Here is a 121,896-nt window from a genome sequence, read left to right as displayed (position 1 = left end):
TGCTGTGGAGCTGCGGTTGTCTTTACGAAGATTTCGTTTAGTTTCGGCTTGTATCTTCTGTGTAATGTTAGAGTCGTATAAACGGCTAATTGTGATACAGTTTGTTCAGGCCGTTCAGAATTCTCCAAAAAAAGTATTTCCTCCTCCTCCCCACCCTCTGCTTAAACAATTGCAACCTCAACTTTCAGAGTACGCAAAACGCATTAAAGAAGTCAGCGCGAGTGAATGCAACCTTGCATTTGATAGCTTTCCACGCTCTCGCTTGGAATGCGTGGTCGAACTCTACACTTCGGGAAACAAAGTAGGGCAGTAAGTGGGATGCGTACTGACCGTCTTGACATTGCTTTTGGCATCACCCGCGAAGTGCTGTGAACATATTCTTGTGCCGCCTTTTGGCATCCATTCGGTGCTGTGAATGTCGCTAAAAAAAGGTTACTGCTCATTTGCATAACTCATTTGCTCATTTGCATAACCTTGTGTTATGCAAATACTACGACGGCATGCGATTCATCGCAGCGCGCGATGTGTATGGAACACTGAAAGCAAACATTTTAGTTTTACGGCCCTTCGTGTCTGCGCTGCGCATAAACAGTCATCGTTCTCATAATACTCCTTCCACTGACAAAAAATGTCACGGCTTTCTTACTGCTAAAATTCATTTCTTGCGACGCTGCCCGAGAAACCTGTACAGAACGATGGCAGGCTGCCTTCCGCGATTGTGGCAGTACTTCACGCAGCACTAGCGGCGTGGCCACTAATTCTTTCCTGCAGCATTTTGATCCTTTCGGACACTGCAACTTGCAATTATAACTGTGTTTCTTAAAAAACTTCCGCCACACAACGTCGAACCGCACGCAGCGCGCGTGTTTTTACGTGCGCTGTACGGCCGGTCGCGACATCCACCGACCCGGAGTTGCTAAGCGGCGGCGAGAGATGACGCTGCAGTCGCGCGCAAACTTCACTGTCCGGTGCCTATATATCTCTCTATCTATCTATCTATCTCTGTTGCTTAACACTAACGTTCCCAGCAACGACGGCACCAATATCCCTCGTACCCAAGCAGCGTGCCCAAGCGCAGTCGTGGTTGCGAAAACGCCCTCATGACGTCACACAGTAGCGGTGACCACACCTCCGACGCAAGCAAAAAGCCAAAGGTTCCCGGGGGTCGCTTGTATCGCGATACTTCGCTATCGTTGCCGGCCGCATCGCCCGACGGCCCCCCTCTTTCCTCACGACTCGGTGTTGTCCCGGGGCCGCTGGCTCGGGAGAGCAGACCAGAAACACGAAGCCGGCCGTTACGGACGCCCGCTGACGCGCTCGAGGAAGCCCTACGGCACACGCCTGCGTGTTCTGAACGCCACCCTACATTTCGCAACGAGAACGCGCTAACATGGGACTGCTCAAACTCGCTCACGCAGCCTTGGTCTGCGGCTTCTTGCTCGTGAGGACATCATCCGCAGAGTCTTGTACAAACGGTGAGTCAGTCTTTAGCATCCGCTCGATACGTGTTTCCTTCTGCAGGAAATCGACACAACCGAGGTAACTAGACCTACCACGTCCGAACTTTCCCTTCGTTTACTTGTTTGAAAGGTCATTGTAGGATTCAAGTGAATACGATCAAAATTGCGGGGTAATAACAGAATCGGGAGAAGTATAGTGCATGTTTGTAATACCCACAAAGTTTGCAATGCAAACTGCAGAGTGTTAGACAGTTTTTTTTTTTATGCTTTACCCCTTTTCTACTATATGTTCTTTCTAGCCATGGAGACGGATAATAATTCTCTGTTGAATGTTTCGAAGTTGCAGTTAAGTTAACCACAACAGCACGGGTATTGTTGGTCGTGTTAGCAGCAATACATTGTTTCAAGGCCCGTACTATAAAGTAATATGGCTACCAGGCGCGTAATTAAGCGAATAAACTTCAGTTTCCTCGAGGTTTCGCAAAGGCGTACGCTCTCAGATCGTCAATGTCATGATTGTATCAGGGACGTCCTGAAAAGAATAACGGGACTGTGCAAGACAAGGCCGGACAAGGGGGTAGGTGAGGGAATCACAGGCAATGCCCCCTTAACAGTACTAATTTAAAAGGGATGTACAACCAATCGCCACATGGGGGAGTAGGTGCATTGCATTTGTTGCAGAACTTTATTTTAAACAAACGTCTCATCTCATCACTTATCAGGGCTAAACGTGCTCAGAGCATTCACTCAGTACAACGCATTTCATCTAAACTATTTGGGAAAGGTTAAATATTTCGCGAACCCGCAAGTGCTCCGCTGTCTAGTAAAACCGATTTCGCGGAAGTTGTAGTGTCTAGGGCAGTGTTGCGGAATGGGCGTCCCCATTCCATTCCAATTCCATTCCGAGGAATTAGAACTTTTCTTGATTCCATTCTTTTTAATTCCTCGGAATGACAGAAGTTAGCCCATTCCCATTCCTCGAATTGACAGGAAGTTCAATTCCATTCCTTTAATTCCTCAACGTAAAAACTACCTCAGGTGCTCTATCGAGTTGCAGAGGAACGCAACATGAATCTGATGTTATCATACGGGTAGAATACTGCAAAAGTATGCAAAATGTGTCGCTTGTCACCGAAGTTTACAGGTGGTAGCAGGTTGTTTACATATCTCTTGCAGAACATATACCCAATGCAAAAAATTAGCGCCCCTTCCTAACGAAAGCAGAGAGAAGCGCGAAAGCTAAAAGTGCGTCCAACTTTCTCTGAAAGTGCGTCCAACCGATCGTCAAATCATCAGACACCCAAACCGCAAGCGAAGAACGAACCCATTGTTAGGATCGGCCAACACAGGAATTCCTCGCAAGCCCTAGAGCAAAGTGTGCGTGGATGAATCACCCAGAGGCACGAGGAGGCAAGAAACCCTGGCGCCAGCGGCGGCGGCGGTTTCAAGTGGCGGCTTCTATATCCTCGGTTCACCGGACGCTGCGGGCCACTTCTTTCCTTCATACACGTATGAAAGAGGGGTCCACCGAAAGGAAGCTGCAGATTCAAGTGCCCAAGCTCTTCGGTTTCCAACCGTCGGCGAGAGCAGGAAGTCGCTCGTCTTCACGTGCTGGGAGCCGAGTTGAAATTCCGTTCTCACGGGGCCTCCAAAATGAAGACTTGCGCAAAGTGGTGCAACTCCGGCACAAGACACGATCCATGACGTGGATATTCACCCTTTCCATCGACCGAGTGGTCCGTGTGCGTCAGCCACGCCTCATGTCGTGGGCGGTACATCAAGTGTCGTCCACTGCCCACCTGATTGGACAACCTGTGTGAAGTTAAATTCCCTAGCCAGGGATCTGGGGAATACGAACTCTATTTAAACGACTGTATTCGTGTTATTCTTGTTCTCCTGTCTCGACTGTCATCATGTAGAATAAACCTCCTGTACAGTTTCCTCGTTAGCAGTCATCTCGAGTCTCTAGTCCGACACCATGGCGAGCCGGGACCTGCGGGCCTGAACGAGTCAGACAACCCAATCTCTAACACCATGCAACGATTTTTCGCGCACTAAGTAAACGCAGCTACGAACGATCTAAATGCACACCGTTACGTGGTTTATGAGATAAGGGATTACTATTGTACTCCTTCATGATCGACACATGTGCTGTCTTATTTAGAACCGTTGGTTTATGCGATTTTCAAGTTAGTATTTTGACGCAATGCAAGCACAGTTTCTGAGCGAGAGCGAGAGAGAGACGAAATCTGTGGCCCCCGGTTTCTCGCACGCGCCGTGTGTGCAGAGACCTTGTCAGAGCTTTTCGGTCGCGCAACCAGCCTAAAGGGTAATGAATTAAGGTTTGCGACCGAGTGCGATCTGCCCCACTAAAAAAGCTTTAGCTTTAAAAAGGGGCAGTGTCACACTGCTCCTTTTTGCATAATAAGAACAGGGATCCCACTACTTATTATAGTATTCGCATGTTAGCAACGGTTTGTTCTTGCGGGACGCGAGGTGAAGTAGCTGTTACGTTGATGTCCGCTTTTTCCGTTTTTTTGCACAATCTCTGGCGTGCTGTGTAGCTATGTGCATTGCGTGCCGTCATACCAGCGTAATTAGTATGCTGTGGATAACTGATTGATTGTAGGGCTTAACGCGCCGACGCAACGCAGGCGATGAGGCGCGCCGTAGTGGAGGGCTCCGTATTAATTTTGACCACCTGGGGATCTTTAACGTGCCCCGAAATCTCGTACACACGGGCGTTCTTGCTTTTCGACTCCACCAGAAAAGCGGCCGCCGCGGCCGGGAATCGAACCCGCGACCTCGTGCTCAACAGCGCAACGCTGCTGGGGATAACTCACAGTCATGTCGCGCGGAGCTTGCTCACATGTACACGCTTCCAAAGTGCTTACTTGAATGATTTCAAGTGAATTTACAGCCTTGAGCACTAATGCTACTGTACCAACGCGAGAGACGGGAGGGCAGCGGCACAGAACACCGTTCACAGTTCTTGCTTGCAATCACCGTACGAAAGTCGCGACCACTTCCACGCTCAACTCCACTGCGCTTGTTTATTGTCCTTGAACTACCTCAGACCAATGCGCTCAAAACCGGACATTATTTATGAACCCCTCATTTAAAGGAAGCGAACCACACCGTGACGGGAGCCCTGTCAAAATAAAGAAGTCTAGTCAGGCAGTTTGTGTCCATGAAAGCGGAACCAATACGTACGAGGACCTGATCAAAATTTTGAAATGCGATCTTCCTACCTAAATAGTGGCGATGCTCCAACTTTCAAGCCGACGACTAAGGCTTCAGTAATCAGGTATGTTACCCCGGCGTAAAGGGCACGTGCACAGAAGGACAACAACCAAACCATGAATAAGTTTGGCACGACTGGAGGAGAGGGCCGCACATTGCTTTTGAAGCTCCGCCCAAAACACGTCCCAGATAGCCCGGCTGCCGACCACGCGCTCTGGACGACACATCCTGCAACAAGTGAATATCAGGCCCCGCAACCAGCCCGCCGAGGGCACGACCACCCTATCCGAACCCATGCTCAGACTCCTCCGAACCCGCCCACTTCCCAAGAATACGAACCCGGAACACCATCCAGAACGCCGGCTGGCTAGAGCCCGATCGCTAGCCTCCACGGACACCGCGGATAACACCGCATACTACGTCGACGCGGCGGAAGACCACGCCCGGCCCAACTACTACACGGCAGTCGCAATCGCAGCATCCGATGGAACAATCCGCACGGCCGGCAGCTTCAAGGCCACGGACTCGCATCACGCAGAAGAGCTCGCGATCGCCCTCGCCGCGACCGACCCTCGATGTAGAACGATACTCAGCGACTCACGAACAGCGATCCTCCGCTTTGCGAACAACACAACAAGCACCAGTACGGCCCGCTTCCTCCACAGGACGGGCCAAACCCGCCAGCACCCGATCTTTATCAGTTGGTATCCTGCACACGTGGGACCGCTCGACCCGGAGAGGCGGATCCGTAACCGGAACGAGGAGGCTGACCGCGCAGCGCGAGGACTTACGTACCGCGCGACGCACACCAGCCAACACTCGGACCGCAATCGGAACAGCCAACTGCGAGCCGAAGAGAGCGAACCAGTACCACTGGAGACGTACGGAGACATCCTGAGATGGTACCGCCACAACAGGCAGCGACTCCCTGCCCCACACCCGCAACTAACGCGCCGCGAAGGCGTGCTATACCGCCAGCTACAGACGGACTCAATCCTGACACCCGTGCTCGCCAGATACATCTGCCCAACGCTATACAACACCGACCATTGCATCATCTGCAAGACTGCCCCCGCTACGACAGCGCACATCCCCAACGATTTACAAACACACTCTGAAGCACAAGAATTGCCACCAAAAGTGCGTGAAGCCATCACCTCCTCAGACTACAACACACAAACAACTCCAGGCCGTCCGGCAGGTGGAGGAAGCCCTGACCCGACAGCGGGAAGGACCTGCGGTGGCGCAAACCATTACGGGCTCGACCCGCCCGGGATCGGGGCCGACCCCCACGGCCTAATTCACTCTGCCGGACACGCAATAAAGTTTCTCTCTCTCTCTCTCTCTGAAGCAAACCAATGTGTCGCACTGCTGAGAGCTGGCAAAGCACTCGCAAATAGGGGCGCTATTGGAGCCGCAGCTATTGCAAACAAACGCCTTTCAGCAGCTGTGTGTTCTGCATTGCCGTATAGCACGAGGACGCAGGTTCGATTCCTGGCCGCGGTGGCCGCTTTTCTGGTGCAGGCGAAAAGCAAAAACGCACGCGTGTGTACGAGATTTCGGAACACGTTGAAGATCCCCAGGTGGTCAAAATTAATCCGGAGCCCTCCGCTACGGCGCGCCTCATTGCCTGCGTTGCGTCAGAGCGTTAAACCTGGCAATCAATCGATCAATCAATCAATGCATTGTCTAAAAATATCTAGTGTAATGGTATATCCCAGCTGCCCACTACCAGAGCTTGGAGGTAGAAAGCTCAGTAACATATCCGAAGCCCGCTTCTTACGCTCACATTGGCTGGTGCCGGGCGCGGAAATTCATCACCCACAATTTTTTTTTCTGCCTTTATTTTGATTTGCTGAAGCCCTGGGGCCCCATTGCAACACACGGACAGACGGTCGACAATTTGGCCCGTATTCCCGCGACATGCGACTTGCAAGCTGCGATGCTACTCACTGCGCGCTGGGTACGGAGGGTGGACGGAGAACGCCAAGCAGACTCGCTGTTTCATGTTTCACACGCGAACGCTTTGTGTTGTTAGCTCCAGGATTTCGCAGCATCAGCTTGCGGTGAGAAACACCGCGGCTTCTGCTTCTGGATGCTATTCCCCGTCTACTGGCCTGGCCACAGTGCGCCTGCCGGTCTCAATGGCACCACGGAGCCACGGAGTGTTGTAAAGATGAAGCTATGCCTCAAAAAGCCTTCCGAAGCACGAAGAGCCGACCTAGCGGAGCCACCGGCCATGCGCGCTTGCGCTATAGTGCCTAAAATATACTTCTAGGCACTATACTTGCGCGACTCGAAGTTCATTTTCAAGCGCGCTGAGGCCGGCTGCGCGGATTCAGTTTCTTTAGATGCCGGGTATGCGGTCTCGTTTTCGTCGCCGCTGGTCCCTTTGAGATATACTAACGCAGTCGTCGCCACAGATTACTTAAGTAGCCAGAAGGCTCCAGCGATGGTAACACCGTCGTCTGAAAATCACCATTCCATTCCCATTCCATTCCGGGCAAAACGACCCTAATTCCATTCCCATTCCATTCCTCCAAGCGTCGTCCTCATTCCATTCCCATTCCATTCCGGCATCTCGAAAAGGTGGAATGAATCCGGAGTCATTTCGATTCCGGAATGGCAACTCCGCAACACTGGTCTAGGGGTCAAATTTTTAGAGTCACTGAGCGAACTTATCCTAAGCCCCGGTTCGAACACGAAAAAAACGTGCGTGGGAATAAGCTCGATAACAACGTTCACCTTTGTTGACACATCCTCGACTGTGTCTCAACCAAGGCATGCTCTTCGTGTTATCATAAGCGCTATCGTAACGCTTATCGTAGGATATACGTCAGAGACCTCGGATGTTGGATAAGCCTTCCCGAGCTTGCCTCACGCTGTGTCTACGGGGCATCTGGGTGCGAGTCATTTAATTTACCGACTAACAAGTGTGCAAAATTATGAGTGGTATAGCACGTTTTCGAATGCTGACCGCCTTGCAGAACATCCTGTCATTACACTATATAGCCGGGCAGTTTCTGTTAATATGTGCTTCCCTTGTGGACTATGAACAGACTTCGCTGTGATGCACAGTAAGAGTAACCCCAGGTTCAAGTTGCGTGAAACGCCAAGCTGATGTAAATGCAATACCAATGTGGGGTGGACGTGAGATATAACCGCGCGTTAGAGTGTAGAAATTCCGCGCGTTTACGGTGCTGCACTCGAGCAGCGAGATACAACCGCGCGCTGAACTGCAGGAACTCCGCGCATACGGTGCTACATTCGAGCTGCTTATAGCCTGGGTTGAGGAATCACTTTCATCTACTTACACAGGGTGCCTTACTTCAGGGCAAAACAAAGCGACCCAAAGGAAAAATTGCCCGCGTATCTGCTCCATTCGTTGCAAATGTCGACGCAAGACGGTAGTCGACTGACGCCCCTGGCAAGTAAATGCCTCCCCTCTCTTTCCCGCTAACCTCTCATGCTGTTCCTCTCCCGTCTCGCTCCTCTCAAGGTAAACACGCTAGAAGTTTGCTCAAGCTCATTTAAATTTACCGCGTTCCACTGCTCCAAGTTCCTGTGTTTCGATGACAACGCTGCCGTACGGCTGAGACGCGCGTGAATCGAGACACCCGACTACAGCGTTTATAGAACCACGTTGCGCTACTCTACGAGCGTTTCAAGCGGAACGCGGAGCCTATACCTGGTGAGCCTTTCGTTGCTGTTGCCATTTGATTTTTTTTTTAATTTCGCCAGGTAGCGCGGGAAACAGCAGGCGACAGTTTTTTGCAATCGATGTAGTATTTTATTTGCTATCAGAAAAATGCAAGCACACGTAATTTTTTACTAAAGGAATACTGCAAATACTACTCATGTATTGATTACCTGCCTTATATTTGCGTAATGTCATGTTCTTGTTCAACAATGTTGACAAGTATGAACATTAAAACTGCACTTAGACGTTCAGATTTGGCTGTGAGTATATACACTTATTGCGCAGCATGTGCTAAGTTTGGCCGGCTGGCTGAATCGAGTGAGAGACAGACAGACATACAGACCAAAATTTTCCCGTTGAAGTAGCCCAAGAAAGACTATCGTCTTTAATAAATCCTCGCATTTGGACGTATTTATTGTTGCGCCATAAGCGTGTGCGGAGATACTTCCTTTGCGACCGTGAAAACCACGTGATGTCCACACGCCAACATATCTCAATGTTTATTCTCTGAGGTCATCCATCATGCGACCCACGCGCGCTGAGTACACAAGATGATATCACTACGGCAAGGCCAACTCTATCCTCTCCTTCCGTGTAGCAAGCAAACCACAGATATGTAAGCTGATAGGATTGTTCGGCGACAACGTGTTTGCATACGTCACGGCTGCTGCACAGCTGCACCCGCAAACAGAGACATGAGGCGCGTCGTTAGAGAGGACTCCGGATTAATTTTGACCACCTGTGTATCTTTAATGTGCACCGAAATCTCGACACATGGCGTTTTAGTTTTTAGCCTCCGTCAGAAAAACCGCTGCCTCGACCGGGGTCGAACCCGCGCCCTTGGGCTCAGCAGCACAACGCCTCAGCCACTGAGTCATTGCAGCGGGTGGTTGCCCTCGTCTCAATCGCGCTAACTCTCATTTCTTGCAAACAACCCTTCATTGTGAAATTTATGTAAACTGGCCAAAGATTGTTCGGGCACGAACCCATGTTTACTTTGTTTTCTGCATTACAGCGCTCGACGGCAATGCAACGCTGCGGCGCGTCTGCTACTACACGCTGCATTCCGCGGTAGCCCTCGGGAGCCAGAATGCCGAGCTGTGCACGCATATCATCTGCGGCTTCGCGGTGCTGAGCAACGGCACGCTGGCCCCTTCCCAGCCAGGGGACATCACAGAGTGCGGCCGCCTGGTGGCCCTCAAGCAGGCTAACCCCGCCCTGAGGGTGATGCTGTCGCTGGGCGCCAAAGGTTCCACCGGACACTTCAGCGCCATGATTGGTGACAGCGGCACAAGGCGAACGTACGCCATCTTGCACTCATCCTACTGAGCATGGGTAAATTTGGGCATTACAAAGCCGGAAGGCGACGGCCGGCTCTTACGATAGCGACGAGAGTGGCGGTGGATGTGAGCCTTCGCTTCTTAAGTGTCTCCGGAAACTAAATTAGACATAATTTCCCCACCTGCAAAACTTTCATAGTTATCATCCGCAGAAATATTGACACGCAATTATTTTCCATGCTAATTTTGCTGCTCATTAAGTATGTGCACGCAACTGCAGCGCCTTACGAATTATTACTTCTGTTGCGTGCTTACCATGCCATTAAGCTTGCCTTACCCATTGCCGTAGGACGAAAGAGAAAATAGCACGTTTACCTCCTCAAACTTCTCACAAGTTATGTGTAGACATTTATAACACAGGGTCAGAGAGAGGAGGAACAACAGAGAGTAAACATTTCCTAAATTAAATCTTCGCTGTAATGGTGGCTGCGGACCAGTACAAGCCAATGAAAGAGCCGGTAGTAACACTAGTGGCAGCCATTACAATGTTTCATCTCTCTTTCATACACACCTATGCTCTTAGACCTAATTCACGGGGTGACGTGACAGGGATACAGAGACATTGCTTGCAATGGCCGTCGAAATAGCGGCGGCTGAAAAACAGAAGGCATTGAGTGACTTGAATGCCTAGAGTTTCCGAACCTTCTCAATAGCAGATGGCGTTTCCTACTGATGCCGCCTATTGCAGTGGCCACTTTTTTGCGGCAGCCATTAACAGTGCCAGCGCTACGGAATATCCGTGACGTCGCGCTCTATTCCCTTCGGGGCGAAGTCAGATCAATCCTTATGGCGTCAAAGCAAGACATTATAGCTATGATCGTTGACCTCATGCTGGTGGTAACCTGCATTCGTTTTTTTTTTTTTTTTTTTGCGTCTCCAATATTGAACAGGTTTATAGAATCGTCCATAACCCTGCTCCGCAAATATGGATTTGACGGCCTGGACATCGACTGGGAATTTCCTGGACAAGGCGCACTGCCCTTTGAAGATAGAAAAAACTTTGACCTCTTTCTCAAGGTAACTTCACCAGTGTTATAGCAGGATTTCACTGATGAAATTCACACCTACAAATTCATATTACTGGTAACCTTTTAAATAAAAACACGCTTCTTTTCTCGGCCGGAAAAAAAGGTGATTAAAAAACTATAACACAGAACTCCCTACTCCTTATAGCTTTGTATTTTAGGAGAGCGTAGATTCAATTGAGGGTGAACATTTTCAACCGACGCATAGAAACGCGTTAATCAAAGCAGATGGTAAATTTTCTGCCTTTCAGTACGACAGCATATCATCCCTTGTAAAATTGTTTCGCAATGAAGAAAGAAGGTATTGCACTGCAGTGCGTATCAAGACGGAATGAAGGTCAGCGTGTGTACAGGTCGCAATGTTACAAGGGTCACGGAGAGATGACGCCCCGTCCTTAGTTTTTAAAGTTCCCGCTTCCATAATTCGCTGCACCGTAGCCACTTTTTAATGGTACTGTCTATATAAAATAGACTTATTTCGTACTTCAAACAAACTTATTAAAGACGATAGTCTTTCTTGGGCTACTTAAACGCGGAAATTTTGGTCTGTCTGTCTGTCTGTCTGTCTGTCTGTCTGTCTGTCTGCCTGCCTGTCTGTCTGTCTGTCTGTGACTCGATTCAGCCACCCGGCCAAGTGTGCAGTAACTGCGCAATATTCTTATATACTCACAGCCAAATCTAAGAGCCTGAGTCTGGTGTTAATGTTCAGACTTGTCAATATCGTTGAACAAGAACAAGAGATTACGCAAATGTAAGGCAGAAAATCAATACATGAGCGACATTTGCACTGTTCTCTTTAAAAATTCACGGGTGCTTGGTTTTTGCTATAGCAAATAAAATACTACATCAACTACAGAAAACGTCACGTGCTGTTTCCCGCTCTACCTGGCGGCATTTAAAAAAATCGAACGGCCACCTCGACGATAGGTTCCACTACATAGGTTCCACATTCCGCCTGAAACGCTCGTGCATTAGGGCAACGTGGTTCTATAAACGTTGTAGTATAGGGTGCCTCGATTCACGCGCGTCTCGGCCGTACTGCAGCGTTGGCACCGAGGCATTCGACTTGGAGCAGTGGAACACGGTAAATTTAAATTGACTTGACCAACACTCTAGCGGGTTATCTTGGTAGGAGCGAGACGGGACAGGAACAGCATGAGCGGTTAGCGAGAAAGAAAAGGGAGGCACTTACTTGCCAGGGGCGCCAGTCATCTGTCGTCTTTCGTTTACATTTGGAACGAAAGCAGATATGCGGCCAATTTTTTTTTTATTTGCGAGCGTACAATCTCGTGAAATTTGTGTTGGTATTTAGCAGCGCCCCCTGGTGATATCACAGGTAATATCGTTCGACCAGTTCTGGGCGATGACTAAAAGCATCGCCACACTTTCTTCTTCTTTCCTGAATATCTAGCCGAAGTAAATCAAGTTTAGTCGAACTTGTTACAACAACGCCGCCTGTATAAACATTACCAAACGCGTCGCGCGCTTTTCAATGGGAAGGGTAAGGACGCCTAGTTCAGGCACTCATACGCTATATGGCGCGCCCCGGCGGACATCTCGCCTTACGTCACTGCCCGCGAGTCGCGAACGCTGCACCCACTTCTACGACGTGTGTCTGTCAGCTTGCCTGTTGGATTTCAAGAGTCGGTTCGCTCACATTTTAGCCGTGACGGGGCGCTAGTTCTAAGGCACACTGGGGATCTCCTCCAAAGTGTCGCTCGCTTCATACTTGCTGCATTTTTCCTAAGGTAAGTGACGGAGGCGGAACTAAAATAGTGTAAGAACATATTAATTGTCGGGTAGACTAATAGAGAACAGAAAAACGGTATCTTCGGATGGCGCAGCCATTATTTTACTGGTATTTTTCTCTCTGGAGGGTTTAGGGAAGAAAAAATTGCGTTCACATTTTTTGTTCCAGTGCTCACTTCTACCATTATTTTCCAAAAATATCACGCGCTTTTAAATTTCAGAAGATTACAGAAAACAAAAGGACAAGCAGCTGAGGTTCCCGCCAGGCTGTCCGGGCGCTTCTACAGTAGAGTCACAGATTTTAAAAGTGCGTACCGAAGTGGAGTACCAACAGCGAGCACAAGACAAGACAGAAATGCGGAGGGGGGAGAGGGGGATGCCCCACTCAGAAAATTCCGGGGCCAGTGATTCAAGTAGATAAGCGCGCAAAGCCGGCATAAGCCCCCGGCAGCACAAGTGATTTTGCTCCGTGGCGAAGGCGGTTTTATCAGCGACAGACTGTCACAGAATTGAGCGAGGTAATTTAGTGGCCGATGCTTCGGACGGGAGGAGCGACAAACAACTCCCCCCTGGATACGAATAAAGGATGTGGTTCGGACCTGCTAACCGGCGATAGGTCCACGCCTGATTGGCCGCTGGCGTGAGGCACGAGACGGGGCACGGGAAAACAGTTTCAAGACAACGGGCATTTACTTCACATTCACAGGAAATTCGAAACAAACAGACAGGAGGGTTGACGAGTTAATACACACTGCAGTTGACACCCCGTTGGGGTCAGAGCTGCCAAGACACCGACACGAATTACATTAATCACAATGAAAGAAAAGGTACACGCCGTTACGAGCCCGAGGAGAAGACGACAGTAAATGAAGGGGACAGTAGAGTATACAATAGGCGGGGTTGGAGGCTTCCCCCAACTACTAACAATAGGCCCGCTAGAAACACACACCGCGTGGTGCACTGAAGGAGGCGGATAAGCCCGTGCAGTCCGCTTAGGGAAATACAACACAGAAGATGAATAGGAAGAGTCCGAAGACAGGTGGAGAAGGGGAGAACATCTTAGCTGCGGTCCGGCTGATGGTCTCGCCGGGGTGACGGAGGCTGTCGGTCGTCTGTGGTGGGGCGCCGCTGATTAGCGACGCAATTTGGGTGAACTCCGTCCGCGCACTGTCGCCTCCTTGAGGAATCTTCGGGGGCCCGAAGTTCACCGCCGTCGTCGCTCGGCCTCCCCAGCACAGCCCTCAAGGCCGACGCCGCGTCCCGGCCGTACGTCCGGCCACCACCAGTTCTCAGCCCATTCTCCCTGGAAACCCCGCACTGCACCACGCACATCGTCTACCGGGCCGCGCGTCTTCCAAGAATTCGCGGGGCGCAGCCTTCTGTAGGCCGCGGCACTCTCGCCCAACTCTCTCCCCGAAACACATGGCCAGCCGACCCGGGTGCGACAATGGCGGCGAGAACATTCCTCCGCTACGCGGTACGGCTCCTCTCGGCCCGAAAATGGCGAGCGGAAAGAAAACCCGTCAAGGAGGGACATGAATTTCGCGACACAGACCAAGACAGACGGGCATGGTGAAAAACGAAAAGGTGTAGGAGCGCCGCCTGGGGAATGCTAAACAAACTTTCAACTATTTTGTATAGTTTCCGAGAAGCGGCGCGGGCTGGCGGACATGAAAGCACGCAGGAAGGCTACGGAGCGGAAAGGGTAGGAGAGAGCAGCAGGAGAGTGGCTGTTTGGCCATTTTCGCAATGATTATACAGGCGGCGTTGGTTACAACTATATCTCCTCTGTGACAATATTCTGGCTGCAGCAGTGTTGACCGCTGTTTTCATAACCGCCTTAAAGGGGCTCCGGAACACTGCCGATAAACGCTTTCACTCTTTCCTTTGCGTCTGGAAGCACTGCGAAATCTATTTATTGGTAGCCCGCAGCCGCACTGCGGGATTTGCTCATCGCAGCAGATGCGACTTTCGTTCTTGCTTTGCTATTGTGGCACTTTTTTAAAGCGGTTACCAAATACGTGTATTGCTGCAACGGAAAGGAATCCGGCCAATGGCCGCTGCATCGCTCTGAAAGAGTAAAAAAAAAATATTTTGAGTAGTTAAGTGTCTAAGCTATCTGATGTCCATAGGGAAGTAAGTTTCGGCTTGGGTACTTTGTGACCCGATATTATAAGTTCCAAGCATGTTTTTTGAGTGCGTTTAGAAAGCATTTATGATATAAAAAGTCAAGAACAGTGTTGTAGGGTCCTTTAAAACAAGTCGCTTCGTTTATACTCGACTGTTCGGGAAATCTAAATCAAGATGTTCCAAGAAAAAAGCGTTTGAGTCCAGGATTAGATCAGATAATATGCTAAAGAATCTAGTAATTTGTTCCCGTGCGCCCAGGGAGCCAACATTTTCCAGGCCTAAGACGCCTCGTGATTCCAATCGGCTAAAATTTCTCGAATTCCCTCATGTCGTCGAATTATGTAGCTGCGCAATACTTCATATTCGATGATTCCACGCTGAGAAACGAAACGATTACCCACGTTACATTCACTGCCTAGGAAACTCGCGGAGCCTTTCGGAACGAGTCGAGGGTGACCCACCGGAGCCAGCTACTTCTGTCCGTCGCTGTGGCTCCGACAGAAGCGTTTATCACTGAAGGCTACGACGCCGCCGTGATCGCAAAGTAAGCCAAGCTCCATTGTCTTAACATGCACGACCGTGAAAAGTTATTGCGTGCGTTGTCTAATTACGTTTCGGGTACATGAAAGCAACAGTTGGCTATAGGGTGCAGTGACCGCAATACCAGGTTCTTCAAGTCCGCATTTCAAGATACAGATCCGAATTTCTTGCTCGCTATGACGAAAACTACGTTCAGAAGGAATGTGCGCACCACATCCTTTCGCTGTGCACAGCACGGAACTTCCGGTATTTTGCTGGACACTGGGTGCATCCTCTGAAGAATCATTGGCTCGTCGTGGTGGCGACACTTCATTTCTTCTCTTTCAGCTTAACGTGGCTAAGGCGTTGTGCTGCTGAGCACGAGGACGCGGGTTCGATTCCAGGCCGCGGCGCCCGCCTTTCTGATGGAGCCGAAAAGCAAAAACGCCAGTGTGTATGAGATTTCGGCGCACGTTAAAGATCCCCATGTGGTCACAATTATTCCGGAGCCCTCCACTACGCCGCGCCTCATAAACTGTATAGTTTCGGCGCGTTAAACCCCACAATCATCAAATCATCTTGCAGCTTAGCGCAACCTGTTAGCTTTTGTTCCGAACTCTTCAAAACTCCTGGGAGCCAACGCTGGCTGACCCTAGCGGAGCGACACAGCTATTTCTGATGTCCAGAGCGAGAAAACCACAGCTTCCGCAAGAAAGCGGTCTGAACTAATTAAGGGTGTTTGGAAAAGTAAAGTTTATTTTCTTCCGTCCTTACGACACGCCTACCATTATTAGTTAAGTAAAAGTTCAAATCGGTTCTTCACTCCTCCAAACAACGCCCGGTTTGGCGCCGTAGTGGGGAGCTGCGTAATTATTCAGTGCGCCGAAATTTCGCGCACTAGGCGTATTTGCGCTCCGCCTCAGGACTTAACTCGGAGCGAAAATTTTCGTCCCATACTTCCCCTATGCCCTCTTGGGCGCTCCTGACTGTTGGTTTTACCATTGCAACGAGACCCTCACTTTGAATAATCATGTGTATATATATATATATATATGTATATATGTATATATATATATATATATATATATATATATATATATATATATATATATATATATATATATATATATATATATATATATATATATATATATATATATATATATATATATATATATATATATATATATATATATATATATATATATATATATATATATATATATATATATATATATATATATATATATATATACAGAAAGAAATGCCGGCAGTCTACAACGCCAAAGAAGGCATAGGGGAATGATTAGACTATTTTTTATCGTTAGTGACGTTACATTATTTTTTTTGTTATTAATTACAGGAGAAAGAAAGAAAGAAAAACACGCGCCCAGAGTGGGGACCGAACCCACGCCTTTCGATTAGATCTCGAATGCCTTACCAATTCGGCTATCTGGGCGACTGTGTTCTCCGTCACTTTCTGGGGTATTTATATTTACTATAACTGTATCTGACGCTTCAGGGTGGTAGCCAGCGCCACTTAGACTACACGGGGAGAAGGGGACCTTCTTTACAACCCCCGGGGCGTGACGCGAACGTCTACAGCCTGTCATAAGCGGGTAACTGGCGGAAAACCCTCTTATGCTACCTTGGCATCAAGGTAGCATAAGAGGTAGCATATATATATATATATATATATATATATATATATATATATATATATATATATATATATATATATATATATATATATATAACAAAAACACGGCACGCGATATTCGACCTCGTGACAGTGTTCCAAGTTCAACAGTAACGAAAGGTTCCAGTACAAATGGCGCGAGCAGTGGAGGGCGGGAAAATTAAATTGACTTTAGCAAGCCTCTTCTGTGTTTATCGTTGGAGAATTGAAAGAGGAGAAGAGCATGAGAGGTTGAAGTGGGAAAGAAGCGAGGCAGTTACGTGGCACACGGCGAAAGACTATCGCCTTCCGACGACATTTGCAGTGAAATGATCAGATATATATATATTTTAATTTTTAAGCAGACATCTGGTTTTTGTTCTCGCTCTCTTTCGCGAGCAGGTACGCCGACTTCATCAACCTGATGTCGTACGACTATCACATGTTCAAGGCTTACCTACCCTTCACCGGTCACAACAGCCCCCTGTTCAAACGAAAGGTGGAAGAAGGCATCTTCTCCACTCTTCACGTGGTGAGTGTCAAGTAAATAACTATTAATACACTAATTCTGTTATGTAAGGTACGGAAAAACCGCTACCTAATTGTGCAAACAGCGTGCAGTCCTTTGACAGTTGCTAGCTTGTTAAAGCGGAGCGTTTAATGCCTCACTGATGGCGATGTTTTCCCGAAACGCACTGCAGAAAAGCCAACTTTCTCTGACGATAATGATGATCGTGGCTAAAGTGAAAGCTTGTTGAAACACGAAGCATTCGCTAGTCGAAAACCAATGTCTTCAAAGTCCAAAGTCAAAGTCCGAAATCCAAATCGCAACGCCCGAAACGCACTAGGAAAGCCAACTTACAAAACGAGTGTGCACAAAGTTCCTCAACCGCGTCCAGAAAAAAACGCTTCCCGTGGTCGGAATCGAACCCGGGTCCCCGCGTTATGAAGCCGCCATGTATCCGATTGCACCATTCCGAGACGGTCGAAGTAGTCTGGATTTTGGACTTTGACTTTGACTCAAGTTGCATGAGAGAAAGCTTCGCGTTTTAACCATCTTTCTCTAAGAAATTGGCTTTGATTTTTATCTGAAAAAAATACCCCGGAAGACACCTAATTGGACATTTCGTTGGCACATTTTTGCAGTGAATGTACAGAGTTCCACACTGAGGCCTTCGATAACATTCCCGTCCACCTGCACCAAATTTACCGGGTCCCGACATTTACACGAAACATTTTCTACAGAAAACAGGGAGCTGTGACTCGTGGTTATATCGCAAGAATGCACAATGGGGGTAAGGTGGGATAGACGCCGTTGTAATCAAGCACTTAGATTAAGAAAACTAAGGTTCGTGAAGTAAAATGAAGCATGCGTATTTTTCAGCGAGAGGTTTAAAGCAAACTATGAAGCTACTTGCGTGTGTTGCAAGAAAAAAAGGGGGCGGGAGGGGGGGGGGCAGAATATGGAACGATATTCCGATAATGCCCAACCTAACCATGTTTGAGGGCATCGACGTGGCGATAGCTCCACGTCTTTTTTTTTACTGCGAAACCTTGTACCTTTACAAACCAAGGGTTCTGTCACGACCGTCGGCAACAGACTCCCGCGAACAAATAAAAGAAATCACTGGCGCCGACAGGAATCGAACCTAGACCCGAATACAGTAACGAAGCAAAAGCCCGCCGTCTTACCGACTATGCTACGGCCACAGGAGGAGGCGGGGGGGCAGACGGTGCACTCAACGAGCAAAGCGGTGGGTCGGTGGGTCGGCCGGGAATCGCACCCGCGACCTCGTGCTCAGCAGCGCAACGCCTTGGCCACTGAGCCACCGCGGCGGGTCCTTCGCCAGACTCTCCTCTCCGTTTTCTTTTTTTGTTTTTTTCGTCGCTGCTGCGTTCGGTCGTCTCTGGTTTCACTCTCTGTAGAGCCACGTGTGCGAATTCAAGTGACTTCGCATGGGTAATCGTTGCGGGTGTCTTTCACAGCTTCGCAGTCCAACCACCTTCACAGCGTCGATTGGAGCCTTTTTTTTTTTTTTTTACATTTCTTTAGATGGACTTCGCAGTGTCAGCCATAACGATTACAGTGCCTTTCGTTGTCATAGCATTTGTCTAACAAGATGGTCAGCTTTTCTGTTTGTTCCTTTTTATGAGGGGAAACGTGCTTAGAAAATACACCGCTTCCATATATGCATACAGTACCAGGACATCAGTCGCGGATGGGGTATCACATTATTAGTACGCAACATCAGCTACCGTGTAGTCAGCAGGTGTATTACCATCCGCTGTCGCCATAACACTCGTGGGCCTTTCGTCGTGTATACATATTGTCCCACAACAAGTGAAGGGGAAATGGTTCTTGTTGAACGTAACGTTTATTGGAATGAACTTGTGCTCCTCAAAGGCCTTAAAGAGTACACAAGTGCCGAAGAAGCAGCCGACAAAGTGACGTGCACAGACGATCGTCGGCGAGCCGAATACCGCGGAGTTTGCACGGCGAGTATTTATCTGTCAGCGCTTTCCTTCCGGAACCATCGATTTAGATAGGCAACATTGTCGATCAAAGAAGAAATGTCTAGGCTACTGTCGACAAGGTGCAGCCTTCTCCCTATCAAACAAGGTTGCCCTTCGCGGTACGAGACAGAAAGAACAAACCCGCGCTCAGACAGAAAAGGGAAAGATGGCGCCGGATCCGGCCAGGCGCTGGTAACGAAACATAAAATATTAAAGCCGTTCCACTCAATGTGAAAGCTGTCGGAAGTGCAGAGCATGGATTCGCCTTAATGGGCTGTAGCGCCGTTATCCGCTTACTGCTACACCCCATGCAATTCAAATCTCCCGCCTTCGCAGTCCTCGCGCGCCACCCTGCCTGAAACTACGCCAGCGCGAGTTCTGTTCTTTTTGTGCTTCCTTTTCCTCCCGCAGTGCCGGCGTTGCACTGCCACTTTTTTTTTCGTTTCCTATCCTAAAAAACCACCCCAACGAGCGTTCCCAACAAAATGAACGCGGGCGCTGCCGGTTAGTTACTTATGTTTTGCCTCAAATGTACACCTACATTTTTCTTTGCGCTAAACAGAGAGGAGATATATGACAAGCGCCAGCGGTTCACGAGTTTCGAACGCTTATGACTATATAAACCGCTTGGTTTTCGAAGCCTCTGGGTTACGGCGCGACGACAGCCCCTACGACGGAACACCGTGTGGCAAGACGCTCTCCTTCAACTACACCATGACTTCCATCTTCACCCATCCCAACGCGATCACACTTCCCTCCTCTCCCTTGATCTCCAAAAGGCTTTCGACAACATCTCACACCACATCATCTTAGAAGCCATATCACGCCACAACTTAGGCACCCATTTCTACCACTATGTTTACAACTTCCTCTCTGCCCGCACCGCCACCATGCGCCTCGGACACACACAATCAGCTCCTTCCACCATGCCAAACAGAGGCACCCCGCAAGGTGCTGTTCTATCCCCCATGCTTTTTAATCTAACACTCATACCGCTTGCCCACACCCTCCTCACCATTCCCACTCTCCGCAGCGCGCTTTATGCAGATGACATTAATCTCTGGGCGCACTCCGGCTCCGACTACCATATCGAGACAACTCGGCAACTTGGCCTCAACACAGTTCTCCACCACATCGAGCACCTCGCTCTTAGCTGCTCTCCTCAAAAATCCGCCCTTCTCATATTCGCCCCGCCCCACTCCAAACCACCACCGAGCCCTCCTATGCAGCTTTACATCCGCACTACCCCAGTCCCCCACGTCTCGCAACTCCGCCTCCTGGGGCTTACTCTTACCCACAACTGCTCCCCAGTGCCCACCCTCCAATACATTAAACGATACACTACGCAGACTACACACCTCATCCGGCGTATCGCCAACAAACAGCACGGCCTCAATGAGCAGGATCGTTTACGGCTCGAGCACAGCTTTCTCATTAACCGACCTCCCTTACCTTCGTCTCACACCCACCCAACTTAACACACTTGATGCCCTTTTACGGAAAACCTATCGACATGCACTACTCCTTCCTCCCTACACCCCCAAAGACAGTCCTAGCCCTAGGCGTCCACAATACCATCAGAGAGCACCTAGATGCTCACCACACGTCCCAACTCACGCGGCTGACCTCGTCTCCAACAGGGCACTACATTCTACAAGCTATTAACACCACGCCCCCCACACTCCCTACCCCTCCCACCCCCATACCAGCTCAGATCCGCGCACACATTAAAATCCGCCCTCTCCTAGACACATGCACCCAACATACCATGCAGCTCGCCGGCATGCCGGGGCAGTCACCCACTCCCACAAATACCCCCAGCGTCACACACCCTCTACACCGACGCCGCTCCGTACCACAACCGCCCCGCGCACTGCGTTGCAGTCATTGGGCATCACTCCCCTCACAGTAGAGCCACTGCTACCATTCCAACCTCTAACACCACGACGGCGGAGGATGCGGCTATTGCCCTCGCGCTTTCCCAGCACCCCACCCCCCTTTACGTCCTCCCCGATTTGCAGACAGCCATCCGCCATTTTCTCCGGGGCAACATCTCCCCACAAGCCCTGAAAATTCTGACCGCGCATCCCCCAACCGACACCGTGTGCCTGTTGTGGACTCCAGCCCACACAGGCGTAGGCGCTAATGAGGTGGCGAACGTACGTGTTCGTGAACTAGTAGACCGGGCCAAAGCTTCATCTTCGCCTACACGTGGTGCCCCTTTCGGTAGCCCCGCCGGGCTCTTGCATTACAGGGACATCACCCTTCCCTACCGCCTCCCCCGCCGAGACGCAGCTCACTGCCTGCGCGTCCTCCAGACCCACACCTTTCCCCACCGCACTCAGCTCATTCACACCCACCCACACCTTTTTGACTCTCCAACGTGCCTTGCCTGCGGGGCCCTCGACACGCACTGTCATTCCTTGTGCGAGTGCCCAGCAGACCCCTTTCCCCCCCTTCCTTCCCCCTCCCTCTGGGAGCAAGCGCTGCGCGACCTGGAGGCATCGAGTCAAGACTTGGTGACCACCCGGGACCTGGCGGTCGTGGCGGCCCTGTGGACCGCCTCCACCCCCCTCACCTGATCCCTGAGCATAAATAAAGTGGTTTCTCTCTCTCTCTCTCTACTTGGGTCCAGCGAGCAAGCTACGACGACAAGGCTAGCCCTAAAGTGCTTTGAACTTAAAAGACATGTTTGCCGCAATACAGGGTGTTGCGACGATAATTGGAACACTTCAAAAATGTTTCCTTGGCGAACCGCCGCTCTGTTTGCGCTCAAACTTGCCACGAAGGTCGCATTTTGTGGTCTTTTTTGTTTGATACCGGGAACAACGATGGTACTTACCTGTGTATTCTGAAAATAAATAAAAACGATTTTCGCCTATGGGAAAATGGCGGCTGATTTGGACGTGCGAGCCAGCGCAAGTTGATGTTGGAACGACGAAACCACTTGCAGAGTGAAACGCACGTTTGTGATGCACGTACGGAGCCGAATGGTGCAGCAGACGATCAGAAAATGCACCTAGAAATGAGCTAGCAGACGATCAGAAAACCCGGTTTTCGGGCTCGCACGTCCAAATTGCCGCCATTTTCCCATAGCCGAAAATGGTTTTTGTTTATTTTCAGGATAAACAGGTAAGTACCGTCGTTTTTCCCGGTGTCAAACAAAATAGGCCACAAAATGCGACCTTTGTGTGAAGTTTGAGCGCGAACAGAGCACCGGTTCGCTCAGGAAAAATTTTAAAGTGTTCCAATTACCGTCGCAACTCACTGTATATGATGCACGCTATCGCGTTCGCAAGTTTTTGGGGTTAGAAAATGACAGCTTTATTCTCCTGTCCTTTCTCTCTGTCGTACTCAGGCGTGGTCCAGCGAGTTCTGGGTACAGCGTGGCGCAACCCGGAGCAAGCTGAACATCGGCCTACCGCTGTACGGCCGCTCCTACACGCTGCTGAGGCCTGAGTCTCACGGCTTTGACGCGCCGGCAACGGGAACCGGCCCCGGTGGAGACGACGGCGTTTCGTACCCTTGGGTGAGGGACACCAGTGCAACACTAGAGGCATTTTTTTTTAACCTGAACTGGCTGCACTGGTGCAAGCAGTGCACCATATGTCCTTTTTTTTTTACTAATTGATATCCCCAGTAGCACTCTGCACTGGTCTGCACGACACTGCACTAATCTGCACCAGTTCAGGTTAAAAAAATGCCTCTACTGTCGGAACCGTAAACGCACATCGAATTCACGTCAATTGTAAACGAGGCGTGTATACGCAGCGCTAGGGACCCTTTCATCAGCGGTTTGCTGTGAGTGGAAACATCGTACTTTGAAAAAGATCAAGATGAAGCAGCAAGGACGGGCCTTTGTTACGAACGCGGACGCATCATGTCATTTACAGCAGTTAATTTCCAGCTTAAAAGCATTTTCCCATAAGCTCATTACGAGGCATAAGTGGAAAGTTAAGTACTGCCTATATGCTGTCGCTTTTAGGGAGGGTTTTTGAACTGTTGCTGATTTCATTTTCTTGAAACAATATTTAGCTGATATGCCGACGATGCGCCTATTCCTTTCAGCATTCTGGAGGGGGAAATCAGAGGTCGAAAAGGCCATGGGCGCAGCCAACTTTCGCTTTCCTCTCACTAATCGCGCCAGCTTCCCCAGCTGCCTCGTCTTTAATATAGCGTGAGCAACAGATGGTGCGAGTCGGCAAAAAATGGCAGCATCACTCCGTGGATGATGGCGAGGGTGTGGAGTACGGGGACTCGAAATGACATCCAAGTTGCGCCCCGAGTGACATCCGATTTGCGGCCCGGCCGTCATTCGATTTGAGCTGTGAGTTGCACTTTGATTATTCCCGAAATGAAACTGCAACTCATGGCTCAAATCGAATTTCGCCTGATTTTCGCTTGATGGTGGTGTGCGCACGGATGGACGCGGACGGCCATTGTGCGGTCTTAAGGTACTCCGCACCTAAAATCAGCCGCGTATCTGCTTACTTCGCGGCAAATGTCTTCGAAAGACGATAGTCTTCAGTCACCCATGCCGCGTAACACCCTCTCCTCTCTCCCCCGCACACCCTTCACTCCGCTTCTTTCCCCTCTCGCTCCTCCATTTATATAATGCATGTTTGCTCAATTAAATTTTCCCGCATTCGCCCTGATCGTGCGCAACAATCTGTTGGACCTTTTGTTTCTTTTGTGTTTGGAACAGATTGAGCTGACACTGTTTTTGGTTTTTGTGTTTTCTTTTATCTCGCCTTTCTTCGATGTCATTCTAATGTGTTTTCCTTTTTTGCTATGGAAAAACCAGTTGTCTGATCGAGTGAGGAGCACGCAGACAGACATTTTTGCGTTTAGGTAGTCCGATAAAGTCGGTCGTTTTCACCCGGAAGAGATTAGAACTCGTTTACCGGGCACTAGCTGAGACTGGATGTTTAGAGCACAGACAACGTGGACATGGGCAAGGTAGAACATAGCACCAGATGGGCTTTTAAAAGAAAATTTTCGACCCCATCTCTGCGCACTTCTAAAGTTTCCTCGGTTTCTCCGTTTCTTTGTTTTGTTTTTTGTTTTTATTTTCGGACGGTGAATCAGAACAAGCTAGTTGCCCCTGATGAAGTTTCAAAGTTTTATGACCTTCCATTCCTCGTGACCCCGTTCTAAATTCAAATTTTGGGGTTTTTACGCGCCGAAGCTGCACCTGAACTGTGAGGCGCGCCTCAGTGTGAAGCACCGAATTAATGTTGACGGCCGGGACCGGGAATCGAACCCACGTCCTTGGCTCAGCAGCACAACGCCGTAGCCACTGCGGGTCGTGCCGCTGTTAGATTAAGCTGAACCCCCTTTTCTCTGAATTGCACGACTATTCGGCAACGCCGGGCAACCACGGTGCGGGAGCTTCTGCTCGTAAACTTGCACCTCTTCTGGCATGCTCTCGAGGGAGCATGCCAGAAGAGGAATGCTCTCTCTCTCTCTCTCTCTCTCTCTCTCTCTCTCTCTCTCTCTCTCTCTCTCTCTCTCTCTCTCTCTCTCTCTCTCTCTCTCTCTCTCTCTCTCTCTCTCTCTCTCTCTCTCTCTCTCTCTCTCTCTCTCTCTCTCTCTCTCTCTCTCTCTCACGCCTGATACGCACATAGTAAGGATGTGCTGTTTGCGTTTGTTGTATTTCCTTCAATACCAGGAATATATAGCTAACGCCCCTGAATACGAGGTGACGGCCGCGAGTCAACCGCACGGCAGCTGCCTTTCTGATAGAGGAGAGAGTTCATAGTCCCCCGCTCTGTGCGTAAGACTAATATATTCTGCGGTATACACGTGTTGTAATGTCCACTCGTATCTCGTTTCGAGGTTAGGTGTGCCAGTTCCTGAAGGAAGGTGCGACGGCCGTGTTGGACGACGAGAGCCAGGCTCCGTACGCCTACAAGAACCTCACCTGGGTCGCCTACGACGATCCCGTCAGCGTACGCTCCAAGGTACCCGCTTCTGCACGCACTCGTCACTCAGGTTACTGCACGCCGGCGATGGCGTGACTACTGTCGCGTATGCGCATGCATGCACGCATGAATAGCCGCAGCGTGCCCCACTAGGAACCATCGAAGTTGCTGCGCATGCCCATCGTGTACGAGCAAGTAACTGTGCACCATTATCACGTCAACCGTATACAAGAACGCAGGATGCAGTGTATACGATAAAGTTACTGTTGCACTCGCTGATTTCGTCAAAGAGCCGGTGATCGCCTTGTATTGGAACTCAGACGCTTACTTTAAATTGGGTTCTCACAGCGAAGCTGTTATAGGCTAACTCCCCGGTTTTTTGGCGTCCGTAGGACGAGAAAAGCCCCTCTTTCTCTCAGCTTCCGAGCCGGCGTTCTCTGCCCGTTCCGTGACTGACCGCACGTGTATTCCCCTCTCACGTTTTATGCCCACTCTCTCCCGTTTTCCCAGCAGTGCATTTGTATTTAGAAGTGAGGCCGACTTTACGAAGATCAATAAGCTTGCTTTTCCCCAATTGTGTTGCAGAGTGAAGGCTGCTAACATAGAAAAAATGGGTGGTCATGGGCGTGAACGCGTGAAGGAAACCACTGACGCGATCGGGCCGTGGACGCCAAGCGTAAGTGCGACGCCTGTCAGGACTCCGAATGCAGCGAGGCGGAATACGCAAGACGTCGGCGTGGCTACAATTCCGCTGAGCGGTTTGAACGGGGGTTTGTGGCCAACCAGTTCGTCGTCACTTGTGCAGTGTGTGACCATTTGTGGCGCTCTCTTTTATTCCTGGAACACTGCTCTCCCAGTGCTGGGTAGCAAACGTGGCTCTACACCTGATGAACCTCTCGGCCTTTTCCTTCGCTTTCGTTCTTCTCCCTCCAGTTTATACCACAAACAGCTCCGCTGGTCATACACCTTCAGAGTGGAATGACATTTAATTTTAGATGCGACGGCATCTCATTCACTCGCCTTGTCCCTTCATACGGCGTTGTCGTTGTCCGTCCACACCCCTCCCTCATTCTCCTCGCCGTGCAAGCTGCGCTCTCCGCCACTCACCCCCTCTCCTCTCCGATAGCGAACACTCTCTCGCGAGGGGCATTGGATTGGATTCGATTGGATTGGCTTGGCTTAGCTTGGCTTGGATTGGATTGGATTGGATTTGGATTGTATTGGATTGGATTTGGGTTGGATTAAAGTGGATTGTGTTGCGTCATAGCCGCGCCACCTTGCGTCATAGCCGCGGCAGGGGGTTCACGGCACGTTTCACGCGATGGGAGAATCAACCTAACGGAAACAACAACGGAACCCCCTATGCGTCGCATCTACACAGGGGTTCCCACGAGGGGAGGTGGGAGTAATTTTTTCTATCGTTCGCTTTTTCTGTATGTCGACATAACAGAGACCCACACTCTTAATAAAGGGTAATGGCACTTTCTAACAGAGCTCTAACCAGTTACTTTTCACGTGATACACATGGTACTTAGTGTTTTTACTAACTGGCCATGCATAACCTAGTAAAAAGCTACGCACGACAATGTGGATCGGCTGAGCGCGCAGAACGACATAGAGACACATTCAACACGAACATACCTCCTTTAGACAAGAAATAAATTGAGCAAGACAACCAAAGGGAGGGGGGGGGGGGGTAAAGAGAATTTATTATAACCCACATACCAGGGCGCAGCGACTAGTGATAACAGCGCTGCCCTAAGAACAGAAAATTATCCAATCAGTTTGCATGTAATCTGGTCATTATACACACTGCACAAAATATTTGGCGTGGTTAACAAGCCACTACAAATCAAGTCACACAAAGTTCACCAGTGTTCAAAGAAACAGTTCATAAACTATACTGAACTCAGTACGGCACTAGAGAAACGCTCAGGATGTTGCTCCTGACCACTATAAAGCGCGTAGACCAACGCAAGAGGAAGGCTTCTTCCCTTAGAGCTGCCAACTCATGCTGCAAATGACTCATCAGAATTGACCGGACACGCCACAGCAGTGGGAACATTGCCCGTTGCGGCCGGGCTCGAAGACATGCAACACCACGATTTCTCCACAGAACAAAAGCACCAGCGCACATCAGAAAGTTGACCAACACATCATTTGAACGAGTGTTCATTCGAAGTGTAAGTCCGAACATCCTGCTTAATACAGTCCAGAACGTTGCCGCTACACGACAGTGAAACAAGGCATGTTCTGATGTTTCAGTGTGGCCGCAGTGCGGACACCGTGCGGAACGCACAACGCCGAATCTCGCCAGACGGTTACACGTCGGGAGAACTTCCCAGCCACGTAACCAGCCGAAATCCCGAACATCAGCCGGAAGTGCCGCCGAAGTCAGCTGATGCCAACGGACACCGCGTGACCTTCCTATCTGTTGGTTGTCTAATTGGGTTATTGCCAATTTTTCGCACACTTCACTTGCCGTACTTTCCCTAAAACTTAGGCTTGGCAAGGAAGACTGGAGATTTCGCAATGCGTAAAATGTACGTACGCGTAAACGTACGTACGCGTACGTACGCGTACGTACGCGTAAACGTACGCGTAAAATGGCGGCGGCTGCTCAGCCGAAGGACCGTCGATGTGCGCGTCATAAAATAATGACCGGGAAGTTCCCAGAAAGTACTGTAGCAGCGCCTTTCCTGGGTACTCGTCTGAGTCCACAAGGTCGATCACTGCCCGTACCACCAGCACGCTGCTCATGGTTTGCAAACAAGGCAGACTAAAACCACACATTGACTTGGGCAGCCTCAGCAGCGGTCGTTACACTGTTTCTGTTTTTCCCGCCCAGGAGAACCATCCAAACTTCGTGGCGAACTGTCGGGTGAAATGGCACGGCGGTTTTGCTACGCGTGCTACATAAAAAAGCGCCGCCGAGACGGACGATTTAATTATGTAGCTTCGCTCTTCAAGGGAAAGCCTGAACTTTCCTGCAACTGCAAGGCGTTGCTCCGCAGTCTCAAGGAGGCGCTTCCACGTACTACGTGCCACCTCACCCGAGGAGTGAAAAACCCCACCTAGTACTCGAACAACCGTCACTCATTCTACGTCGCCCGCCAAGCCAGACGCAAATGTGCCGAAGCGCACCGCCATACATTTTCCCCTGTTCAGTCGAGCTCCAGACAGCTCACCGTACTCCTGAAATAGCCGCATAAACGCTCGGTAGCTGTCCTCGTCCCGAATGAACAGGGACACGTCGTCCGCATACGCGGACACTTTAACTTGGCCTATGCCTGGCAACGGAAAGCCGCGGATGGCAGTGCTTGCATCAACACGGCGCAGCAGTGGGTCGCGACAAATGACAAAAAGCAAAGGTGATAAAGGGCAGCTCTGCCTTATCCCACGGGTGACAGAGAACGGACTACTTAAAAGCCCGTTGACAAGGATTCGAACGCTCACGTCCGAGTACAACAGCTCGAGCATAGCGACAAAGTCTGGCGGAAAGCCGTATTGGCGCAAAACTCCCAGCAAGTATCGGTACTCCACTCTGTCAAAAGCATTCGCTTGATCGAGAGAGATGAAGCACCCAGAAGCGCTAATCTTTGTCGCGTAACTGAACAAATCGCGCGTCAATGCCAGGGACGAGAAAATTGTGCGACCTGGTACGCTGCAAGTTTGCGCTTGGCTTATAATATCGGGCAAAACGGTACTGGTGCGTCTGGCCAAAATGGATGCTACAATCTTGTAGTCAGTGTTCAGTAGTGTAATTGGTCGATACGCTTGGGGCTGCGTAGGATCCCCGCCTGGTTTTGCGATCAAGATGACACGGCCTTCACGGAAGGAGTCAGGTCGCACTCCGCGCTGAAAAAGCCGTTCACCATGTCGAGGAGTGCACCCCGAATGGCCGGAAAAAACTTCTTGTAAAATCTAGCAGGGATACCGTCAGGCCCAGGCGCCGACGCACCGTTCAATTTTTTAACACACTGACTCAACTCGTCGGCATCCACAGGAGCACACAGCAACTCAACCAGGTGATCTGGCACGCATGGCAGCACCCCACAAAATGCGCTAAGCTTGTCCTCGAATTCCTCTGCATCCCAAGACACGCTCTCGGTCGAGAAAAGGGTGGCAAAATGTCCCACGAATACCTCGGCTATGTCTTCAACCCTCGTGCTAACCGAACCATCGGCGAGTGTAATTTGTGGAACAGCGGCTAACCCAACCTCGTCGAGCGAGCCAGCTCGAATATGCCGGGGTGCGGAAGGGTCTGATACACGCCTGCCCAAGGTCTGCGCACGGCTCGCAGCTTGTGATGACTGCCGTAAGAGGGACTCGTAGCGTATTTTCAGCAGGTTGACATAGTCCCGCATCGCGAAGGTTAAGGTGCCCCCTCTCTGTACGATGCGAAGTCTCCTCAACGTGTCGTTTAGCGCGGCCGTGATACGCACCTTACGCGCACGACCCTCCTTAACTAAAAGCACGCGCCAGTGGTCCTTTAACTCATCCGAAGGGAGAGAACTGCACTCGCACAGAGCAGTCAACGAAGCCGTTAGTGCTGCAGAACTGTCCCTATCGGTTAGCAGACGCTCGTCCATCCGGCACATCTGGTGGCAGGGCGTACAGTTGCCAAGGTTAAGCGTTGCTAACACAGGCCGGTGATCGGACACGCGACGAACTCCAGCCGGGAAGGAGAGGACGTCACAGCATTCCACGTAGCAGCTCAGCTCGGGTGGAAAATAGAACTTATCTAGCCGACTACCAGATTGTCCTCTTTCCCAAGTAGCGAAACCTGTCGCCGTGAAGCTGCACCCACGCGTCGGAAAGATGGAATTGACCGATCAGGTCATTCAACGCCCGGGCACCACTATAAGGCCGACCTTGCCCACGTCCCCGCACATCACGCCGAGGGTCGGCCACACAATTGAAATCGCCCACCAAGAATGTTGGGTAAGGTTCGAGCATGAACGCGTCGAGGGAGGCAAAAAAAGAGGACAAGTCAGAGTGCTGCGCAGGTGCATACACTACAACAGCTCGCACGCGACGTGCGAGCAAGAAAAAATCAACGGCAAGAACGCGCCCTCCTATCCCAAAGCTACAATGAGCCTTGCGGCGCAAGCTCTCGCGCAGAAAGACGACGCCTACGCCCGAAGACATCCTGTCTGACAGGGTGAAAAAGGCTTGCACGCAAAAGCGCTCGCGAAACAAAAGAACGTCGCGTGGAGTAGGAAAATTGCACTCCTGCAAAAAGAGAAGGTCAACGTGTTGCGCCCGAGCATAGTGCATCTGTTGTGGAAGTAGAAGAGGAAGAAGGGGGCGTGCACACTATCATCATTAGTAAATAAAAGGAAGTGGAAGTGCGTTCCCAGTTCTGCCCTACCCTGGCGTCCTGGTTTCTGGCGGTTCACAACAACTTTGGTGCCGAAATCACCCGTCTTCAACCACCCGGCATTGTCCGGACGAGCCATTGGGCCTGAAAGACGACGATGGACCGTTTGAAGCCCAAGCGAACGGCACGGCGGGCCCTTCTGACGAAACTGGTGAACGAAGCCAAGGCTGCGCTCCAACCTACGCCTCCAGACTTGGTGAGCTTGCAGTCTGTGCTCCAGCGCTTGACAACTTGCGAGGCGGAACTCCGCGCGATCAATACCGAGATGGAACCTTTGATACCTACCGAATTACTGGAAGCTGAGCTAGAGTCTGTGCTACAGTACGAAGATGAGGCGCTTAATGCGATATCAAGCCTCAACACAGTCATAGAATCTCTAAAGAGCCCGACTGCGTCAGCTGCCGCATCTGCGACTTTGATTGACGGCTCGTCACGGGAGACGCTTCAGTTATTTAGCCGTTCATCAGGACCCCGGCTTCCGCAATTGGAAATGAATGACTTTATACGCACGACGTCGTGTAGTCTGGCGGAAGCCATTATACGCACGACGCGACTGAGGCGCCAATGCGGCAGTTGCTGAAAACTGAAAGCGCCCTCATCATACGTGTTGGCGGGTTCCCCAAGCCCCTTGGCGGCTTCGACGCAGGCGGCATGGCATTCGAAGTTGGGGCACGATTTAGTTGCTTTACCGATTTCAGCTCCGGAACAAGGCCTTTTTCGTAGTGAAAGCTACAAAAACAGTGGACGTCGTCAATTCGCGGATAAGTGTACGACTTGAACGACTGCAGAAGAAACTGAAGTACACAAACGCGACAACAGACTCAGACATCACGATAATAGAATCGGACAATAGACTCGGACATCGCCGTGAGTGTTAATTAAAGCGCCCCATTATTTTCGGAACGATCGGTTTGTTGTTGAGTGTCGCGGTTGCTCGAATGACTTATGTTACACGCTGATACTTCTACGCATGCCGTTTTGTTTTATTGTCCGGAATAAACTGGTTCTTTCTGTTTCTTGCGTGTCGGCGTCATTTCGTCGAGGTGGTCAGGCTCGCGAACCCTTCGCACATGAAGGAAGTTCTTTCACGACGTATACCTGAACCGGCAAGGTCCTCAGAGGCGTTGCCAAATCACCCCCCTACCCGGCGACCCATGTCCGACGCTGGCTAGTTAGCGGAAGCGGTTTGTCCGGTTAGGTAAAATGAAGACAGACTGATCAGTTACAGTTGCGAAACGACACCAGCGAGGATTGCTGTACTGGATGGGAGCAGTCTGTCTTGATTTTTACTAAACCAAGCAGTTCTTGGAACGTTCAGTGCACATTTGGTTTCTACCTTTTAGTGTACATAAATGGCTAATGCCCAAAGCAAACATGAAAGCTGTTATCATTGCTCAACACATGTGGATGTGCTTGAAATTAAATGTCGTGGGTATGCATTTCGAAATGATGAAAATTGGCTTCCATGTGGCCACCGAAATCCGTTTAAGAATAAAATGAAATGGGGGTACATCTAACTTCGTTTCTCTTATTTGTTGTAACTGAACTTGAGCCGGTAACTTTCTTAACGCGCAAGAGCAGAACAGTTTGCCGCATCGTTTAGGCCATCGGTCAATGTAATCCTCCATATACGTGTTAATTCTAAATATAGGATAGGCGCTTCCATCCCACAGTATTAATTCGGAGGCTGGATAAGAGCACCGCCATCCGTTGTGGGTTCGATGCGATCACAACCCGAGTGCTTCTGAACTGCATTGACTATGAAGATTGTAATCCGAGATAAGAAATACGTGAAAATTATAACCTAGGTTATTTTTAGGGAGCTGAACGTTATTTAAGAGCCCCAAATTTCCATCGGTAATTGGGAATATGGTCGGTGTGTCAAGGACGTAATCTGGCACAGAGCATGTTAAATAGGTCGCATCGCTGCAATCGTAAGTGAAATAAATGCATTATCCGGTTATATGCCTTGCTTTGCATCCATAACATCAGCTGTGCTTTTGTTATTGCGATACGGAGCACGAAAGCTAAACGAAAACCCATTTCGAGGAGCGTTGTACGGCTGTCATTTGAACAATCGGCTTCGCGACCCGTGGTATGGTACCCGTGGTGCGACGGAAATTCCCCCGCATTTCCCCGAGGGGGAGAATGTGAAAGTGCGAATGCACGGTTGTCGGCCCGCTTGCGGCGCTTGCGCTCGGCCCCCGCAGCCCACCGCCTCGCCGCCTTCTCTTCCATCTCTTCCAACGGGTTTGTAGTATCACGTGTACACCACGCAGTTATCAAGCCGCTATAACGCCGCTGAGTCGCCAACGCACGCCGCTGACGACGTAGTTTGAATGCGTTAAAGATATAAGGCGCGTCACTAACACTGATATCACCGTCGCGTCCGTAGCTTGGTCCAATAAAGAAAAAAAAAAGCGTCCGTAGCTTGGTCGGTAGAGCGTCGCGCTGCGGCCGCAAAGTCCTCGGATCGAAACCTGGCGCCGGATGCTGTTTCTTTTTCAAATATAGAGGAGCACTGCGGACGCCAACGCCGCCGCCGGCGGTGGATGGTTTGGGGTCGCTTATAAAGTGTATTCACACTTAAAAAGCGATAGAGCCGCTTGGAAACTGGACAAAACGCTATATCAGGGCGATTAAGACGGGCGGAGCAACAGCGCGACGCCGGTTGCTTTGGCTGCCGCGTTGGTGCGTCATTCGCGTCGTGCGTATAGTGGCTTCCGCCAGACTTCACGACGTCGTGCGTATAAAGTCAGTCATTGGAAATAACGCCATTTCGCGGTGACATGAGCAAGTGGCTGCCATTTTGGGAGCAGTTTGAGGCAACTATCGACAAGAACCCGACATTGAGCGTAACGGAGAAATTTCACTACCTCAGGAATTACCTTTCCGGAGAGGCAGCATCAGCAATTGCCAATTTAGAGACAACCGAAGCATGTTATAAGGATGCCATCGAGATGCTTCGCGCTAGGTTTGGAGATCCGTTCCGCATAGAACAGGAACATCTCTACCGCCTACGATCCCTAACTGCTGTTCCGACGTGACTGGGTTACGCCGCCTCTACGATGCCCTCCAGAGCCACGTTCGAGGTTTGACGGCATTGAAGGTGCCCACTTCATCATACGCCTCGATGCTTATGGACATACTCCTTCGGAGTCTTCCTCCCGACATTGTTGTTCAGTACCATCGACGTTGTGCTGAAACTTCAACTTCTACTTCTGGGGAGCGTACTCAAACAGCCGATACGAGACTGCAAGATCTCATGGAATTCATTCGTATCGAGGTTGAAAGCCGTGAGAAATCACAACCAGTGCTTGACAAAGCGTCAAGAAACTTCGACAAGACGTATGGATGGCGCAACCAGGACCCTCACAAGCCACGTCCTCCGACAGTTGCTGTCTTTCACAACGCAGGAAAGCCACCGCCGAAAGAAAGTCCTTGCCTTTTCTGCAAGAACAGACAACATGTCACCGAGGAATGTACGGCCAAGCTGACGAGTACTGACAAAAAAGAGATTCTTCGCATGGACGCACGCTGTTTTCGGTGCACGGCCAAAGGGCATCGCTCAAGCGAATGCCGGAGACGTATCGAGTGCTCACACTGCAAACGAAGACACGCGACGTCTCTCTGCATGCAGCAAGGTAATAACTCTGGACAGCCGAAGACTAACGCCGAAAATGCGTATTACACATCTGCGAAGACAAGCCAAAACATGAAAGAGGGTCCCACTGTACTTCTTCAGACCATACGTGTATGGGCTGTTTCCGACCAAAGCAGGATGTTTTTGCGTGCTGTCGTTGACGGGGGCAGTCAGAGAAGCTTTCTTCGGGAAGATATATCCAAGAAGCTGAAACTTCCGGTTGTCGGAGAGGTAAACTTGGCCATCAACACGTTCGGCAACACTCGGAGAACCAAAAGCCGAAAATATCGTATCGTTCGACTCAAACTACAAGGCCAATTCGACAGCGGTGAATGTGTCTTGGACGTCGTGGAAATTCCAGAAATATGCCAAGATATCTACTCCCATGTAGCTGATATCCCATTAGTCAAGAAATTCCAAAAAAGAAGCAAAAACATCGCGGATAGTGACAATTTTGGGTGGAGTGTTGGAGACAACAGTATCGGACTGCTTATTGGCGCTGATCAGATGTGGATAATCATGACTCCAGAGGTGACCAGAGATGCCAACTCAAGCCTTGTCGCCATCAACACACTGTTTGGATGGACATTTCAAGGTCCGACGCAACACCACATGCCTTACACGCCCGCATGCTTGGTTAGCGTTTTGCACAGCTATGCGACAACGGCAGACCATGAAGTCCCTGAAGACAAGCTTGGACGTAAGTTCTGGGAACTTGAAGCCATGGGAATACTGGGAGACGACCAAGAACGCCACACAAGCACAATATTGGAGGATTTTCAGTTTACTATTTCCAAAGTCGATAGGCGATATGAAGTGGCTTTACCGTGGAAGTTTGATCCGAAGGAATCCCTTGAAGACAACAGATCCGAAGCCCTGCGACGCTTGAATTTTCTGGTTAGGAGACTCTTGAAGAAAAAAGATTTGCTAGCAAGATATGACAAGGCTATACGGCAGTATCTGGTCGACGGGCACGCTGAAGTAGTGCCAAAGCGTGACACGTGCGAAGACAGGCCGCTATACTACATGCCCCATAGGGAGGTTCTCAAAGAAGACCGCGTCACCACAAAACTTCGAGTGGTCTTTGATGCCTCTTCGTCCCGACCACCCAGCCTTTCCCTGAATGACTGCTTGGACAAGGGCGTGAATTTGAATCCGGACATTCTGGAACTTTTACTGAGGTTCAGACGACACCGATTCGGACTTAGCGCCGATGTTCAGAAAGCCTTCCTGCAAATCGGAATACAAGAAAAGGACCGGGATGCTTTTCGGTTCCTTTGGTATTCGAGCGTACCGACAGGAACTCCTTCAGATCGCCTAGAAGAGTGGCGCATGACTCGTGTTCCGTTTGGAGCAACATCGAGCCCTTTTATGCTCTCCGCAACGATTCGACACCACCTCAGCCAAGTTTCGGAAGACAAGAAAGAAACAGCAGAACTCTTAAAATCATCGTTCTATGTTGATGATTTGTTGACCGGAGCCGAAAGCGAAGAGGAGGCTGTACGTATCTATAAACAGAGTAACGAGATCATGGCCGATGGAGGGATGCTACTTAAGGAGTGGTCAACTAATTCCTGTCAACTACAAATTTTATTTGACAGCAACGAGAAACAAATGGCCGCACTGAGGAAAGAGGAACCAGTCCTACCATCGAAGGATAGAAAGGTTTTTGGCATTGCTTGGGATGACGACGATGCACTTCATGTCAGCATGAAGTCAACAATACCTTTGTTGAACAAAACACCAGCAACAAAGCGGATTGTGCTACAAGCAATCGCAGGAATTTTCGACCCACTCGGAGTGATATGCCCACTCGTCGTCAAGGGCAAAATGCTGTTTCAGCGACTCTGGACAGAAAAGATCAGTTGGGATTTGCCTCTGCCTCCGCACATGCAGGAAGAATGGTCGAATTGGTCGAACAATGTCCGCAAACTAGAAGACATCAGAATTCCCTGCTACCTGTTTTATGGGCATGAGAAACCACCTGGGAACTTGGAGGTACACGTTTTTTCTGATGCGAGTCCTCAAGCCTATGGCGCCGTGGCGTACCTTCGTTTTTTGAGCAACACCACATCAGCAGAGACTACGTTCTTGTTTTCGAAGTCGAGAGTAGCACCAATCCGAAAGTTGACAGTGCCCAAACTCGAACTTATGGGAACTCTCGTAGCCGCAAGAATGGGGGAATACCTGAACAAGAAGGTCTTTTACGGCTCTACAACCATTTGGTACTGGACGGATTCGTCAATCTCGTTGGGATGGATAACTGGTAACAAAAAGCTGGATCCATTTGTCGCTAACCGAGTTTCCGAAATTCGTCGGACGATTGATCCCACACAATGGAGACACTGTCCTGGATCAAATAACCCAGCCGATCTAATCACCCGAGGTTGTTCGGCTGAAGAGCTACTCGGAAACCAACTGTGGTGGAAAGGTCCTGACTGGCTGAGATTGACTCCGAATGCATGGCCTGAGAATATTCTCAGCGTTCGTTCCCCCCGACTATTCTATGCCAAACACTGTACACGCCGTACTCACCGGTTGCACACGAAGCATCGAAGCCGACGTCGTAGATATTCACAAATTCAGCGACTTGCATAAGCTGATCAGAGTAATGGCATGGGTATTACGGTTCTGTTTCACGACACGTGAGCGTCCCAAGAGTCCGCTCACTACACGAGAACTCCAGCCAGCGGAGCGGTTTCTGATAAAACAAGAGCAAGAGAAACACTAAAAGCAAGAACTCGCCGATTTAAAAATATCGAGGATTTGCAAAACTTCGTCTATCATGACGCTTCAACCATTCATTGACGACTACGGCCTGATGCGCGCCCGAAGCCGACTGTCTAATTTTCAAGTCACCGAAGAAACTAAAAACCCGGTGATATTACCTACCAAGAGCCATTTGACGGACCTAATAATTACCGCTACTCACCGTAGACTCCTGCACAGTGGGGTCAGAGACGTCCTGATAGACCTTCGCGAACGATTCTGGGTACCAAAGGCCCGTCAGCGCATCAAATTCATCATTTATAGATGTCCAACTTGTCGAAAATACAAGGCGAATCCAGGTTCTGCTTCTACACCACCGGTTCCAGCTGACAGACTTCGGAAGTCAAGTCCGTTCGACGTCGTCGGCATTGACTTTGCTGGACCACTGCTGGTTAAAGACGGAGTGACAAAGACGTATATTCTTTTGGTAACTTGTGCCGTGACGAGAGCCATACACTTGGAACAAGTTTCCAGTCTTAAGACAGACTCGTTCATCTTGGCATTCAAGCGATATATAGCGAGAAGAGGAGTGCCCAGTACCATCTACTCCGACAATGGCAATACTTTTAGACGCGCCAACCGAGAGTTACGATCACTCTTCCGAGTTTCCGCTTCTCCTGAAATTCAAGACTTCTGCACTAAACAGGCGATAACTTGGAAGTTCAACGCAGAAGCTGCACCGTGGTGGGGAGGTTTTTGGGAGAGACTTGTTGGCAGCGTGAAGCGAGCACTGCGAACTGTTCTCGGCAGAGCTTCAGTGAATGCAGAACAATTGAACACCATCCTGTGTGAAATTGAAGCGGTAGTTAACTCCCGCCCGCTTACTTTTGTGAGCAATTCCATCGGTGAGCCTGAAGTTTTGACCCCAGCTCACTTTCTCATCGGTAAGCGACTGACTGCTCTACCCACCGTTCAACTCGATCTCTTGGAAAAAAGTGCTACCGACATAATCAAAAAATGGTATTATCGACAGTCTTTGATGAACGCATTTTGGCTGCGATGGGAGAAGGAGTATGTGCTTCAGCTTTCATCGTTTCATCATGGTCATACAAAGAATTCCGCACCTCTCAAGATTGGAGACGTCGTTCTTATAGAAGGAAGAGGCCCAAGAGGATTGTGGAAAACGGGAGTAATACAGCAGACATTTCCTGGGCGTGATCATGCAGTTCGTGCATGCAAAGTTCGACTTTCGGCGGGACAGTTCTTGACGCGTCCCGTACAAAAGTTGTATCCCCTGGAAATCGTCAAGAGCCCGGGGGAGGATGTTGTGGAAGTAGAAGAGGAAGAAGGGGGCGTGCACACTATCATCGTTAGTAAATAAAAGGAAGTGGAAGTGCGTTCCCAGTTCTGCCCTACACTGGCGTCCTGGTTTCTTGCGGTTCACAACAGCATCACCTCCCTCTGTTTGTCCAAGTCCCGAAAGCCCTGAACATTCAAAGTAAGAAAACGCACCAGCATAAAGGTGATAAGGGCACAACCCACATTAACCTTCCTATCTTCAAAACTCACTGTCGTTGGAAGGCGCGTCGACTTCGACGCACAGTTTCTTGTTATTGTCGGTATCATCGGTGTCCGCTGAGGACGACGGCAACGCCCGCTTTGACGCATCTAGGCGGTCCGGTGGAGAGGGTCGGGGAGGAAGCAAGTCGTGCACCTGGTTGATCGGGTTGACGAGGCGAGGGTCGGTCACAACGAGGGATGGGCCAGCAGTACGAGGCTCGTCAGTGCCCGCCGCATCACCTGTGGCCATCGAGGAAGACAGACTTTGCTTGGTGGACGCTGCGAGCCGCTCCAGGAGAGATGGGGAACCTTGCAGACCGGCGACCTGGCTGACAGGGTTGACCAGATGACGGTCCGTGACCTTCGGTGTAGGCGCGCCACTGGAAGTGGACGTACTGTTGCCAGCTACAGGCGATTTAGAGGTGTGATTAGAACGGCTCACCGCTGCTTTGCCGCTCGTGCCGGGCTTGCTGCGTTCCTTCCGGCGACTGCGCGAGCCGCTCGAGGAACCAGGGAGAGCGATGTTGTTTTCCTTTGCACGCCCTGGCTCGCGCTGAGGCTGCTCCGCGAGGTCACTGCACTCGGAAGAGCTGGAGCTCGTGAAGTGGGAGGCATCGGTCGAAGACGATGAAGTGTCTTCTTCCGCAGGTGGAATCTCGTCCTCCGAAGGCGACAGGCAGCTCTCATGTTCCATTCCTTGACTGTCGCTTGTCGATTCACCAATCGTCGAGTTGACGCCCAGAGCAGTACCTCCGCTTGAAGCCTCGGCAGGCTGGCTCAAGGAGGCCCGGGGTAGCTCGGGAAAGTCGCTCGTACTCTCGAGAGCCTGCTGACTGGAAGGTGCGCGAGGCATCTCAGCGAAATTGCTCGCAGCGTCCGCATAGGAGCGGGGCCGCAGGCAGTCGGCGGTGGCATGGTTGCCCTTGCAGCGGCGACACTGCGCATTGCAGTCGACGTCGTCGTGGCCGTACTCCGAGCAGCGGCCGCACCAGGGGGTCTTGCAGGCGCTAACTTGGTGGTCGGTCTGGCCGCAGCGGGCGCATATCCTCCGCACACCTTTGTACTCAAACTGGGCCTTGAACCCTCGAATCTTCATGAAGTTAGGGACGGCCTTCGCCATCTCCATCTTCACGAGTCGCATGCCGGTCTTGATATGCTGAAGACTCCTCCACGCTGGCTGGCTGACGTTGAGAACTTTCCCATACGGTCTCAGAGCTGCCGCAAGCTCCGCGCTACTCACAACGGGGTTCAGGCGGTACACTGTCATGTAGACGACCTGCGGGCCCATGCAGGCCACAGGACACGAAACGCCGTTCACAACTACGGCTCCTTTCTCGGTGAGCTTGCGAGCAGCAGCAGCCGTAGCCGCCACCGCGCAGAACTTGAACCCACCCTTGTGCATCAGGGTGTCCAGGCCATAACGACCTACGATTTCCTCGAGGGCATTCACCAGGTCATCCACGGTGACGTCCTTCGGGGCTGTAAAGTAGAAAACATGTGCCTTGGGTGGTGGCTGAACAACCTCCCAAGAAGCCATGATGACGTGTCCTTGTTGTCCGATATGGTGGTCCAGCGGTCAGTAGGGAGACGGCGTCCAGGAGGAAGGGGCTACCCGAACGTAAAACGTAGGGCCGCCCCGCTGCAGTCACGTAGAAACCAAGAGAACCGCTCACTGATGACGTGTCCGCACCGATCTGAGGTGAGGCTTGAGCGTATGCACGAGGAGAGCGAGTATAACTTATTTACCGGAGAAATACTTCTACTTTTCTGGCTTTTATAGCCAGCAGCGGAAAGTCACCTGATAGAGTCAGTGGGCTTGCCGCAAAAATCAAATATTTCGGCGATAATTTTAGAATTACGGATTTTAATGTGAGCATGTACAAGTCAGCATGTCGACTTGCAAAAACCAATTAATCCTGATTTGGAGTTGGAACATTGCTGCAGTTATGTTCAATAATTCATAGAATTTTGTCACTATCAGTGAAGGTTAGTTGTTGTTGTAAACTATTAGAAAGAAAGGTCAAAGGCCAGGCGGGGGGGAGGAAGGGAATGGGGAGGGCGGAGCACAGTCCTTATGACGCCGTCTTCAAGGGCTCTCTTCAGAAGTCGTGCAGACCACGGCTAAATTGCCCGTACTAGGCCGCCTTTTGTGGCATAAATGGTGATTTCGAAGTGTGTCGTGTGAAAGGGATGTTGGGTCCATGTAAGTTAAAGGGACACTGAAGTGATTAGTAAACAATGCGGGATTACGAGCGCAAACTGTAGTCCGAAGTCCCTGGGCCCTGTTTCGAACACTCTGTGCGCGTTTACGCGAATTTATTTAGTAGAAAAATCAATTCGAAAATGCTGTCCTCCTCTCTTTACGCTCGCCCATTTTCTGTGGCTTTTTCGTGTGACGTCAGCAGGAGAGGAGCTGACAATTGGCTGCGCTACTGCACGGCTCGCCGACCTACCGCGACCGAGTCAGTCGGCCCACCGTTTAGTCCGCCGGCCGCCAACGGGTCGTCGCAATTCGCTCGATCAGTTGAAACTAAGCCACAACACGTTTGGGAATGGAAGAATGCACCTTTATTTACTTCGTTAGTTTGTACACTGTATCTAGATCCAAGTCAAGGTCGCTTCACACAAGCGCTGCACAAGCGCACATGCGACGCTTCGCTGACTGGTACGCCAGTAAGAAAATATAAGGCCTCTTGAAGAGGGAGAAGAGTGAGCGAAGTCAATATAGATACTAAGGAAATAAAATCAACTGATATTTTTACCGTACAGCGTAAAACTAGGGTGTGGGCGAACAAGCGCTGGGCGAACAAGCAGAGCGGTCAACAGCACGAGTACGCATCTGTGAACGCTTTCCCGTCTACGAAATGCAATTGCTAGACGTGAGCTATTGTGGAAACTCGGGGGACGCTTACTGCACGAGCGCAATACAACAAATAGTCACCTAAGCTGCTTGAAATACTAAAACTAAATAAAAGTGTAAACTGGTTATACATTATACCCTTTATCTTTTCTGTCCCCGCCAGCGGCCCTCTGTGGCCTAGTCGTCTGGGGTGCTAGGTATGTCATCGCTAGTGTTTTGCCAGTCACAAGTTCGAATCGCCGCGGGTACATTCTTTTTTTTTTATGAGTTAACTTTTTTGTTTTTCGCCGATGTTTTCTATACTGACTTCACCTTTTTTTGGGCCGCAACGTTCATTGCTCCACGAACTAGTCCACAGAACTCGCGCAGGCTGGCACTGTCGCGCTAGCGAGTTCTCGTTGGCGTGCTGTTGCCATAAGCACCGACTGCTTGCGGGCAGTGTGCACAGGCCAGAATCAACAGACCCTTGGCCTGGTGCGAACATGCTTTTTACGATACAGGCATGAGCGAGGCAAGCTCCAAATATGGGGGAAAAGCGCATGCATTTGAGCGTCTGCGGGGACGCGGAGGGCGTTCATGCACTGCGTAGGCCTCAGATAGTGAATGCTACGATTCCAAGCCGTCCTGGGAGGCTTATCTTATGCATTTTACAGCCGACAACATGGGAGAAGCGCGGTACTACGATAACTGGGATATTGAGAATGCCCATCCAACGACGCCATCGAATGTCAAACATGTTGTTTTACAGACCGAAACCGAAACCGAAACTTGTTTGATTGCTAACCTTGGGCATCGTCCAATCACGGCGTCCCTCCTCCCAACGTCACAGCTTAGTTTGTGCGGCCGCCGCAAACCGCGCATGGTAGTTTTTCTTCTTTCGCGCTTTGTAAAATAATTACCGATTTGTCAACCGGATAAACGATGAAAAGTGTGCTAATTTGAGCCAGACCCGCCGCGGTGGCTCAGTGGCTAAGGCGTTGCGCTGCTGAGCACGAGGTCGCGGGTTCGATTCCCGGCCGCGGCGGCCGCTTTTCTGATGGAGGCGAAAAGCAAAAACGCCCGTGTGTACGAGATTTCGGCGCACGTTAAAGATCCCCAGGTGGTCAAAATTAATCCGGAGCCCTCCACTACGGCGCGCCTCATCGCCTGCGTTGCGTCGGCGCGTTAAACCCCACAATCAATCAATCAATAATTTGAGCCAGTCTACACAGTGCAAGCAAAAACGGGAGCTTGACAAATTCACTTCAGTGTCCCTTTAAGGTGTCGTGGTGAGGGGGAGTGAATGTGCAAAAGCGAGAACACTTGGGGCAGTGCCAGATGAGGTGGGGGAGATCGGCTGCGATGGAGTGGGGGCAGTAGGTACATCGGGGGGGCGTGCTGGGGATAATACCATTGTCGAATGGTCTCTGGTGCCGTACATGTGTTGGTCAGGAACTTGTTCAAGAAGATTTCTTGTGCTCGGGGAAGGAGGTGAGGTGGCCTGAAGGGGTGAGGGCCTTGAGGCGTTGTTGTTTCAGTTGCCTGAATCTACGGAGCCTGATTGCGGGAGCGAGAGTGGGGTCATCGTCAGGGCAGTTGGGCCAGGGGTGGTCCGAGAAGGGCGGCGCCGGGGGTCCATCGGAGGCTCTTGTGAGAAGGGCCTCCTGTGCAGCCACGTGAGCTGCTTGGTTCCCAGGAGCGGCTGGTTCATGACCGGGGGTCCAGTCGATTCGGACTTGGCAGCCTGATGTTTGGAGCGCAGTGATTTGATGAATAATGTGGTGGACAGAAGGGTGGGTGGACCTGGGATGACAAAGTTCTTGGAGAGCTTCATATGAGTCTGTTAGGATGCGATGGTTGGGGGGAATGGGGAGATGGTAATCGTACATGAAGTAGTCGAGAGAGTCGTGGATAGCGATGAGCTCCGCGTCCGTTGAAGTAATATTAGAAATACGGTGATATTGGGCTCCCATGATGGATAAATTGTCCGGGCTGATCCATGCTGTGCCGACGTGTGGATTTATGTGGCTAGCGTCGGTGTAGACGTCAATTTCACCCGGTCGTTTAGTTGAGGCAAGGCGTCGGCAGCGTTACTGTCGAAGCTTGGGCTTCCTGCGTGCGACGGGGTGCGAGGTGGCGGATTGAGTGAAGTGGGGCCACTGCCAGGGGGGTATTGGGGCTGGGAAATTAGGTAGGGCAATATTACTTCGTTGATCCCACGCGGTGAGGAGCACGCCTTGGTGGGTGAGTTGTCGTTTAAAATTGTATTGATCCGTTTGTTCCTGAATGATGCGGTCGATTGGTGGGAGGGTCGCTGCTTGTTGGAGGTTTGCAATTTTCGTATGACGTGGGAGGCCACTAATGGTGCGCAGGGTGGAATTGTGAAGAACTTGTAGCGTGCGTCGTTGGGTGCAGTTGAGGTCATAATGTGCTTCTCCGTACGAAAGAATGCCCACCGCTACTGCTCTGCCGAGGGTGGTGACAGCCTCTTGTTTGGCTCCCCCATGTTTGTTTGAGAGCCGTCGGAGGGTGTGCTGCAGGAAGTTCCATTTCTGCTTAAGGCGATTATGCCATATTGTGGGGCTGTTCCTGGTTCCAATGTACACTCCGGGGAGTTTAATTGGTTCCAGTCTGGCTGACATAGAAATGGAGGCGACACTGACTTGAGGTGGCACGTAATCGGTGGGGGGTTGACGGCCGAAGATGGCGAGGAATTCTGTTTTGTGAGGTGCGAGGGACAGGCCAAAGTCGGGGAGGACCTTTTCGAGTCCCGTCACTGCGCACTGGAGGCCGGTAATCATGGCGTTTTGATTTGGGTATTGGGCTGATTCGGTCCATATAGTAATATCGTCGGCGTAGATGGTAAAGCGGGCTGTGGACTCAGTGGTGATCCGTCTTGCTATTCTGGTCATGGCTAAGTTAAAAATAGTTGGGCCAAGTATGGAGCTTTGTGGTACACCCCTGTCAAGGTAAAAGACTCGAGGAGACCAGCCGGGGTAGGTTTCGTGTAATTGAATGGGGAGAGCTTCAAGGAAGTTTCGGATCCAGGTTTGAGCTTTCTGGCTGGGAAATGCCTCAGCAAGTTCTTCAAGGATTACTTGTTGGCTAACGCAGTCGAAGGCTTTCTGTAAGTCTAGTGCGAGAAGGTAATGCGGGGTTTGTCGGGAGTATTTCCGGTTAATCACCCGTCTGAGGAGCCAGAGGCTGTCAGCGGTGCTGAGGTTAAGGCGAAAACCTGTTTGTGAGGGGTGAAAATAGGGCTCAGAGAAGCAGAAGTTACTCAGTGCACGGTCTAGACTAGTCGCAATTAATAGCATTTAGGCTCCATATTTAGTGGCAGGAACTACGTACCCTTCTGGTGGTAGTAAAGTTCGTGAAGAGGTAGTACACACAACCCGATACTACTTTTCTTGGCATTTTTGTTAAGAGTGATGGCTTGTACTGGCGTCACTGCCATTGCCATATTTATGAATTGCCTGTTCTGGGGGTTCTGTGCGTGCGTCTGTGTGTGCGTGTGCGTGTTGCGAGAGGAGAATGTGCGACTTTGTAGAAAGAACGTGGAATGTGAGACTTTGTGGTAAGCCAGTAAACGAAAAGTTTTATTCCGCAACAGACTCACCCGTAGGAGTGACGTCAGCCAGGTTACGAATGTATTAACGAATCAAGTACCCTAACATATCCTCGGGATAAATAAAAAGAAATATCACGCTTGCCCGTGCAAACTGCCGGAAACGATCATTGTCAAAGCAGCTGTTTAAGGATCTAGCATGCGTCCACCACAATAATCAGGTGCTTTTTGCACAGTGTTCATCCAATTCATTCTTTTCGCATTTCAGGTTGTGTGGACCATGGCCCGGGGCTTCGGCGGTGTGATGACCTTCTCGCTCAATCAGGACGACGCGGACGGAGTGTGTGGACAGGGATCTTTCCCCATCCACAACATGATCCGCAACATGCTGTCCTCTTGATCCTCCCCCCAGAGGATAATGCGAGCGTCACCTCCGGCTCAACTACATAAACACAAGACTGTGTAGCCAGCGAGTGAAATGTGTAACGAACGCCCTCAGACTTCCCTCCAAAGATGATGTGCGGTGTCCATCCGCGCCATACGTGAGGAATGATTTCAAAAAGCGGATAGAGCGAAGCCAGGAGGCGACGCGACGCAGACGGCCAGGACACTGCGTCCTTGTGATCTGTCCTCCGCCCTGTCAATGCGCCCTTCCTGTTTAGCGGCAGACGTGAGCCAATAATCCGTTCCCCCTGCACGTCGTCCAGCAAGTTGAAACTGCTGAGATCGGAGTGCTCATCCACGCTTTCCGACGACGCTGTTTCACTTTCGCGAGGGGTGCAGTTTATCAACGTTGTGCGAATAAAGCCAAAACAAAAGCCATCATGCTTCACGTAAGTAATATGTACGGGCGATATTTCACTGGGTTTATATATGTGTATAACAACTGGACACGATCTCGGGCGTCTGAGAAATACAATTATCGAATAAAAAGCATGAAAGATGTACCATTTCGAAAGTATCAATACATTAAAGGACACCGCTTAATTCTCACGTTTTCATATCAAAACAAGTTACGCAGTGATAGTTTTTCTTTTTTTTCCCCTGGGTGGAAAAGCATGTGCTTCTAGTTCTAGGAACATGCGCGGAGACAAAACGCTATGTACGTTTAGACGCGTACTGTTTAACAAAAAAAATGACCAGGTTGTCATCGTGTAAGGGTTTATAACTACGTGTCCAGTGGTATTCAGCTTTCCGATATTTCTTCCGATTTGTCCACTTTTCTAGGGGTACAATATGGTGTTGTATAGACTGTCCTATGTCATTTTTGTTAACATTTACGTGAAGTCGAAAGTTACCAATGCATGCGGGCTGGCACTAAAAATGAAAGAAATATGTCGGAGAAGGGGGGGGGGGGGCATTGACTCTTTTACGGAGCTTTTGCGTTAATCAAATTAGGATATGAACACATTTTTTTTGTTTACAGATGTACTATAACATCCTAACGATTTTTTTTTCTTTGCTATTTAGACACTTGATAATGCCATTTGTTCTTTCTCACTCTCCAGTATTACAACTTGCCCTCTGCTCACGCCCAGGACACCCACTGACATAAGTAGGGCATATCGATACTTCGAACTCACGATGCAGGCGCATTCAGAATGATGAAAATTCGCGGGTGAAATCCTGTAAAAGATGAACTACTTTGTCGTTACTTTCTTCTTGCTTTTATACGTGCACAAAATGCAAAAGCGAGATAGAATAACACATTCACACAGAGCAACGAAGAAGCGCATCATTCAGTCTCAATTTTGCGAGAAATATTTCGACATTGCGCCTGTCAACAACGGCCCTTGTCAGCCTGTTCCATGCAGTTTCGGTGCTGGGGGAAAATGACGTTTTGAATACATTGTTCATTTATTATTCTGAAGAAGCTGCTTGCCGAATCTTGGCACGCGGCGCAGGAGTCGTTACGTAAGGTGACCAAGTGGTGGATACCCATTGCACATGATGTACATAAGCTTCAATTATTATTTGTGCTGCCTGGCCTGCAGCCTTCTGGAAACAAGGAAACTAATCACTTCTTCAACAGTGTGCTGTGCTGCTGCGCCTGTTACAACTGAAGTTGGCTATACTTCCTGAAGATTAGTGATATTGTGTTTCGGGTAGTCGACCCACAAGATAGACGCATACTCTAAGCTTATCCTTACATGTGTGGGATTTATTTGTTTTTGTTTTTTTCATAAGTACACAAAGCACTTGCAAGGATATGCCCCTTGTCGAAAGATTTTTTTCTCTCTCTCTCTCTGTGTGTGATGAGTATGCGCATGCCTGCATGCACATATGATACACTCATCTCTCAACTAGTAGACCAATAAAGGAATTATCCGCCAGTTTTCATCACAGTATTCTCTCTCACGAGTCACAACCACAAAAATGTCCGCCGAATGCGTCTCCGATTATCTTCTTTAAATGAGAAAACTTGGACATTTACTTGAAATTCGTTCTAGTCTGCGCGTGCGTGAAGGAGAGATATAGAGATATAGATAGAGATAGAGGTAGAGAGATATAGATAGAGAGATATAGATATATAGATATAGATATAGATATAGATATAGAGAAATAGATATATGTAGATATAGATACAGATATATCGATATAGATATAGAGGTAGATATAGATACCGATATATATATAGATATAGATAGATATAGAGATATAGGTATAGATAGATAGAGATAGAGATATACATAGATTTGGATGTAGGGATATAGCACCATGGTCAACCAAGCCGATCGTCCCGTCGTTCTGCAGCAGCCACGGGATCCGCCATCATTCCGAGGATCCCCCGCAGAAGACCCAGAAGAATGGTTGGAGAAGCTGGAGCGCGTTCGGAAATTCAACAGGTGGGAAGACACAGAAACGTTCCGGCATGTTTTCTTTTACTTGGAAGATTCGGCTCGAACTTGGTTCGAGAACCACGAGAGCTCCTTGACAAACTGGGCTCAGTTCAAAAGCGATTTCCTGAAGAGCTTTACTACCGTGGTCAGAAAAGAACGCGCAGCGCTTTTGCTGGAAACTCGAACGCAGCACCCCAACGAAGGGGTCATGATCTTCGTCGAGGAGATGAAGTGACTTTTTCGCTGTGCGGACCCAGAAATGACGGAAGAAAAGAAACTACGGTTTCTGATGCGAGGTGTGAAGCAAGAGCTCTTTGCGTGCCTTGTTCGCAACCCCCCCAAGACCGTGTCCGAATTCGCGTCTGAGGCCGCCGCGATGGAGAAGACGCTCGAAATCCGAACGAGGCAGTACGACCACCCCATCAATGCGCTGGTTTCGGAGACGATTGGTGCCGGCGCTATTAACTCCGACTCACTACGCGACACCATCCGTGCAGTGGTTAGGGAGGAGCTGCGGAAACTTTTCCCGAAGACGACGCCACACCCTCAAGTCGCTTCCCTGAATGACGTGACTCCTGAACACGACGACAACCACACGGCACGACGCGTACTTGACATGACCGAACCTGCCGCTGAAACGACGACAACGACGACGCACAGTACCCGACCGTCAACACGCACTAGCCGAGATGCGACGCCCCGACGCACCCGGAACTCGAGGAAGGCAGCGTCCAACGTCCAGTTGTCCATCGACGGCTTTGACGTAGTCGCCCTCATCGACACGGGAGCCGACTACTCGGTGATGAGCGGGTCATTCGCGTCTAAGCTGAAGAAAGTTACGACAAGATGGGACGGTCCGCATATACGCACAGCAGGAGGCCATCTCGTAACGCCAAGTGGAACGTGCACATCCCGCGTCACCATAGACGGCATCACGTACCCTGCTGCGTTCGTAATTTTACCTAACTGCTCCCGCGACGTAATACTCGGAATGGACTTTTTGACGGACAACGGTGCTATAATTGATCTCCAGACCAAGTGGATAACTTTTTCCTCTGATCACTCCACGACGCCGCCACTGAACCCCGATCACCGTGCTGCTGTAAGGGTCGCCGACGATCACGTCACCCTGCCACCCCGCGCAAGCTTGATGATCGCCGTCTACTGTGAGGATGCTGCTCCTGACATCGACGCTATCGTAGAGGGTGACCAAAGGTTGCTTCTCAACCGCGGTGTCTCCGTCGCAAGAGGCATTGCGCGCTTTAAGCAATGCAAATCCCATGTTTTGGTCACCAATTTCACCGAGGAGTACCAGCATCTAAACAAGGGCGCTGCAATTGCGTTCCTCGAAGAAACGCAAGAAGCAAGTCAAGTGATCGCGGTCGCTAACTTTGAATGCGCACGCGCAGATGCTTCCAAGCCGCCGCAACCTTTCGACGTGAACCCGGCGCTCCCGCAAGAAAATCGGGACAGATTACTGGATTTGTTAAGGCGCTACAGCGAGTGTTTTTCGGCAAACTCAAAATTACGTCAGATACCCCTAGCGAAGCACCGAATTATAACCGAAGATGGAGCCCGACCTACCCGACAGTCACCGTACCGCGTCTCTTCACACGAGCGGGAAGCCATCCGGACTCAAGTCAACGACATGCTCAGCGACGACATAATACAGCCATCGAAAAGTCCGTGGGCTGCGCCGGTCGTACTCGTGAAGAAAAAAGATGGTACATTAAGGTTCTGCGTTGACTACCGGCGACTGAACAAAATCACCAAAAAGGACGTGTACCCCCTTGCACGAATCGACGACGCCCTCGACCACCTCTGTCATGCGAAGTACTTCTCATCGATGGATCTAAAGACCGCCTACTGGCAAATTGAAGTTGGCGAGAGAGACCGAGAGAAGACTGCATTTATAACCCCGGATGGCCTATACGAGTTCAAGGTGATGCCTTTCGGGCTGTGCACGGCGCCAGCAACGTTTCAACGAGTCATGGACACGGTGCTAGCTGGCCTGAAGTGGCACACCTGCCTCGTATACCTCGACGACGTTGTCGTATTCGCCCGGACTTTCGACGAACACCTCGCAAGGTTGGAGTCTGTACTCGAGGCCATTCGTACGTCGGGGCTAACGCTGAAGCCTAAAAAGTGCCGTTTCGCGTACGAGGAACTCAAGTTCTTGGGCCACGTCGTCAACGCCGCGGGAGTCCTACCTGACCCAGCAAAAACTTCAGCCGTTGCGAACTTCCCAAGGCCGAAAGACAAGAAGGGCGTGCGAAGATTTCTCGGACTGTGCGCATACTACCGGCGCTTCGTCGCAAACTTCGCACGCATTGCAGAGCCGCTCACGCGCTTGACGAAAGATAGCACCCCTTTCACCAAAGCATTCTGCGAGCTGCAAAAACGCCTGCAAAGCCCGCCCGTGCTCGCTCATTTCGACGAAAACGCCGAAACGGAAATACACACGGACGCCAGTGATATAGGCTTGGATGCCGTCCTCGTCCAAAAACAAAGCGGGTGCGAAAAGGTAATCGCCTATGCCAGCCGTGGTCTGTTGAAGGAGGAGAAAAACTACTCTGCCTCTGAGAAAGAGTGCCTGGCAATTATATGGGCGATTTCAAAATTTCGCCCACACGTGTATGGAAGACCATTCAAGGTTGTGACAGACCACCACGCGCTGTGTTGGCTCGCCAATTTGAAGGACCCCTCTGGCCGTCTTGGGCGGTGGAGTTTGGGCCTGCAGGAGTTCGACGTTACAGTCGTTTATAAATCCGGCAGGAAACACTCCGACGCCGACTGCCTGTCCCGCGAACCCGTCGACCCACCAGCACAAGACTCTGATGAAGACAGCGCGTTCTTCGGAATCGTGACGGAGAGCGACCTAGCCGCCCAGCAGCGTGCCGACCCTGACTTACGCGTCATAATCGACTACCTCGAGGGATGCAACGTCGCCCTACCTAGGACCTTCAAACGCAGCTTACCAGCATTCAGCCTGAGAAACTCCGTCCTCGTGAAGAAGAATTTCAGCCCCGGAACGAGAACGAATTACCTTCTTGTCATCCCCGCAGACCTTCGTGACGAAATTTTGGAAGCGTGCCACGACGACCCGTCTTCTGGACATCCCGGCACAGCCCACACAATTGGAAAAATCAAGGCGAAGTACTACTGGCCCCGCCTTACATCCGACGTCACCCACTACGTCCGGAGCTGCCGTGACTGTCAGCGACGAAAAACGCCACCGACGAGACCTGCCGGACTTCTGCAGCCGATCGCCGCCCCATCAAGGCCCTTCCAACAGATTGGAATGGACCTTCTGGGCCAGTTCCCTACGTCACGATCCGAGAACAAGTGGATTGTCGTAGCAACAGACTACATGACGCGCTACGCGGAGACCGCCGCTCTTCCGAGGGGGACTGCACAAGAAGTCGCCAAGTTTTTCATAAGACAAGTAGTGCTGCGACATGGAGCTCCTGAAGTCCTCATCACGGACCGCGGAACGGCCTTTACTGCGGAGCTCATGCAACGAATCTTACGCTACAGCAACACGGATCACCGAAGAACGACAGCGTACCACCCCCAAACGAACGGACTAACGGAACGTTTGAACAAGACGATTGCGGATATGCTGTCCATGTACGTCGACGTTGAACATAAGACTTTGGACGAAGTGCTCCCGTATGTCACGTTTGCGTACAACACGGCTATCCAAGAAACCACGCAGATGACACCGTTCGAGCTCGTCTACGCAAGACGGCCGACTACAATGCTTGACGCCATGCTGCCGCACGTAGAAGACGACGACCTGAACGCCGACGTCCAAGGATGCCTTCAGCGTGCGGAGGAGGCCCGCCAGCTCGCTCGAGTTCGTATAACGGACCAGCAGCTGGTGGATGCCGGCCGCTACAACCTCCGACGCCGAGCCGCCGAGTACCACCCAGGGGATCGTGTGTGGGTTTGGACTCCCATCCGACGACGCGGACTGAGTGAGAAACTTCTGCGACGATATTTCGGACCCTACGAGATTCTACGACGTGTTGGCCAACTCACCTACGAGTGATCCCCGATGGTGACTCCGGCACATCACGACGACACACGCGGCCCGAAGTCGTCCACGTGGTTTGCTTAAAACCTTTCTACAGACGATGACGAACTTTTATTTTTATTTGTTCGGACTGTCGCTTATGTTAGCATCGGGTCGACGCACTACTAGAGGGGGGGTAATGCCGCGAACCATGCATTGGGTTTGTTTATTTGTGTTTTGCTTTTACCGCCCGGCAGCGCCGGTCTGTGTTATCTCTGTGCCAAGGGAAGCGCCTGTTCCATTCTTTCTTTCTGTGCCACATGTGTTATCTGTTCTGATAGGGAGAGCATTCCGATCTAACGTGAACAGCCCGGAATAATCTTCTTGGATCTACAATGTTCTCGATGCGAATCGACGGTTCGAGAACCACGCGTGCCGAAAGATAAAAAGCCGGCAGAGCAGACGCCGGGGTATTCGATTCTGTGACGTTCGCCGACGCACGTCACTTTGTAGACCGCTGTTTCGCCGCCTCTGTATTCTTTTGAGTTGTTAGGGGAGCACAAGTTCACTCCAATAAACTTGTTTCTTTTCCAAAACAACTGCGTCGTCCCTGGCTTCGTGACAATATTATGTGGCACACCTGATAACATGCGTTTGAAAGCGTGTGGACGACGAAACAGCGAGTGTCCGAACAGTTGTGGGACAGGTACGCCTTCCACTCGTACGCAATATCTACTCATCATTCCGCCACACCCCGGCCGGAATACCCGTTTCGAGAGAGCCCTGATTGGCTGAGAGCAGACGATCAAGTGGGACGCAGCACGAGCAAGGCGGGGCGTCGGTATCTGTGGTAAGAGGCCTCACGTGACGACAGAAGTGGACGCGAAATGGAGATTTGTTATCTGAAAAAAAAACACAACTCAGAATTCTGCCACAGGGGCACATGCCGCTCTTGGGAGCATGCTTGTGCCGGTTTTCGCACAAGCCTTGACGCCTGCAGTTGTCGTGCATATTTCTGCTGGAAATATGACGTTCAGGAAGCTTCCAGCTATGACAACCCCCTTGTTTACGGGCCAAATAGGCGATGCTGAGAGGCCAACTCCGGGCACCACTCCGGCCTTGGAAGTCTGTCAAGAAGAAATAAAATGGCCCTTGCTAGGCATATAAAGGTGTGTCACGAGCGAACAAATCTGAAAAAAAAAATCATCCTTTAGCCCAAATGGCAAATTTCCGAATAGTTGATATTCCTGAATTATTAACTTCAAAAAGTAACTCCTTGCAAGCAGCGAAGCAGTAAGGACGGTTGCGTATAGTGAAAATGGCCAAGCGCAACGTTCAAGGTGAAGTACCGGAGTTGTGAATTTACGAGTAATCAAAATCTTTTTTGAACGTTAGGACATCCTAAATCCAACGGCGTTTTCTCTCTCTCTCTCCTTACTTTTTTCTCCTCCATTCTCCTCGCAGTTGGACGCACCACAGTCGTGGAGATAACGCGCGCGACAATGTCCTTCGTACGCGCCCGCCGCAAGTCCTGCGGCCTGTGCTGCACACTACCGCTTTGCCTCGGGACCCTGGTCGCCGTGGTGGTGTTCTTGCTGTACGCGCCCAGGAGCACCTACCTCGAGAACTGCACCAGCATCGTGTGCATGAGGGCCTTGTCCACGCTCGAGTCCCTGCTGGATAACGCCGTGGACCCGTGCCGCGACTTCCACGGGCACGTTTGCCACCTATGGGACGAGATGCACGGTGGCCGCGTCACTTATATCGAGCACAGCGTGCATCACATGGCGCACCACGTTGGCCAAGCGCTTCTCGACGTGAACGCGAACAGCGACCTGTCCCCCGAGACGCGCGTTGTGACCGAGTTCTAGAGTCTGTGCTCGCGTTTTGTCACGGCACCGGACCGCACAGCGCCGCTCCACGAGATCCTGCGGCCTCTTGCCGACACCTACAGCTACCTGCTGCGCCTCAACCGCTTCTCGGACGTTTTGGTGCGCTTAGTAGAGCTTTCGCTCGCGCACGGCGTGCGCACAGTGTTCGGCACCACGTTTGTGCGTCGTGGCGGCACCGCCTTTTTGGCCATATTCCTGGGAAAGACACTGGCGCAGAGAGTGCTCCCATTCCCGACGGCGTCGTTCCGCGACTACCTGAGGACCTTTGCGGAAGAAGTGGCCAAGACCGACCCTTCGAGAAAATTCCAAGTGGACGGCGTGCTAATGCTGAACGAGCAGCTGCATCAGCTTCTGCTCCCTCTCACCCACGACGGCGGCCCCGGTCAATTGCTCGCGGTGTCAGGCCTCGAGAACCTCAGCGGCGCTCTGAATGCGACTGGCTGGCTATCGGAGTTAAACGCCCATCTGCCGCCCACTCAGCACCTAAGTCACGAGTCCCTCATCTCTGTGGGTGGGTAAGACGTGCTGCGTGACGTCCTCCAGCTCTTCGAGCGCCAGACCCACGATAGCGTCATGTACGTCTATTTGGACGTGCTTGTCGACGCCTTCCGCTTTGACTACATCCGTTCTCTTCCGAATAAAAGCGACACAGATGTCGGGGTTATGTGCCTGCAAGCGAGCCAAGAGTCTATTTGGCACACGAGGAACGCCGTGTCAAACGTACTCTTCGGCGGGAACGACGTCAGCAAGATCGCGACCATCGCCATCTTTCGCCACATACACGAATACGCGCTGCAGGGTGGAGAGTCGCTGCTTTGGATGAGCAACGCTATGCGCCATCAGGTGTACGACATTTTGGCAACCATCAAGCTGCGCCTATACGACGGGCAATTTTTTAACACGAGCTCCGCGACCATCAGCAATTCTTCGTTGAATGTCACAATCAGAGCGTCACCCACCGACTTTCCTGGCCTCTGCATGCGTCTAAAAAAAGATCAGCTGCAAGCCTTCCTGAGAAACCCCGACGCAGTAAGCGACGGTTACGACAGGCTCCACTTTTTCGACAATGGTCCCAAGCACAGCGCCCGAGAGAACGTTCTCGGCGTGCCCGCTTCGGTGCGCGTGGAGCCGCTGCTCTACCCTGTTGAGGTCCCCACCGCGTTCACGGCGGGCACGCTGGGCACCGTAATGGCCAGGGAGCTGCACAGATCCTCAACGCCGAGACTCGATCCGTGGGACAAGAAGCCGCGAGAAGCAATGAAGAAGTTCGAAGAGTGTGCGCGATCTCTGGTCAAAGCGGCGCTCAACGTGTCCCTGAGCGAGGGAAATACTCTCGACGAGTCCCGCAGCCTGCCGGAGTACGTCTTCTGGACGATGGCTGCGAGGACTGCGTACGGGGCGCTGCGGGAGTCGTTGCGGAGCCTCCAAGGAGCGGCCAACTGGGACCAGTACTGGAAGCGCGCCCAGAAGTTCTTTTTCCGGCGCTTCTGTCTTCTCACGTGCAGCGCTGGCAGTTCATCGGCCGAGAGCATGGAAGGCGCTACCGCGATGTCAAGAGTTTTGTGTTTTCTTCCGCTCGTGAACATGCGCGAGTTTGCAGACACGTTTGACTGTGCCTTGCCCGTAGACACCGAGTCCCTGTGCGTCCTTCGGTGACAATGCGATCGCGTATATCTGACATACGACGAGTCTTTCGCCTGATCTTAAAACAATATCGAATTCTTAATACACGTACGTTCCCAAAACAAGTAGGTACTTTCCTTTTTAATCGTCTGTACTTGATATTTTCCGGTACATCTGTGCTTTTTAAAACGTTTTTCGCGGTCTCATAAAAATGACAACGTCATAACGGTTGTACTAACCTGGTATTTACGTGGCTATGGCCGGACGAACGTAAACTATATAATGTGCACTTATGCTTTCAAGGAATTTCATCAATGGGAGATCGGGTGTTCACTCTGTGGTCACAGTATTCCGTAGTTTGTGGAATATGGCGGATTATTTTTTGGTCATCTGGGAATTCTGAGATCCAACGGTAGAAAGTACAGTCCAGCATCTTTTGTTCATAAAGGAGTACTGACACCAAATTTAGAGGCCTAAATAACGATATAATTGGCTTCAGTAGTTTGTACAGATTACCCACAGAAATTTTTGGAGCGATCCGAGGCTGGAAACGCATCAAAAATCGATTTTAATTGCCCTGGCCGCGAACTATTACAAATCGGCAGCACTAGCGAAATCGCTTAGGGTGTGACGTCAGGCTATCCGCGATTTTGCGGCCGATTCAGCATGACGTCATACAGTTGTTTCCGGAACCGGAAGCGATAGCCTGCGCTGTTGTTGTGGGCGGTCTCGCTTCGATAGGAGGTTTGGCTTGGCTGCGGTACCGCTGTGAGCAAGGCTTGCGAAGTGCGCACTTCACGTTTCCGCGCAGGTATTGCCATCTCTCGACCGGTCGGCGCACCGCCCGCCGCGCGCCGCGGGGGGCCGGTCAGCGTATACGCTTGCATCGCGGCAGATATCTGATCGCCGCTTTTAAAATAAGCCCTGATAACAATCCCAAGCACAATTTTTCACCACACTAACACCTACTTTCTCGCATGTGGAACTTCATTTTAACGATCAGATTGATTCAGAAGAGCAGCGACAAGCGGTTGCTACCGTCTTGCTACCGTGGTCTGCGCCGGATCGAGCCGCTGAGTGTCCGAGCTGGCAGGCGCGGCCGGCGTGTGCGCGAACTGTTACCGAAGGCAGGAAACGCTTCACGATTGCCTGCTTTATCCATTTTTTGCGATTAAACGCGCGGGATCTACAAATTCAGCTCAGCGATAGTCGTAGTTGACCATGGAGCAAAAACGGTGGGCGGAGCGACGCCGACGACGCATCGCATGCACGCATCGGGTCATGTGTCTCAAATTCACGCGTACGACTAGTCGTGGTGACAGTCGTAACGATCAGTCGCATGCGAATCGAGTGTACAAATCGTACATGTGTCCAGCGCTTTAGTGTGAACCGCGTGCAATCCGTAGCAGACGATGCAGCGAACGTCCCTGACGTCACGGAGACCATGACGTCACGGTCCGACGTCACGGAGACCGTGACGTCAGGCAGTCCGCTTGCAGGCTCTCCTTCGAACGGCCATTTTCCCGCGCGGCGACCGAATTTGAAAGTGGTTGCAATAAACGTGCTATAATTAATTATATGTTGGTGGCTGACGCCTTTCGGTTCGATTTTCGTAATTACTGGGACCATAGGTATTCTTTACAGCATAAAAACTGAAAGCGAGAAATTTCGTGTCAGTACTCCTATAACAACCAGTATATTAGCTTGCTGTATATGAGAAACTGACCGACGATGCCTTTGTGCATATTGTTCAGCCCTTTCCTACGGAACTGTACACTCTGACATTCACCTGTACGTTGCCTATGGGCTTGTTCATCATTTCAAGATCAAGTGTTCCGCCAAATGCTAAGAAATAAACGCTAATCGACAATTTCAAAAGATCTGGCGCGAACGTTTGATGTCCTTGTATGAATAAGAATTGTATGACGTGTCGTACGCTATGTTTCCCGCAGAAAAAAGCGGGCTGCCCCTTTTTTTATCCGGGGCCAGGCGTATGTTTTTTGTTTCCTCGCACTTTTATTTTTTTGTTGCGTCAAATAAAAGAATTGTGCGAAGTTTCTCTACCGCCTCCGTCCATACTGCGGACCGCGGCTCTCAATGGTTCTCGGTGGCAGTTCTATTATTTACATCAACCATTCCGCGCTGCACGAGTAATAGGCGTGGATTTAATGCGAAAGCAGTAATTTCAGTAAGTCGAAAATCTGGCATTCTGCATTGTCCTAACCAAGAGATGGCAGACAAGATGATAGAGTTAAAACTGGAAAATTTTGGGGCCTATATTGACATTTCGGACGCTGACCTCTGGAATGTGAAACGATCGCATCCCCAACGCCACGATAGCTTGTTGGTTCTGGTTGAATAAGGGTAGACCTAGTGAATGCTCTATGGCCTCTTCCGAATACGGGAACGTACTGAGGCCTACATGAATAACTTGACTATAGTAATTACTGAAATATCAATGAGGGCGATTCCCTCCTCGGTGATGCAAGCGCGGCTATGTCCCGGCCTGGCTTTTAGACTAAAGCTACGCTTAAAGCTGTGACGTCGCTAACCGGTACCCGCAGCTTTTCGCGCAGCGAGTTTGGCGTTGGTCGGCGCTCCGTAAGGCTATACGCTAAGCATATACCTAACGAAGCAATGAATTTAGAATTTTTTAGGAGGGCCCTAGTTTCTAAAAATAATTGGGCTTATACGATCTTCAAATTGGCCCATCCTCAAATTGGCTTTTCCTTAAAAATGTTCGTTGGCTTTGAGCCTATTTGTTTATTTTATATTGGCTTTAAACCTGTTATAGCCCAGCTGAAGCAGGTCTCATTCCCCACTTTTTTTTTTTTCGTGAAGCGCGAGGAGGAGAGAACACGGAATTGTAATAGGAATCGGGCTTAGGTGTAAGCTACGAACACAATTTCACTTGCCAGTCTGCACTACACGGAATTCAATATACTTCCCGGCCGCCGCGGCCGCTTTTCTGATGGAGGCGAAAAGCAAAAACGCACGTGTGTACGAGATTTCGGAGCACGTTAAGGATCCCCAGGTGGTCAAAATTAATCCGGAGCCCTCCACTACGGCGCGCCTCATCGCCTGCGTTGCGTCGGCGCGTTAAACCCTACAATCAATCAATCAATTCGGTATACTTGGGGAGACAGCCATATTGAAGACTGCCAGTACATGCTCAAATTTCGTAAGGAAGTTGTCGACTCTATTGTACGTAGAGACTAATCTACCACTTGCTAACTTTAAATCCAAATACTGAACGCGTTTGGCTTCGAAAGAATGTGGCCCTGCCAGAGTTGAAGAAACGCAAATTATTTTCAGTTGTCGATCCTAACAGACGCCGGGCACAAGTGTCTGTTTTAAGCCGATGCTAACAAGATGCGAATTGACAATCCCATACTAGATGTTCATAGGTTCTCTCGGTTAGCGGGGTAGTAATGGGGAAACGAAGTGAAGTGGGGAACGCACGCATACTCAGGACAACGCCTTGGGTTCGACTCATCCCGGCGCTTTTCGTTCCTACAGGTGCCATGAAGGCCGGAACGCTAACACCTTGTTGAACTTCGCGCCATTATAAGCTACAGCTCAAAAACGTCCAAAAATGCCCACATAACGTGTTTAAGCGTGAGATTTCAGTTTAAATTAAATATAAATTCACAAATAAAATGTATTTTTTACATTTTACAAGCACACCGTCAAGTATAAAAAAAGCCAAACAACGTATTTGCAGCCAAGTCAAGTCAAGTGGTACACACCGGCTGAAGGTGAAATCGGTGAAAGGGTGGGTGAGCCTGTCGTCGAGCGCACCTGCAAAGAAAAGCGATGGTTTATCCTCCGCTGTACCCTATTGGACCTAGATTGGTTCAGCTTTGCAAAATCTGGTATGCCCCCTCCTTGCTCGCTTCGCTTCGTGTAATCTTTAAGCAACCGTTAACGACCGACATCGCGAAAGTGCGATGAAGCGTGTAGGCCCCCCGAGGTGGATCTTCGTACGCTTTGTACACCAGCAAGCTCATATTTAAAATGTATGGTTTGCTGAATTACCCCCCCCCCCCTTTATTTTATTTTTGCAGGGCGAAGCCGGCCGCCGTGTACTCGGGAGCAGGTGCCGTGGCCCTGACGTTCTTCTGCGAGTGGAAAGCAGTTCTGCAGTATGTTCCCATCTATAACCAAAAGTACAAGACAGACGAGTAGGAAAGCAGAAGGAACATCATGGTACGCAGCGTGATGTTCGTTTTTTTAGGCTCCTGCTGTTGCCCACTGCTACGGCTGACGGCGAGATTAAATAAAGGCGTTAAACAAGTAGCAGTGAATAAGGGTGTAGATGTTACTTGCGTTTATCCGTTTTCGCATTGTTTTCCACGCAGTCATTCTTAAGCTATTCGTGCGCTTCATAATAGGTTATTTGATAAAACGCTCCGAGCCCCAGGGTGACCCACCTCCCCGTTTTGAACTTGTTAATTCATTTCAGTTTTGCCCCTACCCTGGCCTGCCTGCTTGTCCCTTCCTCTGTAGAAAGCAAATTTAACTGACCTAAACCTTCTTCCTTAACAAGCCTTACCCTGGTATTCTGAGTCCTTTCTCCACTCGAGCCTCGAGTGGACGAGATCCTTGAAATTGATGTTCCCATGCGTAAGCATTGCGGAATCCTCCCCTCGGTGTGGAGGGAGAAAATTGAGTGGAGGAGGAACTCAGAATGCGGCCCTTATAGTCTCTTAAGTCACCTGTTGTTCCCAAATATTCACCTTGAGGATTGTGCATGCTAAGCACATTGTAGCTCCATCGCCACACTGCTTTGTGGCAACTGACATGCTGGCTTTGAACTCGAGCGGCGCTCGCTTGATTTCCTACCCACAACCACGGCCAAAGTTAGCAGCTGACTTAAATCTTTGTCATAGCCATAGCTTCAGCCTGCAAGCAGGTGCCTATTCACAGCTATTGTTACTTGAGTGTTTTCACCGCGGAATCACGGTGTCCTGGGGTGCGTTTACAGTCACCCAGTGCAGAAGTGATGCTTGTGTACTGTTAAGCCATGTTAGACATGTGTCTTGAAATGTTACTTCATGCCTTCTTTACCTTAAAGCTCTTGCACATGTGCTTCGTATAACCAGGTACTTTTTCATAAGGTCCCCTGAAGTTTTCTCAAGTCTCACTTTTGGTGCTCCCTTTGGTGAGCAGCATGTTAATGCTATTCTTTGCAAAGTGCTGCAAATTATGTGCGTTTGTGGCTTTGGATAATCTTTATACACTGCTAAATGCTGATGAAGTTCTTTAGTACAATTTATTCAGAAGTGCTTGGCTATATGGGGCACTGCTGCACTCGAGCACCAGTCATCTATTTATGGTCAGACACAGCAGATTCCGTGGCTGCTCTCAGTAGCTCGCCACCCATTTTAAGCCTGCCGTGAATTCACAAGCTGCCGAAGCAAGGGCGTGTTCATTAAAGTTTTGTTTGGGTTACGTAACTGTCATGCGTAAGCCAACCACCGTGCCACTTTGTACAGTCCTTACCACAGTTTACTACTTTTAACTGCAATGTTTGCGCCAAAGCTTCTTTGAAGAGCTCGTACCACGTCCTCGGCACAGCAGTCCTCGAGGTGCAGCCGAAATTTAACAGGCTGGCAAACAAAGAACTGTGTGGTGCGAAGATACCAAAAAGAAACAGGAAAAATATGACAATCCTTGTTTATCAGGCACATTCATTTGAGGCTGCAGTGTAGAGCAGATAAAACGTGGACCCGTCTCCACGGCAGCAGCCACATCAGCTGCTACATTCAGCTACAGATCTGGATACTGGTGCCAAAGTTCCATAGCACCACATGTTCATGCTTCTTCGGTCTGTAGATCCTACAGCCTAGAACGGGTTATAAATAGTGGTAGTTATTCCTCCGGCTGTTACTACTCACTTTCATTTGACAGAACAGAAGAGGTGTCGGTTTTGCGAAAACTCTTGCTTGATGCACTGTGTTCCGTTGTTTCTGTTTCACCCTTGTTTGCGGGATTTGTTTTCATGGCTGTTTTAGACAAGTTCATCCGTAAACCATGATGCAGGCAGATGTCGCGAGAACCATAAAGCATATTAGCAGCACAAAACCAATGTCACAGACCTGCATAACATTGCCTGTCAGATCACTCACTTTCCACGGGAAGATGTAGAGATGTCTAGTTCCACCGCTTATTTGCGATGTGCTGCAAAGGCTACTAGCTACTCAGAAAATTTCCTGGTTTTTCCAAGCTGTGGAACTGTCTGGTGGGACAACATGTGACCAGGCCAAGGTGCATGTTCTAACTCTAGGGGCAAAGAGCGCGAGAAAAGTGATTGTTTCATCATCTTTGGCTGATGCGTCAGGCAATGTTATACAGTTATCATTGGAGGATGAAAAGCAAGAAATACTTAAAAGCATGTATTTCTAGCCCAGTGTGTTTCTTGTGTTTTGTCTTAGGTTGTTATGCTCTGCCAATATATCCCGTGGTCGTAGCAATCAATTATTCCGGCTTTCCGCTCTTATTTTTGGTGTAAGAAATTATGTAACTGATGTGGTAAGCAAATTTCTTTGCACATGGAGTGCTGTGGAGACCTTCCAAACTTGGTGATAAGCAATCTTCAAAGCAAGACTTGTGCAGCAGCTGAACTTGCACTTCCTGAGCCGGTTTCACAGCAGATCGGTGCCTGTGCTTACACCATGTAAAAATGGCTCTGCAATTCTCCTCTGCTCCTTCTCTTAGGCTGAACATCTACTTGTGTGAGTGTAGAGGCAGCCGCTAATTAAATTTTCAACTTTCACGTTGATCGGATCAGTTCACGAACCTTAAGCTTCACTATTGAAGCAGAGGTACACTGCTTCACCACCTGAATTGGGTTGCATGATGCAGCTAAAGAATAAAGCAGCACGGTCTGCTTTATTGTGTGGAGCCTTATGCATGTCTTTTTTTAACAGGATCTACAATGAACACGGAGCCTCAAGACGTTTTATTTCAAAAACATAGCCATGGCTTGTGGCGCCAATAAAGAACCGGAAGTGACACCCAATGCGTGCTTTTGTGTGGCTTTTTTTTTCTTTCGTTGCTACATGTAACGACGTAAAGTATACAACAACACCGACGAGCAGGATACAAACAGTCGCAACAAAACAGGAACAAAGTCTTCGAAGTCGTGCACTTCCCAGCACGACCTTTGCCTCTAGTTACACGTTCGCCCAAGGTCACCTGAAACCAACAGAAAAGATTAAGCAATCTGTTTCTAACCAACGATCACGAATTTCCGAAATATGGCTCACGTGTTGGGTGAAGAAAGTTCTCCCTCGGTCTTCTTTTGCTCAATCAATGAAGCACGCTTGTATTGAAGAACTGGATACCATGTGTACAAAGTGCAGCCCAAGCCAACGAATACTGCGAGTATGATTTGTGACCTGGTCACTCCACGAGGTGCTCGTATCTTTACCATTCTAAGGGCAGCTCCTTTCACTGATCACAGCAGTTGCAACAGTCCGTGGAGTCGTAGCCGGCACCCGCTTTTCACCACCACGGCAATCGTCTGCAGCCGAAGCGGCTAAAAGGAGGAAAGAAATCCTTGGGTCACGTGATCAAAACGTGACGTCACTTGACTTGTTTTTGAGCGCCTAGGGACAACGCCGAAGTGGGCGTAGCATTTCCCCAGTGAACGATTTGCGCTGTCTGTACCCAGCGTGTGTTGATTGCTACGAAACGAAGCTGCAGATGTGAGAATTATACCGTGGATGCTAGTATTGGTGCGACCTCCCTATCTGATTAGGTGTCTTGCATACCTACTGCGACATTTCAAGAGAGAATTGCAGCCTGAGCTCAGCGTAGACCAGCCATGCCGGCGTGCGTTTGCTGTCAGGCACGGAAGAGCGGAAAAGAGGGCATCTATGCGCTCATTGTCCTAGCAAGGTCAGTAACATCGTTATTTTATGTTTGTTGTACTTTTTGTGTTTATACCACTGTATTGTGTACCTAAAGCTGCGTGGCCGCCTCGGCCTCCCAGCATGTCATTCTCGTTCCCGATAGTATTGTGACGTTAACAATTTTTGTATGATCTTGAATTCAAATTTAGCGTGCGCTGCATACTTGAACGAGGAACAGAGGCAGTGTAAAAAGACAAACCAACACCTGCTTCGTGTAGCCAACGTGCATGTGGTTTTTCTTTTTCCAGTCCCTGTTTCTCGTCCAAGTATGCAGCGCACGCTAAATTCAAATTAGGATGCTATGTCCCCACACACTCGGGCCGCAGTTTCAAGCGTTTTGTTGTTGTTTCTTTTGTGTAGGAGCCCAGAACATTGCTCAAGTTTGATCGAACCGGTGGCGTGTACTCCCCGAAGCGCAGGCCTGGATGTGTGAAGTGCAGTGCCTCGATCGTAAGTATGCGTGTGTTTGATAGCGTTAATCTCGCGAGTATGTCGTGTGCACGCATTAGAGTTCTAGCTCTTCTGGAAGTCAAGTTGCGTTGCGGGAGATGAATGGGAAATGTCGCTTCTGTACAGAGAACACGGCCAAAGGAAAAAAAATAGCGTGAAACCGTGAGCCAAAAAATATGGAAGAGGGAGAGAGAAAGGATAGATCAAATTGCGGTGGCAGAATAAGATCGTCCGAGGGGCTGTGAAGGTTAAGCGGCATTTTGGGCCATTTATGAGGAGGCACCAAGAGCAACTGTCAGTAAAGCGTTTGTTGAAGGTGAGTGGAGGAAGGTGCGTGTGAGACAAATAGTATGTGGCAGGGCATAAAGCCATTGGAGATTTGAAAGCGCACAATTAACGTGTGCAGGCAGGAGGGACACACACAATCACTTACTGGCAACTGCCATTTTATTGAAAAACACAAAATTTATACATGAAAACAAATAATAGAATAAAGAAATATGGTGCTGATCAGCTCGTGCTCCTGCACGTGTAGAGTGATAGATGATTTGCTGACACACTTGTTACTATGTTCATCGATAAAGAAGGCCTCAACCAGTTCCCTAACAATCTGATCATTATGCATCTACAACACCACATTCTCATCAACCAAAGGGTGACACCCACACTTTTTATCATGTGCATGAAGATTTTCGCTTGTTGAATTTGTTATCGTAAACAAATGCTCTCTGAGATGGACACTTAGACAGCGTCCTGTCTGGCCCACATACATGGACTTACATGACAATGGAATTCTGTAACCCATGCCAATCGTACAACGAACTAAAGGCTGCACATGGTTAACACCGCACTCGCTCCTCGCTTTCCTCGGACGATCCTTGTTATTAACAATACGGCAGAGATTGCCCAATTTTGTTTATGCAGAAAACAACACACAGGACGATGCGCTGTGTGTTCTTTTTCTTGTAGTGGGTAGTCTTCTGTGGTCTTATTCCACGTTGCTATCTTTTACGCATTTTATTTTTCAAAGATGTATTATTAGCTTACCCAACTTTCAGTTGCGCCGACACAGAATTTATTTATTTATTTATTTATTTATGAAATACTGCAGGCCATAAAAATGGCCCAAGCAGGAGTGGGTGGTACAACGATAATGACCAATTACACAGTCGTACAGGTGTAGAGAAAAAAAGAAAAAAAATGTAAGAAAGGGAAAAACCAGACAGGTATACAAAATATTCACAAGTAACATAAATCACACTTCAAAGTAATTTTCCATAGATTTTAGAACATTTCGCAGACTCAAAAATATGGTGCGGCAGTTCGTTCCAGTCTGTTATTGTGCGAGGGAAAAAAGAGTACTTGAAGGTGCTAGTGCGTGCAAAGGTAGGTGTGAATTTGTAAGAATGGTATCCTTTAGTAGGACGTGAAGATAACGGAGTGAGGACGTGCGAAAGGTCCATGATGCTGTTTTTCCTGGATAGTTGAAAAAGAAATTTAAGTCTCGCTAGTTTCCTTCGGGATTCTAAAGTTGGAATTTTGTTATTAATTATTAGTTCTGTCGGGAAGTCAGACTGGCGGAAGCGATTGTAAATAAACCGAACAGCTAATCTTTGGACTCTATCAAGATTGTTAATATCTTTTTTAGTGTGCGGATCCCAGACTTCAGACGCGTACTCTAAGCAAGGCCGGACTATTGTGTTAAATGCGAGGAGTTTAGTTTTAGCGGGAGAGCTTTTGAGGGTGTGCCTTAGTAACCCTAATTTTCTACGGGCAGATTAGCAAATCTTTTCAATGTGGCAGGACCAAGTTAAATTGTTGGTGATTGTGACGCCAAGATATTTACAACTTTGTGTAAGTTATATGTAATCCTGTTCCTGTAGCATCTGCATAGGACGGCTTCCAGTGGGAAAAACAAGTGCTTGGACCTGGCCCCTACGATGTTGGTGCAGGGCCTGGAGGGCAAGCCTTGGTCTACATCCTTTCTGGGTACCCATGGAAAGCAGGTGAATGCCTCCTGAAGTGGCTGTTTTTGTGGTACACTCAAAATCAGCACTAGGCAGACTGCCTGCGCTGGCAGACCACCCTATAGTATGACAACCAAATATGTAACTGTGACCTAGTAACCGACGGGAAGACTTAATAAAAAATCAACTGCCCATCTGTTGAAACGGCAAAAACGGGGTACCTGAAGCTTTCCAAAATCAAGTCCAACACCAAATTAACCAGCCCAGTACCGAGCACTTGTTTCTTACCGGGATGATTTGCTGCACTGCGCTGTCTAGAGCTTTACTGATCCAGGCAATCCATGACATTTCGTAGTGACCAACCATGGTTGCTGATAGATGTAGGTGTGCATTTTATGTGTAATTTTGCACGTTCATGCAAATCCAAATTGCTTCGACTGTGCTGGAATGGCACGATGGGACAGACGCCAGCTTCATAACACGAGGGACCCAGGTTCAATTCAAATGATGGGAAGTGTTTTAATGTTTTTTTCACTTCCCCTACGGTCGTCATCATCAGAAAAAAGTTGGCTTTCCTGCAGTGCATTTTGGGTGGACTACAGACACATCAGGGAGAGGCTGCTTTAGTAAGTGAAACTGTACCTAGTACAGTATGTGCTTAAATTGTACATGAGCCAAGCCAGTGAGGAGTGGTTATAGGTTAAATCCTTGTCAAGAAATATCACAAAAAGTTCACTGTGAATCCCTCAGCTTGTAAACTTGTTAAATCTAAACTTGACGCTTGATTATACCAATCTTTTATGCTCAGCTGAGGAATGATGAACAGATGGGGGTAACAACTGGCCGAAAGGGCCATTAGCAGGCAGTTCATGTGTGTATGTAAATATCTTAAAAAGTACTAGCATGAAATTTTCATGTTACATTTTTCCCATTGCTATGGGTGCCTACCAGCCCAGGAATCATAGAATGGAACATTAGATGGTCGATTGCAGGGTAAATGATTATTTTGAGCCTTGTTTATTCGTTTCAGTTTCGGCTTCGACAAAACGAACACCAGGGCAGCCGCCATGAGAGAATGACAGTCCTGATGTCACTGTTCTCGTTGCATCATGGTCAGACTGGACACGCGTGCTAGAGTGAGCGAACACGCGCAGGCTGGCCGTGGTCGCACGCGCCTGGGCCACACGATATCAGTCTTAAACAGTGACATGATACACAAGGCAGTGCAGCATGCACCTTCAGCATCCGGTGTGTTGGTTAAGTCACTGGAGCCCTAACGTCGGCAGTTTGGGGCAAACTGCATGGCGAGGCACTCCATGCCATGACTCCATGCAGTCTTGCTTATGCCAATGTCAAAAGGGCATTCATTCTGAGCTTTCTGATCCATGCAAAGATTACAATTAATTTAAAATATGTTCTATTGAACGGTTTCGAATAAAATCTTCATATACAAAAGAAACTTTTTGTGCAGTTATCTCAGCTTTTATCTTTCGTGTCAATACCCCTTTAAGTAGAGCCTAACCATGTTATGAATGTTTAATAGTGATGCTACTCCTTAAGGTATTTTTTTAGTTGTTTTAAGCTGACGTTCTGAGTTTGCAGTTAAAAGAGGCCGTAACATTCTGGCCATCAATATTTCTAAATCGTTCTTCAAAACATTTTTTTGCTCTGAATTTCTCTGAAATATTGAGCACAGCTAACTGAATTTAGTCGGGATTAAGGCAATACTGTGCAAAGGTCAAGCAATCTCCACCCTTGCACTCGCCTGGCAGAGGATCAACCTTACATTCGAAAAGGTTTTGTTTTCCTCAGTCTTCGCCACTTAGGACCACCATAGAACTTGCTGCCCACGTAGGAGTGCTCTCCAGCCGAATCAGCCTTAGGTGTCACAGGAGTGAGTGTAGGAACTTTAAGAGTGTTAGAAAAAAGCACTATGCAAAAGCTTTCTTTTTTGGAACGTCTTACCATGTCGACCGAACTCATGGCGACTGTAGGATGTGACTTGTTTGTAGACGGGTGAAATCAGAAAAATATAGACGAGCAAGTACGTCATCGTTGCACAACAGCTTCTGCGACACCCAAGTTTAAGCTGCCGGCAATTTACGTGCAAACAAAATTGTATGCAAGATGCTTGCAGTTTTATTGCCTGGTTTAAAGAGACTGGTTTACAAAATTTTGAGGAAAGCTGGAAATGGCCGTGTTTGTATTTGTATTAGGGTTTTTTGTCAAAATATGCCATTCTGTTGTATATTTTATAAGTTTATAACTGCTGCAGGAATGTTAATTTGTAGATGCAATTTTTCTATGTGTTTGGTGTTCTTGTGATCCCTGATGACCCCTCTGGCATTAATGAGGGGTGTGCTACCTGAGCAGATTAAACAAAGAATTATAACATGAGGAAAGTCTGCCACTCGTGTACAAGAAAAAAAATAAAAGAAAAAGATACAGCAGAAATGTCAGTGTCCATACGCATACTAAAAAACGTACACACAAGGAACACAATAACAGTGTACTCTGTTTAAGCTATTTGGTCATTGGAATTTTGAATGGGAGGCTCTTAAGGAAATATATGTAGTGCTTGACCAGTTTTGAAAATGCTTTTTTTTTTACTTTTTAGTGACAGAGGTCTTAACAGGCATCTGGATGCGCCTACAAAGTTTGGTCTGGGCACTTCTGGTACCTGTCGTCTTCTATGACTGTGAAGCTGGGAATAAATAAAATTAAAGACTGTCTCCTTCCTGTGGTATATTCCTTTTACATAGTGCAGGAATGTGGAAATAATGTGGAGGACGATACACGAGCACTTGCACGTCGTCGTCCCCTAGTCGCTTATCTGGTGTTTGTGCTGCAGTTAAAACAACAAACTGCCAGGTAGGCAACATTCACAACCATGCCAAGTTGTACCTCTCAAGCTTAAAACGTATTTGTCCGAGGAACATTTTTAAAGGTCTTCACAAGAGGACATGATACAGATTAAGATGCAACACTGCAGGTTCTAAAAATTTTGCATATTTTAATACTGGCCTTCACATCTGCTCTTGAAGCCTGTAAGTTGGAAGGAATCTAACGCCTGCTGTGCATCGTTTACTCAAAGGGCTAGTGTCGTAGCAATCATGCATCCTGCAATAACACGAACTTGTTTAGAGCCACTGAATAAACCACGCTACCATCTCTCGCTAATAAATGTGCATTTTGGAACGACCAGATCTGGAAACTGTCTTGAAGGGGCAATATCTCATCCTGCGTTTTTTTTTAGTTTCAAAGTCGCACACTGCACAAGTAAAGCTGCTATTGCCATTACTGTTCTCCCCGGTACACGCGCGCGTTTCTAGGAAATCTCGCAGCTCTGCACGGAATTTCTTTGATTTTCTCATCGTTCTTGAAAGAAGCAAGAAACTTAAATGCAGGGGTAATTCAGTGTCCGAGAAATAATGAAGAATACGTCCTCCAAGTCTGATGATTGGTTGGTGCGGCAGCAGTATTATTAGGCCCATACGGAGGGGAAAAAATGAAGTTTATAAGAATAAAGGAACCAGGGCTGGACAAACTCCGGGCGAAACCTTGGACACGGTCAGGCAGGCACGCTCCACATTCATAAAAAAAATATAATCAAGCAAGACACCCGCCAAAACAGAATTAACAAAAAAATTAGAAGCCGTTCCACTCAATGTGAAAGCTGTCGGAAATGCAGAGCAGTGATTCGCCATAGTGGCCTGTACCGCCGTTATCCGCTTACTGCTACCACCCCATGCAATTCAAATTTCCCGCCTTCGCAGTGCTCGCGCGCCCCCTGCCTGAAACTGCGCCAGTGGGAGTTCTGTTCTCTTTGTTCTTTTCTCCCCGCACGTGCCGGCGTTGCACTGCCATCGTAATTGGGCCCATCTCCCCGCGAGGGGGACTCGAGTAAATGCGTCGATAGGGGGTGGGTGCATTGCGTTAACGTTTAGTGTTTGGGGAGTTGGTGGTAGTGAATGCGTTGTATCAGCAGCTTCTTGACGTAGTTTGAATGAGTCAAGGATATAAGGCGCGTTCGTAGCCTCCCATTCTGTGTCGGCTTTGTGGCGCAGTGGATAGAGCGCCATGTACATTTCGTTCCGCCCGCAGGGTCGAGGGATCGAAACCAGGCGCCGGATAGTATTATTTTTAATATAGTGTAGGGGGAGGGGTGCGGACAACGACGGTGCGGACTACGACGGACGTCAACGCGGGTGACATCGTGAGTTACAAGGACGCGTCAGTTCTAGCCGTTTCTTGCGTCGTCTGCTGCTAGACGCCGGTACTCAGCTTCTTACAGGGAATTCCCTAGGAGGCGAAGCGCGAGACCACAAGCACGTTCCGTGACCACAAGCCTGCTCGCTGCAACAACAAATTCCCTAAATGTCCCTAACTTTTGTCCCCAGCTGACAGTGGTTTCAGGAGCCAATCAAAACGTGGAATAATTTCCTCCTTTTAGCCGCATGCGTCTGCAGCGCAGTTGTAGCTGCGGCTTGGCTTGGAACAGCTTAGTCAAGGTGTTCCAAGCCCTTTTACCGATAGAGTTTAGTTTCATAACTCTATGCCTTTACCCCGCCATTTCTGTTACGTAGATATCAAACCTTTCTAAAAAACAAACAAAATATAATGCCTATACATTGTATTTAATTCTTAAAAAATATAAAACTACTTGTGAGTTTCAATTTTGCCTTTTGGCTTGAGCCTACACACTATCCAGAGCAGCCAAAGCTCATGTCGTATCGCACGGAGTCATGCGGGGAAGCGCACTTAATTTATTTCAAATTTACGCCAGAACTCTAGGCAAGTCAGTAGCAATGCCAAAAAACAAAAGCAGCGCGAAACAACCAACCACAAATTTTAAGGTAATATGAAGCCCCTTATTATGCCATGCGAGTTTTAGAAAATCTGTCCCTGTTGTGCTGCAGACGACCAAAGCCGTGGAGCAAACAAGCGACCCCGTTTACACCATGAGCAACGGAGCTGTCGCTATTCGTATAGATGCCAAACCTGGAGCGAGCGAAAGTAGGATTACTGGTGAGTCAGCGAAACGAACGAAGCTCCTCGGACAAAGCATATATTTCTGGCCTTTTGTTTTCAGACATCGGCTCCGATTCTGTGGGCGTCCAAATCGCCACCCCTCCAGTAGACGGAGAAGCGAAAACGTTGATTCGTTTTCTGTCAAAGCTTTTGAATCTGCGGAAGAGCGATGTATCTCTTGAAAAGGTGACCTGTTTTATCTGTATTTTTCTACTCGTGATTTTACGGTCTCGTTGCGTGACTAAGGTTTGGTTTTCGACATAGGGCGCCCGTTCCAAAGAAAAAGTTGTCATGATTACATCGCAAGTAGGAGCATCGGACGTGCTTGCCTTGCTGAAGAAGCAGATTGGTACCTGACATTAAAGCAGCGAAGAAAAAACAAAGCACTTTTTGTGAACAAATTTTTCCGAAGTGGTACCAAACTTTGCAGCATGCACTTGTCAGATTTAAAATTGTCTTAGCTTAGCTAGTCTGCTACTGTGTACGATTTCTGAAGTAATTTGTAGCTGGCAGCCCAGGAATCACTTTGTAAGGAGCACACCTCTATTACATAATGAATTTAACCGCACAAGGCATTGCACCAAACTCTCTAGCACAAATAGAACATAAAAGCAGAACTTGGGCATTCCCACATGAAATCTATTTCTAAAGGTCTGGCTCTCACTTTTGCAAGACTTCGCTATACCACCTAAAGTGCCTCAACACAAAGCCACTGAAAGAAAACCGTTTTGCTTGGAGCCCCCAAGCAAAAATGCGTGTTCTTGGAACCCTTGTAACTTTGATGTAGCTATTCCTGTTATGTTGCACAGATTTTTTAATCTTCATTGTACGCAGTGCATGTCTCATAACAGACTAAAAAACCAGCACAAGGCAAGTGAAGAATGGGCTCCATGATTTGCCAACTTTTCTTGTGATGGAGCCACTGTACGCAGCTGCCTTCAAGTGCTTCTCAAACCAAGCAGTACTGGCAGAAAAGGCAAAACGGGGATCCATCAGCAATTTCGGAACCACTGTCAGTTTTGTCTGGTCCCTGGAAGATTGCGAGTAATTGAATCTAAGAGGGGTTGTAGGGAACATTGGGAGTGGAATGCAGTGGTCTTCATCTATTGTGGAGAACTCGCAGTTGATAAGGGTGGTAGCAGCTGGGGTGTCATGACAACAGTGATGATTTATTGAGGCAGGGAGTGAACGTGGTACTGAATGGCTCGACTGCTAATTTCTGACTGTTCGCTCGCAACTTGTGTAAAAGAAACGAGGAAGAGATTGAGAGGCAGAAAAGGACAAGTATGAAATTTTAGGTGTGCCCAATGATAAAAACATAACATGAAAATGGAGAGGGCCTGATGCACCTCTTATTACTGACGATTTTCTCCCAGACTCTGAATATTCAAAGGACTACTTTTGCTGCCGCTGGTGGCACCCATTAAGAGTGTCATCTGATCTGCTCTGATCTGAATGTCCTCTGATTACACTAATGACATTTGCTCTAAATGTCATTAAGCTGATTACACAAAGGAACTTCCTCGTTTTGGTACCTTGGACAAAATCCTAGACTACGTGCTGCTGATTTATTGAAGCATTACCAAGCATTACTGGTTGTGTGCCACAGAGTTTTTACAATTGTTGTAAGTGTGCGGTGTGGTGTTCGAGTGGGGTCCCAGACCCTAAATATTCAAAGGACTACGTTTGATGCAGCTAATGGCACCCACTAGAGTGCGGCGCTATTGGGGTACGCACAGTTGAAAACAATTGGGTTAACGTGTTTTAAACACGGTTACTGTGGCACAGGTTCAATCTTTGAACTGAAAATTGCATAAGAATTGCCCTCATCTTTGTACGTATATTTTGCTCCTCAATTTTTTTGCTGCTCAGGGCTCACTCGCATACAAGCAAACACATGGTTTATTCACCCTTGTGTGCCCAGGCAGCGCAAGTTATACCCCTGCACCTCTGTCACACAGCAAATGTCATTCAAAGCGAATGCCATTTGATTGATGTGGTAGGGATAGCAGTGACGATTAGCAAGCTCACGGGACTGCAAAATTATAGTTCAGTGCATCTAGAATGTTTTCGTACATACTCGTTCTTTAAGACAAAAAAAAAGATTCCTTTGTAAGTTAAAAAAAGGTAATCACCGTTTTAAGTGACATAAGTAGACATCACAAGCCGAGACAAGTCCGCAAGAAACCCGCATCAGAATAACGCGTGCATTGGGATTTTTTTTATTGTAAGTACTTGTTTGTCTTTATTTGAACAGTAATATGAAGGAAAAAATACAAGTTTACTGACAGTTTTTAGAAACAGTATTCTTTGCTTTATTACTCCACCTTCTTGTCTAAACACGAGCCAAAGTGCTGCTGAATGAGCTCCCCAACCTCATTTAAATGCCATTCGCCTCGAATGTCACTCGGTATCCTCGTTTAGCACCGTACCAAAGACATCTAGAGCAAATGACATTTGCTCTGGATGTCATTAGGCTTATTACACACAGGAACTACCTTGTTGTGGTACATCGGGCAAAAGCTTAGATTACGCACTGCTGATTTATTGAAGCATTACCGAGCATTGCTGGTAGTGTGCCACAGAGCTTTTACAATTGTTGTAAGTGTGCAGTGGTGTTGCAACACAAAAAATTGACTGCATTATGTCGCGTAGCCAGTAACATCTCCCTGGTTTTTACACGGACAGCCCTACACTGGCTCCAAACCGCAGAAAGAAAAAAGTGACAGGAGGAGTGATAGGGACATCCTCAGAAAAACACCACTCGGCGCATGCAGATAAAAGACTCCGTCGCGCGTCAAAGCCGAGCCCACAAGGAGGGGAGGCGGGGGCAGGAAGCGACTTCCTGTCGAGCAGTCTTCTTACAAGGCCATTCCTTCTTCCTGTGTGGCTGGACCCCGCTGTTAAAACCAACCGCCTGCAGCAAATGCCGTCTTTCTCAACTCGACAATGGCGTGCAAAGCCGTCTGGCTTTTGTTATCCTTGCTCGCTGTCCTGGAAGTGCAGAGCGAAACGACCGAGATGACCGCTGACACGGCAACCGTCACAGCCAGCACCCCTTCTTTGACAAGTGGAGGGATTGACCTAACCTGCACTGGCAATGGAACGAGCACGGAATGCCGCGGTGGGAGCGAAACGACCGAGACGACCGCTGACACGGCAACCGTCACAGCCAGCACCCCTTTTTTGACAAGTGGAGGGATCGACCTAACCTGCACTGTCAATGGAACGAGCATGGAATGCCGCGGTGAGCAGATGGAGACCCCGGTGCTTCCATTTGTGCGCAAGAAGCTTTCCCAAGCAGCGCACAGTGGCACTTCACTTACAGCGCTTTCCTTGGCCATCAAGTCACTGGGCTCTCTGGAAAATAACTCCCTGATCCTGCATGGAGTACAAGAGCTGAGCATCGTTAGAAGTGATTTGTCTAGTGTGTTGCAGGGTGCCTTTACGCAAGCTAAAGCGTCGCTTCATACCCTTGATCTATCGCAAAACAACTTGACGACGGTTCCCAGCACTGCTTTGCAGGACCTGCCTAGCCTGACTGCACTGAACCTATCCTATAACCAAATCACAGAGCTGAACGGATACTCGTTTAAGAATATTTCAAGCCTCACAGTTCTGTCGCTAAGAGGAAACGAAATATCGTCAGTTGCTGTGGGCGCGTTTTTCCACCTGGAGCGTTTAAAAGACCTCGACCTGTCAAGCAACAAGCTGACTTCGTTTGATTCCAGTGCATTTGGCAAAACAGCACTGGAAACCTTGAGGCTCGCTTCAAACAGCCTGAAGTCTGTTTCCCTGGAGAGATCTCTCACACAGCTCAGGCACGTCGACCTCAGCCACAATCAGATAAGCAGTGCAACAATGAAACTCGATCTTCCAGGTCTGATTACGCTCAACATTGGCCACAACTCGCTGACAGAACTGAAGCTCGACTCCCTGGCATCACTGCAGACTTTGACTGTCGCTCACAACCCAGTCAAACGGCTCACAAAGAGCTCACTGGCACCCCTGCTGAAACTCGAAACGCTCGATGCAAGTCACTGCCAGCTACGGAGGCTGGAAGAACTGTTGTTCTCGACACTTGGAAAGCTCAAGCTTCTCAACATGAGCGCAAACAATATTTACACTGCAGATTCGGCAGCGTTTGTGGGACTTAATTCACTCGTGACGCTCGACTTGTCTCGCAATGAGATTACTTACATCAACCAGAATCATACCGCAGACCTGGCATCACTGGAACACATCGACCTTTCAGGGAACAGCATAGAATATATTTTTGCCGGTGCCTTCGCGCACAGTCCTAACATAAGGTCCATTAACCTCCAAGGTGAGTCGATTCCTGCTTGATTCTGGGTTGCTTCTTGTCATCAATCAACCAACACCTCTGTGTTTACACACTTACTTAAGAGTGTCAAAATTTCAGTACAGTGCATTTGGAAAGTAAATTTAAAATCTTGCAGCTCTATATACTTAAAAGAACCCTGCTTGCTAAAAAAAATCCAATCATGATGGCAATAGCAAGCAAATTCAGGCATTTACATGCCTGTGAAATACAGAGGCAAAATTTGCAACTTGTTCTACAAATTTCTGCTCTTGGCAGCTGCATCAAGCTGTTTAATTTCACTATTTACAAACTTTTGAAGGCAGCAGTTACGTGATCTTGGTGCGAAACATTACTGCCAAGTTATTCAATTTAAAATTGGAAAAGATGGTTGCAGCTGCTGTACCAAAAGCTGTTACACCACATAAGCTATGCATCTTGTCAACATAAGCTATGCATCTTGTCAACATGTCCTTTGTATTCATTTTTTTCATGCTTATCTAGCAGTTAGCGTCTATTTTGTACTCTGGTTAACTCTTTTGAACAATGCTCCTACTAACGTTCTCTCTCGCTGTCTCATAAGTTGTTTTGACTAGCTTTTTTGACTGCTCGCATGCGAGGTCAGAGCTTAAAACAGTGTAACCATGTTAAAGCATGCAATGTAATTATAATGGAACCCTCCTGAAGAAAGGTCAGCCTGTTATTTTTTTTATCGTCAGCTTTTATTACCGGACTCACATCAACCGGTGCTAGGTCAGGTTAGCTCAGAATAAGCCTCAGAAGCAATAACATTACGGAAAAATGTAACTGAAGCACACAGAGCTGTGACAAAAAATATTTTGGTGCATAAGAGCTTATCTACATGGCGATTTGTGTTTCGTGTACAAATAAGAGTGCCTTTTCTTCAGCCCTTGATCTTGATTTTGCACTAACCCCGGAATAATTCGTTAGCTTAGCAAGCATACTTTGAAGAGGCAAACTGTTTGCACCAAGTAAAATGCATAAATTCGATGGGCAGTATATCAGTCATCTGTGGATGCTAGCAGTGTGTACTTCCTCAAAACGTGCTCGTCGTGTTTAGATAGCAATTCATGGTTGTGGAAGACAACGGATGATGCCTGCCATTCTTAGCATTTACTTAGCATTTAGAATTATGCAAAATGTGTCTCTGGACACTTTTAAACCATGGGTGTGGCAGTGTGTTGAAAAATTACGTTGCGTTTAACAAAGTGTGGCCGAGTTTCTTATTGTAAATGTCTTGGCAAGACTGATTTGGCTTATTAAGAGACTTGCACTGAGACTGTAAGAAAACAGTTCAATGTATGAAAGAAAAACATTTTGAATGGAGGAATTTACCCTGCTAAGCTATAATGTCTGTCAGGCAGTGCAAGGTTTACACCATTGATGTCACACAACAATCCCGCATGTATATTTAGCAGTGTTGTTTTGTGGTATTGCTTCCATGCAGGCAATTCCCTCGACTGTGGCTGTCAACTTCAAGGGTTTGCCAACCTCCTCAAGCATAGGGAATTCGCAGAAGAAACACTTTCTTCAGCTGTGTGCGATGATGACAGCCACATCGTAGATTACGACTTCGGCCTCCTCGTTTGCACAACAGAGAAAACGCCAGTAACTGGTACCACCATTGCAGCGACTATGGCCTCGGAGACAACAGCCAAGCCCCTTACCATCCAGAGCACACCAGTCGCTGGTACCACCACTGTAGAGACTACGGCCTCAGAGACAACAACAGCCAAGCCCCATACCACCCAGAGCACGCCAGTCGCTGGTACCACCATTGTAGCGACTACAGCCTCGGAGACAACAACAGTCAAGCCCCATACCATCCAGAGCACGCCAGTCGCTGGTACCACCATTGTAGCGACTATGGCCTCAGAGGCAACAACAGCCAAGCCCCATACCACCCAGAACCCAACAACAATGGTGCCATTCAATGGTCGCCTCACATTGGTGCACATGGAGCAGGACAACACCAAGCTGTCACTCACGTGGAATGCCTACAGTGGCAGCGACCCCCTTGATCAGCTACAGTGTCGGGTAACAGTTCGTGCCATCGGACAAACCTTTCTGACCAACGTGACACAGCCTTGCTCGCCGGCGTACCGCAACAAGACGTTCCACATCTTCGTCACAAAACTGGGTGTCAAGTATGAGGTGTGCTTGCTGGCTTACAGGCATGCTGCAGAAGTTGCGCGCAACTGCAACATCTTTAACACCACCAAAGTCTTACCAACCACACCACTGGTCATGAAGACTGCTGGCGAAACAACTGTTGCCACGTTTTCGAAACGTCCAGCAGAAACTACCACGCACGAAGAAATTTCAACAATTTCGCAGGACGACCAAGATGACAAGTTCCACTACCGTCTTCGGATCCAGCCAGACCTGTCGGTACCACGCCAGCTCCGTGTGAACTGGTCATTTACACCACCATTCCACGGAAGTTCACCCTGCCGTCTCAACGTGACTGTCCTCAAAAACAAAAGTACACTGATGCGCGTCGAGACTGCTTGCAGTTCTGGTGGTCATCTTACAGTGGGTAACATTGCCAGGGAGAATGACTATGACGTCTGCTTCAGCAGACTTGTTCTCAACATCACCGCAGACTGCCACGAAATCTCTTTTCCGGAACTTGCGTACAGTCATGGTCCCGCAACTGGTGCATCATCATCATCAGCGGCGGGCAATCGGGATGAATCCCGGCCACCTGTGGCCCTCCTCATCATGATTGCGGCCCTGGTGTTGATAGCTGTGCTTGCCGTCCTGCTGTTCATCCACAGAAGGCTCAGAAAGCGTGCTATCGCTCGAAGGAAGGTGAAAGACAGCGTGTTCCATTTGCAGCTGAACCGCCGGTCCGGCACCTACCAGGTCCAAGACGCAACTGAGGCGCGAACCACGCTGTCTAGTTCAGTATCTCACGATGGGACGACCACCAAGATGTCGCAAAGAGCATCGTCAATCGACGAACTGTGATACCTGTGGTTGTGGTTTTTCGAAGGACTATGTTTGCAAGGCAAAAAAAGCCAATGTACATAAGCTAGCTTAGTGATTCACGTTTACGATACGACATCAAGCTGTTTGAATTGTTGCCTGCAAAGCACTGTAAATAAAACTTGATCCCATAGCTCTTCTGTGTACTTCTTGTAACAGAACGCAGTACAGATCGCTAAAAAGTTTTAGGAAAGCCTACCTTGTTAACCAGGAGGCACCCAATGCCTCACAGCAAAGTATGTTCCCTTCCTACAATCATGTTTACAGGTTTTTTGAAAACAAAGTGGGCAGCACCAACATTAAAATTTTCAATGAGATAAATTACAAGATAACTTAATCGTTATTATGGTTAATGCACACACTGTTTTATGCATCGTTTCTTTCAGAATAATAAAATGAAATAAAATAAGTTGTGCTACATTTATAGAAACTGTGAAGGCAACGTATGTCGTTGCCTTACTTGATAACTGTCTTGGGTAACTAGCATTTGAAATGTTACTCAACCTACATTTCAGCTCCAAAAAACAAAAAAATCGCGCCAATCCACCCCGTGAATGTGGTTGGAAAGCAAAGCTGTAAACGGCACCCATAACGATTACCCAAGCGACGTCACTTAAATTCACTCACATCGCTCTACAAATAGCAAACCCAGAGAGAAGTGAAATGCACTTAACCACACCATTTATTACTTCAAAGAGATTCTTGGTAAGGTTAAATCAATGCATGATGCATGAACGGTGTTTGGTTGAGTCGTATTGCTGTAGCACAAGAGTGGAAACTTTTTTTATAAAATTAAAGTAAGCTTTAACCCGGTGTTAGACGATCTGACTTCTCCGTCTCTGCGCCGCGGACGGAGGCGACGAGATTTGCGGCAGAGAAGGACGAGGAGGAGGAAGAAATACTTCTGTTCAGATATCTGAACGGCCCAGAGTGCAGCCCTGGGGAGTGATTCCTTCTCCTGTGGGGCCCATATGCAGTCCGCGCGGCCTGTGTTCTGTCCACCCGCTGAAGCTGGGTAGGTAGAGAGGGCCTGGACAGCAGCATCTCCCATTGCTCTTGTTGGGTAGTTGATGAAAAGAGAGGAAGGTGCTCAGGGCTAAAGTCACACACCCCGATTACGGGGTCGAGTGTTTCTACTTCTGAGCAAAATTTACAGTCAGCGTCGTAGCGATTCGTATACATTAAGTGAAGACGCGTAGGCTGTGGGAAGGAGCCCGGATTGTATGAGCCGTAGGGTAGTTTGTTGTTCTCTAAAAAGGTCAGGGTAAGGCGAAGGTACGGTCTGTCTCAGAACGCGATAATGCTGGGTTATCTCCCTGAACGTGACAAGCGGGTGATTGTCCTCGTGCAGCTACGTAGCACGGGAGGTAAAAGAGCAGCCTTGTTGGGTGGGCGTATTTGTTGCCCTCCATTGAAGCATGAGGGGGTGTCCAGATGAGCTGAATGGAACCGTTTGGGGAGTGGTTTTTTAGCCCACACAAAGCAGGCCGGGACACCCAACCCAACTGGTAATTCCAGTAGGTTTGCTCGGAATCGGTGACTACCCTCCGAACCCCTGGTTGAGCGACAGCCAAGGTGGTAGCTGCCTCTTCTGCTGCCGTCATTTCTTGGGTCCTAAGTGAGGTACACGCAAGGAGGCTGGTTCTGAAGGTAGCCACGATGATGGCGTATTGCTGCCCTCAATTTTTGGAGGTGTCTGTGTAGATAACTGCATGATCCCCACCGGGGGCGGTGTTTGGCGCTTGAGCCCGTGCTTTTCGGTGACCCTCGTCATGGGACGGGTTCATATTTCTAAGCAAAGGGAGCATCTTTAGTTTTAGTCGCCAAGAGTCTGGGAGTACGTCAAGCGGAGTGACATTCTGGGCTGCCCAGGAATTCTGGTGAAGCATGCGGTTACCCATCGCAGTTCTGAGTCGGACCTTCTGGTTAAAAAGATGGCCTTCTATCATCTCTTCCACCGTGCTGTGCAGCCCCGTGCTAAGCAGCCTGTGTGGACGCACTCATGAGAAGACCAATGGCCTGCTCGACCACCTTTCTAATCACTATATAAAGCATCTCTATGTCTTTCTTGTCGAGAAGACATGGGGTTAACGTAAGTGACTCTCGAGAGGACAAAAGCTTCAGTTAATCGAAAGGTACCGGATTCCTTTAGGCCTCGCTTCTTGGTGGCAACTCGTCTGATCCTGATCATGTGTATAATTTGATTACTGCTGTTTTTGAGGCGCTGCAAGGAGACGTCACTCTTGGTGTTAGCCTCGAGATGTAGGCATTCTGGGGCTTGGAGTGATGGCCTGGCCATCAAGGAGTATTTGAATGTATTCCTTGATTTGGCATGAGGGCGGAAGACAAGGAGCTGTGATTTTTTACGTGAACACCGGAGGCCACATGCTTTAGCACACTGGCGTACAAGAAGTGAGGTGCCATGCATTGGTGTGAGCTTCCTTTAATTTTTGTAACTCTTAGCACATTAGAACGCAGGGAGTAAACCCGTCGATGTGCTTGGTGAGTACACCACATGTCTTCCCTGTCTTCGCGTGGGCTCGTAGCTACAGTGGAATCTCGATGATACGATTCTGGGTGATACGAATTTCGGGATGATACGAATATCTGAAAAGTCCCGGCGAAATTGCATTGTTAGCAATGGGAAAAATTTCGGCTGTTCCGAACGGACCTGCGCGGCCCGGCGGATGATACGAACGAGGAAACAAACACTAATAAAAAAACAAGTTTTATACATTAAGAAAACAATATTAACATTTTAGGAACGATATTTATTTCTTAGTCACATTTATTTAGGCACACGGTGCAAAGAATTTATGAAAATGTTGTTCATTCTCAAAAACTTTTTTTTTTGTAGCGCCCTCTGAAGAATTGCACATGTCATTGCTCTGTGATGCAGTCCTTGTAGTGTTCGGAAAGGCGCGCCTAATTAAAGTTCGTCGGCTAGGAAACACCCCTCACATGTTTTGGTGGTGCACATTTGCGTTCGTTTTTTCTTGTTAATTTGGTGCGCAATTAATTCTTGTCGTGCGTGGAGTTGCGAGGTGCGTTGTATCGTAGGTAAACATGTTTAGTACAGTGCCCGGCGGGCACGGTGTCTTACGGGACGATGCTGCCAACGGTTGGAGCGGAGCGCTTTCCTCGGTACCTACGGAAACGATGTGCTGTACAAGGTTGCAAGAACAACTCCCGTAGGCCTGGCGTTTCACTGCACCATTTTCCTCTCATTTCCACAGGTAACGCGAAACTATAGCACTGTTAATACGTGCACGGGGCGTTGTGTAAGGTGACGTGGTGGTGCTTCGAAAAAAAAAAGGGTCTAAAGCTTTGCTATGCCACAGTTATCTCTTGATTTCACCTCAGGTTGGCTCGGAGCAAGTGGTGTCAATTACTGTAGGACTTCTCAGCGTATTCAAATAGCGCAAATATCGTGCGCCACTCGAATTCAAACGATTTGCTTTAATTGTCCATCTCAGTGCCTTCTGTATTGCATTACAGCGCTTGTAGTGGTCGCTGCTTCCCGCGCTTGTATGTGCTAGCAATATTTCCATCGCAGTACTATGTTGTGCTGCTCCGTGCTCCGCTGCTGCCAGATCTTTCCTGCTATGTGTTCTTACTTACTGCCGTCACTTTCTTTTTCATTGATCCATTTTTTCTCTCTTTACTTATCTGTTGCGACACTTGCCTAAACAATGCAACCAGGAAATTGCAGGCGTGTATCCTGGATGAAGTTCTGTACAAACCCATGCCTACTCCCCCCTACACCAACTGGTGACAGAGATAAGAGAAAAATTCCATCAATCCATCACAGCCGGCCATGACGTAATTTTCCAGTGGCTTCCAGGTCACTGCGAAGTCATCGGTAACGTGCTGGCGGATGAAGCTGCCCGTACAGGCCATGAGAGCGACCGCACCATTCTACTTCCGCTTTCAAGGACCGATGCCGCCAGGATGCTTCGCTCCCTTGCACGCAAGATTACCATGCAGCAATGGAACACACCGGACTTTTCGAATCCCCGTCTGTATATTCAGGATCCCCTTATTCAGCGCCGTATTCCGTATGGGCTGTCTCGACCCCAGTCAACTTTACTTTGTAGACTGTGGTTGGGAGTGACCTTCACGAAAACCTACTCCTTCCTCATCGGGATGGCCAGCAGCGCCCACTGTGACGCCTGCGGGGCGGAAGAGAATACAGAACATGTGCTGTGTCGCTGCCCCGAATACTCGTCGGAGAGGAGCGTGCTTGCCACCGCGCTGAGCCGATTGGACAATCGACCATTTACGGTGGAAACTATTCTAAGTCATCGGTCTTCACCATCGACCTCGCAGAAGGCGACGAAAGCCCTTTTACGTTTCCTGAGTGAAACGAACTTGCTTAAAATACTATAGTGCCCGAAACGGGACTAGAGTGCGCGCTTTCCCACTCCTATCTCTTCCTCTTCTCCCCCCCCCCCCTTTTTATTCCCTGAGCCCCATTCCCCCAGTGCAGGGTAGCAAACCGGGCTCTACACCTGGTTGACCTCTGGCCTTTCCTTTCTTTTTAAATGCGAATGCATTTCTTAGTCGAGCCATGTCAGGCGCCGTGCGGCGTCCCGCCCGCAGGTGTTATCTCTCCGCTCTCACCCCCTCTCCCATAGCAACAGCTGCGAGCGCGCGCGCTCCTCCTCTCCCCTAGCAACCGGAGCAGGTGGTGCGGGCGGATCAGCGCAACACAGCGGCGAGTGAGTGGAGAGGAGGAGCGCGCTCGGGCGTGTGAGGGCGCTCGCATCGCGGGAGCTCGCCGGAGCTCCCGCGTGTGTGGGAGAGTGTAGGCGAGGGTAGGAACGGTGCTTCGGTGCTTCTCCTCTCGACGTTCGCCCCACTCTCCCGTTCGCTCGGTCGCAAGTATATATAAATGGAATGTCTGCCGGCAACGGTACCTCGAGCAAGAAGTGTAATACAATCCAGTTCGAGAATTACACAATTCCGCGCACTCTCGCGCAAAAGAAATGCATTCGCATTTCCTCACGATTCCCTTCGGGGAGGTGGGGTGAATTTTTCAGAAAAAAGGGAGTGAAATGAACCAATAATTATGGATTCCTCGGCAATTCAAGTGGTCTGTAGCAGAAAGATAAGCTTGAAGACAATTACAAATATCACCTTTTTAGTGACGCTAGGGCCGCCCAGCCGACGCGGCCTAGTAATAGTCCTGAACAAGCGACCGATTCGTAGCGTTATCGAATAATCAGGACAAAAGAAGTGCGGGTCGTTTTGAATGATTGGCAGATTTTTTTCTTCTTCTTCCCTTCCATGTCTACTTGATAAGACGCTGGGACAGCTGCGGTGTGCTCGTTGCACTTTTGCGAATCGGCATTCCTGCGGCCCGGTTTTCTGCGTCAAGATGCAGTACCTAGTTCTCTTCTCTTGTTTCGAAGTAGTTCTGCTGTTGAGGCTTTCATTGCTCATAATGCTATGTGTTACGGGTAAAGTCAATTTTTCGGCGCGTAAAGAAAATCATAATGCATATAGTGCCCAAGAACATTATGTACTTATTTGTAAACATGCTGATTTTGTACAGTGTGGTAAAGTTGTTTTATGTTTAACCCGAAATAAAATTCAAATGTCTTGATTATAGCATGACTATGCGTTATTTCTTCTCATAGAACTGAAGCACACAAACCGAGCAAGCATTATATAACCTTGCTCTATTCTTAAGGCGCGCATGCAACCTGCGTATGTGCGACGCAGTTAAACAACCGAGCAGTGGCGTTGGTAGAAATTTGTATCGCGGTGAGGAAGGGGCACGTTTTTGATATGAAGGGGGGGGGGGGGATGTGAAGAGTGGTCGAGTGCCATTTTGTGCTCTGTATCCCGTGGCAGAAAAAAATTCCGGGAAGAGGGGGGGGGGGGGGGAGGTACATACGTGCATACGTGCATGGGGAGGTACAAACGTGCAAATCGTGGACACGCAGTGGTTAAGAAAGACTAGAAGGCTAACGATAAAATACGGAAAGAACAGCGGAGAATCCAAAACAGCTAAGGTAACCAAAAAAGAGGTAAGGCAGATTGAAACGAATAAATGGAGGGAAAAAATGGAAGCTAAAACGTCGTTAAAGATGTACAGGGCTGAGAAATTGAACATCAGAAAGGAAAATTTCTACGATAATTCCCAGGGCAGTGCTTTGCTTTTTGAGGCTAGAGCAGGTTGCCTGCGAACTAAGAGTTTTGGAAGTATTCACAAAATGATGGGGTGTGTGTGGTCTGCGGAAAAGAAACAGAAACTATGCGGCACATAGTGTTAGAATGTGAGGTTATCCATCCAAATCTACATAAAGAGAATATTGGGCTTCCAGAAGCCCTAGGATTTAAGGGTATCAGAGAGGAAGTTAACTTCAAGGCTGTCGAGGGGACGAAAAGAAGATTAGAATGCTGGTGGACGAAAAGCAGAGAGGGGAATATTGCCTAGGACAGTTACCACCTGTAACAGGGGAAAAAAAAGTATTTCGGGCCTAATAAGCTTCAGTGCCTGCCCTAAGCAGCGCTAGTATTAAACCAAGAGTGTAAAACATGGTTATATTAGTCCTTTTTGGTAAGATGACATGTCATCACCCCGCTTCAAAGGGGAAACCAATAGCAATCATCATCATCATCATCATCATCGTGCCTGGTTCTCGGTTTGCCACCCACTGCAATCAAGGTAAACAACTGATTGCTTTTATACAGCAGTGGAAGTAATGAATACAGAATAAAGTTTCAGAGAAAATGCAAGATGTTTGTATCACAACCGAGGCGAATCACACGACAGTATGCTCAAGTACGTTTCTCTAGTCACGAGTCTTTACTAGTTCAGCTAGCGTTGACTTGAAGCACACACGCCAAGGGCTCGCCAACTTGCGTCAGATGGCAATGGCATGAGCCCTCAGCGATCACAAGCTTGCTAGAGCTATTTTGAAGTCACATTTTCGCGTTAATGCCACCAAAATGACGTCACTTTTTGACCGGATCTTGCGTCACGTCCGGTTTATTTTTTGTTCCACCGGAAGTGTTCCCTCCTCACACAGATGGCGCTAAGCCCCATGAGCAGCTTAAGAACCGCCATTTTCTGAACGTATGGGCTTCTATGGAAGCTTCGCTACCAGTTACATTTACCTTGGCGCTGGCATCGAAACGCCAACTGTTGGCGCTCATTAGCGTCATGATGCGCTACTTCGCTTCTCCTGTCCTAGACGGCAGCACCATCTGAATGAGTCATAGCGAAGGACATAAGGCGCGTTCGTACAGCTGCTCACGTCGCCGCTCATAGTGCGGTCGGTAGAGCGCCGCGTACTTACCTCCCGTTGCGGCGAGAGGGCGTGGGCTCGAAACCAGGCGCCGCAGCGTCAAATGGCACTTTTGCTGGTGATGGATATGACGTGACTGAGATCTTGGTGTACCCGGGAATAAAACACTTTCGTGTCAAAATGCTTCTTGCACGCGACGAAATGCTTTATTACGAGCGCCTTGAACAAGACTTCAAAAGGGAGGCACGCCATTTCGTGGCGCTACCTACGGGATAACGTCGGCACTACTGTGCTCAAAAGCGATATAAACATCTGCTGCTCCCATGAGGAAATATGCGAAGCCTTTGAGCCGCATTTCAGCTCCACTTTTTTCGCAATCCGAATGCACATGCACACCGTCAATTTGGAGATAGCTATGATTACTTAGCCTGCGAACGTGTAACGGAAGAGGAGGTAGCCAATGCGTTGCGCTAACTGAAAGCAAAAATTACAACTGGTTGTGATGGGATTCCTAATTTTATTTTAACAGACTGCGCGGATGTTTTAGATGCGACTGCATCTCATTCACTCGCCTTGTCCCTCCATACGGCGTTGTTGCCCGTCCACACCCCTCCCCCTACACTATAAAAAAATAATAGTTAGCGGCGCCCGGTTTGGATCCCACGACCCTGTGGGCGGAACGCGAGGTACATGGTGCTCTTCCCACTGCGCCACAAAACCGAGACAGAATCAAATGCTACGAACGCGCCTTATATCCTTGACTCATTCAAACTACGTCAAGATGCTACTGATACAACGCATGATGGGGCAATGATTAACACTTGCAATAAAAGAAAAGAAGCTCCCACTTACAGCAACAATGATGGAGTAAAGGTCGTTGCGACAGCGAAGCCCCAAGCATACCACTTAGAGAGATTGACCAAGGTGGGCCAATAAAACATAATAATAATCATAAAACATAATAATCATACGCGTTCCCGACACGTTTCGCGCGATTTCAGAATCAATCCAACGGAAACACCAAGTGAACCCCACGATGCGTCGCATCTACACAGGGTTCCCCTCGCGGGGAGGTGGGCGCAATTTTGGTCCCCGCTGTAACTCAATATTCCAATTTCGCTCTCTAGACAAGGTTATTTCCTTCTCAGTGGAAGAAATCGCTGGTTGTCCCAGTCCTTAAATCTGGAAGCTCATGTGATGTAAACAATTTTCGGCCGGTGTCCCCCTTATGTGGCTTCTCTAGAGCATTCCAGATGGTTGTTTACAACCGGTTGTTGTTTTATCTGAAAAGAAAAAATTCCCCCTTGTAACACGGCTTTGTAAAGGGCAGGTCTATTGGAAAAAGCTTGTGTACTTTCCTCGGGTGCACCGCTCCCGCCGTGTTTAACAAAGGCTAAGTTCACGCAATTTACTTCGACTTGACAAAACCATTTGGTAAGGTTTCGCATGAACTGACTTGAAAAAGGTTTCGCATGAACTGACTTGACAAAAGCATTTGATAAAGGTTTCGCATGAACTGTTTTTGTTGTAACTCAAACAAATCGGGCTATGTCCAACATACTGTTCCTGGCTTCGCAGCTATTTGGAAAATCGCCCTGATCAAGTGAAACATTTACCTTTTTTGTCTAAGCAATAGTTGTCTCTACCTGGCGTGCTACGGGGCTCTAACCTTGGACCGTCGTTGTTCCTAGTGTTCACAACTGATCTGCCATCGTATGCACGCCGCTCGATGGCTTTGTCGTTTGCGGATGACCTAAAACGCTTCCGTAAGATAGAAAGTGTCCTGGATTGTATATTGCTGCAGAGTGACATTTACTCAAAATCTGCTGCAATTGAATTTAAAGAAACGTGCTATGTCAGTCAGCAGAAAACGCGATGGCATTGTATTTAATTACAGACTCTCAAATGAACAAATACAGCGCGAGTGCCTTGTACGGAACCTTGGTATCCAAGTAGGCTCAAAACTGGACTTTCACTCACATGTGTCTTAGGTTATTAAACATGCACATCAATTTCTTGGTATAGCTTCGCGTCTGACGCAAATTTCGTACCCGACAATGACTTCGTACTCTTCATTGTGCAATAATTAGACCCCGTCTTGAGTTTGCTTCAGTCATATGGAACAAATTGCCTGCTTATTCCAGTGACGTAATCGAAAATGTTCAGGGCAGGTTCATTCGTATTGTCTATGATCGATGCATTGGTCATCGCCGTTTTTATAGCTATAGCTTTTATAGTTTTTATATCAGCGGACCTAGGTCTCGTGTCTTTGCACAATTGGAGGCAAATGCGAGATATGGACTTTCTACAAAAAAGTTGTGCTTGGTAATATTGTGCCTGTGTTGCCTCTGACCTCGTCTGGGCACTCAGCACCTCAGCGCGTTCACGTGAGCCGCCTCAAGCCGTACCACCGACGGAATCTACGTGTTACTGCTCCTCCTTCATAACAGGCACCAGGACGGTGCTTCTGCGGCGGGGGAGTTGTGTGACAGACTTTGGTCAGCTTCCCGAGAAACTTACACGGAGCATAACCGCATATACATGTGGCTGTCACAAACTGCAGGCCATACCCTCCATTTTCTATATTCGGGCGGCCGACATGGCGGCCTCCCGCACGGAGTCGGCCATTTTGCGCCTCGCTGAGGAATTCGGGGTCCCCCCTTTGGCTTTGTGCTCACCTCCTTTGTTTCGCCCTGCCTGCTACAAGGACAAAAGCGGGCTGCAACATTCCAGCGGACGTGCAGGTGCGAGGGGTGACGTCACGATCGCTGGCTCGGACGCGCGCTTGCGATCGTGGCGAATGGGCGGGGGCCCCAGGAGGGGGAAACGAGGAACAATGGGAAGACGTCAGAGCAGGACTTCAGCGGCCGGCGAAAGTTATTTAAGGGAGCGCACGCGGTCGCTTGGGGCAGTCGGCTGGAGATTCGTGAACGTGCTACGTGGGGAAGGGCCCGGGGGTGACGCGCTTTAGCGGAATTTCATCGGTATACGCTCGCGACGGAGCGGTCCACGCCTCGGCTCAGCGCTCGAGTTCGCCCGTCGCCGCGAGTCCCATGGCCGACCAGCTTCTGCACCCCGGAGCCCCGAAACACGTGAGCGGCTGCCCGGCGAGGTCGGCTCCACCTCTTCGTGACTTTCCGTCGGGGAACCGGCGTGTTCTCCTTGCCTCGTAGAGACTTTCTTTTACCGCGCCTCCCCTTCGTAATTGTTTGTTGCAGCGCATTAAGATATCCTCCTCCTGGTTTTACTAGCGTCGCTTGTAGTTACCGGGTTGAGAGTTTTTATGTGCGTGTCTTGTTTGTCGTAGTTGTGTTTTGAGGGTAATGATGTTGGAGGGCATCTCACTTGCCGTGTACAGCTTGCAGAGCTGCTAGATCTTTTTATAGTAAGTGTTGGCCTCTAGAGTGTTATGCGGGTTGCGAACTTGTTAGTATTTTTTTGGGTAGTTGCGTTGTCGAGGTTTAAACAAGTGTTTGCCTCTAGAGTGTTTCGCGTGTCGGGTACCGCTGTCTGAGTTATGTTTTCGAGGTCGAAGGTTATGGCGTAGGCCACGGCGGATCGAGTGTCGCCGTAGTGACCCCCTTGTGTATTGGGTTTTCCTTTGTTGTGTTACTACTTAGCGCCGTGCGCTAATCTCCCAGCGCGCGCGTGCGCCTAGTGTACGGTCGATTACGGTGCCTGCGCGCACAAGGCCGATGGCAGTGTGAAGGCTTCTTTTTCTTGTGTCGGGCGTTGCCCTGTAATCTTTTGTTCGTGTAGTAAACTATACAGTAAAAACGCAGTCGAGCATCTCCGTTGTGATTTCATTCACCCCAGCAATCTCGGCACACGTGAAAACTCACGGGCCGGCCGCCCTGCTAAAATATAAATAACTGTTGTCTCGCTCCCTTCTTATTGGTTTTTGCTAGCGGACGCAATTATCCGGGGGAGGGGTTTGTGACAGTGGCCTATCTCTCCCTATCTGGGTACGTGCTCCGGTGAAAAGACGCTGGTCGATGACCAACGGAATGAAGAGAAGGCAGACGAAGTCCGAGTTCCCGCTGGACTGGGTTTGCGCCATCAACCCGCCTTTGTGCCGGTGACTACGGTGTCTTTTGTAAATACACCTCCTTCCGGACAAACTATCTCGGCGTTGTCACGTGACAATATTGACGGATGAAATCTTGATGTTACAATTTCGAGTCTCATTTGGGAAGGCCTCGAAGTGTTTTTATACGTTCTATTCAAACATTCGTTTGCCCTGTCCAATGACGCGTTTACAACAAACCTGCAACTCCGTTGGTTGCAACCGACATATTTTGGTGACATGTTGCGACTTTGTAATTTGCCCCTCTATGTTATCTCGTTTTTAGTTCTTTCATAAGCACCACCTGCTGCTTACTGTGTATTTTTATTATAGTTTTTCCTGTGTTCTTTATTGTATTTTACCGTAATTTTCATGACATGGTGTACTGTCCCGAAGGCCACTCGGCTGTTTGCAAACCCCAAATAAAGCACTATCTATCTATCTAAGGGACTCCATGGCCACTTCAAAGAACATCACAATAAAAGCAAAGCAGAAATGGAAGGCGGATCTGCAGCGACGAGAAAATCACGCAGTGCCGTTCTGCGCTGGCGGTAACTATAGCCTTTACAATGCTTCCAGACGCCAAGAGTAGGGCGAAAGAGTTTATAGGAAGTGTTTCATAATCAATTTAAAAACAAGAGCTAGGGAGGCTCGTTTCACGGCGTGTTGAGTAGTCAGTAATGTTAGAGCAGAGTGGATCATGCGTACTTGGACGGGGGCATGAAGAATGGACGGACGTAAACTTGGAAACCGTATCTAACACATGCAAAAAGTTTGCATGTGTTGGATAACACAGCGTTTAAAAAAACGGAGGAAGCAAAGAAGGTGTGGAAGGGTGCATACGTCCGATCTTATCTGCTTCCATACTGTCCATGTTTTGAACAACCGGTCCCAGCCTGAGTCCGATGAGCGGGTTATAATGTAGCAAGCCGCTTCCTTTTTCCGCTTTGGTTCAACGCTAAGCATTGGTAGTCCCAGCTCGTTTTCTTCAAAATTAAATCTTTTTTTCCCTCAAAAATAATTATCAAGAATGTGAAAATTTGGGTGAGGTGGTTATACGGAACAACAAAAAAATAAAGTAGTTTACTTCACCGAAAAACACCACAAAAACACGTTGGTGAGGCACCTGCATCCATAGCCTGAACGGCTAGTATTGGATCCATTAAAGAAATATTTTCAAGAAGTCAATCCTTGGCAAAAATGGTTGATTGACCCAGACAAGTAAAAATGATTGGCAACACGTTACACTGTTTAGTGTGTTTTCACAGTAGTGATTCTTACATTCAAATGAACGGTTCTGGATTATTGTACTTGAATACTGAAGTAACGTTTTCGGGGCGGCAACATACTTGGTAATGTTTTCATATAGAGTTTGGTATGTTGTTCTATATTTTTGCTCCCATGGAGAAGAGGCGCTCACCATATACTTTGTGTACTATCGGCAGGTTAAGATTTTTATGTTCAGCGTGCCTTGTATCTCGCTTGGGTGTAATTAGTTGACGAGTGGTACGGATTATTTGTGGTAAGTATTTTGTGTATAATTACAGCAGTATTATGGTCCCTAACTCTATCAAACGGCGCGTTGGGTCACAGTACGGGTCACGGTATGCACATTATGTTGTATCCGCCGCCAACCGAGTCACCACACGTGGCAGAGAGACGCAAACGCTACCTCGTACCCACGGAAAAGAGAGCCTTTATTTTTGTTACACGATATTTATAACCGGGCTTGCGGAGAAAGCTCAGAAAGGTTTCCGTCGCACATGGAGCCATTTTTGCGCAAGACCAGGGGCCAAGTAGACCGTGCAACGTAAGACGCGATATGTGTAGCTTGCCGAAGTCGCATTCAAGGAGAGTCTGGGTGCGCCTTATGTCATTAACACACATATAACATGTTATATACGCAATATATGCATGTGCGATGTCTTCACGACTGTTGCAATCTTGACAAAGAGGTGAACTGGTCTTCTGAAGCTTGAAACAGAAAAGGCTTGTGTAAGCAACATTCAGACGTATGTGCCGTTTTTTGAAAGCAGGTGGCAACCGGAAAGTACATTCACGGTCAACGAAGTAAAGCTGTAGCGATGTGACGGATCGGCCCATATTTGCCGTGCAACTCTGAACGCAAGTGCAGCTCATTTTTCACAACAGGGATTTGGGGGTTTACCTCCAGAGGCTATAGTGACTGCCATAGAACCGCCTGATACATCCCAATGTGTTGGTATCCGCTGCAGTTCAATGGAACGGTGATCACAGAACGCTTAATTAAGTTGGTAATGTAAAAATTGAATGTCCCAGACTATTTATTCATTAAAGAAAGACTCAAGGCATTGGAGTGCTGCCTGAGAGTCTGTAACAATGGCCCATGCGCTGAATAGCTGCTTGGCGATGTATTCAAAAGCTTAATGGACCGGTCAGCTCAGTATACTAATATCCTATCACTGAGTCTTGTGTTATCGTATACGTGCAATACGACACGGAACACCAATCGTCGCCACCCAATGATATAAAGTTATGAACGGGAACATGGTCGATACGGGAAATGAAAAATCGTCTTCAGCAGGCTGCTTATATCGTACAAGCTTACACAACCAAGTGTGCTGCTCTCCACAGAAATCTGAACTTCTCCTTGACCAGAAACGCCAAAATAGAAAACAACAGGTCCCAGGCATGCAGATTACACTTGACAAAGCTACGATCATGCCTTCCCCACACATAAAGATACTGGGGTGACCCTCCAAGAAGACTGCTCCAACTCCACAATTCTTCACCACCTCACTCAAACAGCTAGGACAAATTGTTCACACGCTCCGCCGAATCATCAAGAAGACTAGAAGGATGACAGAAGCAGACACACCACGAATTGTACAAGCCTTCATCATATCTCCCACATCAATTACACCATCCCGTATGCGATCGTCTCCAAAAGTGACACAAACAATTAAACTTGACACACTTATTTGGAAAGCATATAAATAAGCACTTGGTCTCCCCATCAGCATGACCACGGATAGACTCCTAAATTTGCATAACACGGCGGAGGAGCTCATAGAGGCTCATCTGGTAAACCAGCAACACCGTCTAGTGATCTCAAGAAAAGGACACCAACTGCTTGTTCCACCTAGGATATAATACCCCTGGAGAACAAGGCAATTCTGCCAAGGCCATACCCAAAACTATAAGGCAAGACATCTATGTGGCTCCAATTCCACGGAATATGCACCCACAGTTTCACCAAGGAAGGCGTGCAGTAAGAGCACACACGTTAGATGGAATCCATGGATTCAACCTTAAAACTGTGTACACGGATGCTGCGGACTACGCTCGCATGGACACTGTGAGAGCTGTTGTCACCACATGCACCGAGCACGTCACCAATGTCACACCAATACTACCCAAGAAGACGAAACAGTCATCGCTCTTGCCATTGCCCACACCTCAGCCGATACAATCATTACTGACCCTCAAGCAGCATGCCGAAGCCATCTAGTACGCAGAAGAATATCAAGGCCAGCTGCAAGAATCCTTCTCCGGCAACCCCCTCAATGAAACATCCGTCTTGCTGGGCCCCTGCCCACTCGTCCCTTCGCGGCAATGTAATGGCCCGCACGAAAGTCCAAGAAATAGCTTAAAGGAGCACTGACACAAAATTTTGAAGGCGAGATAACTTCGGAGATAGATTGGTGGGAACACATATACCTCATCTGCAAAATATCAGCGGCGAATACAGCCTAGAACATATTAAAAATCAATTTTAAAGTGTGCGAAACGCAACCGAGCAGCCATCAGAGGACCACGCGCAATCGACATCCCGAGGAGATTGTGTAAATAAACAACATCTAAACACGTCACGAGTTTGTGTTTGCCGCTTCCGCACTGCCGGCGTTTTGCGCCGGCTCGCCCGGCTCGCCGCTCCAATCGGAGGGCCGGAGGGCGAAGCTTCTGCTCTCGAGAACGAACGACCCGATCGTTGGCGGCGGAGGCCGGCCTCTCAAGCTTGGACGTTCCCTGTCTTCCCTATAGGCGGCGTAAAAATCGACGCCCCACGTGACCAACCTAAAGCGCTGTTTTCGACCATCAAGCCCACCAGACGGCGCAGGCAAAATGTTACTTTTGGTATAGAATACAAAACATTCATTCCGTGACTCAAAGAGCCCACACAGTTCGCTTACAATGTGTTATTTAAAAATACTATTAACAAGTTCCGCATCAAACATCCGTTGAGCAAAAATGTACGCAACTTTTTACGAACAGCCGACTGGTGCACCACCTCGTTTCTGAATTCGCAACCACAAAGCCGCCAATTCAAATTGAAACCGCTGCAACGGCCGACCGTTTCAATGTGCGCGGAGCACCGGTTTCGTGACTGTTATTGCTGTTATGTGCTTTTGCGTCCATCAGTTGTTGAGAGGACTGGCAAAACACGGAAATTGAGTGCTTGTGGAATGACAAATGTGGGAAATTCCGCATCGGAAGGCAGCTGTCGAGGCCAGAATATTCGATTCTTCCAACAGAAGGTGAGTGTTATGCACTCCGCTAGAAAGACGGTGCAAAGGAAACCGTTGTCGCCGTCAATACTTCATTTGTGCCTTTCGTTCGAAATCTTAGCGCAAGTGAACGAGTTGTTATGGCAAAAAAAAAAAAAATGTTGTCACGAAAGCGACGTACAATTGCAGCGATCGAAATGAAATGATGTCCTGGGGCCGAATTCTCTAAAAAACAGGCGTCGCTTTGAAACGACGGGGTAGCGCCATGCAAATGCATGTGTTCTGGGGTTGGGGCCGTCGCTTTGGGGCGGCGGGCTGGGGCAATCACCGCAGAAAAGCGGCGTGGCAAGGGCGCGAAGCGACAAGTGAAGCGACGGGGGGGCAGTGGGTGTCACTTCGCGCCCTTGCCACAGCGCTTTTCTGCGGTGATTGCCCCAGCCCGCCGCCCCAAAGCGACGGCCCCAACCCCAGAACACATGCATTTGCATGGCGCTACCCCGTCGTTTCAAAGCGACGCCCCGTCGTTTTAGAGAATTCGGCCCCTGGCCTCTTATAAACTTGCGGATGTCAATAAACGATTTGTTCTCACTTCCTGCTCACTGTGGTCTGTGCCAGTCGAGGCCATCTGGTCACCTGGCGTAACATCACTTCACTAGCGCGGCGCAAGTAAACACGCGACCAGCGTGCCAGCCAGGAGCCAGCAGGAGCAGCCACGGCCGGACTCGACGCCCCTTTCGCGCGCGGGAGGAGGAGAGTCGAGTCCGGCCGTGGAGCAGCGAGCCGGCGGCCGCCGTGCGAGGGCAGCCATGTTATTAAGGAGCTCAAGCGGCCTGTGCAAAAAGCATCCGCCATGTTTACAAAGCCGTGTTTACAGCGCCATCAAGCGGGCGTACTGGGTAGTTCACGACGCCGCCACTACGCTTTTTCTGGCACTACAGGCAAAGCTAGACCTTTGCTTCTCTAAAATCCTCCCTGTTCTGTGCGGAGGCGCCGTGATTTCGTCAGCTCATCGGGCAGCTGGCCGCGACCAAAGTTCTACAGCGATTCCAGGCACTCTGTTTCTATTACTGTTTATTACCATTGGATGCGAAAACGCGCCGGAGGCACGAAAAGCCCACTGAGCTAGCCGCACGGTCGCTGTGCAGGCGGCGGCCACGGCCGCGAAGTGGCCCAGGCCGGCGCAGGTAGCTCGAGTGATAGCTTGTTACCGCTGCACGAAATTGTCCCCAAGTCCCGACCATGGTGGCTTACATGAGAAAGGAGTTAATGATGCGATGGCGGGTTGCATTTAAAATTGTCATCTGCACCGCTTACGAGAGCGGCACTCGAATATCCGCCGCAGTGCTAAGCCGAACACATCTGTAGGCGGACCTGTAGGCTAGGCAGACCGGCCGGCTGCAGCGCGCGTCTTGCCACCCACCGTCTCGAGCGTCGCGCGTCGTTCTTTAGCCGCGGTAGCATTTTCACTCGCAGCGCCTGCGTCACATCCACGGTCGCTTTTTAATTAAGCGCCACACGAGATCAGTACGTGGGGGCATTCGCAGAAACTGCCGTCGATGCGGATTCGACAGTGCTACGGCGGCTCTGCTCTGTGATATCCCTCCGACGGTCACGTGGTCAGCTTTGTTCACACAAAATCCACAAAATCCATCGTTTCGCGGCACTCGCTGAAACCGAAACTGCGACTGGCCGCATTGAAAATGCCTCTAATTAAACAACCGTCGCACGCTTAAGCAAATGAGGTTTCTACAGGTTATAAGTAGGCCACTACCTACTTATCGCAACAAAAAAAACGAGATGCAAAATTTTTGTGTCAGTGCCCCTTTAAAGGGCACCACGAGACAACTAGCTGCTAGCGGCTCATGGTAACCTAGCAGAGCATCACGCAGCACTACAAGTTGGGTAGTCAACAGCATCCTCCTGCCCACTCATCACTCACCAAGGAACAGGAGCCAAAACTCAGGCTTTTGCAGACAAACACCTTCCCACACCTATCTAAACTCCACGCCATCAATCCCACCCTCTACAGCTCCACCTGCCCACACTGCAGTTGAGATCTGTACCCTAGCTCTACCACATGGTGTCGGCCTGCCAAAGAAACCAAAATGTTCGCCCAGTCCCCAATCCTTACCATGACCAGTGGGAGAGAGGACTGGCCGGCTCCAGCAGGGAAACTCAGCTTCGGCTTGTGGAATGCGGAAAAGGCAGCTAACGGGGTCCTGAAATGAGGAATCCGACCATGTGCTCTTTCTTTTTTTTTTTGTGCGGAATAAAGTTTACTCTCCCTCTCTCTCTCTCTCTCTCGTGGAAGATCCCTCTGTGACAGAGCCATCAGTACAGTGGCCGACTGATTTTTCAGATCTGCAGGGAAACGAAACCTAGTCGAATAAAAGAGTACTCCAAAAGATCCGTGAGTCATTACTCCTATGGGACAACTGGTGGTTCCTCAGGAAAGTACGGAGTATCTAGCAAGTCCGAATTTTTGGAGTCCGAAAAAACGGTCGGCTACTGCAAATATATGCCTATGGTTTGTGTATTTACTGTGGACAAGTTTTAGAGTAATAAACGGAAGAGGTGTAGCGGGAATGCGCTTCGTGCCTTTCCTGGTACGGTTGTGTAAATACTGACAGGTGGGAGCAGGCATGGCACGTGCGAAGCCACAGATAGGATCTGGTAATGTTGCGGTAAAAGGCCCTGCAAATCTGGAGCAGAGGTTTCAGCCAATGGATGATGTCGCTGTCTTGCCACAAAACGTAAACGTGCACGGCACAGTTCTTGTTTACACATTGCTATCGCCGTCAATCGTGTGCATTCAATCATCCAAAGCCTTGAGATTTCCTGCCGGGAGGGGAAACAAAGTAGGAAGGCTGTAGCGTAGTAGACCTCCGAAGGGAGAGTCGTAGAGTCGAAGAATCAGGTACTACACTGCGCAGCCAGCAGTGTTGCAAGAAAGCATTCAAAAGTTATGTGGAAAAATGATGAGAACTTTTCTTTCAAATTGCGAATGTGTGGTGCCCAAGTCAAAGACCTGCCAAATGTGACACCGAGAAGTTTGTGATCTCACGTGCGGTATTAGGATCCCCATTGCAATGAGCTGGTGACGAGTGACGTTTCACTTCACGAAAACGATAGCAGCTAATTTTGTAGCCAGAGTTGGAGTCCACGCACCACGAGGAACTCTCAGATTGAATCCATTATCCACTGAAACCTCGCACAGAGCACGCGCCCACTGCGCCCCGAGCACCATATACAAATATTGTCACCATGTAGGGAAATTTTAACAGGTCAAGACTCGGGGTAAACATTTTTCAGCACCAGTGAGGGAATATTAAAAAGTGCTGGGCTCAATACTCCACCTTGAGGAACATCACGCATTACGTTGTGCTGCACTGTGTCACCGTCAGAAGTAGTCATAAAAATGCTTCGGTCACAAAGATAATTCAACAGCCAATCATACATATGGCCTCCAATGCCCATTGAATTCGTTTGAAAGCTGATAGCTTTATGTGTCCACAAATCATACGCGGCCTTGATATCAAGAAACACCACTATGACAGTGTTGCACAGGGATTGCGCTTTACACGGTTCGCAAGGGCGATGACTTTATCAATACTGCTCCTGCACTTTCAAAAACCATACATCTGTGGCGGGTAAGTATTCCTGTTAATCAAATCCCAATCTAGCCAAAGCAGAACCATGTTCTCCATCAGTTTGCCTACACAGCACAAAAGCGCACAAGGTCAGTACGACTGAATGTCCTTGGGGTCTGTTCCTGGTTTCAATATGGGCACAATGCGAGTGATCCTCCAGCGACCCTCAAGAGTAATCCTCAAGACGAATGCTCCACTAGACTTGGTTAAAAATATCCAGGAGGAATCTTTTCCCCAAGTCCCCCAGATACGCCAGGGCTGTATAAGTTGCCATCTGGGCAAGGGGAAGAAGCCGTTTTAACTGAAGATAAGGCCATGACGAGTTCGATATCATGAAAGGGCCGTCCATAAGAGGCATTTCGTCTGATGGGTGTCCGATATGTAGGAAGGAAAGTTACGGTGGTGATGTCAATGTGACTACAATTTTCACATAGAACATCTCAGCGACGAGACATTTTAGCACGGCTAAAATCACCAGTCTTCATTAAAATTGTCCTCTCTCTCTAAGTAGATGGGTAAGGAAATTGAATTAAGCAGGTGAAGACATATTGGGGATGTGTGAAAACTCCTGACCAGGCTCCATGGTCTAGTGAGTAGCTTCCTGAGGTCCAACTTTAAGCAGAAGGATGTCCACTCATGCTCAGCCAATTTAATCATGTGCCACTGAATGCGCTTCTGTGCTCGTCTGGATGCTCGAATGTCTTCAGATGCCAATGTTTTACGCGCTCTTCTTTTTTCTCTCCGGTGTATGACATGAAGCCTATCAAAGTCTTGTGTCAACCACAGAGTACGACTTCGATAGCATAAAAGTCTTCTTGCTCGTTTTGCACGCCCTGTAGGAAGGCACTGAACTCGGGGTCGCTTGTGGTGAAAACTTTAGTTGGAAAACTGGACCTCATATTTTAGACGACCACCTGGAACACCATCCAGCGTAATGTAGGCAGGGAGGTGGCCGCTTCCATGGGATTCAATGTCCACGACACCAGCCTGTTCTGGGAAGCAGAACCGAGGAAACCACAGTGCTGTCAAGAGCACTTAAAAAGCCGTTGCAGATAAAAGTTGGTTCCCCGCTATTAAGTAGTCATACTGCGCTGGCAAGCAATATCTAATAAGCGCTGCACTTGTTTTGCGGCTACCCCATCACGGGTGGTGCACATTAAAATCACCAGCGGGTATATGCAGAGGTGGCATGGAATGAAAAATACTCTTCAAAGTCACTATCCTATGCCTTTCAGGAGCATTACCGAGGAGGGAACTCTGCCACCCCCCCCCCCCCCCCCCCCCCTCGAAACACTGGAGAGGGCTTGGGTCCCCAAGCTCCCCCCGTAGTCGGCACCTGCAGCTACGACGGTGAAATACAAACCTGTACTCTGCATAGCGGCAGCTACCTATTCGTTCACTACACTTGCCATCAAATTATGCTGTGTAACGGTAAGGTCATTTGTCAGAGCTAAAAGTGCTCCTGTTAAAGGCACATCAGTTTTGGAACGCAAGACTGTATCCTCGTTAGAACCATACTGACACCACTTTTAAACCTAAGCTTTGCTCAAATAAACTACATAATTAGAAAAAAAGGGAATGGCCATGCGACCTACTAGCTCATTTCCCGCAACAGAACCTATGATGTCATATGCCCAGCTGTGCGACTGGCTGAGGCCAGTAAAAGTAAACGCAAATTAGGGAGGGCTTATAAGCTTTCCGCACAAGCTATTTGCACTTAAATTTAGGGCACATTCTTTTTATAGCAGTAAGAATGGTGGGGTAAACAGTGGAAGTTAGGAAAGTACACGTAAAAGTCGAAGTACCGATGCGTACTGCTGTTGGTACTGTGAGCACTGTGTTTGTTTTAGCTACACAGCAGTATGGCGCTTTGGGGTTGTCTCAGACGACACTGGCCGATTGACGTCAGCAACGGTATCTTACGTGACCATATTTGTCGAGTGAACACTATGTTTCACGAAACGATTATTTGCTACCATAACAAAAACAAGCAAGGTTCAGATACGGTCACAAAGAAAAGGCAGAAAACGGCCCAGCGCAATATGGTGGCGCCATCCAGGAGGACTGACAGTAAACACGGTTCTGCAGTCAGCTACAGAGCCTAAGGGCGCACTAGGTTTCGCTTGAAGACCTGTTCTTGTGTCGTTATTGCAGACGTCACGAAAACAGACGATTTGAGGGGAAAATCAAAATTTTAACTTAAATCAATTTCTCGGTGAATAAAGCATCATTTGCTTCCGAACAAGCGCTGGGGGCATTACAAAACACAAAGCCTTTCGAATAAAACAAACCTTTTTTTTTTTTGCCTGCATGGCCCCTTTAAGCTTTTCCTGAAACATTGGGTTTTTTGCAGTGCCACACTCTGGAACTCACTCATTCAGTTTGATTTTCTCTGCATCATATCTGTTTTCCATGCAAAATAAAACTGACATTTTGTGGCACTAAGACATAAATAATAAATGGCTACAGTGAGGTAACATAACAAAAAACCAACACAAACAGGATGCTTCGGGTGGCCTTACAAGCTGTGGTGCCAGTGCACCATTTTGCGAGCGGCTTACAGAACAGCGCGATAGCTATTTACATCAAAATATTACGAAAAAACCACAACTTCTATTTTCTCTTAAGCACTGAGAGTTTAGCAGAGCTCAAGTCATTCAATTCTAGTCACTTGCATTGAACAGAGTAGTAATAAAATCTATAGCTATGCCACCACATATTACATACTGAAACACTCAGCTATGCTCTACCATTTGATGTTGCCAGCCATGCATCTTTGTCAGGCTAACCTTGTCAGTCTCATTAAGGACCGTTCTCTCTCTCTCTCACAGCTGCTTTGGTTTGATTGACGATTCCAAACTTCCAGCTTCTTCATAACACTGTGTACTGCCCTTCCATTTTTTGGCTGCTATCTTGAGTACACCAACCAGCTTTTGCACTGGAAGAGTGTAATTACAAATCCACCCCTTTAAACACTAATTCCTGAGTGATGCCAGAGCCCCCGTTTCCCACTGAACAAAATTGCAGCAAGGTGTGAGCTTGCCTAATCTTTTAAATAAAGCAACGTTGTGCATTGTCTTCATGGTTGCTTTAAATGACTTCTAGTAGTACACACGCTTCAGGGTTCATTACCGCGAATAATGAAAGAGCTCAGCCCCATGTTCAATTATTTCTCTTGTATATTAAAAAGCAAGCCTATGAGTTCGTATGCACTTAAACTCTTTATTTTGTACAACTAAATAGAATATTCTTCAGCATTTCTTTCATACACAAAATACGCACGATTTAGAACAGGCACAAAACTTGTTCTGGTAACTTTGACAGTACTAAAATGTATACCAGAAATGCACACCAAGTGCCACCCTTTCGTCCTAACTAGCTTCTCTGACTTTCGGAAGAGCAACAAAAAAAGGCACATACATCACTGCAGGAACCACTGCCGTACCAAGAGCCGACACAGAAAACTACGTTGAAATCGCACCAGTGCGACTAGCTCTTGGATACTTGAACCTGTTGTCTTTAACAACCACGCACCCCAAAACCACTTTCCCTGCCTCTTTTCCCCGCGGTTCAACTACATCGCTACGTAAGTATGGCAGCCATCAAAACAGCTGGTAGGGAAGAAAGAAGCGTCCAACAGGTAAAAAAATAACACATAAACCATCAAAAATGGAGTTGTTTTTCGTCAGTTTGAGCAGGGTGCCATCACAAATACAAATTCAGCAAATCAATTTCACTAGTCGATATCCTTTTGGTCCCACAACAGGCAATGCACCTCACTTCAACTGCACAGCACCGTCGTGAATTTCCTTCTGGTACACGAGTATGTACAACACATAAAACGACGGCACGAGCACTGCAACGATGACCACGATTACGATGATACCGCACCACCCAATGCCACAGTCTGCCCCGGCCGACTTGTCAACCGCCGGGTGCGCGGCATGCCTGCCATCGGCACCGTTTTCCAATAGCTCAATCGGAATGCTCTCATCTCCGGAGCCCCGTTGCTGGAGTGCCGCTTCCACCTTGTCGTCCAGGCTTCTCCAGTAGCGGATGGCCTTGTCTGGCGGCGACTCTGTGCCATCACTGGTCACAGAGATGGTATCATCAGCAGGCTCAACTGGATCGATGAGCTGACCAGTTGCGACATGGATGCGGTCCGGGACTTTGAGCACAACAAGAGCAAAGAAGTCCTGGTCACTCAGCAGGTTGTTGAGATGACGCAAGGCACCAACCTGCGGCGGGTAAATTGAATGAGCAGTTTCAGATAAGAGCCTCTGGAGAGCCTATACTTGAGTCGACGTGAACCCCACCTTTGATCTACTTTACTGATAACAAAATACGATTTCTGAAATTCAATTTTTGTCAGTCAATTGAAAAGCATTTGGGCTTGCTCATATATTTCCGACGCTTGCAGACGCGACGCCAATGAGACAAAACTACCTGTTATTTTAAACTGTCAATTCGGTTTATGAAGGATTATGAGATGACTGATTCGAGGCTGCTCAGGAAAACCCGTACATATACAGTAGAAAGAGAAATGTCACGGAACACTGGGGTTTCTTTTTTAAAGACTTCGGGCGCCGTTACACATTCCGCTTTTGTGCGCTATGACGTGCTGTTTGCTCCGTCGTCAGGCTCGTTTTTAAGCTGCCATATGTGAGCTCCTGCGCAGCTGGACGAGAGATCTACCGATGCAACTCTTGGGGCACCTTAAACGCAGCGTGTACTGGCACATAGATGTTTACACAGCACGTGCTTAAAAATGTGTAACAGTAAACTTGTCTTTCAGGTAGTTTAGTGAGTATTTGTGATGGCACCCTGACCAAACCCCTCCTTACCGAACATCCGTATCGTAGCGCCAAGCCCTGCAGCGTCTCGCCTTCAACGATGCGGTGCTCGAAAAATGCAGGGGCTGGCGCCTTCCGTGCACTTGCACTGTTCTTGTCACCTGCGTCTCTGGAACTATTCTGGCTTCCGCGAAGTCGCAGCTCGGTCGCGTCATCCCAAGTGCCGACCTCGTCGGAGGCGACATCATCTCCGTCGGCAAAGAGAAATGCCTGTTGCTCGTCTCCGTCCGAAGCAGTCCTCAGTCGTCCCCGGGAGTAGCGAGGGCCGCGGTGGCGGCTCTTGGACTTCGAGAGCGACCATTTCTTGGGAAGGGATACCATGATAAAGAGGTGAAAAAGCTACGACGATTATCATCGTGCCCCGAGTTCAGTTCCCGTCAAGGAGCAGATGCCAAACGCAGACCTCCAGTGCCAGACAATCGTCCGTGATAATGGTTTGTGCGAGTAATAACGCAACATGTCGACAGATCTCAATGAAACGCAAATTCAAGATTTAAGAAAAAAGGGTCTCGCCGCTACGTCCACACGTAGCACATTCCGCCAGCAGGCCAGCAGTCGGCCTGCAAGCGCTTTCGGTTTGTGGACAAAGTGGCGGGACTGACCTGTGGTCATGACAGACCCGTGTGCGATGGGTGCACGTCCGGTGCACACTTTAAGGCTTGGTGTAAACCATGGTGTTAACCTCGAGCAAGCAAGCTGACATCACAACATGATTACAACACTGTTACATATAGATAATATTAAGCACGTTTTTGGTGTGTAATAAAATAAAGTAAACATTACCTAAAATAAACAAACCTCTATATTAACAAATATAATATTAATGAGGTGCAATAAAAATTAATCACTGTTTCTGCACTATAAGTAATAAAAATTGCGCAATTTTTGTGTAGATTAACGTTTTGTTACATAAACAAATAATACTGTTGAGGTAAATGTGGACTTATTACATGGCTACTAATAAATTGTGTCGATTGGCGAATTTTGAGCACAAGTTGGCCACATATGTCGGATCTGACGTCACTATTTGCGTTCCTAACTTCCGTCCTTTTCTTGTGGAAGCCGAAAGGCTCTGGTACAATCTTTCTGCAATCGCGACACATCTAAGGTAAATATCCGAATAAATGAGCTATGCTTCTTTGTAAAATTACCCGTAATTGGTGTTTCAACATTATTGGTTTTTATTAATTGCATGGTGACTGTTAAAAACTCACATTGGTCTGTTTTACTGGCTGTTAGCGTTACGACATGGGGCTTGATCAGTGCCTTCGTTGCCGGGCCTAGTGAATCGGCAAAATAATGTTGTGAATACTTGTTATATCATACCTAATCGGCTGTACTTCGTCTTTTTTGGCGTTATAATTTGCAGGTCGTGATGGGGCGGTATTCAGTCGACCCGGATAATGCAACCAAGTGTATGTCTGATGACTGCTCGGCTACCTCTTGCCTGCTTGCGGAGCAACTGCATTTTATTTCTTTCGTTTGGGTCTTCTCTATGTCTAAGCGCGGCATTCGTTTTCTTTGCAGCATGCAAGGCACGGGGCTCAAACCTCCGGGTGCACTTCAAGGTTCGTCTTGGCATTTGCCCGCAGTTTGCTGTTGTTGGGAGTACGGTTATGTTGTAGATTAACGTTGTTTAACACGTGCTGCGGCTGGTTTTACTCGCCCTCGTGTTTTCTCGTCTGTCGTTCACAATGTGGGCTTGTGTCTGGTGCAGAACACCCGTGAAACGGCGCAAGCTATCAAGCACATGCCTCTGCGTCGGGCTCAGCGCTACCTGAAGAACGTCATCGCCAAGAAGGAGATCGTGCCTTTCAGGCGGTTCAACGGTGGCGTGGGCAGGAAGGCTCAGGTGAGCATAAGTGTTTTTACGATTTTCACGACGAGCAACTTCCTAGATGCGTTTTAGTCAAACCCGAAATATGAGGGAAGCTACTAACAGCGGTATTAACTGACCACCATGTCATTATTTAAATCAGATTCGGAGTTCAACGGTGCTATTAATATGGAACGCACTCCTGCATTGCATAAAGCTAGCCAAAACTTTGTACAATGCTGAACTTTCATAAATGCTAACATGGTTTATCAATTGCATCCGCTGTTTTTATACCTTAGTATCTCGCTTATCCTGTATAAGAATGGTTTATTGCCTGTTTTGTTATTTGATCCAAAGTAGCTGCCAAGGTTATTATGGGTCCAAATAGTATTGTGTGTATTCAATGAATCCAAGAAAAAAGAAAAATAATCGTGTGCAGTGACGGTATCCGTGACGCAAAGTTCTAAACAATTTACATTGCACCTGCAATATACAGATGCCTTCTAGAGTGCACAATGAGTGTGTAGTTGGCTGATGTGAACCGCTGTGACCCTCGTTTTGCTGTTACACCTACTGGTTATAACGCTTTCATCGCTCTAAAAGTTTTGCCAAAATATAGTCACGAAGCCAAAGATGACGCAGTTGTCTTGAAGGAAAAACAAGTTTATTGGAGCGAACTTGTGCTCCCCTTACACCTCAAACGATACACAGGCGGCGAAGCAAGTCAACAAAGTGGCATGCGCAGGCAAGTGTTGGCAAATCGAATACCACAGCGTCTGCTCTGCAGGCTTTTATCTTTCGGCGCGAGTGTTTGTTGCACTGTCGATTTACATCCAGAACATTGTAGATCAAAAATTATTCTAGGCTAGTGATCTTTGGGCGAAATGCTCTCCTTATCAGAATGAGGTAACCTGTGCGGCATAAAAATAAAGAATGGAACACGCGGTTCGCTTGGGACGCAGATAACACAGCCGTGCGCGGCCGGGCAGTAGAAACAAAATATGAACAAACCCAATGCATGGTTTGCGGCAATATTAGCACACTGGCATGGACAGGTTGCCAGTGCTTGTTCTTTGCCTTTCCACTTTGGTGACCTGCTTTTCGTGGTACATTGGTCAGAGAGAGCACTGTGAATGGCTTGGTGCTTGCAGGGAAGCAGACTGCAACACCTTACTATTCCTGTAGTTCTGAGTGACAAACTGGGACAGTAGCACGGGCGAAATGTGCAACATTTTACAGCTTGGAACAATGGGGGTTCAACAAGTTCATGGCTAGCGCGCTGAGATAACCTGTACAGAGTCCGTTACATGGTGCAGTTTCCTGGCTCTTTTTTCTCTTCCTTTAAATAGTGGGCCTTCCTCTTTCCCTCTGTATATTAAGGTCCACTCTGCAAGAATTCTCGGTGCTTCTGGGGGAATTTGTCGACAGTCTTGGGTGTTTTGCTGATGACCCCCGTTCCCCCGCATTGCAGGCCAAGGCCTTTGGCTGCACCCAGGGCCGGTGGCCCAAGAAGAGTGCCGAGTTCCTGTGGCAGCTTCTGCGCAACGCGGAGAGCAATGCCGACTACAAGGGTCTGGATGTCGACCGTCTCGTCATCGACCACATCCAGGTCAACCGGGCTCCCAAGATGCGCAGGCGCACCTACCGTGCCCACGGACGCATCAACCGTGAGTCATATGCATACAGTGTAGACCGCTTATAATGTATGCCGCGGGAGCCGTGGAAATTCACACTATAAGAGGTGCCGCATTATAAACAAAACACGGGCAAATCCAAACGCGTCGCAGTCTTCCGCTTCTGCAGAGTCTTGCGAGCGGCTGTGCAGTCTTATAAACCACGAGCGCGGCTTTCACTGCCTTTGTGTGTGTGTTTTTGAGGGAGCACGGCTGCGTGGATAAAAAGTGCGTTTTTTTTCTCCTCACTTTACTTTGTGTTCCCAATGTCGAGGCGGTTGCTTGTCAGCACAACGTACAGGCAGAGGAAAGTTCGGCTGCGCGGCTCCCTATCTCCAGGTGTTCGAAATGGGAAAGGGGTTTACACGATTGTACGTCGACCCTATTTTCAAATTTGACAATCCTATGTTGGGGGGTTGCAGTGATGTGATAGCTGCGCCTAACTGTGCCGAGAGGTGAATCCTGCTACATCCTGCTACAAGGACTCTGATTTCAAGCAATCTGCTCCAATCCTGCGCCGAAGCTTCGTTTCGCCGGGCTTCCTCGATGTGGCGTGCTCTTTACGCCACCAGCGTTGCGTTGAAGAGGAGGGGATCTTGGAGTGTTTTCTTCTCGCAAAAACGCGCCGCGCACACCACAGGGGTGCTGGCTGTTTTCTGCTCGCGCGTTTTCATGAGCAGAAAACGCGCCATGCAGTTCACGCTGTGAAGGTGCCGCGGGCGTGAAAATATCATGCTCGCAACGCCGATGCACGCGAATCGCGTATAAAAACGCGACATGCGGTTCACGCTTTACTATCTGCTTTGCAATAAAGCTTGGCGAGGTAGCCCAGGACCGGTATAATTGGAGATTAATGGGAGAGGCCTTTGCCCTGCAGTGGGCGTAGATAGGCTGGTGATGATGATGAAAGCTTGGCAGGAGTTCACGGGACTAACTCCGAGGTGTCGAAATGGAGAGGCCATTGTAAGGGTAGCTAGCGGGAAAGGGGAAATGGATGAAAGTTCAAGATGGCTTAATTTGGGACCGGCTGTTTACAGCCGGTTCATTGAACAGTTTTGAGCTTCGAAGAAAGTGACCTTGCCTGACTCAACATGTCGTTCAGGAGGAACGTTACAGAAGTGCTTCGGGAAAGCATTCAATGATAAAACTTTCTTTGCAAAGCTACTCTTCGTGAAGATTGTGGTCGACATTTGCACTGATTTTTTGTCTTCGTTTCAAATAAGTTAGCCATTGGTTCACCTACTCAATGATCATCATAGGTGACTCTCTTTCACAAGCTGGGTGGGCACTTCATGGAGATAGAACCTTACAACCCAAAAAAGCCCGAGAGTTGCTGTTGTTGCAAACCTAGTCCTCTGCAAATTGGAAAGCGAGTGTAGAAGTCGGAGAGGACATGTAGCATGCGATTTCGTCTTGGGAACCCGGAGAGAAACGGACATTTAGGCTGGGCGATAGAAACTTTTACATAAAATGCACGCAGTACATTCTGTCACGTGTCACTGTGTTCCGTTCATTATGGTTTTACGAAGCGTTCTGTAGCCTAACGATTGGAGTGCTACCGCGATAGTCAGTCATTTTTTATATAAAACTTCCAAGTTCTTTCATGATCTGTTGGCTCATGCAGTGAAGGCATGTACACACTCGCACGAACTCTTTCGGTGCTTGTCTTGAGGCATTTCATAGTCCCTGCAAAAGACATCTGTGCGGCAGAAACTCGTCTGCACCGAAGGAATTTTTCTTGTTTAAACATTTCTGTGCGCCCAGGATGCTGCTTTTGGGGCTCCTCTCAGTTGTTTTGCTCCCCTTCGGCTGCTCCAAAATGACTCGACCCAATCACATCACTGGGGTTGACTTAGAATCGAAATCGAACCGTCTACCGCTAGTAACGGCAACAGAAACGAGAAATCGGGGGTGCTATGAGGTGGGGACAGCTTTGCATCCTCGTTTCCATGGTTATGGTCTAAAGTGTGAACCGCATAGGGCGTTTCCTGCTCGGGAAAATGCGCCGCGCTGACGCTGCCGCGAATACCACCTGCATGCTGCACGCTACGCGATCTGTAGAAAGGGTTTTCTTTTTTAACATTAGCGCACATACCGCGAGCGCACGGCTCTTGTCGAGCATCGATCATTGATGGTAGAGCCGCCATGTTCATTTTCAGAGGTGCGTCAAGCGAGGTCAGTTGTAGTTACCACATGAGTACGAACGAGAACGCAAACGAAATAGTGCCTACTTTTACTTCTGGAAGTTAGATAACAGGAGGGAGCGTTTTTTGGTGTGTGTGTGTGTGTGTGTGTGACCCACCCTAAACTGATGTCGCAGCTGTGCAGGTTGATCAGCGGATCCGCTCTAAAACCGCACTCTAAGCAGTATTGCACTTCGAGCAACCGCATTATAAGAGGTATGCTTATGCATTGAGTTCTATAGGAGGCCTACCGGTGGCCCGGAAAACCCGCGTTAATTCGGTCCCACACTATATGTGGTATTCTTTGAAAAGTTTACCTGTCAATTTCTTCGCCTGGCAACACTGGAAATGGCCATAGATATGCCAATGCACCGCAGGCATGGCGCGACTTAGGCCACTGCGCCCGCACGCCGAAGAAAAAAAAAACGCCGGCGTGCGTCGTCTGCTCCGTTTCAACCCGATTCTCAACGGTGGTGTGAACAGAGATGTTATTAATTGCACTCACATTGGACTTGAGCAATACTTTGTCTTCGGTGGAGTAGTTTGTTAACGTGCAACACAGTCATGTGCTTAGCCTAGACAAGTACTGCCATCCCACGGAGCCGCCATAACGAGTGACAGCACACTCAACCGGGGCAACTTCTCAATCGGGATTGCAACATGCCATGCAGCAGCGGCGGTGCATCGAGCGCGCTCTAAAAGTCAAATCGCGTTTCCTACATGCTTTGTTCAAAACAATTCGGCCTTTTGTGCCTAACTAATTTCTTTTTGAGCTTAAAGTATTTTGTTATCATTGACTTGCTTAATTAAAAAGGGAATTTTGAATACCCAGCCTCTTATTATATTATGGTGTAATTAGGGTAATTCAAGTATTGTCATTATGAAGACCATGCCATGAGGTGCGACGCATTAAGAACCGTAATAAACTTTGCAGTGTCGTAGCCCTGGGCGCTGTTGTTCCGGCTTGTGCAGTATGTTTATTGCGATAATGTAGATTGCGTATATCGTATGTTGTGGGAGCTGCAGAGATTACTAAACACAAGGAATGCGCGAATCTAACCACATTGCAACCTACCTCTCAAAGAATTCTTTATCATCACTCAAATGCACGGCACTTAAAAACAAATGCACGGTCTTCTTATTCTCCCCTCTTTCTCTCTCTCTCTCTCCACATTTGCTGCTGCTAAGAGTCTTACAAACAGCGCAGGTGGCTTTAACTTCGTTTGTGTTGTTGTTTTGAGGCAGAACGGCTGCATTTATTAGCGTCTATTTATTTACAAATACTGCTGTCTCACAGTTCGAGACATTGCAGGAGTGGGTCCATTACAGTGAATACATAGTAAACTAACAGAACACATGGTTTGGTAGTTCATTTAAAAAACTATTGGTAGGCAACTTCCAGAGAGAAACATCCAGATTATTCCACAATTCAACTGTGAAAGGCAAAAACGAAAACTTGTAATTAGGGTATTATGGTCTAAGAACGGATACCGCGGGGAAACGTGATAAAAAAAGTGGGGCTCTTTTTTTTTTTTTTCCCCATATGTTGCGTTTAACCATGCCACAGGTACACAACATGCACCAAGAGCAAGGCCAGTTATCACTTCAGTGCAAACGCAACACTCGAGCTACAGGGCCTAGTTTTTCCTTCTGTGTGTCGACGTTGGAGGAGTGCAGGCTGCATCGGATGGCCGAATTCATCTTCTTTCTTTCTTTCTTGCAACCCTAAAATGATGCCCCAGTTGCGCCGCTCGATCAGTGGACAAAAAACCGCGCTATAAACAAAATTGTGCTTCGAGCAACCCCATTATGAGCGGTGCGCTTACGCATTGAGTTCTATGGATGGCATAGCGATGGCCAGGAAAAGCCTCATTATATCTGGCCCCGCACATAAGCGGTTACGTTATACACTGTCTACGCTGTATTTTTTAAGGTTGTCTCCATACATCTTGTCACAAGATAGTCTTACATTTTGTGGAACGGTAATGTGCTTGGCCACTGGAACCTTGCAGCTCCAGGTCCGCAACAACTCGAGTGCTGGCATTGCGCGCACTACAGGTGGTGCCACAATGCTGGTGTGCGGGGTATAGCCTGTTACTTCCAGCCAATGCGATCGCATTCAAAAGCACGAGTTTTTACAGTTCTGCCGGCTTTGGACCTCCCCGTGGTATTAGTCCTGGCGTGCTAGTCAAGATCCCTTGTTATGTGTTGATTATTAGGTGGGCAAGTCAAGCGGAGAGATTTCTTTATATTTGACAAGAGAGGAAAGGGTTGTTGCACGCATGTGGCTCCAAACAGTGCTGTCTTTTCGGGGTGGATTATTTCTTGTTCTTGTGGCTCAGCACTGCAGCTGTCTGATCCGTGTTGTGGGTTTTTCTTCCCGTGTGCAGCGTACATGAGTAGCCCCTGCCACATTGAGGTGATCCTGAGCGAAAAGGAGCAGGTGGTTTCGGCTCCATCTCCTGATGAGGACGCACCCAAGAAGAAGCAGTCCAAAAAGAAGATGGCGCGCCAGAAGCTGATGCAGAGGGACTGAGCCCCGCTCCACGTCTGTATAATAAATCGGAAAAGAGAGAGCCGGGTGCTTCCTGAGGGTGTGTTCACACACCTGACACTTGCCTGCAACGTCATTCACTTGGTAGCATAGCCAAGGGAATGTGTGTCAGCAGTAAGTTGTATGTTGCAGCTAAAAGAATTTTCCAAGGCACTCTTGCAGTGCACGGAAAATGTTTTCGAGATTGTAAGAGCACATTAGTATCTCAAGTGTTTGTAGCATTTGTGCACTTGAATGCAGGTCTTTTGAATGACAAAAAGCCATTCCACTCTTGAAAGGTGTATGACCAGCGAAGCTTTTTAGCGCACGACATAGGTGAAAGGTATGAGCAAATTTTATTTTGTGGGCATTTACTGCGGTTATCTAAGAGTTCTGTGTTGTAGACACATGACATGTGTGGAACTAAAACTACATACTTATTCTGGTCTCTAGGATCTAAGATAGCACCATTATGTCAGTAATTAAACACGTCTGCTGAACCTTGCAAATACGATGCCACCGAACAGTACTTCAGACCCTGCGTTGTTACAAAGCATTGCCTAATGCCTTGTCAAAAGCAAGGCCCTGGGTCTCCAGGGTAGCAGCTCCGTGTGTTACTGCTGCGCTATCTCTGCACTTTTTTTAATTGCTGATTAGCAGCTTGGTGCGGTACCGTAGTGCTATCTCTGCACTTTTTTTTCATTTTGAGATAGGGCAGAACAGTGAATTTTCAGCAACACGGCCACGGTGACTGATAAGGCAGACAAAAATAAGGCTTGGAAGACTGCCTTGCTTCCAGCAAAGAGTGAAGTTCTGTGAACTTTCATTGCTTTCATTACTGACAATGTTTGAAAGTGATGCCATACTTAGCATGCATTCACATCTTAGTGTGTTAGTTTCACATCCATATGGCTCTTGCTAACAATGGAACAAAAGCAGTGCGTAAACAAGTGAATGTGACTGAGTAGAACAGGTTACAGGTTCACCCCAGCTGTGCAAAACTGATTCTGGGGTGGAATGAATATGTGAAGGTATTTCTTTCCAATCGAAAAAGCCACGATTGGCATAAATGACTCACTGACGCATTTACAGTCCCTAACAAAGGCACCTTACAAGGCTCTAAATCACCCCTACTGTTGAATGTAGCGATGATTGGCCTGGCCAGGAATTTGCAAGACATCCCTAACATAGGACATAAGATATGCCATGTATGCGGGTGATTTGGCAATCTGGATAGTCGAGGGCTCCTTTGGCGAAGAGGAAGCAAAACTACAGGCAGCAGCCTCGTGCATCAAACAGTACACCCACGAACAAGGCCTCGAATGCTCAACAGAAAAATCTGATGTGGTAGCGCAAGCTGAACCAAACGATTCCCATTGAACCACACCTTTGCCTCAATGTATGGGCAGAGAGATACCAAAAACTGTTCGAATGCTAGGGATGTGGATTCAATCCAACCAGCAGAGTACCCACACTAGCTTTGCTCAAAAACCACGACGATGCAAGTCGCCAATGATAAAACAAGTATAAAACAGACATCCCGGAATGCGAGAAGAAGGCACTTCGAAGCCGGTGTGCAGCTTGGTAGTGAGCAGGGTAACATGTGGCCTGCCCTACCAGAGCATAAACCTTCGCGGAGAGCAACAGGCAGAAATAATCACAAAAGCTTACAAGACAGTGCTAAGGCTCCGGATGTGCATCTTCACAGCAAAGCTACTGGCCTTAATAGCCCACAACAAATTTCCAAAACTGAGAATCCCAACTCTGGGCCCAGATTCATAGGCTGATGCAGGCCTTGACAGGTATGACTCCTGCGCCAGCTGGGTAACACGTAACAAAGCAGAGAAATGTCCAAGGGAGCAGACATTCCTGACGAAATCAGCTAGAAGTTCCACATGACACTGACGCTTAAAAACATGGACCGCAACCTCTATCAAGGCAGACTCCAAACACAAGTGGACTTCGTACTGTGCACATTTTCCTCCAAGAGCAACAGTGTATGTGGCTGCAACCATAGAAGATCCAAGGATAGGACACAGGCTGTTGTCATAGACTCAGTCCTCCAGACCTCAGACACCTGTACGTGGCTCGCTACGTCATAGTATCGTGACAGAAGCCGAGGAGCTTACTGTCACTCTGGCAGCGGCTGTAGGCATCCGTACGGGCCGATATAATAATTTCCAATTCTCAAGAGTCCTGCAGAAATTTTCTGAACGAATGAGTAAGCAACCACACACCCTGTGTACTCCAGGCTAAAGGCAGAGTACCCCAACACCCTGAGCACCCATGCAAGATCCAACACGTAAAGTCCTATGGGCCCTGGCGCATTCTCGAGTAGAAGAGAACCTATATACATAGAGGCGGACAGGGTAACTCGAGGCTATTACACAAACCGAGCAGCCGACGATTCTGACCTCAAGGAACACTCGCCAGTCCCCACAGAATACTTCCCCGTAAGTAACACACTGGCATATTATTGTGGTATCAGGAAAAGACAACCTCCTTCACACGAACCCTTGACAAGGGCTGAAGCCACCAATTGGAGACAGCTGCAAACAGGCATGTTCCCAAATTTAAAGGTGTTGTGCCACCAAATTTGTTGCTTGTGCATTCTTTGTTGCAAACGTTTTATATTTCATTAGAAAGCATGATACATGCTCTCACATGCACATATTCTGAGTAAAAAATTTATTATCGCACGATTCATGTGAACAGGATTCGGTTTCGGTTTCTGGGCGCCGATTCAAGCAGTGACGTCACAGCGTTGCGCCATAGCCTCCTTTAGTAGGTTATATAGGAGGCTATGGTTGCGCGGACGCTCTGCCACGCGTGTCTACCATGCGGCGCTGCGGTACGTTGCGACTTTACTGCGGCGTCTGCTCCCCCACATACGTGTTTCACCACGGAAGTAAACACGCCGACTCGTCACGTCAAGCCGCGACAGCTCCGACACGGATTCTTTGTCTGCATCCTCGGATGCAGACAAATGAAAACCATGGATATGCAAACCATAAAAATGCTAAAAAGAACGCAAAAAAAAAAAAAAAGGTACCCTCCCCGCGAATCGAACTCGCAACGTTGACCGGGCGGGCGCGACGCGCGAAACCACTGAGCCACCGAACAACCGGCTTGCCAATGCGATATAGCAGGTGTTCTAGATGGAGGCCCATCATTGGAGTCGCACGTCGGTGTTTACTAGCTAGTTTACAGAATTCCTGACTTGTAAACTCAAATTTCTTAAATAGCGCTTGCGCAGCAAGGTTTTGCGAAGCCCCCGCAACAGCTTATCGCCATCAACTCTGCTATTTTGCGAAAGCGCTCGCAAAAATAAGTGTGCCCGGCTGCGACTGCGATTTTGCACTAAAGGGATAGTGCTTGCTGTACTTTGGTTTTACGTTTTACGTTAAAAACCTTTGCCGATACTGATCTCTTATTACCCAAATTACCCTACGTAACTCTTCTTCTGCAGGAAACTATTTTCTGCAGGCGAGCCGATCGCACACGCATTCCGGGGTAGCGGCGTCGCCGAAGAGCACGGCCGAAGCGTCGAACGCCAAAATACGGATCGCATTAGCGCTAGTGTTGAGTTGTATGGGCTTCATGGAACTTACTGAGTTTATTACCCTCCAGAAACTAACAAAATAGAGCCGCGTTCATTGCGGCACGAATGTTGTCGGGGCGCAGTTTTCGCTTCTCGGTCGATTGACGACGCGTCGTGCGACCAGTCAGGCGACCGGTTTTGTTGGCGTCTTCGGTCGGCGAGTCAGTCACACTACGGCGACTTTCCATCGGCCTACGTGTTTGTGTCGCCGTCGGCGTGGTGTGACAACGCGGTCGACGCGGTCTGGCAATTCGGCAGTTGGCCGATGTTTTAACGGCTCGTCGGCGTCGCGTCGTCGTCGCCGTCGTATCGGTATAGTGTGTCGATACGACCAAGCGACCAAACAAACTGTGGTAACTGGAGTTCACGTTCACGTCGCTCGAGTCGCTAGCGTTGTATGACGTCACAAACTTTGCTACGCTGGCAATTCACTGACGTCATGGTTAGTGGCGCTAGCGATGGGTCCAGATTTCCAGAAGAGCATTTAGGTAATTTTTAGAAGCGAATTAAAATATATATTAAGCGCTTGCTGTACCCAGCACTTCGTGTTGAGGGTCGTTGCATGCAGAGGAAGCCTACAGCAGGCTTTTTACAGACTTAAAATTTGGTGGCACAACACCTTTAAATACACTGAGCAAAATTTACCCAGACACGTGCCCATTGTGCAATGAAAACCCACCCTTTACCACACAACATGGGAATTCCAAAGCATGACAGCTGTCCCCAAAATCAGAAACCCTAATGGGGAGCAATGGGAGGTACTGTTGGCCAGGGACCGCTGTAAAGACCACATCGGTCTGATTTAGCGGGCACGCAAGGCAGCAGAAGCCGTTGGAGCCCTGGACCAAGGGTACCACTCCTGCTGAACCCCTTCAAGAGCTGTAGCACGCGGTACAGGACCCCAGTGAAGTGTCGCCCAACCACGCAAAAAATGCTTATAAATAGACGTTTTCCCAGTCCAGTCCAATCAGTTTTGTCCATTTCGAGCGAGCCCTGATTGACTGAAAGCAGATGACCAGATGCGACGCCGCACATCATTGGGGAGAGGCATCGCAAGTGCAACTATGTCACGACTGAAACGGATGCGAAATTGACATTTTCGACATGGACACAACTCAGAATTCCACTCAAGCAGTGGCGTGTGTCACCAGCCTTCCTGTAAGGTTTCCCGCGCCAAAAGACGGTTCTTTTTAATCATCAAAAGACGATGAAGCTTAAGCGAAGAAAGATACGTACGCTGCTACAATTTACTACTACTACTACAAGGCCAGGCCTTCGCCTTAGAGGACGCCGACGCTTTTGCAATGGGTGCCGGTTCACAATGTTAGGCCTAATGTGTGTTAATATTGTTACACAGTTCGCTTCCTTTACTTAACAGAATACCCTGGCTGAAATATGAGCGGAGCTGGGACGCGTGGAACATAATTCAATTTGGTCTGATTTATCGCGCCGACTGAACAGCACGTCGAGTGGTGCCCAGCGAATGGACATCAGCGTGACATCACTACATGAGAGGGAAAAGTACGTAGCCGTCTGCCTCCAACGCTCGTCAGAAACTCGTGACGTCACTTCACGCGCGCGGCTCGGCGAGAGGCGATTGCGTTGGCGCATTCGCGAAGTGATACACGTAGCCAGAGCTACAGGCATAACTGCTGCCCAGAAGGACACTCTTGCCAAAAATAAGGTTTCATACGCGGGAAAGGAGCCGATAATAAAGCCCAGAATCGCAACAGAAGCCGCCAGTCTTTTATTGAAAGCGGTCATCAAATTGCCGCCGCAATGCTAGGCCTAACGCCTTCACGCGGCTCATCCGCTCAGCTCCGGTGGCAGGGCGGTCGAAACAATGACGTCCGCACAAAACGGTGAGGTCATTCCATGATTCTGTCACACGCGCCCATGTAAGTATACTGTAATAAACTCTATGCACGCTCCCGCCGGGCTGGAAGTGCGGGAAAACAAAACGGACGATTTTAAGGCCGTTCAATGTAATTGATTATCGCACGCTCAAGTATTCAAAGTGCTGTTTCGGGTTCGCCAGGCCACTAAGCATTGATAAGATCAGTAAAAAAGGAACATAAAATTTTCGTACCAGTACTCCTTTACTGTTGAGAGAGAGAGAGAGAAAAAAAAACTTTTATTCTGTTGAGCCCCTTGCGGGAGGCCCAGCAGCCAAGGCGTTGGAGTCTCAGCCGGTGCCTATGTTGCCAAGCTCCCTCATCTCAGCGGCCCGTGTGAGAACGGCCAAGTCCCCCGGGTCCCGCACGCCCCGACACCCCGGTGCCCTCGTGAGGGCGGGCCACCGGTGCCGGCGCGTCCAGAGCCAGGCGGACCAGCCGCAGTTGGATCTCCGGGTCGTTGCTGCGCAGAGCTGTCTCCCAGTCGTGATGACTCTTAATGAAAGTCGGTGGTGCCTTCGGGCAAGCCCAGATTATGTGTGGGAGTGTGGCTTTATCAATCTTGCATCTTGGACATTGGTCGGTATAATTCTCTGGGTATATGCGGCTGAACAGTTTGGGGTGAGGGTATGTATTCGTTTGTATGAGTCTGAGTGTGGTAGTCTGTTGTCGGGTAAACTGGCGGGAGGGGTTAGGATATTGTTGACGAGTTTCGCGGTAGTAGTGAAGAATGTCGCTGTATGTGAGCAGCGGGTGGCAGTGCAAGTCGGGAGAGACGGGTCGATCGACTGGGTCCTGGTTCGTGCATTCACAAGCCCAATCGTGTGCCGCCTCATTGCCCTCCAGCCCAGCATGTGCCGGTGCCCATATGAGGTTCATTTGCGGAAGTGGGTGCATATCAGGGATCGTCCGTAAAACTGCTAGCGTGTGAGGGCTTCCCAGGCCGTTCGATATAGTGCGATAGGCGTCCTGGCTGTCCGTGACGATGGTTCCTGGGGTTCCGGAGGCCGTTATCCGCACTATGGCCAGGGCAATGGCGCATTCCTCAGCAGCCGCTATATTCGGTGTTGGAACGGTGCAGGCCATGAAGCTGGTCTCTGGATAGTTGCAGGCGACCGCGCAGCAGCTGGGTCGTTGGGCATACGGCGTAGCGTCAGTATACCATACGTTGGACTGCTGGCGGAGTGTTTTTGTTTGCTGCCGAACTCGTGCTTGCCTTCTCTCTGGATGTAGATCCGGGTTCATGTTGCGAGGTAGCGGGGTCGCGTGTATGGCTGCTTGAACAGTTGTCGGTAAGGAGCGAACGTCAGGGGTTCGTAGCGGTATGGTGATCCCCAAACGCGTGAGAAGCGTGCGACCTCCAGGAGATTTCGCTAGACGCTGAATGTGCGCTGTACGCACTGCTTCTGTAATTTCAGCAATCGTATTGTGAGCTCCAAGAGCTGAGAATAACGCCGTGGAAGTGGTGGGAGGGAGTCCAAGGGCCTGCTTATAAGCTTTGCGGAGCAGGGCATCGACTTTCTGTGTTTCCAGCTTTGAGAGTTCAAGGTAGGGTAGCGCGTACGCAAATTTCGCTACTATAAATGTGCGCACCGGTCGGAGAAGTGTCGACTCAGGCATTCCCTGGCGCCGGTTGGCTACCCGGGCAAGCATTCGCCCTACCTGCTGGGAGTAGTGTGACAGGGTCTCAATCGTAGTCGTGTTACGCCCGTTGGCCTGGATGGTCAGACCAAGTATACGGAGTGTAGCCACTCTAGGAATGGGATGCCTTCGGGCTGTATATACTTGGATGAGTTGCGATCCCGAAGGTTGGCGTCGTCCATGATGTATGGTAAGCAATGCCGATTTTTGTGGCGAACAGGCAAGTCCTTTAGCTGTTACCAGAGTTTCAATTGCGAGCATACCCTTCTGAAGCGCCTCCTGGATACTGCCATCCGAGCCCCCCGCCATCCATAGAGTGATATCATCAGCGTAGAGGCTGTGCCGGAGCTGCGGGATACGCTGGAGTGCTGGAGGTATGTCTCGCAGAGCTAGGTTAAATAAGAAAGGGGATAGCACAGATCCTTGCGGTGTTCCCCTGGTACCCAATGACATAACGTCAGACCTAAGATCTCCCAAGGTTATGCACGCTGTGCGACCAGTGAGAAATGCTTGAACATAATTGAAGGTGCGGAGGCCGACATTGATGTCAGTGAGTCCTTGGTAGATGGCGGCGTGGTGAACATTGTCAAACGCCCCTTTAAGATCGAGGCTGAGTATAGCTCTTGTGTCTCGGGGTGACACTCCGGTGCCTTTGACTACGTCATGATGGAGTTGGAACAGGACATCCTGAGTTGATTTTCCCTTCCTAAATCCATACATGGTCTCCGGTATGAGATGGTTGTCGTCCACGTAGGTGGTAAGTCGATGAAGTACCATATGCTCAAAAAGCTTGCCCAGACAAGAAGTAATTGAGATAGGGCGGAGATTCTCTTGATCAATAGGTTTTCCAGGTCTAGGAATGAGAGCGGTCTGAGCCGTTTTCCATTCCCGTGGGAGCGTGCCCTGTGTCCAGTGATAGTTGAAAAGCTGAGTTAGTTGCTGGATAGAGAGGTCGTCGAGATTGCGCTGGAGTTTGTTGGTTATGCCGTCGGGGCCGGGTGTCGTGCTGGTTTTAAGGGCCATTAAGGCCCGCCGAGTCTCTGCCGCCGTAAAGAGCTCATCGAGCCGAGAGTTGGGGGCTCCCTGATATGCAGGCGGATCAATTGGCGGGGACGTATTGAGGTATCGTTCAGCCAAAGCTCGAAGGAGATCTCGCGGATTTGTCTTGCTGTTGTGAATAAGCTTCGCAATTTGATTGCGCTGCGCCGTCTTGGTGGTGTTTTCGTTGAGGAGGTGTCGAAGGATGTTCCACGCCTTGCGAGTAGTGAGCTGATTGCCTAGCTCTTGGCAGAAAGAATACCACTGCTGGTTTGAGAGTCGCGCCGCGTGCTCCTCAAGAGTTCGTTGCACTTGCGCAATCTTTCGACGAAGCGAACGATTGCGACTGCGACTTCAATCGGGTACGAAGACTCCGGAGTGCTTCCCAGAGGCCAGCCAGGCGGGCATCCGCCTCCGGTATATTGGCTTCCTCTGGAACCAGTGTGGTGTGCTGTCGCACGTCCTGGTGTAGTTCACGCAGCCATGTATCTAAGTCACTCAATGATCGTGGTGATGCCTCGCGGGCCTGCCGGAAGGCGTACCAATTCGTAATGCGATGCTCTCGGCCACCCGTGGCAGTTCCCGGCATCACATCGAGTTCCGTCTGGAGTATGTAGTGGTCACTGTTTATATTCACGTGCAAATTGGCCCAGCGATGCGTGCGCTGTAGGATATTCTTGAGAAAGGTGAGATCGGGTGTCGTGTCTCTGCATTTACCAGTCCCTAGACGAGTAGGCTGTGTAGGGTCAGTAAGTAGGGTTAACTGTTCTTGCTGCACCGCCACCCAAAGCCGTTAGCCTTTCGCCGAGTCTTTACGGTAGCCCCAGGCGGTGTGTGGAGCGTTAAAATCCCCCACCACCACTAACGGGCTCTGTTTACCCGCTTTTGTTGCGGCAACTATGAGGAGACGGGAGAAAGAGTGGTTCTCCCGAGGGCTGCTATATAGATTGAGAACAAATACACTGCATCGCCGCTTACCCCTCGTTAGAATTATTTCTAATAGCTGGTGTTCTGGACCAGTAATGCCAGTATCATGTACTTCCGTTGGGATGTTCCGGCGGACCAGAAGAGTCAGCTGCGGGGTCTCAATGGCTTGCGGGGTGTACGCGCTGTAACCAGGAAGTTTAGCAATTCCGTGGGTTTCCTGAAGGGCTAGGACGTCCGGCCGTTGGTTCTGAGTAAGATTGAGCATGTGCTGATGTAATAAATGCCGTTTATTAGAGTAACTGCGACAGTTCCATTGCCAGATTCGGAGGGGCTCCGAGGGTGTCTTGGTTTTGTTGGCCATTGCTAGTTGGTATGAGTGATTGCCGTCGTCGCATTTTCATTATGAATGTTGCGTGTTGATTCCGCTGCCGGACGAGTGTAGGGCTTGTGTTTCAGTGGACCTCCCCCTGAGGATGAAGCGGAGAGTCGTTGGTTGGTCTCCAGTTCACTCAGGCGATGTTCGTACTTCTCAAATTGTTTGCTTATATAGTCTGTAAGTTCTTTAATCATGGTCTTCACGTCTGCGAAGTCAGTCTTAATTTGGCCGTCAAGCTTTGTTTCTAGTTGCTCAAGCTTGGAATCTACTGATTGATCCAGTTTAGTTTGAAGTATCTGTGCTCTTTCGTCAATGAGTGAGCGGGTGCGGCTCCCCGGTCGGCGTTTCGTTGAAGAGGTATCTGTGTCGCTGTCTATTTCCTGTGTATCTCCCACTGGGGATGTGTTTGTGGGTATGTCGCCTTGCTCATCACGTTTGTGTGTTTGCTCTGTACTAATGTCCATTATTTCACTCTCCGACGTTTGGTTGGTTTTGGTGAAAGAGGCAATCTGTTGCCGTAGTTTCGCGTTGTCTTCCATTAATATTTCGATCATTTGTTTTATTTCAGCAATTTTCGTTTGTTGTTTGTCTTGCGTGTGTTGCCTGATATTAGACGGGGAGACAGTCTCTGCCCAGCTTACCTGAGGTGAGGTCGCCGTTGTGGAGGTCAGCTTTGCAACGTGAAGAGCCCCTCCCTCTCGCAGTACGTCGAGCTGCGGGCACCGTTTGACGACGTTCACCTCGTGGAGTAATATTACCTGCGTCTTATTAGTGGATGTAGCTAAGCCTAACATCGGGCCGTGGCATGCCCGCGTCTGCCCCTCTCTCTGCTATGCATCAACAGTCCTTACAGCCTGCCCCCAAACATTCGTTCCACAGCCATTGCCACTACTGAAAATCGATGCCCCAGAACAATTTCTCCAACAGAAAGATCTCTGTCGCGCCACACTCTCACCGTGTGTAGTGGACCTCCCCAGTAGACTCGCTCGCTGGGAGGAGGTCCTGCTGCGCAGACTTCGTGTTTGTGTAGCCCTCTCTCGCGCTGTGAACCGGGCGCGGCCACCACGTTAACACTGAACTGCCTTTTCTGCATGGCTTCTGCAGAGGATGCTGATACAGAACACTTGCGGTGGACGTACCCTTCATTGGAAGAAGTGAGAACTCGACACCTTCGGGGCACATGTAGGCCTCCATCTTGATAGACGACCTGACCTCTGTTACGATTCAGCGCGCCGCTATTCTGATGATGATGATTGCTATTGGTTTCCCCTTTGTAGCGGGGTGATGACGTGTCATCTTACCAAAAAGGACTAATATACCTATGTTTTATACTCTTGGTTCAATATTAGCGCTGCTTAGGGCAGGCACAAAAAAACTTATTAGGCACAAAATACTTTTTTTCCCTGTTACAGGTGGTAACTGTCCTGGGCAATATTCCCCTCTCTGCTTTTCGTCCACCAGCATTCTAATCTTTTCGTCGCCTCGACAGCCTTAAAGTCAACTTCCTCTGTGCTACCCTTAAATCCTAGGGCTTCTGGAAGCCGAATATTTCCCGCATGTAGATTTTGATGGATATCCTCGCATTCTAACACTATGTGCCGCATAGTTTCTGTTTCTTTTCCGCAGACCACGCATACCCCATCATTTTGTGAATACTTCCCTACAAAGCTCTTAGTTTGCAAGCAACCTGCTCTAGCCTCAAAAAGCAAAGCACTGCCCTGGGAATTATCGTAGAAATTTTCCTTTCTGGTGTCCAATTTCTCAGCCCAGTACATCTCTAACGACGCTTAGCTTCCATTTTTTTCTCTCCATTTATTCGTTTCTATCTGCCTTGCCTCTTT

The 121,896-nt window shown here is 48.9% G+C and overlaps 4 protein-coding genes and 1 long non-coding RNA gene across 10 annotated transcripts; 3 read left to right on the top strand and 2 right to left on the bottom strand.

Moving 5' to 3' along the window:
• Positions 1–1,207: 1,207 nt before the first annotated feature.
• Positions 1,208–62,381, top strand: LOC144170438 (acidic mammalian chitinase-like). 5 transcript variants are annotated; one of them, XR_013322612.1, is made up of 10 exons: positions 1,208–1,475; positions 9,419–9,704; positions 10,634–10,760; positions 15,067–15,191; positions 17,247–17,376; positions 22,717–22,887; positions 25,202–25,321; positions 59,425–59,566; positions 60,478–60,521; positions 62,290–62,381. XR_013322612.1 is itself a non-coding variant. In XM_077700233.1 (9 exons), exons 1-8 carry the CDS (start codon positions 1,391–1,393, stop codon positions 59,518–59,520), a joined length of 1,140 nt encoding a protein of 379 aa, XP_077556359.1. In that variant the 5' UTR covers positions 1,210–1,390; the 3' UTR covers positions 59,521–59,566; positions 62,290–62,381. The 5 variants fall into 5 exon arrangements, 3 of the variants coding, with proteins under 3 accessions (XP_077556360.1, XP_077556359.1, XP_077556357.1); XR_013322613.1 differs by having other exon boundaries at positions 60,463–60,521; XM_077700233.1 differs by lacking the exon at positions 60,478–60,521 and having other exon boundaries at positions 1,210–1,475.
• LOC144170439 (uncharacterized) lies at positions 62,382–62,903 on the bottom strand. Its single transcript, XR_013322614.1, has 2 exons — positions 62,629–62,903; positions 62,382–62,557 (listed from the first exon to the last, which is right to left on the bottom strand). It is a non-coding gene; the product is annotated as an uncharacterized LOC144170439 (long non-coding RNA).
• A 10,624-nt stretch (positions 62,904–73,527) lies between these two features.
• LOC144170437 (uncharacterized) lies at positions 73,528–78,190 on the top strand. Of its 2 annotated transcripts, none has more exons than XM_077700229.1 (2): positions 73,528–75,051; positions 76,514–78,190. In XM_077700229.1, the coding sequence occupies exons 1-2, from the start codon at positions 73,674–73,676 to the stop codon at positions 78,037–78,039; spliced, it is 2,904 nt and encodes a 967-aa protein (XP_077556355.1). In that variant the 5' UTR covers positions 73,528–73,673; the 3' UTR covers positions 78,040–78,190. The 2 variants fall into 2 exon arrangements, with proteins under 2 accessions (XP_077556355.1, XP_077556356.1); XM_077700230.1 differs by having other exon boundaries at positions 73,531–73,971.
• Positions 78,191–100,721: 22,531 nt separating this feature from the next.
• LOC144170434 (lysM and putative peptidoglycan-binding domain-containing protein 3-like) lies at positions 100,722–102,971 on the bottom strand. Its single transcript, XM_077700228.1, has 2 exons — positions 102,364–102,971; positions 100,722–101,757 (listed from the first exon to the last, which is right to left on the bottom strand). Exons 1-2 carry the CDS (start codon positions 102,691–102,693, stop codon positions 101,296–101,298), a joined length of 792 nt encoding a protein of 263 aa, XP_077556354.1. The 5' UTR covers positions 102,694–102,971; the 3' UTR covers positions 100,722–101,295.
• A 396-nt stretch (positions 102,972–103,367) lies between these two features.
• Positions 103,368–110,620, top strand: Rpl17 (ribosomal protein L17). The gene is made up of 6 exons (XM_077700227.1): positions 103,368–103,480; positions 103,742–103,787; positions 103,900–103,940; positions 104,090–104,224; positions 105,660–105,855; positions 110,435–110,620. The coding sequence occupies exons 2-6, from the start codon at positions 103,748–103,750 to the stop codon at positions 110,578–110,580; spliced, it is 558 nt and encodes a 185-aa protein (XP_077556353.1). The 5' UTR covers positions 103,368–103,480; positions 103,742–103,747; the 3' UTR covers positions 110,581–110,620.
• The last annotated feature ends 11,276 nt before the right edge of the window (positions 110,621–121,896 follow it).

This window comes from Haemaphysalis longicornis, unplaced genomic scaffold (genome assembly GCF_048455015.1).
Source record: "Haemaphysalis longicornis isolate Haplotype H1 unplaced genomic scaffold, Haemaphysalis longicornis Haplotype H1 scaffold_2, whole genome shotgun sequence".
In the NCBI taxonomy this organism is placed as follows: Eukaryota; Metazoa; Arthropoda; class Arachnida; order Ixodida; family Ixodidae; genus Haemaphysalis; species Haemaphysalis longicornis.
The sequence above is the reverse complement of the archived record's forward strand: the minus strand, read 5'-3'. Positions and strand labels throughout refer to the sequence as shown.

What these genes read in the sequence shown, in the direction of transcription:
- LOC144170434 (XM_077700228.1), bottom strand. Translation starts at nt 102,693, where the DNA reads ATGGTATCCCTTCCCAAGAAATGGTCGCTCTCGAAGTCCAAGAGCCGC. An exon ending in CGCTACGATACGGATGTTCG is followed by an intron (nt 101,758 to 102,363) that starts GTAAGGAGGGGT and finishes TACCCGCCGCAG; the next exon opens with GTTGGTGCCTTGCGTCATCT.
- LOC144170438 (XM_077700231.1), top strand. Translation starts at nt 1,391, where the DNA reads ATGGGACTGCTCAAACTCGCTCACGCAGCCTTGGTCTGCGGCTTCTTG. An exon ending in ACTTTGACCTCTTTCTCAAG is followed by an intron (nt 10,761 to 15,066) that starts GTAACTTCACCA and finishes TTCACTGCCTAG; the next exon opens with GAAACTCGCGGAGCCTTTCG. An exon ending in TCTTCTCCACTCTTCACGTG is followed by an intron (nt 17,377 to 22,716) that starts GTGAGTGTCAAG and finishes TGTCGTACTCAG; the next exon opens with GCGTGGTCCAGCGAGTTCTG.
- LOC144170437 (XM_077700229.1), top strand. Translation starts at nt 73,674, where the DNA reads ATGGCGTGCAAAGCCGTCTGGCTTTTGTTATCCTTGCTCGCTGTCCTG. An exon ending in AAGGTCCATTAACCTCCAAG is followed by an intron (nt 75,052 to 76,513) that starts GTGAGTCGATTC and finishes GCTTCCATGCAG; the next exon opens with GCAATTCCCTCGACTGTGGC.
- Rpl17 (XM_077700227.1), top strand. Translation starts at nt 103,748, where the DNA reads ATGGGGCGGTATTCAGTCGACCCGGATAATGCAACCAAGT. An exon ending in CCCGGATAATGCAACCAAGT is followed by an intron (nt 103,788 to 103,899) that starts GTATGTCTGATG and finishes TTTTCTTTGCAG; the next exon opens with CATGCAAGGCACGGGGCTCA. An exon ending in ACCTCCGGGTGCACTTCAAG is followed by an intron (nt 103,941 to 104,089) that starts GTTCGTCTTGGC and finishes TGTCTGGTGCAG; the next exon opens with AACACCCGTGAAACGGCGCA.